This window comes from Vulpes lagopus, chromosome 3 (genome assembly GCF_018345385.1).
Source record: "Vulpes lagopus strain Blue_001 chromosome 3, ASM1834538v1, whole genome shotgun sequence".
Taxonomy (NCBI): Eukaryota; Metazoa; Chordata; class Mammalia; order Carnivora; family Canidae; genus Vulpes; species Vulpes lagopus.
Window position 1 is genome coordinate 29588319 of NC_054826.1, and position 125884 is coordinate 29714202.

General features: G+C 50.3%; 3 protein-coding genes and 1 pseudogene across 8 annotated transcripts; 2 read left to right on the forward strand and 2 right to left on the reverse strand.

The window, feature by feature from the left end:
• Positions 1 to 43923: 43923 nt before the first annotated feature.
• Positions 43924 to 81478, forward strand: TCOF1 (treacle ribosome biogenesis factor 1). Of its 5 annotated transcripts, none has more exons than XM_041750457.1 (28): positions 43924 to 44108; positions 46566 to 46621; positions 49506 to 49651; positions 53290 to 53363; positions 54114 to 54300; positions 54910 to 54980; positions 56686 to 56916; positions 58157 to 58366; positions 58583 to 58804; positions 58968 to 59135; positions 59294 to 59476; positions 59648 to 59899; positions 59990 to 60199; positions 63940 to 64077; positions 64240 to 64425; positions 64498 to 64689; positions 64851 to 64991; positions 67123 to 67233; positions 71393 to 71579; positions 72853 to 72986; positions 74456 to 74569; positions 74910 to 75147; positions 75618 to 75703; positions 76146 to 76305; positions 78131 to 78682; positions 79198 to 79295; positions 80298 to 80341; positions 80977 to 81478. In XM_041750457.1, the coding sequence occupies exons 1-27, from the start codon at positions 44001 to 44003 to the stop codon at positions 80322 to 80324; spliced, it is 4482 nt and encodes a 1493-aa protein (XP_041606391.1). In that variant the 5' UTR covers positions 43924 to 44000; the 3' UTR covers positions 80325 to 80341; positions 80977 to 81478. The 5 variants fall into 5 exon arrangements, with proteins under 5 accessions (XP_041606391.1, XP_041606392.1, XP_041606394.1 ...); XM_041750458.1 differs by having other exon boundaries at positions 75621 to 75703; XM_041750460.1 differs by having other exon boundaries at positions 58583 to 58678.
• A 629-nt stretch (positions 81479 to 82107) lies between these two features.
• CD74 (CD74 molecule) lies at positions 82108 to 90736 on the reverse strand. Of its 2 annotated transcripts, XM_041750390.1 has the most exons (9): positions 90452 to 90736; positions 86752 to 86924; positions 86483 to 86562; positions 85891 to 85953; positions 85133 to 85228; positions 84734 to 84821; positions 83522 to 83713; positions 82979 to 83041; positions 82108 to 82719 (listed from the first exon to the last, which is right to left on the reverse strand). In XM_041750390.1, the coding sequence occupies exons 1-8, from the start codon at positions 90526 to 90528 to the stop codon at positions 82992 to 82994; spliced, it is 819 nt and encodes a 272-aa protein (XP_041606324.1). In that variant the 5' UTR covers positions 90529 to 90736; the 3' UTR covers positions 82108 to 82719; positions 82979 to 82991. The 2 variants fall into 2 exon arrangements, with proteins under 2 accessions (XP_041606324.1, XP_041606325.1); XM_041750391.1 differs by lacking the exon at positions 83522 to 83713 and having other exon boundaries at positions 90452 to 90730.
• An 18144-nt stretch (positions 90737 to 108880) lies between these two features.
• LOC121488194 lies at positions 108881 to 109777 on the forward strand (annotated as a pseudogene).
• A 3877-nt stretch (positions 109778 to 113654) lies between these two features.
• On the reverse strand, positions 113655 to 120382 carry RPS14 (ribosomal protein S14). Its single transcript, XM_041747538.1, has 5 exons — positions 120233 to 120382; positions 117687 to 117837; positions 116347 to 116508; positions 114770 to 114846; positions 113655 to 113773 (listed from the first exon to the last, which is right to left on the reverse strand). The coding sequence occupies exons 2-5, from the start codon at positions 117833 to 117835 to the stop codon at positions 113706 to 113708; spliced, it is 456 nt and encodes a 151-aa protein (XP_041603472.1). The 5' UTR covers positions 117836 to 117837; positions 120233 to 120382; the 3' UTR covers positions 113655 to 113705.
• Between the last annotated feature and the right edge of the window lie 5502 nt (positions 120383 to 125884).

The following is a 125884-nucleotide window of genomic DNA, read 5'->3' on the forward strand; positions in this document are numbered from 1 at the left end:
ATGAAACATTCTTCCGAGCAGATTATTGAAAGCAGAGCTCTAGGTCCACAATGGGCGCTCTGTGCTCACAGCCGCTGCCCAATCTGTTTGCCCAGCTCGACTGCGGCCTCGCCTCTCCGCACACTCCCGCCCTCCGCCGCCCGACCCCGGCCCCACCTCGAGGCCAGCTCAAAGGGAGGCCGTATGAAAGGACTTGTTCTCCACCTTCTCAGAAGTTCCCGCCTTGGCCTCTGCCAGCCTTGGGAGGAATTAGCCCGATGGGACCCAGGCCTGCCTCCGGCCCATCCATCCGGGGCTCTGCCCACTTTTATATCTGGAGATTTCTTTTCTTTTTTTGAATATATATTTTATTTATTTATTCATGAGAGACACAGACAGAGAGAGACAGAGAGAGAAGCAGGCTCCATGCAGGGAGCCCGACATGGGACTCAATCCCGGGACTCCAGGATCACACCCTGGGCCGAAGACAGGCACTAAACCACCGACCCACCCAGGGATCCCCCTATGTCTGGAGATTTCTGTCCTCACTGGTCAATGGGTTTCTCTCTCTCTCTCTCTCTCTCTCTCTCACACACACACACACACACACACACACACCAGGTGGGACTTTCAGAGAAAGAGATGAAGCCCCAGAGAAGCAGACTGAGATCTGGGGTCACTCGACTGATCCAGAGATCCAGAGAAGTAGAGGGGCTCCAAAAAGCGAGGGTGCCAGGCTGCCCACTAGCATCCCCTCCCGGGTTCAGGGAAAGAAACAGTTCCCCGAGTGAGAGCCCTGGAGCTGATGGCTGTTCTCCAGCCTAGCCCTGCCATTTGCTAGCTGTGTGACTTAGCTACCTGAGTCGACCTCTTAGTGCCCTGGTTTTCTTATTTGTAAAGCAGGAATAATTATAGTAGCTACCTCATCAGGTTGTTGTAAGGATTACAACAGACAAGGCACGTGATGCTCTTAGCATGGTGCCTGGTGTCTAATCAGCTCTCATGAAATAATAGCTGTTGTTATTATTGTTACTATATTTAGATTCTATTGTCATTGTACTTAGTCTATTCCTACAAGTGCAGAGCCCTGGGAACAAAAATCAGCATTCCCTTGATCAAGTCCTTGTTCTCTTCCAAATTTTTTTAAAGATTTTATTTATTTATTCATGAGACACACACAGAGGCAGAGACATAGGCAGAGGGAGAAACAGACTCCATGCAGGGAGCCTGATGTGGGACTTGATCCTGGGACTCCAGGATCACGCCCAGAGCCAAAGGCAGACGCTTAACCACTTAGGCATCCCTCTTCCAAAATTTTCAATGGCTGGCTACTCACTGCCTATAGTAAAGGGCTCGAGCTCCTTGGCTTGGCTCTCAGGAGACAAAAACTTGATTCCCTGCTTCATGGTAACAGTCACTAAAAGTGTAAAGGGTAAATGGGTCCTCTCGCTGCCATCTGTGACTGTCCTCATCTACTATATTTGGAGAACCTGGCTTTTAGCATCAATATAAGGAAAACCTGCCTGGCGGGAGAAAGATGCTGAATCAATACCAAATTGAAATTTGGAGGTCGTAATAGTGCTATAATAGCTTGCCTTTAGTGAACACCCAGTATGTGCCAGGTGCCGTGTGTGACCATATTTTTTCACTTAATTCTCGTGCAGGCCTATGGCGCAGGTAAAATTATTACCATTATCTGCATCTTCCAGATAGAGAAACTGAGAAGCAAAGAAAGGGTAAGTAATTTGCCCAAGCTCACACAGCCAGAAAGCTATGTCCGAGCCAGGATTTGAACTGGCTGTTCAAACACCTGTTATATTGAATATGCCACGATTCACTCTCCTGTTAGAGACCCTCAGTCTGTCACAAGGCTTCACATACGGTTCCCCCTGTGCCCTTCGGTTCCCCCTGTGCCCTTCGTGGTTAGATGCCAACTCTCTCAGTGCTTTGGCATCCCCTGGCGGTCCCTAGGGGTCCTGGGAGGCACCCTCACATCCTGGGTAGAACTCCACTGCTTGGCCACTACTGGCTTCTGGGCCCATTCCCTGCCCTCCTCATTCTCTCCCTGAGGTCCCAGTGCCTGCTCCAGTGGCTTTGGGACATCCCGAAGTCCTCTGAGGCAGAGGCTTCCCCTGGCTGCCTGTCTTCTAGGAACCAGATGTCACCTGTCAGCTCTGCCTCCCTGTGGAGCACTAGCCAGTCTCCCAGGGCAGCAGTCTTGCTGGGTTTTTCTTCTAAGGGACAGTACAGCCCAGCCCCCACTGCCTCCTGGCCCTGGCTAGACAGCTCCAAGCTGGGGATGCTCACTAATGACAGGGATGAGGCTTGCCTCTGTTCCTATGGCAACTGCTGCGCTCCACTTAGTCAATCACTTTTTGAAGCTCCTGCTGGTGTGAGAGTTATTTTGCATAGACATACTTAACTCTTAACCAGGAACTCTGCACTGGGTCTTTAGATCCTTCCAGATCGCTTATAAAGTTGATTTTCTCTTTCCTCCCTTTGTCGAAGTCCCTTTATCTTTAAAGCTCAGCTCAAATCCCACCTCTTCTAAGAGACCTTTCCGGGTCTCTCCCTCCCCGTGCGCCTCCCCAGGTGGAGTCAATCTCTTGCTCCCCACACTCCCCTGGGGCATGTTTATGGCTCTCTTAGATCACAGTCTTCTGTTTCACAGTTATTTATGTGTCTCCCTCTGAGCCCCTGGTGACTGATCAGCCCATAGTAGGTGCTAAACAAACATTTGTTTGAATTTATTTGAATTTCCCTTTCAGGGTTTTAAAAAATTACTATTATTAACAGTACAGACCATTACTAATAATCCCTATGCTTGTAAAATTATTTACAGTTTATATATAGCTTCATGCTTGAGGGCACTGCTTTAAACCCCAGCTCCACCCTTGCTAGCTCTGTGACAGCGTACAAGCCTTGTAACTGCTCTCAGCTTGCTTCTCATCAGTAAAACGGATTGTTGTAAATATTAAAATAAACGTGTAAAGAGTTTACTTAGCACAGGGCCAGATGCTTGTGATGCCTCAGTAAAATGTTAGTCATTATTATAACTCATGGTCTCATTTGGACCCCACAAGAGCTCTAGGATGAGAAGTGCAGGGCTTTTGTTAGTGTCACCAAGGGCATGTGAAGAGGATGAGGCTCCGAGAGGGGATGTTCTGCCTAAATGTTCAGACCTTATTCGAGTGCTGCGGTGGGTACCTGTTGTCAGCTGTGGGGCCTTTCCATCTCCCCTTTCCAGGTCATGGAACCTGGATTTCCCTTTGCAGAACTACTCCTTCCTACTGGTGGGTCCACTCTGAGGCAGGCTTGGATAATCAGTGTCAGATGTCCCTAGCCACAGTGATTAGTTCAGGGATGGCCAAGGGGACCCAAGTCTGTCCAAGGAGACTCACTTCTGAGATTTTTGTTTGAATTTCTGAGAACAAGATTGTCTCTTTGCTGCTGGACTGTAAGCCTAACTCTCGGCTAACTCTAGGGGCTAACTCGAACAGAGAGGAAAGCCAAGTGCAGAGGTGAAGACAGATTCATTATATTGTCAGCTGAACCGAGGAATCCCAAAGATACAACAACCCCTGGACTTTGGCAGTGGGAACGGATACAGTCCTTCTGTCTCATGCCAGGTTGTGTTGGTATCTGCCATTTGCAGCTGAATGAGTACCAACCATTGCAAATACACTATGTCGTCCACACAGAGATCAAGGATCTCTCTATTCCATTCAATCACATGACAGACACTTCTGGAGTACTTACTATGTGCCACCTACTTCCCCGGGCTGACACTGTAGGAATGGATTAAGACAAAGCACCCAACCCTCTTGGAGCAGAGGTCCATTGTCATCCCTCTTGACATAGGAAGAAACCAAGGCTCAGAGAGGAGGACACCCCCAAAGTATGTGTCCTTCAAATGATTCAGGGTGCCATGGTTCCGGATGAGGCTGGGTAGGAGCTGGGGCAGGCAGCTAGGACTGGCCAGTCACTGGTACGAAGGACTGGTTTAGGAATTCATGAGTTTTTACTCATGCCATGTCAAAGCAGGAAGGTTCTGGACCAAAAGCAAGAGGTTGGATACAGAGGCTGAGACTCTAGTCCCCTGGGTCCAGGAGTCTGGACAAGGGACATTTTCCTAGGAACAGTGTGGCTCTGAAATCTGATTTGGTTGATTCCCATGCTCCTGGCTGATTGGATAGCCTCTCCTCTTGGGCTACAACTCTGATTAATAAGGTCTCTCTAGCATCAAGATTATCCTAGGAGGAGGCTGCTTCTTCTGGGATCTTTCACTATACTTCTCAAAGGGAAAAGCCCACTTTCCAACCCAAGCTGAGGCAAGTTTTTCTCCTCCATCTGATGACTCACCTCTGGGAGAGCCCAGTCTCTCCAGGGCTGGGCCCCTGGGGGAGGTTGTGATGTCTAGAAGTTGGATTTGCTCTCAGCTTGCTTTGTTTGTCTCTGACTCGTCTGGATCCTGCACAGGGTCTGGCATATAATAGAATGAATAAGTTTTTCTTAAATGGATGTTTGTGGAGTTTTGTTTGTCGGTTTTTTTACTCATAGCAGAGTTTAAGATGCCCATCCTGAGGCAAACTGACTGTGAAACTAATACAGTTTAAGCTTCAAGACCCTTCCCTGGCACAGGCCCCACTCTAAGCTCTGGGAGGGGCCCTAGCAATGTGTTCACATGGTCATGTGCTTCTGTAAAAATTGCATAAGTCATTTTAACTGTAATCAGTTGAGATCACTCACTTTTTCCACTCTGCCCTCCTTACTGTCAGACTTTCCTTATGTCAGATGGCTTTAGAATGGCCGTGGCATTTTTTGGGATCTGGCTAAAGGGAAGTTGCATTTAGTTTGCATTTTGTGGCTGTCTAGGTTTTATGAATAGTTAAGTCAGCTATTTCAGGATTGAAATGTCTTGAAGGACCCCCTTGCTGTCTACTGAGCCCACTTACTTGGCATAAAGACACAGAGGTGAAGGCTCAGAGTTGCATGGTGACAGAAATGTGACCTCCAGGACCTGGTAGCAGAACTGTGTGTGCTGGAAAGGAGGGACAGTTTGAAATCCAGGAAGCTGGAAGCGAGGCTTCCAGCCTAGTAGATAGTTCTTCCAATGATCAGGCCTTTACAATGGTAAGCAGACTTGGTGCTCAGAAATACTTAGACAAAATGGAAGTTATTCCCTGTCGAGAATATTCTCTGTAAGACAATGGATACAATGATAAATGTACCGCAACCCTCCCTTTCTTTTGTGTTGTTTATGGCTGAACTGTGTCCCTCTGAAAAGGTATGTTGTTATCCTAACTCCTAATACCTCAGAATGTGATCTTGTTTGGAAATAGGGTCTTTATAGAGGTAGTCAAATTAAAACAAGGCCCTCAGAATGGGCCCTAATCCAGTATAACTGGTGCCCTTATAAAAGGAAGAAAGTTTGGATGTAGAGACAGGCACACAGGGAAATCCCAGATAGTGATGAAGGCAGAAATCACGGTGATGCTTCTACAAGGCAAAGAATACCAAAGGCTGCCAGCACACCACCAGAAGCTACAAGAGGGGCCTGGACCAGATTCTTTCTCACAGCCCCCAGAAGAAACCAATACTACCAATACCTTGATTTCAGACTTCTAGCCTCTAGAACTGGGAGACAGTACATTTCTGTAGTTTAAGCCACTCAGCATGGTACTTGGTTATGGTGGTCCCAGTAAACAAATACCCATGGAAATAGAAGTTGCCAGAAGACCTGTGTCTGTAGACCACAAACCTGGGGCAATAGCACATACAGTGAGTACATCGAAGTGTGAAGTCCCATGTTTCATGCATTCCAACAATCACAAATCAAAAGGAAAAATTCAGTTAACCATGCAAGAAGGAAGAGCTAATTATCTTTCCACGAGTATACCTAAAATGGCACCTGTAGCTTCCCTCCATCCTCCAAGACCTACGCTGTTCCCACCATCTGGAACTTTCTCTCATTGTCCGCAACTAGGACTTCCCTACCTCCACCCCCAGAGCCTCATCCTGTTACCTGTGTGTGCTCCCCACATCATATTTAGAAAGCAACCAGCTGGGCTCTGCTCCTATGGGCCCAGATCCCAGATTTGAGATTCTAGAGAATTAAAGGGTAGAGTGGCCTGAACCCCATCCCCCCAAACCACCCTTCCTCATCACTTTTCACTCCTTCCCTGAGCCCAGAAAACCAAATCAGAGTTCTTTCCTCTCAGACCCTGAAGGAACAGTGCCTTCATGTTTGGCCCCAGGCGAGCATTCTCAATTACTCTGGAAAGGCCATCTAAACATTGGCGATTCTGCTGGGTTTTTCTTTCCACCTTTTCCTCCTCCTTCCCCTGGCCTGGCCTCCAGCCTCTCTTCCATATTCCCTGCCCCACAGTGTCCTCAGGGGAACCCAGCCCTCTCTTCCCCTGCAACCCACTTCCCACCACGCTTACCACCAGCCTGCTCTCTCTTATCAGACGACCAGCCCCAGTTGTTTTTCTTAGACGTCAGTCTGAGGCTCTTGGCTAAAGATGTAGGGAGAAGCAGAGGGAACTCCAGGGTGGTTGGGCTGCAGGGTCCAGGCAGGGATTCAGTGGCTCACAATGTACAGGGTTCTATCTAGAGCACCTTCGGGTACAACTTGACTCATCAAGATCCTGGACTCAGCACTGAGAAGAGGGGATTGACCAGGACCCTTGGAATGACAGAAACCCAACTTGCCAGCTTAAGGCAAGAAGGGGGAGTTTTTTGACTGGTGGAGCCAAGTGGAAAGAGATGGGGAAGAGTGGGACTGCTGGGATGACTTGTGTTCTTCCATTTTAACCTTTGTCCCCCTGTGGATGTCACTTTTATTCTACCGGGCTCACCAGGAGGAAACTCAGAGATACTTTCTTGGCCCAAGTTAAAAAGTCCCAGAGAGCTCACACATTACTGATGGGGATGTTCAAAATGGTCAAGCCACAGCGAAAAACAAAAGTCAACATAGAATTGCCTTAAGACCCAGCAATTCCACTCCTAACCATATGCCCCCAAAGAATTGAAAATGAGGACTTAAACGTATACTTGTGCACAAACATTCATACAGCACTATTCACAATCACCAAAAGGTGGAAACAGCCCAAATGCCTTTCAGCGGAAGGATGGGTAACCAAATTGTAGAATATTACTCAGCCATAAAAAGGAATGGAGATCTGATGCATGCTATGGTGTGGACGAGCCTCAAAACCAGTACGCTGAGTGAAATAGGCCAGACACCCAAGTTCCCATCTTATATGAGTCCATCTGTGTGAAACAGCTAGAATAGGAAAACCCATAGGATGCAGATTGGTGGTTGCCAGAGGAATTGGAAAGAGGAATGTAGAGCAACTATTTAACTGGCATGAGGTTTCCTTTGAGGTGATTGAAAGGTTTCGAACCAGATGTGGTGCTTGTACAACATGGAATTGAATTGTTGACTCACTTTTAGAAAGTTAATTTTAGGTTGTATTAACTTCACTATGATAAAATTTAAAAGCTTCAGAGAACTCTCTCGTTGGCTTATCTTGGGTCAAGTGCCCAACCTAGCCAACCAGCAAGGATCAGGGGTGGAATCTACAAAGACAGGGCAGCTCTCCTTAGGGTCACATGGTTGCAGTTGGGCAAAGTTACATTTCCTGAAGAGGTGGGAGACAGGGCACTCTTCTGGGAAAATGAAACTTCAGTTTAATAAATGAAAGAATGGCCAAACATCAGGGCTAAAAGAGAATCTGGAATTACACTGTTTGGTGGCTACTAGTTAAGTATGGCCCTTTAGATTTAAATTAATTCAGTTTCTAAGTGGCACAAGCACCTTTCAAGAGCTAGTGGCTACAATATTGGACAACATAGATATAGAACTTTTCTGTCACTGCAGAAAGTTCTATGGGACAGCAATAATCTAAAGGTAATAGAGTCCAACCCCTTCATTTTGCAGGTGAGACAAATGAGACCTGAGGAGGAGGGGACTTACATAAATACACACAGCAGTTTAGGACCTTGGCCAGAACCAACACTCAGGCTTTTTAACTCCTATCCTGATGATGTGCTTTGCCTAAGGTGGTGCACACTGTGGTGTGCTGTCTCTCCTCAGGGGGTTCTCAGCTTCATGGGAGAGGAGACATGCTCACAAGAATGACAGGGCAGCCCTTTTCATTCCTTTCACTGATAGTATTGAGAGGCTACGGAGGGCCAGGCACCCAGTCACGCCGGGAAAAGCAGTGTACACCACAGAGAGGATGATTGGCAAAAGGCCACACAAACGCAGGGGAAATGGAGATGAAATTTTTAATTGGAAAGAAGCTCTAATGTCTTTCTGTTTATAAAAGCAACATGCTCGTTGCATGCAATTTAGGAAGGCTTCAAAAATATTAAGGAAAAATAAATATCACCATAATCTTCATGACTCAGAGATTGTCATGGTTAACATTTTTATATATATCCTTCTAGGCCTCTTTTTTCTCTGCGTTGCCAATTATAGACACATATATATGGATCAAAATGCATTTTATATGCTTTATTCTGTCTCCTGCTTTTTTCGCTTAATATATTTTGTACATTTTTTATGTAATCAAATGTAGATTCATGTCATCATTTTTAACATCTGTGAGAGATGAATTTTGAATAGAAGCTTCTGCAAGGCTACTTGATGAAGTGGCATTTGACCAGGCCCTTGAAGGATCAGGAGGCAGATAGTAGCCAGGGCAACCTCAGCAGAGGAGGCAACCCAGACGAAAGTCAGGTCAGTCCCCTCTGCCCACAAAGCTGGCCATCAATAGATGAGGGGATCGAGGCCCAGAGGCAGAGCTTAATTCTATCAAGGTCACGTGTGAGTTGGTGTTAAGGGTGAGATTTGAGTCCAGGACCCTAGCCCTTCATCCACGGCATCAACATCCACAAAGTCCAGCCCAGAGTCCCCCCCCCACCCACCCCCATGAGCACTTGAGGCCCTGTACCACCTGGTTCTTGTTCCCTTTCCTTGTCTTAATGACAGATGACAGCCCATCATGGATCATGCCGTGCATCTGCTTCATGCACTGACAGGGAAATTGAGGCCCACAGGAGGAAGGGCTGTCTGGATCACCACACTAGAGGAGAACGATCACTTTCATGGAGACAGCCCGCATGCATGTCAGGCCACGAGCTGGGGTCTGGCCTCCAGCCCACCTGGGGACCCTCTCCTCTCCTCCTGAGGGCTGTGCCTGCGCCACCCTGAGTCACTGTCAGCCCGCTGTGAGTCAGCAGCATTCCTGGGGGCTGACAGCACTGCAGTACGGCTGCGGGCCCTGCCTTGTGCCTCGGTGAGCCTGGCACATTCTCCAGCGAGGCCAGAGAGTCAGCCAGATGAGTGGCCTCGGGTCACGGCCGACAGCCTGGGAGCTGACCTGTCGGGGCCTCAGGGATTTGAATGACTCAGAGAAACCCCAGCGGCCTCTGTGCTGCCTGGGAGCCGGGCTCTGACCCCACACATCCTCTCTGAAGGAGACTGGGGTGGAAGGCCCTGGCCACTGTCCCGGCTGGGAGAGGTGGTGGGGAGGCAATGAGAAGATTCTCTGACACCCTCTCTACCCAGATTTGGGCAAGTCACTCCCCACCTCTGTGTGCAGAGGAGGATGTCAGGAGCACAGGCTTTGCCATGAGACAAGCTTGGGTCAGGGTTGAAGCCCCAGCTCAGCCTCCGGCTCACACGTGACTGTGGCCAGTTACTTAACCCCACAGGCCCACAGCAGGACCAAGTGAGAGTGCATGGAGGGCACTTAGCACAGGGCAGGACACAGAGATGACGCTCAAGAATTGGTAGCTATTTTTTAAAAGGTTTTATTTACTTATTCATGAGAGACACGGAGAGAGGCAGAGACATAGGCAGAGGAAGAAGAAGGCTGCCTGCGGGGAGCCCGACATGGGACTCTATTCCAGGACCCCAGGATCACGACCTGAGCCAAAGACAGATGCTCAACCACTGAGCCACCCAGGCACCCCAAGAATTGGTAGATATTATTAAGGCAGTCAATATTATCCAGGGTCTTTTCTGGCATTCTCCTTTTATGCATTCGCCGATTCACTCATTCATTCACTTAGCCAGTGTTCACTGAGTGCCTCTGAGTGGGGACAGAGCTTGGAACAGGGCTTTCCGGGGAGGGGAGGTCACCTGCTAGAGGATGTTCATGGTTAAAGCCTTTGCTGAGCCAAGAAAATACAGACATTGACCACCACGGTCTCTGCATCATGGAACTTACAATCTACTGGGGAAAAGAGAGACCATACAGTTATATAGATAATAAGAAAGGAAATTACAGATATATGGTTGAGGGTGTCTAAGGAAGCCCACGCAGATGGCATGGCCAAGAGGTCTCTTGGGGCTGGGGGTTGAGGGGTGATGTTTATGCTGAGACGTGAGGGCAAAACCATGAAAAGAAGCCAGCCTTGTAAGGAGGCTGGAGGAGGGCCTTCAGGCCAGGGCAAGAGCAAAGGTGAGGACCAGTGCCAGAAGGTCTGTTGGGGAAGCGGGGCAAGGAGGTGCATGGCGCTGCAGTGAGAAGGGGAGTGGCTGGAGAGGACAGGGAGTGTCAGGGCCTTTCAAGCCATGTGAAATGTGTCTCTTTTTTCCTAGAGGTGATTCCATGCCTCTGTAGGCTGGGGTTCCAGGCAGGGCAAGACCCCCCAGTGCCTGAATCAGAACTAAGCTGGCAAGAGCTTGGCCACTTTCCCACGGGGGCTGTCTGTGCTATGTCCAGGCCGCTGTGATTCTCAGCCTTCCCAGCGCCAGCAGGACCCTTGGAGGTCAGCCCCTCCTCAAGCAGGGAGACCACAGCAAAGCCACCTGGAGGCTATTTCTGGCGGGGGGCCGAGCCCTCCAGCTGCATTCCAGGAGCAAATCGGCCTCAGTAGTTGGTCCTGAGGAATGCGAAGTCCACCTCTATCCTAGACACAAGGAGCCTTTTCTCACCCAGGCCCCCAGGTTGAGGATTCTGGGGCTGGAGGTCGCCTGATTTCTGCTATTCACGATGAAGACCTTTGCAGAGCAGAGAAAACACAGCCGTCAGAAGCCCAGCACAACACCTGCAGCCCCCTCCCCTGCCCTGTCCAGGTCAGGGTCCTTCCCTGCCTCCTCAAGTTCAATCACACTGGCACTCAAAGACCTGCATCTTCCTTGACTATTCTAAGCAGGGATGACAGCCATAGACCATAGATCATCTCCTGAGCCCACTTCATAGGCAGGGAAACTGGGCCCAGGGACCAGAAGGGGCCACCCAACTGGATAATATGCTACCATTGAGAACTTGTTATGTATCAGGCAGTGTGGTAAGAGCCTGACCAACATTTCACAACAATCCTGTGATGTGGCCACCCGTGTTACTGCCATGTTCCAGGGGAGAAACTGAGGCTTAGAGAAGTTCACTTACATGCCCAAAGTCGAGGAACTTCTAAGAGGATGAATTCAGATTTGAACCCAGGCCTTCTGACTCTACAGCTCACTCTAATGTTTTTTGTTGTGTTTTATTTGCTTAAATTAAATTTGTCCTCAAAGGAAACTTGTTACTACTACTACTACTACTAATGAAAAACCCGTGTCGGGGAAAGGGAAAAATAAATGCAAGAAAAACCAAATAACGTTAGTAGATTCTTTTTTTTTTTTTTTTTTTTTTTTCGTTAGTAGATTCTAACTAAAATCTAAAAATACTGTTGCTGTTCAAAGACCTGGACCTGAGAGGTGCTCTCAATTGATGAGAGAGATCAGAGTGTGTCGAAAGGGGCCAGTGATATGCCAGTACCAAAGGAGGGTTCCTCCTTGAAAGAATTTCAAAGCTAAAATGAGATTGAAAGGAGATTAGCTTTTCGCTGTGTGCTTCCCTGTTATTCAGTGCAGTCTGGCTATGTGGTCCTCATCTGTGCTGTCCAGCAAGTGTTTCTGGGTTTCTGCCTCCCGGGCATGGAAGGATGATGCCACCCCATCCCTTTGTGGTGGGGTGGGGCCACATGACAAGTGCTGGTTCCGGACTGTACCATATTATGAGGTGGGGCATTTCACTACTGGGGGGAGGCCCTCCAATGCTCTCTTTTCCAGAGTGAGGGCTCCAGAGTGAGAAGGAGCCATAGTGGATATGTAACAGGAGTGGGAACTAAGCCGTGTCGTTATAAGCCATCAAGACTTTCAGGTGCTCATTTACTGCAGTGTCATCTAAGTGTTCTGACTAACATGGCATACCATCCAGAATCATGCCGAAGATGCGGCCCCCTTTTTAGAGTCCACAGCCTCATCCATTGTGCTGTGCAGACACTGGCCAAGTCCAAGCCTTCATGTTCCTGTAGAAGCCATGTCTCTTCCCCTGGGTTCACTACCTTGGAAAACCAACTGTTTCCCCAAAGTGCCCTTGACTTGCTTTGCTTATGCATCTCTCTCCGGCAGGAATGATATCTCCGTATTAGCCAAAACCAACATCATGGTAGAGATATATTGCCTAGATTTGGATCTGGGCTCTGCTTATTACTAGCTATGTGATCCTAGGTTAGTCACTTTGCTTCTCTAGAATGGACTAATGGGAATATTAAAGTACTCAAGTAGAGATAGCAATACTACTCACAGAACCCTTGGGAGGATTCAATGTGTTTCTATCTATAAAGCAATAGAACAATGTCTGGCACATAGTAAGATGTTTATAAGCATTAAACTATCAGCGTGATCCTTGCTTGCTGAAATCCTGCTTCGGCCCTGCTCCTGGCCTGTGCATTAAAGATCGGGCCACTTTCCCCCTGATTCTGAGGGACACTTTGCATCCTGGGTGGAAAGGTTGGAAACCAAGTATATTAGATTGCCAGGGCTCCCATAACAAAGCACTGCAAACTGGGTAGATCGAAGCAACATAAATTTATTCTTTCATAGTTCTGGAGGTTAGATTCTAAAATCAGGTGTCAGCAGGGCAATGCTCTTTCTGAGATGCTGGGTAGAATCTTTCCTTGCCTCTTCCTACCTTCTGGTAGCAGCCACCAATCCTTGACATGCCCTGTCTTGTAGACGTGTGACTCCACAATTTCTGCCTCTATCATGTAGCATGGTCCTCTCCTTGAGTGTCCACATCCTCACATGGTGCTCTTCTCTTCTAATAAGGACAAAGTTATATTGGATTAGCACCCGACCCCCAATCCAGGATGACTCTATCTCCAATTAAGGTCACATTCACAGGTGCTGGTGTTAGGACTGCAACATATCTTTTGGGGGGAACACAATTCAACCCACAATGGCAGGAATCAGAAGGCATGGCCCTCTGGCCTCTGGTTTTTCCCTGGTGGGTGAAAGGGGGCATAGAAACTGGAGGGAGAAGGTGAACGGGAGCTCTGATCTGGGTACCAGGACACCTGGTCTCTGCCAGCAGCTTCCAGGGTCACCTCGGATACTCACCTCTTCTAGGCCTTGTTATCCTTCACAGTAAGGTAAGGAAAAGCATGGCCTACCCTCAACCAGGTTCTTATGAGACCCAAATAAGGCAGGGGCTGAGAAGATGCTTTACATCCTGGAAATCCATACACAGATGAGAAGACTAGCCATCTGCCTTTGACATCCCTCTCATTCTCTCACCTTCTCATCCTCTCACTTGAGCTGGGCAACGTTACTGAAATGGTAGTTTGTCCACCAGGCCTGCTAATTAAGCCTGCAGGAGGCTAGGCCCTCAGCTCTCCCCGCCCCTCTATCCCCAGGTTTCACATGAACTCATCCTTTCTCCTGTTCCTTAGCTCAGTTCCTTGGCTCTGAAAGTCTGTTTCCTTCCCTCTCAAGTGGGGAGAAGGTTGCTACCACATATGGTTGTTGCAAGGATTAAATTTAGAGGCAAAGCAGTTAAGTCAGCACAGTGCTTGACGCATGGTAAACTTGAATAAACATTCATTAATATTGATTTGATCATCACTGTAAGAAACAGCCCCTACCACATAGATACACAATGTACTGCGACCACCACATGTCCCCTTAGCTGGGGGGCCTTCAATCGTGCCTTCTTCCTGTAGCCTTGGATTCGGCCCCTCCTCAGCGTCGTGCCAGGCCTCAGAAAGGATGGGCCTGGTTTATTGGGAGATCCCACCAGTTCTGCTCACAGTGTGGCTTGAGAATGGCCCCTGTGTCTTGGATCCTTAGTCTCCTCCTCTGTGCAATGAGAGTATTAGCCTGGGTGATCTCTGGCAGGCCTCAGCAACTTGCTTGCTGTGTGATTCTAGCCCACAAGGGCCCTTCAAGGCAGTTTGGACCCCAGACCTGGAGGGGCTGAGCAAAGGCACAGTGGGCAGAGCTCAGACGAAGGCCAGGACTCCACTCTTTCGCGTTCTGCAAAGCCTTCCCTTTTTAGCCTACCTAAAACCACACCTATATACACAGCGCTAATTTTGCTTCTCCCTAAAACATTTATTACCTGATATTGTACCTCAGAGTTATTTGGAGCTTACCTTTTCCCAGGCTCCCCCACTAGAATATAAAGCCTCTAATGATAGCACCCCAGTGGTTAACATAGGACTGGGCACATAGTAAAGTGCTTGACATATTGTGAAAGGAAGAGAGGGAAGCAGAGAAGGAAGGAAGGAAGGAAGGAAGGAAGGAAGGAAGGAAGGAAGGAAGGAAGGAAGGAAGGAAGGAAGAAGGAAAAAATGAAACATTACCTACATCTGTGAATTGAGCCAAGATCACCTAAAATGCCTTTTCTTTCTCACCATTGCTGTTGCTAAGCGATGTCTTTTTGTATTTATCTGTTCAACCAATATTTATTGCCAGCTGGCTCTGCCCCAGGCGTGGAGCTGAGCCCAGGGGATATGGGGGCTATCTCCTCTGGGTCTTACATCCTCTGAGGAAGAGACAATTTAACATTTTACCCAAACGGTAAACTAGACTTATGGTCAGTACAGGGAAGGAGAGCAAGGCCCTGTGCAACCCTGGAACTGGTCACAGGCTGGGGGTTGGGGAGGAGTTAGGGAAGGCTTCTCCAAAGAACTGATGTGGGACCTGAGTGGTCAGTCCTGGGATCAGGAGGAGAGACTGGCTCCCTGGTGTAGCCTGTGGCAACCCACCCCCCGCGACCCCCCCTCCCCCACCACCAGGGTCTGGCCTGCTTTCCTGAGGCCACTTGCTCCCTAGCTGCCCAGCGGGACACCCTCTTGCAACCCAGCCAGGACTTCTCTCCTCTGTCTGCACCCCAAGACGACAGATCCTTGCTCTCTGAGCTGTCCCTGCCTTGCTGTGGGCTCAGCTGCCTGCTGTCTCCACAGGGCTCTCCCTCTTTGTCTCCCTTTGACACATGCCAAGGTGTTCCCTGACCTCTGCCCTGCTGCAGCTTGCCAGATGGCCTCCCTCCTCTCCCATCTTACCTCCCCTGCAGTGGCTCTCTGATTCCCCTTCCCCCGTAGCTGGGGTATAACCCCCCTTTTCTCTCCTGAGTCAAGACCTGACTGACCCCAGGTAGTGTTGAAGAACATCCAAGGAGGCTGCTGTCAGGCAGGCTCCATTTAACAGCAACAACAACAACAACAATAGTAGCAAGGACAACAATCACAAAGTGCTTCCCTGTGACACTTGTCTTAGTAGGTGGTTGAGCAGGGGCTCTGCGACAGGGCTGTGACACAGAAGCCCTCTGTGCCTTGCCAAAGAGCAGGGCCCGACTGTTCCACACCCTCACGTCAGGGCTTCCTGCGGCCAGTGAGTGAGCCAAAGGCCTGCTCCTTTTCCAGGGAATGCAGCTGTGCTCCCTTGTGAGGGTGCAGGATACTGTTGGGAGGCAGTCAGAATCATGGATCTTTCCAACGTGGGGCAGAACCTTGGAGAAGGGAATTAGATAGCCATCCTGCCTTCTTGACATTCCATAAATAATGGTAATTACAACCGGTACCTTTTTTTTTTTTTTTTTTTTTTTAATGATTTTACTTATTTATTCATGAGAGACACACAGAGAGAGAGGCAGAGACACAGGCAGAGGGAGAAGCAGGCTCCATGCAGGGAGCCCGACATGGGACTCGATCCCAGGTCTCCAGGATCACACCCCGGGCCGAAGACAGGCGCTAAACCGCTGAGCCACCCAGGGATCCCAACAACCGGTACCTTTTATCTAGTACTTACCATCCCGTGCCAGGCGCTGTTCTCAGCATTACACATGTGTTAGTGGCCTGATCCTCATAAAAACTGTGATCCTCACTTTACAGACGACCAAACATCCCCACAGCTACTGAGCGACTAGGCTGCGGTGGAAGTCAGTCGGCTCCAGAGTCAAGCTCTTAAGCTCCACTGGTATAGCATTTCCAAGTCACCAACATGGCCCTCGCAGCCAGACTTGTCCAGGCTCATCGCTACCCCAGCATGGAACACACGAGGGCAAAAGGACCGGTCATCACAGCCCACGTACGCCCCCAGCCCTTGTCTTACAGACCAGAGGCCTTGTTCACAGTGATGGATCTGGATGCCTCTTAGAAGAAAAATACAATTTTCTTTTCCACTCAACAAGCCCATGTTTCTCTCCCCTACCTCCAGCCCCGGTGTTTATTTCAGCAAGGAGATGGCCTTTGAAGTCCTCACTTCTTGAAAGCTGAGAGGGAAGGGAGGCACGGCAAACATTTCAAAGCATGTCCACATTTTGGTTGGAACGTGGAATTTTTTTAAGGATTAATAACAGTTTTTGGAATCCACCGACCCTGCTGCTTTTTCAAGGTGAAAAAAAATAACCCCTTGAATATCACAGCTGTCGGGTTCTGGTGGGGGAGAAGCCTGCGAGGGCAGGGAGCAGTGCCAAGGGCCTCCGTAAGCAGAACCAGGCAGAGACTGATGAGGAACAGCCTGAAGTGTGGTCTGAGGGGGGGATTTCAGAGATCGTAGCAAAGCCAGAGGAGGAACAACCAAATTGTTCCTAAAGCTCCATTCACTCTGTCTAAAGGATTGCCTTTCACTCCCGGGTTATGCCTTTCCTGGTTTGTGTGATGTCAGGAAGTACTCTCTTTAGGGAAATCGTGACTATATTCAATGATAGCCTTTTAAAAGTGTCTTTAGCAAAAGAAAATCATTGCCAATCCTATTTTTGGCCCCCAGCCTTTAGTTTTTAAATTTTTTGGAATGTGTCTGGTCCATGAAATCCCAGGTCTGAGAGTATAGTTGGGGAAGAAGAACTAGCTGGACCCCAAGTTATCATAATCCAAAGTAGAATGGGGGGCCTCCTAAGACTCCCAAAGTGCCAAAGAGGTTCAGGGAAGATCTCTCCAGACACAGATCCAAGGAGAAAGGCTTCTTGGAGGAGGAGCTCTAGATCAGGCCAGGAAGGGCAGGGACCACTGCTCACCCCGGGGCCAAGACAGAGCTCCAGGGAGAGAGAAGGAAATGAGCAAAGCCACAGAGGAAGAAGCAGAATGGCCCTGGGGGACACCTGCTTGCCCACAGGCTCCCTCAAGCTGATCTCATGTACTTCTCATGACAACCCTGGAAGAAAGGTACCCCAGTCATCGCCATCTGACACGCTAGGAAACAAAGTCATGGGCAGGGTCACACAGCAAGTAGAGGTAGAGCTGAGTTCTCACCAAGGCCACCCGGCATGACCAGCTGTGTAATTTGTAAGCCCTGAGCACAGGGAAAAGTGGGGCCGTGAATTTAAACATTATTGCCATCTTCAAAATGGCAACAGCAGAACATTCATCCAAGCACAGGGCCCTCCTACGTGCAGGGCCCAGTGTGACTGCGTGGGTCATACTCCCAGGACCTGCCACCTGGCCTGGAGTCTAGCTCTTTATATTCCGCTGCTTTCCATCAGATGGAAGAGTTAAGTTAAACAGAACCAAGACCGACAGTATAACCACATTGTTCCTCGGTGGCTATGTTTGGGGAGCTAAGATGATAGGTGAATTTTTTCCACATTTCTATGTAACTAATTTTTAATACAAGTATAAATTTCTTTAAAATAGAAAAGAAGAGGGTGCTTTGCCTTGTCACTTTCGTGGTTTTACCTATACAACAGGAAGAATTATGGAGTCTCCTGACCATTCTCTGAGCTTTCCTTTCAAGGTCACTTGTGGCTACCTGTCAGGACCAGAGTAGGCTGTGATAAACCAGAGCATGTGGACCAACGGAAAGACCACAGCCTGGGAGAGAAACTAGATCTACTTCCTACTCTGTCATGCATGTGCTATGTGGCCTTAGGTAAGCCCCTCACCCTCTCTGGGCCTGATGGTATATAGTAGGGCCCTTTCATACAGAGTGGCCTAAAGATCAATTATGGCAGTGGTCAAGGAGGCAACCCCACCCACCCACCCACAAAGATCCTTTCTGAGTGTCTTTCTTTTCCACAAAGACCATAGTGGGGAGTAAAGTAAGACAGCCTAAGGGAGAGGTGGGGCAGTATAGTGTGCAGAATGCTGAGCCTGCCGTCAGGAATTCTCAGTTGGAGATTCACTAGGTGGGTACCATCTGCCCCTCTTAGCACTCAGAATAAACCCTGAGCTCCTTACCACGACCCTATATGACCTGTCTTGCCAGTCTCATCTGCAGATGTATGTGTCCTCCCTCCCTCCCTGTGACAATCAGCAATCATGCCAGCAGGGACCTTCCATCTGGTTCCCTACTGTGGCTTAATATTTGATGAATAAATATTTGATGAATAAGTGGATGAATGACCATCATGGACCTCCATTTGCCTATCAATGCAATGGGAGTATAGGTGTTAGCTCTGGTCACAGATGCCTTTTCAAATATAGCACAATTTAGGGATTTCCTCCCAGAGACAGTAGAGACACAGAACATTTTTTTAAGATAGATTTATTTATTTATTTATTTATTTATTTATTTATTTATTTATTTATTGAGGGTAGACACAGGGAAAGAGAGAATTCCCAAGCAGACTCCCCACTGAGCATGGAGCCTGAGGCAAGGCTCAGTCTCAGAACCTTAAGATCATGACCTGAGCCCAAATCTGGAGTTAGCTCCTCAACCACCTGAGGCACCCAGACACCCTAGACACACAACATTCTTTCGGAGAGGGTGTCCCCAACCTCTTTGAAACTTACCTCAGATTCCCTGATCTTGCTCTGAGGTTTTCAGATTTGGGAACAGAAAACAGTGAGATCAAGGGGCTGTTCCTTTGGTTCCAAAAGGTGCTCAGTATTTGACACTCCCCTTTCATGGCCTTTGGGTTTCCTCATTTGGAGGTGAAGGTACCCCTTGGTGCTCCCTCTTGCTCCCGTCCCTAACTCCGCAGCCCCCTTTCAGTCTGGGTTCATTACTCTTGCTCCCTGGTTGGCCACCCTGGCTCCTTCTGGCACTGTCCCCTCCTCTTCCAGCCACTGGGATCTTAAGATAGCAAACTCGGGCCCCCTGGAGAAATAGTCTCCCTTAATACTAACATAGTCCCCATCTATAAAACCTTTCAACTTCATAAACTCGTAACTGTAGAAATCTGTCCAAACATTCCGGGGCGGTTGTAACTATTGGTGTTGGCTTGCAGACCTAAGCCGAGCTGCCAGGGCTTTAATGAGGAAATACTTAACAGTCCTAGCCCAGGGTGACGGCCAGGGAGGGCGGGGAGCCCGCTGATGGGCGCCAAGGAGCCATGAGTTGGCCCCCAGGGCACAGTGGATAGGACAGGCTATGGAGCGTTTTCTCAGAAAAGTGAGATTGACTTAATCCTGTTACCCTTTGCGGGTGTGGGCGGAAGAGGCGGAGATGGGTCAGGACAGCTGTCAAGAGCAAGAGCTTAGCCAGGGCTGAACTTTGGAGCTCAGAGCCCCGTAGCCAGACAGATGAGAAAGGCGCTTTCTCCCTCCCAGGCTCGGCGCGCTGGCTTTTCCATGATTAATGTGGAGAGAATGGCTTAGACGCTTCGAGGGCCGCCTGTGGGGAGAAGTGGCCCTTTCTTCCCTCCTCCTCGGGCGCCTGCCTGGAGGATGGTGGGCCGGGAAGGGTCAGCCGTGTTGGTGGGGTCTGCGGCAGGCTTGCCTGGAACTGGTGCAGGATCCACATCGCTGAACACCCAGTCCCCACCGCCCCCCCAGCTCCCTGAAGAAGAGGGGGCTGCTGTGGCCCCAGCCAGGCAACTACAGAGAAGCCCGTGGCATTTCCCCTCCCACAAGCCACATGAAACAGCTCTCAGGGGAGAGGGAGAGAACACACTTCAGAAGTGGGTGTGAAAATCTGAGCCTGGTAGATGAGGTGCCATCCAAGACAAGGGGGCGACTCTGTGGCCTCGGAGACTAGTCTGAAGGAGTTCCCTTGGGTCTGGTCACTGGGAGAAAGGGCACACAGGCTGTGTGACAAGAAGAAACTGCTACCCCACCGCACTCCTACCAGAGGTCCCCTCCTCCTGCACCTTGCTGTGCGGACAGGGCCACAGTTTGTACCTGCGGCTAGTGGGCAATTCTATAAGTCGGGTACCCAGAGGTACCAAACCACCAAGTCAGAGCAGCATACCTGACTACCCCACTGGCCCAGCCTGTCACCATACCTTGGAGCTTCAATTTTAAAAGGCTAGGGCTTGGGAGAGCCTATAAATTCCAGGTACATGAAGAAATGAAAGTCACTGTCATAGGAGCTGAGGGATAGGGTCTTTCCCAAGAGAGTGATGGATTGCTTTTCCCTTCATTGCATCAACAGCTCTTGAGACCTTGAGACAGGACCTTAAAAGGTCCTCCAAGACACCCATGGGATAGAGCCCTATTCTCTTCACAGGTTAGACCCTAGGAATTATACTTGAAGCCCCAGGGGTCAGGAAAAGCATTGTTTAGGTTTCTGACTAGGAAAGGAAGAAGAACCTGAGGCCCCAGAAAAAAAAAAAAAACTGAATTAGATCATAAAATGGATTTTTCCCTTGGAGGTCCTCTGGCAACAGGCTGATTTTACAGGTGGGACCTCTCCAGCTCAAAGAAAGGAGAACATTAAACATGCCTCTGACTCCCCCTCACCCCAACCCCTGCCACACCACAGCACTGCATGATTCCCTCTGCCCAGGACACCTGGACGTGAGACACCTCCCTTTCCCTTCCTCTGCTCCCATCTCTGGAGAGGGCCAGGCATGCCATGACCATGCACACGCTCCCCCAGCTCCCAGCAGAGACTGGGCTTGGGCCAGAGGAGTTTCAGGGACCTCATCAGAGCTGGGGGGTGTTGCAGGCAGGAAAGCAACAGATGTAGGAACAGGAGTCAAGAAAGCTGATCTCTCTGCTAGAAAGCTGTGTGACTTTGAGGGGGCGCTTCTTCAAATATCCCTAATATTTGAAGAACCCATTACATTTGACAAGGCTCTTTCACATATGTTACCTCATTCTATTCTGAATCCCCTGGGGGCTCAGTTTCCTTGCATCAAAATGAAGGGATTGGACCTTCAAGGCATTTTGTCTCCCATGCTAATATTTTGCTTTATGGTATCTGATACATTTTATTGTTTGTTTTAGGATTTATGATGCTAAGATTCTGCATTCTGGGATTCTAGAATCTTTGGCTTCTAAAATTCAATGGTCTTTCGTTCTGGGAATATATGACTTTTTTGTTGCATGATTGTGTATGTCACTGTTTCCCAAGTTTCTATCGTATTGGTACCACCTTTACCGCCTAGGCTATGTCTGCATACCACCTGTATTATTATTCATTTAGTATTTTTCCTTAAATAGACTCTTTTTTAACTTAAATAAATGTCTTTAAAATGGAAACTTTATATCACTACTGCAAATGGAAAACCAGTCTCACCTGCCATAAATAGGACCTAAAAGTAAAAATAAATACAATAAAAACAATGTTATTAAATTCTAACTAGATACTGTTGCCTGCCAAAGGCTCAGAGCCCAAGGCTTGCTCTTAAAAAAAAATCTATTTTTTTTTAGCACACATGCATGGGCGCACGCGCACACACACACACACACACACACACACGAGCAAGCTCAGAGAGGTATTAAAAACGTGTTAGCATCAAATTAAAACAGTATAGTGAGAAGGACTTGAAAATATCACTGAACTTTTCATCTCCTTTTCCTTAAGTGTTTGTGTGTTTGGTGCTGGCCCTGGACACCACCTACGTTCATTGCGAAGTGTGTCCCTTCAGCATGCAAATCACCTCGCTCAACTACACATAGGCAACGGAACCTAGAATTCTTGCCTTCCAGGCCACACATTGTCCAGAAACAACTGTCCACAATTTGTTCAGTTAGTTTCTTCTCTTCTGAGCTTTGAGCCAAGTCCTCTTTGCATCATTACAAAACCAGGCTCTCGAATTCACCTTAGGGCTTCCCTCTGCTCATCTCTGTCGGGGTTCAAAGAAGCTAGAGGAAACTTCGAAGCCTCCCACCTGGAGACAGTGGCTCCGGAGCCAACATCAGGACTCAAAAGCCCATCTGGCAACAGTTGGGCCTACGGTGATGCCTTTGCCTCCAGGACAGAAAGAGGAGGTGCAGCCCGGGCTGTGCTGTACCTCCAGGGTTAGGGAGGGTGGAGGCTGTGGGAAGACTCTGGTGTGGCCTACACACCCCTGCAAGTTCAAGGCTGGGCTCACCCTCTTTGGAGCTGGCTACAGAGCTAGGGTGGCATCAGGATGGGCACTGAACCGTGGGCAAGAAGACCCAAGTCATAATCCCCCTGCCACTGCTGGCCCCATGTGGGACCCTGAGCAAATCCTTTATCTCCTGTGCAGTCACTGCCTCACTGTAAAATTGGGATGGACACACTGGCTCTGACTATCACTTCCAATTACTTATTGGGTGACACTCTATCTTAAGCATGTGTTCACACTTAAGTAAATGGCTGCTGCTATTATCATTAAAAGAGTAATAATTATTACTTGAGCCTCATGATTTGTCAGGAAAGGGTAGGGTGGGCAGTGATTTTCTCATTGACAAGGTCAATACATTGAAATGTTTTGGTACACAGAAGCACATCAAAAAATTGATAACAGGGCATCTACCTGGGTGGTTCAGCAGTTGAGTGTCTGCCTTCAGCTCAGGGTGTGATCCCGGGGTCCTGGGATCGAGTCCCACATAGGGCTCCCCGCAGGGAGCCTGCTTCTCCCTCTGCCTGTGTCTCTGCCTCTCTGTCTCATGAATAAATAAATAAAATCTTAAAAAAAAAAAAAAAAAAGGAAAACTCAGTTTAAAAAAAAAAATTTGATAACAAATTCTATTTCCCTCCTGCCAGTCTCCTGGTGCCTAAGAGCAACATCAGTCCCTAGACTGAATTCAGTTTCTGGAGCTGGCCACATGAAAACTTCTCCATGACAGTCACTTTGACCCCACATCCAAGGTAGCCTCTTTTTGACCAACTCCAGAGCAATTTTTACAAAGCCAGAGCCATCTTCCTCTCTGCTCCCTTCACCCTATGGGCATTCTCACCTTTTGGCGTCTGTCCTAGCTCTTGCCCTCTGCCGGGATGCCCTCCTCTCTCTGCCTTATTTGATCAGCCCCTCAGGGCGAACCTCAGAGACCTCACTGATGGTCCTGGCTGGACCACTGGTTCTCCTTCTGGCTTTGGGTAAGTCCCATGGCTGTGCCAGGTCTTAGCCTCCCTGTATGAAATAAAGCATTAAGCATGTCCTCCAAGTTCCTCCCAAACCTAACATTGAGAATGGTAGATGCCGTAGTGCCCACCACAGGAAGGATGTGATTCTGGCTACTTGAACTCCCTTGGCTTGTTAATGACCTGTCAGGCTTGCAGTCAGGAGAGTGGGGACAACTGGCTGTATGGCCTGTGAAAGTTAATAGCCATCACCGCAGAGAGTGTAGGCAGCCAGAGGACAGGGCTACACCTGCATTTACTGAGCCTCACATCTTCAGCCCAGCACAGTGCTCAACAACAAAGATGCTCAATAAATAATTAGCAAATGGATACACGTATGTTTGAAAAGCAGTATGGTAGGTATTATTAGTAAAAACTGAGGTTGGAGTCAGATGCAATCAAGCTAGAACTCCTTAACCATAAGCTTTAAAGAGAGAAAGCCCCTGACCAACGCTCCCCTTTGTGTTTGCCTCCAGGCTCAAACACCTGCATCAGCCCAGTCTAGAGGTGTGGGGGCAGGGGGTGAGGGGAGAGAACAAGAACCCAATAACTTATTTTAACTAACTAGAGGAAACGTCACAACTACAGGCAACCTTACCCCACCCAATATTCATTTGTTTATCTCAAAAACATTTCTTGAGAACATCTGTGCTGCTGAGGCTGCAGAGAGGGTTGGGGGGATAGGCATGGATAGGATCTGGTTCCTGGCCCCAGCTCAGAGAGGCACTTTTTGTATGACCTTAGACAAGTTTCTTCATAGTAGTCTTATCTCCTCATCTCTAAACTGGAGAAGTTGGACTTGATGATATCATCTAAGGATTCTTTCCTTTCTTATTATCTGTGATCAAGCTGCAGGTCCCTCTGCAGGGAAGGAATGGAGATTTTCTTAAGGATCTGGGAAGTTGTCCATGCATTAAGCATTATCCGCAAACTAAATACACGAAATTATAACTCATCTCCTTGCATGTGTGTTGGAGCGGGATGGCTAATGCACTTCACAAAAGGGGCTTCAACTTTGAAAGGTAGAACCTCTACCAGGAATCGCCCTGTCTCCCTCTGGTCCTAACTAGCTCGGAGCTTACAGTTTTGCAAATAAAATAGAATCCAAGTAACTTGACTACAAGGCAAGAAACAGACATGGGTTCTAAAGGTTCAGAGACAGACAAGACTTCAGTGACCTTTAAGGGGTCCCACCCCACTGAGAATCTGAGAAAAGGACTAACTGCCACTGGTCAGGATGTCCTCATGCACCAGATTTTATGTCCAATTACCTGGTGGTCACAGGTCTCCTGATTTATCTCACAGACCTCAGATTAAGAATTCTTTATTTAGAGAAACCCATCAACAGACATCAGGCAGGTCTGGAGCAAATGCCTAACTTGAATTCTTGAACAAAACCACCACGGAGGTTATTAGGAGAGACTAGGGCCACACAGGGTCCATGCCCCTGGGACTCGGGGGCAGAGGTTGCTGATGAGGTAGCAAAGGGGGAGGGGGAGGGGGAGGAAGCTTAGATAAAATAAACCACGAGCCATCCTCTCTGTTCCTTCTACTAGACAAAGCAATTCTTTAAGCTGTTCTAAAAGACCAAACTCATAAGCTTCAAAACATAAACAAGCAGAGCCTCTTAAATCATTGGGGAATTGTTTATGAATATAATTATTGGATTACATTGTCTGCTCATAATAAAGAGAGACTGAGCTGAGAATCCACAACCTCTGTGATTGGGTAGAGAAGGGCAGAGAATCAGGAAGGGTCCCCATTGGGATGAGACCCCCAAAATGATCCTGCTCACAAGTAAGACCACCAGCTGGAAAACTCTGCCTCCTTGCCATGAACATGTTCCTTGGAGTGCTAGAAACCTGATGGACAAGCAAGATTTTTCAAGTGAAATATGCTTTTGATCCTTAAGTGGTAATGATTTTGAAAGTCACAGCCACAGCCGCCAACACTAACAATTACACCCAGCAGTCTCATGGCCTAGGACAAAGGACCCAATGGCCAAGTGCAGTTTGATTGAGGCTGCCTGGCAGCTGAGGGCTTAGACCCCCTGAGTGAGGGTGGGGGCGGACTGGCTGGGGAGGAAAGAGGAAGTTCAGGCTGCTGAAAACCGCCTTCTCCCACTTTGCAGTATATCTGAATTGCCTAAGCTTTTTATTACCACGCAGGTTCTGATTCAATAGATCTGGGGTACACCTGGCAATCTGTATTTCCAGCAACCTACCAGGTAATGCTGATACACCAGTTCTCAGGCCATGCTTTTATAGCAAGCTTCAAGGGAATGGCCATGACAGCAGAGCATGGCTAAGCCCATGAACTTCGGAGTCAAGTAGACCTGGGTTCAAATCCTGACTTCCCCATTCCACTAACCACTAACTAACCTCAGTTACTGAGCTTCCTTGAAACTCAGCTCCTTACCTGTCAAATATGAGTTAGAGGCAGGATTATTTGTTCATTCAACAAATAGGTATTTAGCGTCAACTCTGTGTCAGGCTTGGGCAGGCCCCAGGGATGCAGGGGTGAGTCAAAACAGGGCCTGGTTCGACAATCTTAGAGATAATGGTTGTGAAGTCATCAGCACAGGGCCTGGTACATGGTAAGCACTCAACAAATGATATCTATTTTTATTAGGAGGGGGAGGAGTATCATCCATTTTAAGCATCCAGGGGAAAGAATGCTTCTGTTAAATGCTGACTGCATAGAAAGATTTGGAATTCATTCTGTGAACCAGGGGACCCAGATGCGAAGAGTATACAGTCCCTCTCTCCTTGAGGAGCTCCTGGTTTTAGTGGAAAGATGGGTGTGTAGCCTGAGTGGCCCCAGTAAGCCACCCCACTCTCCCCGATGGTACGCGTCAACATGAGTTCATTCACTCTATTCTCACACTTGGTCCTGGCCACCAGCCTCTGCTCACTTCTCCAAGCTGGCACTGCTTCTGTCTTGATTGTCACACCTCAACTTTACTCTTCTTACTCTGCCAGCCAGACAGCCCGTAGACCTCCTACTCAGAGCCGGGCACCACTCTGGGCCTCCCTACCTCCCCGGCTAGGGGGCCATACCAGTCAATCAATCCAGACACTGAACAAACAATGATGTCGTGGCATCCTGAGATGGAAAGTCACAGACTTGGCCTGCTCTGCAAATCTTCATACTATCCTCAAGGAAAGGCCTAGCTGGGCTGGGATAGGTTTAATCCAGAGGTTAGAGTTCTCAGAGGAAGGAAAGGCAGCTTGCTTCCAGGTGGGCTCAGCTTGGACACCTGGGTCTGGGCCTCCCTGTGCCTTCTTCCTGGTGTAGGCTTTGCTGCAGTGGGGTTCTAAGTCAAGGCCAGAGAAAAGGAACAGGGGGACATTTCAAGGAATAGCCAATGACAGGAGACCCAGAAGCAGCCCCAACCTTCAAATGAACTGCAAGTGACAGGGCCTCTTACAAAACCATCAGGGGCAGTGCTAACTAGGCCTTGGGGACACAGTGAGGATCAGGGCCGAGCCCCTGCCCTCATGGAGCTTACAGTCTAACCAAGAAAGCCTACGTGCTGGCACTCCATCACTGCTCGGTGGGCGCTGTCAGGGGGGCCGCCGTCAGCCGTTCTTCCCCCGAGGCAGGACTTCAGCGGAGACCCATAGGAGAAGGGAGGCCAGGAGGGCAAGCATTCCAAGATAGATAAACAGCTCATGTGCAGGCTGGATCAAGAAGACTGGTCTGTAGGTCAAAGCCACAAGTGTGGGAAATTACCATAGTGAGGAAGGAGGCCAGGGGCAGACCACAGGGGGTTGATCTCTCCAAGGAGCTGGGGGCTCTTCTGAGGGCAGTTGAGGGTTCTACGGTACAATTCAGCAGTACAATCATTCATCCCCTTTTATGGATGGGGAAACCGAGGCACCGAAGAGCAGTAGGTCACTGGCCTGAGGTTACACAACCAGAAAGTGGCAGGGCCAGGATTCCATTGCGGCAGTCTGAGGCCAGAGCCTATACTCTCAAGCACATGGTTAAGTACATCCACAGACACCAATACACGTATGTTAAAACTTAAAAAGAAAGAAAGAAAGAAAACTGTACCCCGGGCACTGGGCTCCGCCAGAGCCCATCCAGGCAAATTCTATTTAAACCCACTTAACAAGGAGCCTCTTAATGATCTCATTAGCCCGGACAGGGCCCTTAGGAGACTTGAGGCCAGGCCCTGCTTTAAATGGGGCTCCTCTGAAGTGGCCACCGCCTGAAGCGGCCACCTGAGAGGGCGGGCACAAAGCCAGCCTGCGAGCCCCGCACCCGCTGGGGCAGGCGCCACGGGGCTGCTGGCCCGGTGAGACTCGGCCTCGGTGGGGCCCAGGGCGCCCGTCGGGTTTCCATTAGCTCCATCCCAGCCACCCAGTCCGCAGGCTTGTACGGATGGGTGGTCTGGCTGGCCACAGACTGCTCCTGCGCCATGATGGCGGCAGCCGGGAGCCTGTGGCCTTCCTCAGGCTTCACCCTCTCAGGGTGGGACTTCCGGCTCCCTCAGCCCTGGTCTGGCTCATGACCATGCTGGGGTCCTCCGTGACCCCAGACTCAACCTCCACCCTCTGTATCCCTCATTTCCTTCCGTCCGTCCTCCTGTTTTCCGGACTGACCGATTCTGATCTCTCCATGACCCCCTGAGCTTCCGGGAGAGTTGCCATGGAGACCCCGACCAGACAGTCCCCCATCCACATGGATGTCTGCCTCTCTGGGCAGCTCTGGGTCCAGCATGAAGGGCGAGGGTCAGCATCCCGGCAGGGCCATGCCACCTTCCGAGCTGCCCCAGGAATGCTCAGAGTGAGTGACCTTCTGAGAAATGAGCACCTGGCCAATTGTCCCACCGCAGGGTGCAAAATCCAGACAGGCAGAAGGAACTGATTCACCTTTCCAGAACTACATGCCGAGGCCCTCCCAGCAGGCTGCGGCTGAGGCCCCTGCCTATTAATAGTCAAGCAGCTGTTTGCCTCCCTGAATGAGACTCTTTATTTGCAAGCTGCGTTGACAAAACAGATCCCGCTCCTTCCTGCCAGCAATATTTGGGGATGCAGGGGCCGCAGGGAGATGTTCCTTCCTTCCAGGGAAGTTGAAAAGGTCAGTGCAGGAAGAGACCTTAGTGGTGACCCCCCTCAACATTGAGGAGGCCGAAACTAAGCCCGTTATTACCATCCTCTCGGCCCCCTCCCTCAGTCCTCCTCCCATGTTCCCAGCATCAGCCAGGGGCCCCATTCCTCCTCAAATACTGCCTCCTGGATAATCTCCCCCTCCTTTGTCCCAGCCTAAATCTAGAAGCTTCCAAGTCAAGTCCTTGGGTGACTGCGTCCCTGCTGACATCCAGGACTCATCTTCTGTGCCCCCAGCCCTTCGATCCACTGTGTCTGTGACTGTGTGTTCTCGCTGAGCTCCTGGCCTTTGCACATGCTATTTCCTCTACCTGGGGCTCTTTTTTCCTTGCCATCTTCCCATGTTCAATGGTCCCTTACATCTTGGTCTAAAAGAGACCAGGAAGCTTTGTCTCCTGGTACCCACCTCAGAGTGCTTTCATGCTCTGCTGAATTTACCCCCTCAGCTGAAGTTCTAGGAGGGTAAAGTGAGGCCTCTTTTTTTTCATTGCATTTCTCTGACAGCCATAAGGACACTGTACGACATAGAACTAAACCAGAGGGCTTATAAATTTTTTCTCCTTCCCCAGACCTCCACAATCTGATCAATCACTCAACCCTATTAATTCAACCTGGTTAAGAACAGGTGCTATGGAAATGTCGGTTTGAATCATGGTCCTGCCACTTACCAGTTGAGAGACCTTGGGTAAGTCACTTAGCCTTGCAAAACCTTAGTTTCCTCACCTGTAAAACAGAGCCAGCCATCGTGCCTGCCTCGTAACATTGTGGTAAGGAGTCAATGAGATAATGCTTGTAAAATGTCTAGCCCAATGCCTGACATATTCAGCAAATGTGAGCTGCAAAAATAACTTTCAACATTTTGATTTGAAGCAGAATCTCTCACCCGTCCCTGCCTCCCCATTAACTACCACCCATGATAGTTGTTGCTGCACAGCACATGCTTTGAGAAATGCCTGTCTAGGCTAACTCCCCTGCTACTGAACAGGCAAGGCATGGAAGGAACAGAGAGAAAAGCCATGAATCTAAGGGTTAGGTACTGTCACATGCCTGCATCTCTGCTTAATGGCCAGGGTAGCTGAGCCTGTGGCCACCTGCTGGCCCAAGAGATTGCAATGGCTGGCCTCCCAGGGAAAAACCAGGCACCAAGGAGCTGGCTGTCTTCATATCAGAACAGCCTAGGCATGTGTTTTGGGTCCCCAAACCCCCCAAAGTGCCCAAGGAATGTTTTTGCCAGGAGTTAATGGACTTTGTTCCTTCTCTGCCTGATGAGGGTAGAGAAGGGCTGATAGAGGGTCAGGGAGGAAGGAGGCATTCATTCAAGCCTTGGAGCTGGCGCTCTTTGCTTCCAAGAGGTTGTTTGCTTGCTCCTCTAAGCTTCAAAGCCTTCTTAAATTGTCTTCAGAGAGTGAGCACTGATCTCTGCCTCCTACAGGACTTTTCAGTGCCCAAAGCACATTTACTTCTATGAGCTCACTGGGTCTCTTAGCTGTCCTCCCTGTGAGCAGAGAGTAAGGCTCTCCCCAACTTGGCTGATGATACATTTGAGGCCAGAAAAGGCCAAATGCCTTGCCCAAGGCCACAGAATGAGGACGTAACCACGCCGAGGCTGGAGCCCGGATCTCCTGGCTTCCCATCTAGCAACTTACCTGGCTGTTGTTCAAGATGAGTAGCTAGCAGAATGCTCTCTAAGCTCTTCAAGGCCTGGACCCTTTAAGCAAATAGCTCTAGGCTCCAAAAACATATGAAAAGATGTTCAACCTCATGGGGATTCAGAGAAGTACAAATTAAGACCATTGTGAGATACCATTTTACACCCACGAGATTGGCAAAAAAATAAGGAGCCTGACAATACCAAGTGTTGGCAAGGATGTGGGTACTGCTGACAGGAGTGTCTGTGGGGATAAGTGATTCAGAAAACCATCTGGTATTATCTTATAAAGTTGATCATTCACTTTCCCTACAGCATAGCAATTCCACTCCCGGGCATGTATATTCCAAGGTATGTATACATGAATGCTTATCATTTGGACCACACTGGTTATTAAAATTTTGAAATAAATTCAGGCCAGTTGGTAAACAGCTGCTACTCTAAGTCTCTGTCCACCCAGCCCCTTTACCGTGTGACCCTACTGCCCCTCCCCATGTTCTGGCTGCCCCAGCTCCTCTCCTGAGGACCCTTCCAACATTCCCATGATCCAGCAACAGTAAGGTTAACACCTAGCCTCTCATAATACCTCCAGGACTAGGTTCCAGCTCCATGGTTTTCATTCTGGTTACTCGGTGCCCTTACCCTTCCGGTTGTTTGTTATTATTATATACACCCCAGAGAAACTCTTTTTCACATGCACAAAGAGAAATGCACAAGTTTATTCATAGCATCAGTGTTCTTGGTAGACACAAGAGCAACTGCAACAGCCACAATAACAAATCAACTATAAATAACTTGATGTGCGTGGACGGAAGATGCCCATCTGAGCCTCATCCTTCTGTTGGGTCTGAGAAGTGCTCAGAGGCTCTGGGCAGATGAAGGAGACAGGTGGGCCTTTCAGCGGGGCCCAAGCCCCATCTGATGTCATGTTGGATAGCAGGTACTGAGCCCTCATTTCCGTGCCAGGTGTTACATTCCTTAGGGTTGTATCTTACTTCCCAGCTGAGGCGGCAGTTACCATGCTTCATTCCATTTCACAGGGAAGGAAGCCGAAACATAAAGAGGTACAGTGGTTTGCCCAAGGTCACACACTGTCAAGCTAGAGTTTGAGGTCACATCTGTTGGATTCCAAAGCCCAAATTCTTCTTCACCACTGTGGGCTCACTGCCACAGAGTAGGGGCTTCTGGGGTGTAGGACCTGCTCTCCTCAGAATCCCCAGCATCTAGCACAGAGCCTGGCATATGGAAGATGCTCAGCAAACAGAGACTTGATACCACAAATTAGTCAATCAGCCTGTTGTGTCAGACCTCAGCCTCTGGCCTGGCCTTGCTCCTGTCTGGTCCCTGAAATCCAGGCCAGAAGGTCATGTATCCCTCCAATTCCGCTTCCAGATCTCTTGACTTTGAACCTGGGCTTGTTAGCCATGTCTCTGGGAGAGGCCCCTCCAAATATTTAAACACAAAGAATTGGACTTGGGGCACCGGAGTGGCTCAGTGGTTGAACGTCTGCCTTTGGCTCAGGTGGTGATCCCAAGGTCCTGGGATCAAGTCCCACATCAGGCTCTCTGCAGGGAACCTGCTTCTCCTTCTGCCTATGTTTCTGCCTCTCTCTGTGTGTCTCTCATGAATAAATAAATAAAATCTTCAAAACAAAAAACAAAACAAAACAAAAACACAAAGAACTGGACTCTAGTTATGGATTCCTTTATTTTTTAGATGTTGATTGAGCACCTACTACATGAAGTGCAGAGCTCAGCTTGGGAGAAACAGCACTGACCAGAAATCATCCTTGCTTTCTGAAGCTCTCAGCCTGTCCTGGGTGACCCAACCCTGAAACCACATCCTCCCAAAGAGCGGGTGCTGAAATGAAGCCCATGTGCTTGGCTTAGTGGCCCTTCAACCGGTCAAAGTGGTCAATCAAATTGTCTGGCACTGCATCACTTAGTTGGGTGTTCTGTCCCCACATGCCTCCTATCTGACCTTTTGCCTGAGAAAGAATTTGTTTTTGCTCCGGGAAGAGAGGTAGAGCTATGGAAAGTCCAACGTGCTCATTTATTTGTTTGGTTTCCTTAATTTAATCTATTTAACAAATAAAAATAAAGATAATGTGTTTGCCCAAATAGTGACAGGCTCCACCTGATGTGTTATTATGACACTTCTGGAATTAAAATCACACCACTGCAGCTAATGACCTCGGTGCCCAGGGCAGTGGGGAAGTGCCAGGTGGGGTTAGGTTCCTGAGCCCCCACCACAGCTCTACCCGTAACTGATGTTGGAAAACTCTTTTGGCCTCTTCAAGCCTGTTTCCTTCCTTTATGAAACGAGAGTTGAAGCCGCTCAGAAAGACAACTTTCACATTCGCTACCTCATTTTGCCGTCATGATATCCTATGAGGAAGTCTCTTTGGTCCTAATTTATCAGTGGAGAAATGAAAGCAGAAGAGTCAGAAGAATCCAGATGACTCAGCCAATAAGCAACAGAGACAGGACCTCAATCCCGGCTCCCAGTCCCTGTCTGCCATCCTCTTGTCTTCACCAGGGTTTCTCAAACTTGGGAAATGGACATATGCCTTAAAAAATTTCTCACTGACCTTAAGAATATTTCCAGAGACCTTAGGGATCTTACAGACACAAAAATATAAGAACCTTCTCAGTTTGATCTTTGTGGAAATCTTGTTTTGTGGAGGGGGCTGTAGCATCACTGATTATCCCAGTGCCAAAGCGATCATAAATGCAAACACCAACACAGGTATAGTCACAAGACCATGCGACATTATCAGGCAGACATCCAGACAATCCAAAAATATTATCCTTAATTGTTTTAGCTTATCACTGGAACAAACACACAAAAAAATTAAAGTCTAAAGGAACTTGTGGGGAACCCCACCCCCCAATCTGAGATTCTGTAAGGCTGCCTTCACATTGCCTGAAAACCCCTCCCAGTTCTAACATTCTTTGAGTTTCCCTGGTAACCATCTGCTGGTGGAAATGACAATTAAGCTGTTCAGCTGCCTGGTTCACTTAGTTCCCCCATTATGGCTCCGTGCCAGGGTCAAGAAGGCCTGAATTTACCCACCTGCAGTGACATGCCAAAGGAAGAGGGAACCTCCCAAGCCCAGGGATGAGTCTCAAAACACAGAGTCCGAAAAGCCTAAACCTGGATGAACATCATTCATTTCTCCACCACCCCATCCACTAACCCATCCGTTCTTCAAATATTCACTCCTGCCCGTTATATTCTAGGTCCTAAATTTGGGAGAGAGAAGATAGGGTGGAAAAAAAATAAGCAAAGTTTACCAAAATGTATATAATGTGCTACTCTCAATGTTATATAAATGCATATATGTATATACCCTCCAATAACATTGCTTCCTCCTGGGCGGCTGGGGAGAAGGGTGGGAAGCTGGGAGACTTTTCTCCACATCCTCTTTGTACCTTTCTAGTTTTTACATCATGTGTGTGTATTGGCGATGCCAGAAATAAGTTTCAGTTGTTGTAAACAACGCTCCTGACTGCCATCCCAGTGCTCTGGTCACTTGAGCGGGCCAACCTCTCTGTGATGGTGGTATTGGTGGTGGAGTGATTTAGGGTGAGCAGAGTGAACAGTAAGCATCTTCTGGCCTTACTCTCCACGGGCTCTGTGGTCTTGTCCAAATGGCTGCTCACCCCAGAGGGTTCTGCCCACCTCCCCCCCAGGCTTGACCCTGCCCCAGCAGGGTGCTGGGCCCAGGATGAATTGCTTGGAGGTAATGGGGGTACCCCCCTGCTGTGGCCTCAAGAGACCTGTCTGTGTGGGCTGGCAAGTGGTCACATATGAGTGACAGTGACCGGGCACATGTGCTCTTTTCTTTCCCCAAATATTTTCCTTGGAGCCTTCAGATGCTCTCCCAAGCCTGCTACCATGGATAATCGGCTTTCAGCTGCCGTGGTGTGCATCCTCCTGCCTCTCCCACAAGATCAGGAATGCAACTCCATACCCGCCCCTCCCTCAGGAGTCACCTGACATGGGCTCAGGACCCTGGGCCAGAGTGCAAGGGGAGGAGTGGTGAGCCTGGATTCCACACACCCGGTTCCTCCTGAGATCTAGCCAAGTTCTGAGATGTAGTTAGATTTGAAGAGAATGGATCAATCCCTTTGGACCAGAAAACATTGGGACGTCCATGCTAGATGGGCTTCAGATGGCAGCCTCTCTGGAGACTCTTGTCAATGAGTCCTTCCCCTCTCCCTCCTGCCAGGGCCTTCCTCCTTCCAGCTTCACAGCATCCCTGAAGCTCGAGACTGTCCTTATCCCTGTTTTACAAGAGAGGTGACTGGAAACCAGTGGTAAAATAACTTACTCCCAAGTTCACCACACCCGTAAATCTCTCAGGAAGGAATTCCAAGCTGGCCCAGCCCGGGAGCCCATTCTCTTCCCACCCCAGCACAAGGCCTCCTACGGAGGGCGCTATGCCGGCAAAATGGCCTCTGCCTACCACAGACTACAGAAGCAGAGGGAGAGATTGACACTGTAATTATCTTAAAATGTAAAAATCCTTGTGCATCAAAAGACTCCATAAATAAAGTGCGAAGACAGGCCACCGACTGGCAGAAGGTAGTAGCAACAGGCCCAGAATTCGAGCTCCCACAAATCAGGAAGAACCACACAGACAGCCCAGTGGAAACATGGGCCAGAGATACAAAGGCAATTCACAGGAGAGGAAATGCAAGCGACCAGAGAAATGATGAAAACGTTTCAGCCCCACTGATCAGAGACATACAAATTAAAAACACCAACGAGAGGCATTTGGCCCCCATCAGAACGGCATAAATTCCAAAGTCTGACAATTGCTAGCGTGAGTCTGGATGTGGAGCGACAGAAGCTGGCCAGCCCTTCAGATGCAGTCAGGCGGTGGCAGTGGGGGACGGGAAGAAGCTCCTGTGCCCAGGGACCCCTCCCCAGGTGCATGCGGGAGATGTGTGCAAGGACATTCATGGCAGTGAGACTTGGATCATGAAAAACTGCAACCAGCTCAAATGCCCATCGACAGGAGAATAGATTAATAGATTGTAGTACATATTTACAATGAAGCGGATTAGAAAAGTGGCAACGTATGTACTGAGCTCTGCACACAACTCGGATCACACAACGCAGATAAATTTCAAACAAAATGTTGAAAGAAAACAAGCAAATTGCAGAAGGCTATGTACAATATTATATCACTTACAAAAACTTGAAAAAATCTGCAAAGCAGTACTTTGCATGTTTTATGGATATATACATATATAGCATAAACATAAAAATATGTACAGGAAAGAGTCATGCCAACCTCAGGGAACAGGGTGGTGACTGTCTCTGGGCAGGAGGGAGGGGAATAGGCTGAGACATTCTGACTTATTGGTGATGTCTTTTTTCACAACCTAGGTTCCGGGAACATGGGAGCTGTATGTATACGTACCTATAGTTTTCACATGTCAAATGTTTAATTTTTTCAAAAAACAGGGAGCCAAACTGTGGCTCCCAGGTCAGTCGCCTCGCAGGTCACAGATCACTGTTAGAAAATCTCATCTGCAATTTACCCCTTATAGCCATTGCTCCTAATTCTGTTCCTTGAGGATCCCGTGTGATTGTGTAGGCTGGCAAGTGCAGAGAGGAGGCTGCATCTCCCAGCCACCCCCTCCAGCGCCACCCCCTCCACCCCTCGCCACCCCTTCCAGTCTTTAAAGCAGATGGCTGTTCAAACAGCATGTTCTTTTCTGTGGAAAGTCCTTGAGAAGCCCAGACGCAAAGGAGGCTCAAAGAAATCCCACCACATTTGTCAGTGGAGTTCTCTCTGCTAACCACGGACGAGGCTCAACAAGGGATGCTCAGCAGGAAGAACTGAGCTGGGCGTCAGGACATCTGCTGTTGATATGCTGGGTGACTCTGGGTAAGCGACAACCCTCTCTGAGCCTTGGTCTCGCCACAGGAATGCCAGTTAAAATGTGTGGTCCAGTGTGGTGGTTCCAAACCTAGAAGTATCAGAATCAACTGGCGAGCTTTTGAAAGTGTTGAGGCCAGGGCCCCGATAATCGCAATTGCCTTAGGTGGGGCCCTGGGAGTGCATTTCTCTTGAATTGCCAGGTGATGCCAATGCACTGGCAAGTTTGGGGATCAGACAGTCATTCCAGGTTGGACATTCACATATGTGAGAGAACTCTGTCCACACCGCCTTATTTTCTCTCCCCACCCCCAGTGCCTTCCTGTATCTTTGTTAATCATCACCCTGAATAGTTGATGCCAAGCAGGGTGCTGGGTGAGAATGAGGGAGCAGATGAGCTTCCAGAATGCGGCCCCTCTCAGCCTCCCACTCCTTAGTAACCGCAGGGAAGCTGAGAAAGAAGGCGGGGAGGAGGGGCAGGCACTTGCACCCCCCTACAGGTGGAGGAGGGTCTGGTGGGGGGACATGGCCCATCTGCTGAATTCCCACCCCTCTGTTCCAAGGCCCAGTAGCTGAGCTACTGGAAGTGGTGCCTCCCTCCCTGCCCCCCATCCTCGGCAAGGGCAGGGAATCACCACAAATCACAGAGTTCTAGAACATCCGTCAAAGGCAGACCCATGTTTTCTCGGTGGAAGCCATTCGCGGCCGCCTTACCACCTGTACTATTATTTAATTGCTACTTTCTTTTACATTGACTCACTGCTTTTTTTTCTTGAATGTCTACTTTAGCCCCATTCTAAGCAATAATATCTGTGAAATAACAGGTTTGATGTGCTAGTTATTTTTTTGTCGAATACACATTAAAATAAATACATAAAGATTTCCATTTTAAAATGTCCATCTATTTATCTCCTGAAGCCACTCTGTGCGTCACTGCGCTTTCAGAAACACGGAGCTGGTCCAACCCTCCCCACTTACAGAGATGCAGACTGAGGCACGAGGGACGAGGGGGTGCTGCCACAGGCCATACCACAGGGATGGAACCCCTTATCCCCACAGGTGTCCACGCTGGAGATTGGGGGGGGCACCAAAGGGCTTGTGATGGGGCCAAGGGTACCCTGGTGACCTTGACCTTTAGGGAGACCTTTCTTTGGTGGTGCACTGCCCCCTCCTGGTGGGCCCTTCCGCAGTGTGGCTCCTGGGAGGAACATCCAGAACGGAGGGCCTCCTCTGAAGGTGTGAAGCTGAGGCCTTCAGTCAGGGAAGCCATCCCTGAAGAGGTGGTATTCGCACTTGGCTCTGAAGGGTGACCAGACAAGGCCAAGCTTGAGTGCCTATTAGGAAGCTGTGATTCGTCCTCAGGGTCAGTGGTTGAGCCGGGTAGGGGGGAGATTTGATAGGCCTGAGAGAGAAGTGATGCCAAGTGCAATGCGGAGAACACAGGGGAGGAGAGAGTGGGGCAGACACAGCTGGAGGGAAGAGAGGCGTGAAGCGGGACAGGGCCTCGAGCCCCCGGGGACCTCACCAAGCTGATTCCTGCCTCGGGGGCCTGTTTCCTTATCAGTGAGAAGAGAGAGCCAGGCGTCATGCTCTCTAAGGACACTTCCAGCTCTGAGAAATAAAACCATGTAAATAGGAAATTATGCTGATGAAGTTGTGAATCGCTACACCCCTTTGGCAGTTAATTCTGCTTTAGCTATTAAAATAAACCAGAGCATCCCCTCTGGCCCACTTTCATTCCATTCTACAGAAATTAAAGTTCCGGTCCGTAAGGATGTGTTTAGCAGGGTGTTGAGAGCAGCACTGTTGTATTAGCCAGAAGAGAAGTAAGTAACCTGTCCTGTGCTGTCTCCCACTCTGTCACTGGGAGTCCCCCTCCTCCCCGCCCCCCTGCAGGCAGCTGGCCTCCATCCAAACCTTGCCCCTCACCCATTAGCTCAGAGCTCCTGGCCTGGGCCTTACCTCACCTTCCTTCTCTAGGAACAGGGCAGGGAACCAGTAAGGTGCTCCATAGGGTGCTCTGAGGGCTAAACCCGTAAGTGTGGGTATGCCTCGCAGCGCAGCGCCAGCTCACGGTAGGTGAGCTGCCACTCTTACTCAAAAGGCTGCAGCAGATCCCAGTCTCTGGAGAAATGGCTCTGATATGTCAGTTGGTGAAAAAAAAAGCGAGTTGCAGAATTGTGTGTTTAATATGATCCCCTTTTGTAAAGCAGAAAAGAGAGATGAAAACGGGGAAATGGGAAGGGAGGATTCAAGCCTTATGGCAGGGTGTCTGTGTTTGTCTGAGCCCGGAGGGAGAATGTGAAGGGACCTGACACGGGACCCCAGAGGTTGCTGAGGGTGGGGGTGGAGGGATGGGGTGTTAGAGGGTAGGGAAGTGGGCTGGGAGTGGATGACATGAAGGACCAGCTTTGTCTTTATACAGCCCTGAATCGTTTGACTAATGACTTCAGGATTCACTTTTAAACCTTTTGTCAATCTTTAAAATCTCCAGTAAGGGGATCCCTGAGTGGCGCAGCGGTTTAGCGCCTGCCTTTGGCCCAGGGCGCGATCCTGGAGACCCGGGATCGAATCCCACGTCGGGCTCCCGGTGCTTGGAGCCTGCTTCTCCCTCTGCCTGTGTCTCTGCCTCTCTCTCTGTGTGACTATCATAAGTAAATACAAAAAAAAAAAAAAAAAAAATTAAAATCTCCAGTAAGATTGAAGAAAAAAGAAAGCAAGAAATTGTCATCCCAGAAGAGGGAAGGAGGCGGTGGGAAACCTACTGGCCCAAGTGACTTGGCCCAGGGAGAACCCATTGTTACAGTAGATGAAGGGGCCGTCTTTGGGTCCTGGGGGCAAAGGCAGCCTTCCCAGACAGGCCCCTCTCTTGAGAGTTCCAATGCCAGAAGGGCCTTTGTCCAACCTCTCCAACCAGAAGAAATGTTGAGGATCAGAGAGGTCAAGAGACTGGCCCAAGGTCACACAGCAGAGCCTGGCCAAAAAAAGGGAGTTTCCTGACTCCTGGCTCAGTAGCTTCTCCCCTGTATCATGCTACCTTCCACTCTGTGCAGCAGCCATCCTGCTGGGAAAAGAAGGTTATAACGTCCCACCAGCTTAGCTTCTTTTCCCTCCGTTGATAGTCCCTCCTTCACTCATTTCCTGAGTGCCCTCACTGTGCCCTGCTTGAGAATTCAAGATGACTAAGTCATGCTGCTTACCCGAGAGGCACTCACAGTCGAGTGGTCTGGAAGCTTCTGCCTTCTACCACTAACAAAGACATCTTTTTCTAACTGGTAAAAAAAAAAAAAAAAAAAAAAAAATGCTCGGAGGCTAATTTTTTTTTTAAATGCACTGTTTTGTTTGCTGCTGTCTTAATTGTTGCCATGTTATATTTTATCAGTTTAATGTTTTAATTTTGTGCTTGGGTCCTGAGGCAATTCAGTGAAGGGTATGATTTAGAAAATCAAGGAAATAAAAAAATTGTCCACAGAAGAGGCAGCCTCCCAGGAGCCAAGGACAAAGCATAAGTGCCTAAAATGAATTTTATTAGGAACAAAACAAAAACAAACAACCTGTTGCCAGACAGAAGGTATTAGACCATCCTGGTTTTGTTTTTGCTTTTTAATTTAATACCGGTTCTTCATTTTTCTCCAAGGTCAGCCAAAGACTCATGACCCAGTACCCTCTCCATTGACTTCTAGAAGCTTCCACATTTCTGCTTCTGGGCTTGTACTCACAACATGTGCCTTACCTGCTCTGCCCTCCTTTCTTCCTCAGAAGACAGACTATAACCACCCTTGCATTTGCCAATATTTGTTGACTGGGGTTAGGGATAACACAGCCAACAAGACAACCTCAAATCTGCCATAGGGGAATTTATTCCCTACTAAAGCATTCATTCTCAGTGAGGGTGATAATGCCCCAAAGGGGTGAAAATCAGTTTTTGGAGGGGTGAAAAGAAGCTTTTATTTACCCAAATATTTGTATGCTCATCAGCCTGTTGACTTATCTCAGTCAGTGGCCCATCCGGCCACCCAATCAGGAACCCAGGCTTTGCCATCATTTGGAGTTGTCAACTGTCTTCCAGCTCAGGCTGCTGGTTATCAACCTCATGGTAGCCCAATCCATGGTGGCTTCTGCTTTTTCCCTGAAAATTGAGACTCCATCTGTCTCCACTTTCCTCCCTGCCCAGTCTAGATCCCGGAGCCCAGAGACTGAGCATCTCTCTTGCCAACATTTAGACCCCTGTGCCTCTTTTCCTCACCCATCTGGCAAAACCCAAGGCCTCTAGATAAACCCTACTAAGTACTTTCCCCCTGCCTGCACCTGGGTAGGTGAGCTGTGAAGGAGGAAACCTCTCAGTGAGATGGGATAGGACACACGTAAATTAACAATCACCAGCTTCAACTGGGTTGTCAACATTGTCAGGCAACTGGGGATTTTGTGGGCAAGTTTGCTTCCCAAGTCGGAATGCTCATTCTCCTCCTTCCTCCAGACTCTTCACCACCTCTTCCTCGCTCTCAGCAGAGGACCTTGCCTCCCACTTTGAAGAAAAAATAGAAGCTCAAGATGAAATCTCCCTTAACATCCCACTACAAACCTACATCTACATCTGCACCCATCCTCTCTTTGTTCCTTCTTTTGGTTCTAGAGAAGTCATCCCTCCTCCTCTCCGAGACCAACCCCTCCACCCACATGCCTGATCCCATTCCCTCTTGCACATGCTCCTGAACATCACTTGCTGATTATCTCCCCTATTCCCTACACCCCTAATTAATCTCTCTCCCCTTGATCTGCCTTTAAACAAACCCAGCTCTCTTGCACCTTATAACACACCTCCTCCGACACACACACTGACCCTGTCACATTGTCTCTCTTCTCCCCTTCATACAGAAACTTCTCAAAAGACTCACTGCCTCCCTTACCCCTCCTTCACTCAGTAGACCACTGCCACCTGAACTTCTCCGTCACTCCAAGAAGTAGCACTCCCTAAAACCATCAACAATTGCCACAGCTGTCATTAAAACAAAGCTCACGGTTCCATCCTCATCCCATCTGACTTCTTAGACCATTCCCCATGGGCGTGCCCCACTTTCCAGAAACTTTTCCCTTGCCTTCCTTCCCTACACCCACCCTCCTGGGTTTTTTCCTACCTCTCTGTTTGCTCCTTCTTGGCCTTTGCAGGCACATCCTTGTCTGTGCAGCCCTACCCTGGGGGTACACCTCAGGGCTCCCTCCTGGGCCACCTTCTCTCCTCTGTCCGTGTTCTGCTCCTTGAGCAACCTGGCCCTCAGCCACAGGCTCAGCTATCATCTCTCTTCTGACAACTTCCCACCTTCTTGTGGGTCTAAACCCAGGCTCCCAAGTGCCTACCCGACATCTGTACTCTATGTCTCAAAGGCATTCCAAACTCCACCTGGCTAAAGTGGAACTTGTGCTTTTCATGCCCGCTCCCCCTTGTCACCTTCTCCCTGCTCTGCCCCCACCCCAGTCCTCTCCAGTCTCCCCTTTCTCAGGGAAAGTGGCTGCCTGCCAGGCTGCACAGAAACTTTGCAGTCCATCCGATGACACTCCCTCTGCCTTGCCCTCCATTCCAACACATCTCTATGACGACTTTACTTCCTGATGACTCTGGAATCTTCCACCACTCTCCACCTCTGCTGCCACCAGCATCGCCCTATTAAATTCTGCCTGGATGCCTGCCTGCACTCCTAACCCTAACTTGTCTTCCGGCACATACGCATATGTACCCTATTCCACTCTCCACTGGGCATTCACACAGGTCACATTAAAATGAAAAATCTATCCTGTCCTTCGTGGGCCTACACTGTCAGTGGCTTCCTATCATGCTTAAGATGAAAAGAAAGATCCTTAACATGGAATTTGCCTGTGTCCACCTTCCACCTTCCTCAATCCCCCTGCTTTTCCTCTACACCCTGCTACCAAGGCCTTTTCTCACCTCTTTTCTCTTGCATGGGTTCTTCTCTCTACCCCGGGGGTCTTCCCACACCTTCCACCCAGCCATTCCTCATCCACACATAGTTCGGATTTCCTTGCAAATATCACTTCCTCGGAGAATCCTTCCCCAACCCCCAAGAAAGGATAGATACCTCCTTCCTGTTAAGTGCTTTCACAATAATGGCTAGCACATATATAGGCACAGCACTATTGTCAGACGCTCTTCTGCTTAGAACTCAGTTACTCTTCATGACAACCCTGTGAGGTAGATATTACAATGATCTCTATTTTACAGATGAGGAAGCTGAGGCACAGAGAAGTTATGTAACTTACCCAAAGTTCCCTAGTTAACAAGAAGCAAAGTCAGAATTTGAACCCTAGCTGTGTGACTCCGCACAATATTTACTGTTCCACAAGAAAACTCAATGCTTTTCCTCTCTGCGTGTATGCACTATTTGTAACAATTTGAAACTTCCTACACTGTTTAGCATGTGTCTCTTCCTTCAAACTCTAAACTCTGTTGGGGTGGAGACTACTTCATCCCAACAGTAGGTACTGAATAAATATTTTACTCAATGGCTAAACTCAGGTTAGTCTCCTCCCTCTTTCTTCCTCACTGCCTTTGGTCACCTGGTCCTATCCCTGTTTCTTCCTGAAGAAGGAGTTCTTAACTCTAGGTGATTCGATTATGTGCTTATCCATGTCCTAAAACTGGTTTGAAAATGTTATGTCACATTCAAAATTTTCTACAGCAAAGTCTAGGTGGTTCATGCTGTCTTCAGTTTCTCAATGGGCCCATGAAGTTAAAAAGAGCTGATTCAAATATTTCCCAGCCTACCTCATCCTCTCCCTGCCAACCTCCCCTTGACAAGTACAACAGCCTCACATCTAGTTTTGTTCTCCACAAATCCACCCTCCACATTCTGATGATAGCAATCTCTTAAAAACACAAACCCGGGTCACCCTCCTCCATAAAACCAGTCAGAGATTATCCATCACCCTTGGAACAAAGTGCAAGCTCTGCCTAGCAGGAGAGGGTGCTGTGGGGCCTGTTTACTTCTCCATCCTCCTTGTCCTTACTCATCGCCTCTTACCCACAACTACAGCCCACCAACACAGACTGGGTTCTATGTTTGGGCTTCCCAGCCTATACCAGGGCGATTTCTCCCGACTATATACAGGCAGTGCCCTCTGCCTGGAATTCCAGTCCTCTCCCCTGCACCTAGAAATTCCTACTCCATCTTTAAGCCTCAGATGAGATGCCTCTTTGGGGTCAGGTGGCCCTCCTCTGTGCTCCCCAGGCTGTGCCAGTCCTCCACAATGCGCTCAAGGCATTGAACCACAGTTGCTTGGTTACCAGATCTCCCTGTGAGCTTTGAGGGTAGCCACCATTTCTTATCCATCTTTTCATCTCTCCATTCTAGGTGAGCAGTAGCCTAAGGTATGGTGCTCAGAAACGATTTGTGCAGTCAATGAATAATGACAAATAGTCATGGATCGTAAAAACTATGGGAAGTGAATGAATGAGTGGGTAACTGGAAGCTCGGGACCCGAGAGAAGTGCAGATTAACACGTTCAGAGATGAGTAAAACCCTATCGCGGCCGTCACAGCGAACAAGGAGGGCAAATCCCTGCGGTGAGCAAATCTGCAGGGTTTAAGAGGGAGTCATTCATCTCGAGGCCGGGAGGCGGGACCGGCGGGACCACGCCCTCCCCCGCCAATGGGAAGCCTTGTTACTCGCCAAGCCTCCGCCCCTTTCGGCCGCCGGGGCGGGGCCGGCCGCTCCAGGAGCTAAGACTACATTTCCCGGCGCGCCGCGCGGCGCGGGAGAAAGAGGAGCCGGAAGTGGGGCGCGCGAGGTCCAAGGGCACGAGGGAAGTGGCGGGCGGGGACCGAGGGGGGCGTGCAGGTGAGCGGACAGGCCGAGTTTCGCCGGCATGGCCGAGGCCAGGAAGCGCCGGGAGCTCCTTCCCCTCATCTACCAGCACTTACTGCAGGCGGGCTATGTGCGCGCGGCGCGGGAAGTGAAGGAGCAGAGCGGCCAGGTAAGCGTGCGCGGGCCGTGTGCTCGGGCCGCGTGCAGGGAGGGCTGGAGAGCGGCTGCCTGCGCCCCCTGCCCTGGCGGCCTGGCGGCGCCCAGCGCCCGACCCCGCGGCGCCCCGGGGGGCGGCCGGGGGTACTGAAGGAGCCGCAGCCTCTGCCCCCCTGTGGCTCCCTGTCCTGGGCCTCAGTTTCCCCAGCCCTGCAGTGGGCGGGCCGGGGTGTGAGATCCGACGCGCAGGGCTTTGTAATTCCCGCGCCCCTTACCTCCACCCCCTTCCTGGTAGTGGCGGTTTAAAGTTTCCCAAGTCCCGGCCACGTGGCTCAGCTCGGCCCCGGACGGCGGGGGGGCTGGAGGGTCGCCGATTGCGACCGCACCCCAGGGAAGGGGGAGGAGGCGAAAGGGAGCGCCAAGAGGAGGGGCCAGTGGCCCCTAATGGAGCTGAAGCCCAGGCCCTCATCCCTCCCGTACCGAGGTAGACAGCTCTGGGATGCGAGCTTGTGGTGGAGTCATTGCCTACTTCATTTTTTTCCCGCAGCTGTCTCTGGCGCTCAGGGTGCTGGTGATAGAAGGCTGAGCAGGTCCCCCAGCCCTCCCAGGGTCTACAGTCTTGAATCTAGTAGGGGAGGTGGGCACAGATCAAAGAATCACAAAGGTAACTGTACACTTAACACGTTAGGTGCCAAAAATGAGGAGCATAGGGTGATAAGACAGGGATGGCAAATTGCCCAGGTCAGGGATACCCAGCATTGCTTTCCTGGGGATGTGGATGCTGATTTGAGACCTAAGAGAAGGGAAGTGGATATTCCGGGCAGAAGTGCAAATGCCCTGAGGTCGGAGGCAACTTGTTGCATTTGTAGTGGCCTCTGGAAAGTCCATTGTGGCTGAAGTGTGGAGTACAGGGTGACAGAGCAGGTGGGTAGCTGGCTGGAGCCCTACTGTAGTTAGTTGGGTCTTCATCTGAGGAGTAGTGGTAAGCCACTGGAGGGTTTTAAGCTGGCAAAGTGGATATTGACCTGATTAGTCATCCCTTTGGCTGTGGTGTGGGGTCTGGTCCTGATGCGTGGCTCCCAGAATCTCCCTAAAGGGTGATGGGCCCTAAAACGTTATTATCCAAGCTTTTCTCCACCCTCTCGACCTTGATTGCTTTCTTACTCCATTTAGATCACTTAACAGGTAAGTGGGGCAAGAGATAGTACCCATCTTGGGGCATTTGTCTAGGCGAAAGTATCCTGTATCCTGTCCTCATGGAACTTGTACTGTAGCAGGAGTAAATGAACAAATATTAAAAAAAAAAAAAGAAGAAGAAGAAGAAGAAGAAAGTTAATGATAGAGTGTGTCAGGTGATCTTAGGTGTTAGCTATAAAAATAAGGCAGGCAAGGAGGATAAAGAATATCAGGGTTCAGTTATAAATAAGAGGATGGGGAAGCCCCATTGACGGCCTGACATTTCACCTGAACTTTCACCTCTGAGAAGGCAGAGACCACCTGAAGGAATTGAGGGAGCGAGCCATGTAGTTAGCAGGAGAGCATTCCAGACAGAAAGAGTAGCAAGCCCTGATGGGGTGGGTGGCCTGACACATTTGAAGGACAGTGAGGAGGCAGGTGTGTCTGGGGCAGAGCAGAGTGAAATTGGCGATTGGAATCTGTATTATCAGCTCATGTGCAGCCCGCTGGCTAGAATATCTCGTTCAGGCCTGATAGCTTCCTACTAGGCGGGTGCTCCTCTTCTCCCCGTATTATAAAGGAGCCTGAAGTTTGAAGAGGTGAAGAGATCAGCCCAGCCAGTTAACAGAGGAACTCTACCTGACTCCATATGCACCCTCTTGGCCATTCTGCCCAGATCTCAGATTCTCAGATGCTGCCCTCACCTCACACTGCTTGCTCAACCTCCCTGGGGCACTCGACACCCTGAGTTCTTGACATTTACAGAGTGGGTCATCTGGCCTCGGCTCCACCGGGCTGGATTCCACCTGGTTCCCTCTGCTTCTACCAAGAAACTGGCACCATTTGGTTCTAGTCTCTTCCCAGTGGATGAATGGATTGTGGTCGTGTCTCCTGGGTGCCTTGGATGTCTGGGCTGTGGTTTGTACGACCCTGGGAAGATCGCCCCATCTGGCCTGTAAAAGACCTGAGAGGTCAGGGGTGAGAAGAGCCCTGTCTTGTGGCCTCTAAGTGTGGAGAGCACCAGGGAAGTTGGGGGCTGCTGGATAAATGCTAGCCTGGAACATTCGAACTCCAGTCTCCCAGAGGTCCCTCTCCCTAACATGTTATCTTAAAAGGTTTTATCTGGAAGTACTTACCCTCCTTGTCTCTGGAAGGTTTGAGTGGTACTAACATGGCCAAGCAGACCTATTTCTCAGATCAAAAAGCCTCCCATGAGGTCATGGAGAGTTGGGCCCAAGGAGGACCTGTATTGTCCTAGAGGGTTAATTGCTGCTTTCTTTTTGCTTCTCCACAGAAAAGTTTCCTGGCTCAGCCTGTGACCCTTATGGACATCTATACTCACTGGCAACAGTAAGTCTGGCGGGTCTGAAAGAGTAGAATAGGGACACCCCAAACCATCAGCTTGAAATAAGCTAGGATGCTAATCTGGTCTACAATCTGGCTGCATAGCCCACTGTGGACACTAGTATCGCTTCTGAGAAGCCAGGTCACAGGTATGGGTGTCTGATAGTGAGAGAGGTGTGATCAGTGCTAGTAAGGACCCCAGCTTTTCAGTGGCTTATTAATCATTCAGTCACCAAACATCTGTTGAGTACCTACCCAGTAAGTGCCAGGTCCTATTTTAAGTATGGAGATACTGTCCTGAGTGAGACAGACATGGTTCCTTCTCTCCTGGATCTGACATTGGAGTCAGGGAAGTAGGCATGCATCAAAGATTGAAACAAATAAATGTAAAGTTAAAATGGTAGTGAAGATTATGAAAAAGGACCCAGTGACAAATCCCATAAACAAGTTAGCCAAGCCTCATTTGGGCTTTAGGGGGAGGTTTGGGGGTTTAGGGGAGGTTTCCCTGTGGTGACCTTTGATTTAAGGGCTGCAGAGAATGGGGGAGTGAACGAGGCTCTCGGTCTGGAGATGAAGGTGGAGCAGACCTGGCAGGGGAAATTGCTGATATAGAGACCTGTAGCTGCAGCCACAGGATAGAGGAGGTTGGACGGTTGGCAGGGCCCATCCCAGGCAAGGCCTCATCATCCATGGTGAGAAGTTATGTCTTTGCCCCAAAACCAGTGGGAGCCATGAAAGGGTGAAGTAGAGACGGGTGAGATCACTCTGCAGGATGGCGTGGCTGGTTGCGGCTGTGAACACCATCATCCAGGCAAGAGCTGATGGGGCTTGAGACAGGAATAACAGGGGTAGAGAGTCAGACAGTGGATTCCAGGAATATTAGGGGACGAGACCAGGAGCTGTGGATGGTCTGGAGGGGCAGTCTGGTTGACTCCTGGTGCCTGGCTTGTGCACCTGCATGGAATGTGGGCCTGAGCATGGAGCAGGAAGCCAACCCAATTTAGAGGGAAAGATGGAGGGAAAGGGGGGAATGTTGAGTGTGAAATGTCTGTGAAACATGCAGAAACAAGGAAAGGGGGGATAATCCAAGGACCTGTCAACAGAGGAATGGTTTGAGACGGAGGGAGGGGATAATCATTCTCTCTGTGAATTGGCCTGACCAAGGGAATGGAGGGGGGGAATTCCAGGGGAATGGAGTGAAGGACTTGCTGTCATGTCCCATGAGGAATGATTAGAAAATCCTGAATTGTCCAGGATTGACAAGAAGACAGGCAAAGGGACAGGTGATGTGTCTGTGCGTCTCTGAGGACAAAGGGAGTGGGGTATTCTCCGGGGCTCTGAGAGACTGAAGTGGGACCCAGAGGTACCGCTTTAGGGAGATGGGTTGCAGCTTCTGAATAGAAGCTATCCAAGAAGGAGGTAGGCTACGGTTCCCTGTCCTCAGTTGTGTAAGTAAAGGCAAGAATGGTGTGCAAGAGATCCCAGCTTCCGGGGGAGCTAAGGTCTGTGAGGGCCCTGTCAGCAATCAGTTCTTGCTGTCCTCTGCTGCTAAGAGCACAGTACATGCCCGCACTCCCTCTCCCTCACCCTCTTCAGCGTGCCCAGGTGTCTGGATCTTATAGCACTTCCTTCCCTAGAGAACCACTCCAGTGAGTCCTTCCTTGTCACTGGTCCTTTCTGTGGATGAGGGGGGACTGAATGGAATGAGGACCTCACACACCCACTAGAGGCAGCCTAGCCTAATGGTTCCCAACAAAGTTCAAACCCAGGGGCTAGCTGTATGACTTTGGGCAAACTTGGCTTCCTTGTATCTATGTCTTCATCTGTAAGATAAAGATAGTAATAGTAAATAAGGTGCTAAACCTGACCATTGGAGGCATCCTCCCTACCGCGATGCCGCCCCCCAAAATTTATTGAGCAGCAGCTACTGTGAGCCAGAATTGTTCTTGATATACCTGGAACTAACCAGAGAAAAATCCCTGCCCTTGTGAAACTTACATTCTGTTGGGAGGAGAGGGGCAGGATGAATTGATGTGTAACAAATGAAACCTAGTTTTCAGAGGAGTCTCAACAAAGTAGCCTTCCTGGGAATGAGGGATCCACATTCCAAACTGTCATGGCAGAGTGTATCTATCCCAGCTGGGGAACATGGGGCAGAGACAGTGACACCACCTCAGGGTGGGAGGGTGAGGTCAAAGGAATGGTACTTGCTCAACCAGCTGAGTGCTTCTCCTGCCCATGCCCCCAAACTTACTCTGACCCTGAGCACAAGTCACTTAGTTGATAGTTTCTTGAGATGTCTGCTACAGGCTGAAGATACATAGTAAGCCAACAGAGGTTCCTGCCAGCACCACTCCCCTCCTCTGCTAGGTTTGACCACGTGGTGGGGGAGTCAGGCAGGAAGTAAGTAAAATAACCAGAGAGAGAAAAGTGCTCTGCAGAAAATGAAACAGGATGGCAGGGCAGAGAATGTTGGGGGGCAGGGGAAGGGCCTTTGAGGAGGCTGTATTGGTGCTGAGGCCTGAAGCACCAAAGGACCTAAGGAGAGTCTTCCAGAAAGAGGGCACTACAGGTGCTGCAAGTTCTGGAGAAGGGAGAGCCTGGGTGGCTCTTATGAGCAGCCTACAGGTGCTGGCACATTCCCACTCAGTGATTGTTAGCCACTGTCATTATATAATATTATCAACCCTTCTTGATTATTTTGAAGACTAATAGTCATAAAAATAGTTTATGAAATGGGTGAAGATGCAGAATACAAGTATATTACACCGTGTTTTCAAATTCTGTATGCAAACTTCCTTTGAGGGAGGAGGTGGGTGTCTTTCTTTTTAAATCTCCTGGAGGTGCCCTTGCCACCTGGTTGGTATAGCCAGTCACCCTCGTCCTGCAGAACCTCAGAGGTTGGCCAGAAGCGGAAGGCAGAGGAGGATGCAGCGCTGCTGGCTAAGAAGACCCGAGTGTCAGACCCCATTAGCAGCTCAGAGAGCTCAGAAGAGGAGGAGGAGGAGGAGACAGAAGCTGAAGCCACCAAAACCAGTAAGAGTCCTGCATGCTGGGGGAGGCTTTCTTGGTGTGGGGGGCAGTGCTCAGCCCAGGGCCCTGCAGCTCTGGGGAGCAGGCTTTCAGATATTGGATTGTTCCAGGGGGAGAGTCCACCTCCAGCTTCTCCTCCAGTGAGCCCTGGGAGGACCAGGAGCTTTCAGAGAGAAGATTGGAAGCGTCTCACATACCTTTTGCAGTATTTAGTTGAGCCCTTTCTTGTGCCAAACATTGTGTCCTAGGTAATGGAATTCTGGTGGCAAACAAGAACAGAGCTGGGCCCTTACAGTCTAATTTGGGGTACAATAGCTATGTTGTTATAAGCCCCTGGATGCTTCTGATAAAGATGGAAAGAGGCCCACATTTGTAGAAGATCTGCTAGAAGGATCTCAGAGGACAGCTAGCAGGCACCTCTTCTGTGTGGCCTCTGGGCTGCTGGAAGAGGGGCTGCTCTTCCTGTTGTTTTGGAGTTAACACAGGCAAGGTGTTCCCAGGGGCTCTGGTTTCAGAGCTTTGGCAGGGGTGACCCCGTGAGGCCTCTGCAGCCCCTTCTCCCCAATTCCTCAAGACAGTTTGTGCTTCAACCAACATAGTTGTAACTCCACAGTGGAATTGTCCTTTTTCTCTGCAAGGTTACTGGGCTTTACTTACAAAGAAGGTAATTTCTTGGTTTTTAAACGTATTTTCTGATTGTGAAAGAAATACAGGATTCATCATAGGCTATTCATTAGAGGGTATATGAAAATTACTGGTTAAAAAGGCAGGAAAAAATTACCCATATTCTTGCCACCTACGATTTGGCAAATTATTCTTCCATTTATTTTTCCTGGGCATTTTTTTTTCTGGACATGTTTTTTAAAAAATTCAAAATCATATTGAACATATATCTTCTATCTTAATCTTTTATTTATTTATTTATTTTTAATTTTATTTTTTTATTGGAGTTGAATTTGCCAACATATATAACACCCAGTGCTCATCCTGCCAAGTGCCCCCCTCAGTGCCCATCACCCAGTCACCCCAATCCCCCACCCAGCTTCCTTTCCACTACCCCTTGTTTGTTTCCCAGAGTTAGGTGTCTCTCATGTTTTGTCACCCTCACTGATATTTTCACTCATTTTCTCTCCTTTCCCCTTTATTCCCGTTTACTAATTTTTATATTCCCCAAATGAATGAGACCATATAATGTTTGTCCTTCTCCGATTGACTTATTCACTCAGCATAATACCCTCCAGTTCCATCCACATCAAAGCAAATGGTGGGTATTCGTCATTTCTAATGGCTGAGTAATATTCCATTGTATACATAGACCACAGCTTCTTTATCCATTCATCTTTCAAGGACACTGAGGCTCCTTCCACAGTTTGGCTATTGTGGACATTGCTGCTGTAAACATCGGGGTGCAGGTGTCCCAGCATTTCACTGCATCTGTATCTTTGGGGTAAATCCCCAGCAGTGCAATTGCTGGGTCGTAGGGCAGGTCTATTTTTAACTCTTTGAGGAACCTCCACAGTTTTCCAGAATAGCTATACCAGTTCACATTCCCACCAACAGTGCAAGAGGGTTCCCCTTTCTGCACATCTTCTCCAACATTTGTTGTTTCCTGTCTTGTTTATTTTCCCCATTCTCACTGGTGTGAGGTGGTATCTCATTGTGGTTTTGATTTGTATTTCCCTGATGGCCAGTGATGCAGAGCATTTTCTCATGTGCTTGTTGGCTGTGTCTGTGTCTTCCTCTGTGAAATTTCTGTTCGTGTCTTTTGCCCATTTCAGGATTGGATTGTTTGTTTCTTTGCCGTTGAGTTAAATAAGTTCTTTATAGATCTTGGAAACTAGCCCTTTATCTGATAGGTCATTTGCAATATCTTCTCCCATTCTGTAGGTTGTCTTTTAGTTTTGTTGACTGTTTCTTTTGCTGTGCAGAAGCTTTTTATCCTGAGTAAGTCCCAATAATTTATTTTTGCTTTTGTTTCTCTTGCCTTTATGGATGTATCTTGCAAGAAGTTGCTGTGGCCAAGTTCTAAAAGGGTGTTGCCTGTGTTCTCCTCTAGGATTCTGATGGATTTTTGTCTAACAGATCTTTCATCCATTTTGAGTTTATCTTTGTGTATGGTGAAAGAGAGTGGTCTAGTTTCATTCTTCTGCATGTGGATGTCCAGTTTTCCCAGCACCGTTTATTGAAGATACTGTCTTTTTTCCAGTGGATAGTCTTTCCTGCTTTGTCAAATATTAGTTGACCATAGAGTTGAAGGTCCATTTATGGGTTCTCTATTCTGTTCCATTGATCTGTGTGTCTGTTTTTGTGCCAGTACCACACTGTCTTGATGACCACAGCTTTGTAGAACAACCTGAAATCTGGCATTGTGATGCCCCCAGCTCTGGTTTTCTTTTTTAATATTCCCCTGGCTATTCGGGGTCTTTTCTGATGCTTTCTTAATCTTTTAAAATTATAAATGCAAAACAAGTTCACTTTGAACCAATACGAAAGCATGTGGGAAAAAAATGAGAGGTTTTCTCTCCTACTATCCTGGTTCCCTTTCCCCCGCCCCTTTAATATATCCTGGCAGGTAGCTTTGAAACCTCCCTTTGCATCTCTGCTGACAGCCATGCATATGTGCGCAAGCCCCTATCTAGGCACTATGTAACATAAAGCTTGGCCAATTTTATACTGACCGACGTTTGACGCTAATGAATTTGTATTTAATGAATTTTATTTAGTGATATTTAATGAATTTTCCCTGTGCTAATGGGATCAGGATTATTCTTTTTAAGAGTCCCTGTTGAGAGAAGCATGAGGAAATATTTGTGGGCAGCGTGATACAATGGCTGGCATTTTCTTCAGAGTCCTCCTTGATGAGGAAGGGTGCCAGAGAGGCTGCTCAACATCACATTGGCCACAAGTTGGTAATGGCTGGGGCTGTATGGTTCACTGTACTTCTCTCTACTTACAAATGTGTCTAAAATTAAAGAGAGAAGGAGATGGAATTAAATGCCCAGAGGAGAGTTAGACCATGCAGTTCATCTCCTCAGTGTCCTCTCTGGTTCACAGCACACCCTAGAAATATTGCCTGGTCTGAGGTCTGGGGAGACAGTACCTCCTGATGTAAGAGCACCAGGAATCTAGGTCTCAACATCTAACTAGTTCCCAGGAACTAGTTCCTAGGAAAGGTTTAGCTGCCTTTCCACTAGAAACTGTTGACATCCTGAGCAGCTTTCTCTGTGGTCTTGGGGCTGGCTGGCCTGCCACTGTCCCTGTCCTGCTAGGTGGCCCTTGGGCTGTGGTGTGGTGGCCCGCCCGAAGTCGTGCCATGCCATCGAGTGGTATGCAGCCCAATTGTGAGCCGGCCCTTTTTTCTCGTGGCGTCTCAGGACTCCATGGGGGATATGGACCCGTGGCTGTTGTGTTGCCCAGCTCTCGCTCCTTCTGGATGTGGCTGCTGTCTCCATCACTCCCACTCCCACCTCCAACCCCCCCGCCCCCAGCTCTTTTCCGTGAGTCTGGGCTCAGCCTCCCGTCCTCATGCTAGGACCAGGCAGCCATTCCAGTTGCACTGTTAGGTGAGCTGAGACCTGTTGGCTGTTCTTAAATGAGAAAAAGCTCATCTGCCTCATCCCATGGATGTTCCTATCTTGCAGCCCCAAGACTAGCGTCTACCAACTCCTCGGTTCCAGGACCGGTTTTGCCATCAAGCACAAAAGAAAAAGGCGTGGTGAGTAGGACCAGCTCTCGCCTATGGGAGTGAATTGCCCTATAGGGGGACAGTCCCTTGCGTCAGAGAAGGATACGGTTGTGGGTAATTGCCCAACATGGATTCAGGTGTTAGCCTTTATCACCAGTTGTGTGATCCTAGAGTGTCTCTTTACTTCTCTGGGCCTGTTTCCTTTTCCATAAGATGGGGACACTGCCCACTGCTCTGGACCCCTGGACACAATATGCATCTGTAATAGCTCCCTTCCATCCCCCCACTCCCGTCATCTCTGCATTGCCTGTTCAGCCAACAACTTGTTACTGATCCAGTTATTTTCCAAGCACTGTGGGAGGAAGTGGGGGCACCACAGCACTAAGACACCTGTGGTTCTGAAAGCTCAAAGATCATTTTCTAGACTGAAACCACTTAGAGAGTGGAATATCATTTGCTGGTAGTCCATAAAGCACTGTTACAGACACAAAAAGGACGTGTCCCTGAGCTGCCTGGCACGCTAGCAACCATGAGAAGTAGTGATAGGAACCACAGCAGACTGCTGGTTACCGCTTAACAAGCGACTGCTGTGTCCCAGGAACTGTAATTAGGCTTTCTCCCTGCCTCTGTGAGGGCAGGTACCACTGTCAGCCCCATCTTAAAGATGAAGAAGCAGACCGAGGGAGGTAATTTGCCCCAGCTCTGCACGGCTGGGAAGAGGTGTATGCTCATTGCTAAGCAGGCCGTACCCAGTGTGTCTGTCACTCCTGTTCTTTGTAGGCAAAGACCAACAAAGCCAGCAAGATGGTCAACTCCACACCACATCCGGCCTCTGGCAAGGCAGTGGCCCACATTCTGTCTGGGAGATCACCCAGGAAGTCTGCAGGGCCCTCGGCAAATACCATCCTGGTCTCGGAAACTGAGGAAGAGGGCAGTGTCCCGGCACTTGGAACCACAGCCAAGCCTGGTGAGCAGCCCTGACCTCTAGACACCAAGCCCCCTGAGTTTGGGCTGGGGAGGCAAGCCTTGGACACTGCTTTATCCAGCTCTGGGACATTCTGGAATTCAGAAGTCTGTCTCCATGGCAGTAAAAGCCCCATGCCTTGATAAGGGAGGGGTCTGCTGCAGGGACATGTCAGGCTTTGCCAGGGGAATTGGAGCAGCCTGGATGATGATGGATCATTTTCTAGTTTATTGTGCACAGGTGGGTACAGGCCCACTAGGGCGGCTGAGACGAAACTGAGAGGCCTGGGTTTGCCTCAGTTTCTCATGTCAAACAGGCGTTTGCCCTGCCTGCCTCAGTGTGATGATGGAGGAAGATCTCTGAGCCATCCGATGCTGGCTTGTGTGTGCTAGACCTATTATAACCCTTCCCAGGGCCACAGAGACTTGTGTGGGAACACAGGGATACGAGTGGCATGCGCCTCAGCTGTGGGGCTTCAGGAAAGGTGGAGCTGAAACGCTGCGTGGGAGAGGCAAGCACACAACACCTGCCTCTCATTTGCTGGCGTGGCGGAGTGCTGGCAAGGGGAGTCTGAAGGATAGGTGCTCAGTCCTCTCCCTCTTCCTCCCTTAGGAATGGCATCAGCCAACCAGGCCGACAGCTCCAGCGAGACCTCCAGCTCCAGTGATGAGACCGATGTGGAGGTAATTGCCACCATCTTCAGGAGTTGCCCTCTGCAAACCTTTAACCCTCCCAGACGCCTGGCCAGGGCTTTGCACGCCAGCGTGGCCAAATCAATTCAGCAAGTGTTTCAGGGGCACGGGGAGCTGGAAAGGCTGAGGCCTGCAGAGCAGAGCCAGATGCTGCTCGTGGCACCTCGGGCGTGAAAAAGGTCTAAGGTTGGTGGGGAGAGACACCATCGTGTCTGTGAGACAAGGGAAGGCTTTCTGGGAGAGGCAGCACTGGGAGGCCTTGGTGCACAGAGGACTCACCAGGAAGGGGTCTGAGGGAATAGTGTTTAAGTGGGAGGAGCTACACAAGCCAAGGCCCAGATGCAGGAGGGTGGCCATCCTGCCGTGTGGTCAGGGTGAGTTGGGTGAGGGGTTCTGGGCCTGCTGGTCAATGCCAGGCCTAGGCATATGGTCAGAGATGGTCAGATGTTGGGCTGGGGCCTCCTCTCTTCCCCGAACTGTGGCCAGGGAGTCCTCTCTTAATGTGTGCCCAGGCCTTGGGAGTGTAGTGGCAGGCGGGAGTGCGTGTTTCCCGCGGCCACGGGGATATGGAGGGGTCCCACAGGAGTTTGCCTGCAGTGCAGAGGAGATCACAGGCAGAGGCCATGTTCTGCTGTTGGACCGTAACGACCACCAGGAGGCACTGGGTTTTATTCTAGCGTCTGTGAGAAGCCATTTCAAGGTTTTAGGGAGGCAAGAGGGCCTGATCTGTGTTTGAGAAAGATGGCTGATCGTGGCCAGGGTTGGACGACAGGGCAGAAAGAAGGTATAGTAAGACTATTGATGCAGCTGGTGGCAGGTGCCAGGCCTCCTGCTAGAAATAGAAAGGTGTGTGGAGGGAGGGCCAGGAGGATTCAGGGGTGGCTTTATATGGTGCCCAGAGTACTTCTCCCTTGCCTCCTGTTTCACCTAGTAACTGAAGGTGGAGACCTTACTCCTTTCTACCCCAGGCCACTCCCCACATTTCACCCCATCAGGATACAGCCATGAGGGCGCCCCGGGTGCCCATCCCTCCTAGCCCTGCCAAGGGAAAGGGGGCCACTCCTGGCCCTGGAAAGCCAGCAGTCAAACACACAGCCTTGGCGGGTCAGGGGCCAGCACAGAGCCCTAACAGCAGTGAGGAGTTTGTGATTGGGGAGATGGCTGCCCCAGGAACGCAGGGTCAGGCGAAATCTGATGAAGGTAAGGGTAGGGCACTGCCTGTCCTGGAAATGTCAGAATTTTAGAAGTCTAAGAAAGAGCCCATAAAGGAAAGGAATGTGCCAAGAAGGCTCTTGGTTAAGACTGGAATTCAAATCCTGGCCTCTCGGTCCTTGGGATGATCGTCCCAATCAGATACTGTTGTTGAAGGGGCGGACGGGGTGAGGCTCCCAGTTGAGAGAGACTGGACTCTCTGTACTAGGTGGCTGAGGAGCATAGTTTTCGAGGGTTGTGTCCCCAAGGCTACACAGATGTGGGTTCTAGTCATGACTTTTCCCTTAATGCTGGTCTTGAGTGGCTTAACCTCCCTGAGCCTCTTGTCCTTTTCTAGAAAAGGAGTATAAAGACAGCATCTGCCTCAGGGAGTTGATTGAGAATCGGATGACACTAGGAAAGGACTTTGTAAACCATGAAGCCTCTCCTGCCCCTCAGAATCAAAGATCATTCATTTTTCCCTAATTGCACTTTCTGGTTCCAGGTGAAACCTTCAGTAAAACCACCCCAGGTCAAAGCCTCACCAGCCCCTGCCAAGGACTCTGTAGGGAGAGGGGCAGGCCCAACCCCTGGGAAGGCAGGGGATGTGACACCCCAAGGCAGAGGGGGTGCCCTGACCCCAGCCAGCAAGGCCAAGAAGCCAGAAGAAGACTCAGAGAGCAGTGAGGAGGAGTCTGAGAGTGAGGATGGGGCCCCCGCGGAACCACCCCACCAGGTGAGGCCTGGGGCCGGGCTACCCCTTGGTGTCCCCGGGACTCCCCTGGCCCCTGGGGGCCAGCCAGATGGCTACGTGGTGAGCATCTCCTCTGCCAGATACAGACTCACCTTGGGGTTTGGGAAGTGGGAGCTGGGGGCGTGAGTTAAACAGCACTGGCAGCTGGGTTTGCCTCAGCCAGCCGTGGAAATTATCCTAGACGGGCTGCTTTTCACAGGGTGATCCTGCACCCTACCCTGTCAGTAACTCCCATGGACCTCAGTTTCCCTGTCTTATGAATAGGATGTGACCAGCTGATCTTATAGTGAAGGGACTTCAGTTTTAATTGCCTGGTCCTCTGGCTTCTCAGGCCAACTCATGCCTTGTTAGCTAACAGGAATCCTGTTCATTTCCATCTGCTGGGATGCCCTCCCCTGGGCAGGTGGCCAGGGCTCTGGGCACATATGAAGGGAAAGCAGGGGGTTGGGAGGCTATTGGGGTGGGAGAGCCAGGAGGAGGAAGCATCAGACCTCTGTGGGGAAAGGCCCCACAGTCCTGAGCTGGCCAGGGGAGACGGGGGGGGGGGGGGGGGGGGGGGGGGGCCTGCTGCATCCTGGCCCAGGCCGGGTGGCAAGGGGGAGGTATAATAAATATGGTTTGTTTTGCTGGGTGTTAAAGAGGAAGGTCAAATGGCGTGGGCTGTAGAAATGGCGATTAAAATCAAGTGCTCAGGGAAGGCCTTACAGAGACATCAAGGACCTGAAAGGGGGTGGGGGGTGGGGGGGCATGTGCTACATGGACATTTGGATGAAAGTCATTCTGGTAGGGAGCACAGCAAGTGCCAAGGCCCTGATGTGGGGGGGTGTCCCACAGGATACAGCAGTGGGCCAAGCTAGACCGGGTGCCTGTGCTCACAGAGCTATCCTGCTGACGAGGAAGGCCAGCCCGGGGAGGTTCTGACCCCTGCCTATGGGTGACTTGGGGAGGAGCACAGGGGCATCAGGGAGCACTACCAAATGAACTGGTGTCTGTCTCAGACCCAGAGGAGGAGGCAGTGGTAGCCAAGTGAGATGGGCAGGGCTGCGAAGGCCCCTGGAGTGAGAGGGTGAAGCTGATAGGCCAGGCCTGAGCACCAGTCAAGTCAGAGAGTGAGGGGAGAACCAGGGGCATCTTGTGGGCCCCAACAAGGCCTTGGCTTTGTCCTAAAGTCACCACCAGAGGGTGAGGAGAAGAGGAACAAACCACCCTTTATCTTTACTAGGTGAAGGCCTCAGAGAAAATTGTCCAGGCCAAAGCTGCCTCGGGTCCTGTCAAGGGGACCCCTGGGAAAGGGGCCACTCCAGCTCCCCCTGGGAAGGCAGGGCCTTTGGCTGCCCAGGCCAAGACTGGGAAGCCAAAGGAGGACTCAGATAGCAGTGAGGAGGACTCCGACAGCGAGGAGGAGCCACCAGCTGCCAAGACGCCACTTCAGGTGAGGCCTGGGGAGGGAGAGTGCATGCAGCCCGGGCCCCTCCCCAGAAGGCCTTCTGAGACCTGTTCTGCCCCCTGCACGAGCCCTGGACATGCTCAAAGCTCTGCCCTTTCTCACCCGTGGTACGTGTGGCATCCTTTGCCCTCTCTGGATTCTTGTGTCTCCTCATGTCCACCTTCTGGGCTCCCTTCCCTGATTCCATTTATCTCCTTCCAGGTGAAGCCTTCAGGGAAGACACCCCAGATCAAAGCTGCCTCAGCTTCTGCCAAGGAGTCCCCTAGGAAAGGGGTCCCTCCAGTGCCCCCCAGCAAGGTAGGGCCTGCAGCCGGCCAGGCTAAGAAGGGGGCGGGGGAGGAAGACCCGGACAGTAGCACCGAGGAGTCTGACAGCGAGGAGGAGGCACCAACAGCTGTACCCCCAACCAGGAGCCCTGTTCAGGTGAGGCTGCAGGTGCCCCTGCTCAGAGGACCCATCTGTTGGCTTGTCCTCCCCCTCCACACCTGGGCCCCATGCCCTGCATTTGCCTCCCTCATTTCCTGTCTCCCCTCGCAAACAGTCCCCTGTGGGCCCCTGCCCTGATCCTGTATTTTGTTATTCCCAGGCAAAGCCCTCAGGGCAAAACTCCCAGGTCAGAACTGCCTCAGGTCCTGTCAAGGGGCCCCCTCAGAAGGCAGGGCCTGCAGCCACCCCAGTAGGAAAACAGGAGGAGGACTCAGGGAGCAGCAGCGAGGAGGAGGAATCAGACAGCGAGGGGGCAGCGCCAGCCCAGGTGAGGCTCCTGTCTAGAAGGCTCTTCTCCTCGGTGTTGGTAGCACTCTCCCACGCACACACCTATACACACCTGCACTGATTCTGCTTGCCCGCTCGGTTTCTTGTGTCTCTGCACACAGCCATGCTCCTCCCCTGATCCCGTGTGTCTCACTGCAGGCAAAGTCTTCTGGGAAAATCCCCCAGGTCAGAGCTGCCTCGGGTCCTGCCAAGGGGCCCCCTCAGAAGGCAGGGCCTGCAGCCACCCAGGCCAAGGCCGAGATGTCCAAGGATGACTCAGAGAGTAGTGAGGAGGAGTCAGAGAGTGAAGAGGAGGCGCCTGCAGCCATGGCTCCAGTCCAGGTGGGGCCCAGGAGGGGCCGCTGTGCAGCCCTACCTGAACCACCCCCACCACTCAGCTCCCCAGAGAGCAAAGGGGAAGGACGGCAGCAGGGTCCCACCCGAAAACAAATGGGGGGGGGGGGGTGTTCTGAATTCAGGCTCCTCTAGTTTCTGACTTCTGCTTCCTCTCAGGCAAAATCAACTGTGAAAACACCCCAGACGAAGGCCTCCCCAAAGAAGGGCACCCCCATTACCCCTACACCTGCCAAAGCTCCCCCAGTGCGAGTGGGCACACCAGCCCCTTGGAAGGCGAGAGCAGAAGCTTCTCCAGCCTGTGCCTCCTCTCCAGCTATGGCGAGGGGCGCCCAGAAGCCAGAGGCCTCTTCAAGCAGCGAGGAGTCTGAGAGTGAGGAGGAGACTGCTCCCGCCCCAGCAGCAGGACAGGTGAGGCCAAGTGTATTCAGCTGATTCAGGGCCAGAGCTCATGTGGCCACTTGGGCACCTGTGACACATATCTCTTCCCTGTCATTCCAGGCAAAGCCTGTGGGGAAAGGCATCACCGTGAAGGCTGCCTCCACACCCACCAAGAGGCCCTCAGGCCAAGGGACTGCCCTAGCACCCCCTGGGAAGGCAGGGCCTGCAACAGCCCCAGTGAAAACTGAGGTGCAGGAAGACTCCTCAGAGAGCAGCGAGGAGGAATCGGGCAGTGAGGAGGCTGAGGAGGCGGCTGCGGCTCCTGCTCAGGTGAGGCTGAGGAGGAGCCAGCCCATCCCACCCACACCAGAGCCCCAGGGCAGGGTGGAGGAGGGGCTTTTGTTGGCGGCCTTCACCCAGCCTCCTTGCCCACTTTTCATTGTTTCCTCTGCCTGTCATAGGGCGGGGTCTCCCCCTGGCCTTTTGAGCTTCCATTGAGATCCCTTATGCCTTCCACAAGCTCTGTTGGGCACCCCATCTGTCAGGTGCTGTTGAGTCTCCCCCTCTGGGAGCCCCAGCCTAGGTGGAGGCGTGGGCGTGTGCACAGGTTCCTCCAGCAGGGTGAGCTAAAGCTGAGAGTAGAGAGCCTGCACCTGGGCCAGCAGCATGGCAGGTGATAGCATCTAAGGATTTCCAGCGAGGAAGACCTCCTGGAGGAGGTGGCATTGGGAACTGTGGGCTGAAAGAGCTGGCCAGGTGAAATGGAGTGTTCCAGTCAAAGAAACTAGCCTATGTGAAGTCCCAGAGGGTGGGAGCATGCTTGGCCTGAGTAAACTGCCCCAAGCGGAGCATTTTCGTAGGATCACTGGGGCAGGTGGTGTGGCAGGGGCAGATAGCCAGGGGTTGGAGTCAGGATGCCTGGGTTCAAATTTCTGCTCCGTCCAGTGATGAAATCCATCCAAGACCTTTGTTTACTCTTCTGTAAGTTGGGAATCAGCCTTCACAGGATTGAGAATTTAACGAGATCTCACCTGCCACACACAGCAAGTTCACTCATCTGCCACCCTGAGGGTGGGCCGGGCTGATAGGGAACAGAATCAGGAGTCCCCTCCCAGCCTGGAAGAGTTAAGTTGGGAAGAGTGAAGATGGCTAACACCCTGTACTCACTCACCATTTTATTATTTGTAATTGTCACACCCCCCAACCCCCGGCCATAACCACTCAAGAGATTAGTCATTTTTCCCCCTGTACCAGAGCGTACATTTTCTATGGATTTTTTTTTTCTTGTCCTCTCCTCACTGTTGCCTTGTGGGACCCAGGTTCCTGTAATTCCTAAGTGCCTCGTGAGGTTTTGACCTGTGTGTGAGCCCTGCTGGTGTCCCAGCCCAACAGCTCCTATCACATCTGCAAGCTACAGACACATTCCAGACCAGTGCCTGAAAAGTTTAATTGTACTCATTGCTTAAGTATTTGTCTTCCCATCTGAGCCTCCCACCAGTACCATTAGACGGGGGTTCATTTGCTTTGACTTCTGGAGGAGGAAATTAGAGTTTAGAAGAGTTGTTTGCTGACCTGCTTCAGCCCAGCCAGCCAGTGAGAGTCCAAGCTGGGCCTGGGCCCCAGTGTGCCTGCCTCAAAAGCCTTTGACTTTCACATATCCTTCTACTATATCTTGGCCCAGACTTTTCCAACCACAGACATGATTTTGCTCAGGGGCCATTCCCTCCCCCCTTCTCCCTCCCCCCTTCTCCCTCCCCCCTTCTCCCTCCCCCCTTCTCCCTCCCCCCTTCTCCCTCCCCCCTTCTCCCTCCCCCCTTCTCCCTCCCCCCTTCTCCCTCCCCCCTTCTCCCTCCCCCCTTCTCCCTCCCCCCTTCTCCCTCCCCCCTTCTCCCTCCCCCCTTCTCCCTCCCCCCTTCTCCCTCCCCCTCCTCCCTCCCCCCTTCTCCCTCCCCCCTTCTCCCTCCCCCCTCTCCCTCCCCCCCTCTCCCCAATAAAGCAGCTAATCCCTCTCTAGGGGCTCAGATTTATAGCCTGATGCCCTGTCAGAAGATGGTGCATTGCCTAGCTTCAGAAAGCCTGAATTGCCTCCACTGAGCCAGGCAGGTCTGATAGGAGTCTTGTCTGGAGGATAAGAATAATTAAGTCTCGGTTGTGGACTTCCCGTGAGGATGAAATGAGAATACTTGTATGGCCTCGCTCTCAAAATGCTGTCTATTCACACTCGGTGGGTCCCACACTGTTCAGTATTGCTGGGGTCAAGTGAGTCAGATGGCCTCTGGTCTGCTCAGATCCCCCAGCCAGCTCAAAGGAAACCTTCCATGAGAGAGCTGAGGTTCAAAACAAATTAACAAAGACTGGAGTGCTTCTGGAAAACCAGATGTGCCAGAGTCTGAGGAAGGAGGTGATTCCTGATTGAAATGCCATAGGAAGAGAGCCCTGGTGTCAGAAGGGTGGGGCAGATGGTCAGTCACCATGTGGTGAATGGCGGAATAAGTGCTAGGGCGCCTTTGGAGCCTGACTTTGTGTTCTATGTTGATCTTACAACTTGGTTACATTTGCTTATCTGTTTTCCCGACTTTTGTAGATTCCTTAGGATTTTCTATATTCAAACCATGTTTTGTATGGTTTTATTTTTTCTCTTCAACCTAGATGGCATTTCTTTTTCTTGCCTTGCTGCACTGGCAATACCCTCTAGTACAATGTAGAATAGCAATGGTGAAAGTAGACACCTTTGCATTGTTTCTAATTTAGGGTATAACAATCATTCTTTCACTATTTAGTATGGCTTTAGCTCTAAGTTTTTCAAAGATGCCGTTTATCAGAATGAGGAAGTTTTTTTTTTTTTTTAAGATTTTATTTTTAAGTAAGCTCTACACCCAACGTGGCGGGGTGGGGGGGGGGGGGCGTTTGAACTCACAACCCCAAGATCAAGAGTCACATGCTCCACTGACTGAGAGGGCCAGCCAGGTGCCCCACTGGATGACTTTTCTGTGCTGAGCACATTGGCTTAGCCAGACACAGTCTATGCTTGCTTTCTTAAAGTCCCAATTCTTAGTTTCACTTGGTCTTGTGTGGATGAGGAAAGCTGAGCTATGGGACAAATCAGTGATCAGATGACCTCTCTGAACGAGTCAGGGGCCTAGAGACACCACCAGATTCCTCATTTTGCTTTTCATTAGCAGAGTTTGATTTCACACACCTGCCAGCGATCTCCCATCAAAGATTTTAATTCTTTGTTGCTCTCCTGTCTGTGTTTGCTTAGATGCCCTGAGGGGGGTTTGGGAGGATCCCTTGGCTATCAGTTAAGATTAGGGTAAACTGAAGAAAACCTCAAATAGCCATGATTTTCTCTATTTTGGCATCCTGAGTACCTGGCTCCTGCTTCATAGACTAAAATGGCTGCTAGAGCTCCAGCTGTTACCTCAGCATTTCTTCTATCTAGGAGGAAGAAGACCCATGTTTTCTACACATATAAGAAAGTCAAATGGTGGGGCACCTGGGTGGCTCAGTGGTTGAACATCTGCCTTCAGCTCAGGTTGTGATCCTGGCTCCTAGGATGGAGTCCTGCATTAAGCTCCCTGCATGGAGCCTGCTTCTCCCTCTGCCCCCCTCCCCCCCCCCCATGAATAAATAAAATCTTAAAAAAAAAAAAAAAGTCAAATTGTATACTTCGATTCTGTTAGCCAGAAGTTAAACTAGCCACCTAGCTGAAAGGGAGCCTGGAAAACACTTCTGCTCTGGGTAGACTCATGCTTAGCCAACACAAGAAAAGTGCTCACAGTAACAAGTTTAGGCGAGTGCTTGTTATGTGCCAGGAACTGTGTTAAACACTGTGACTCTCCCATTTAATCCTTATGATAATCCTGTGGGTGGGCCTTGTGGTTAGCCCCATTTTACAGAGGAGGAAACTGAAGCCCAAGGAGATCAGTGATTTGCCCAGATGCACACAGCTATTAAATGGAGGAGCAAGAATCCAAACTCAGGCATTTGACTCCAGAATCAGTGTCCTTGGCTAACTACTCTGCTGCATCTTACCCTCTCCCTTCTGCAATTCCTATTTCTCCTCCTAGGTGAAGACCGCAGTGAAAACCCCTCAGAGCAAGGCCAACCAAGCTCCCACCAGAGCAACTTCAGCCAAAGGGGCAGCATCAGCTCCAGGAAAAGTTGTCAGTGCAGCTGTTCAAATCAAGCAGGAGTCCCCAGCCAAGGCAAGTGGAACCAGAAGCCCAGGAGAGGCTGGAGGTGGGCTGAGCCCAGACAGGCCCCCTTGCACAGGTGGGAGGGACTTCACACTCACACCATGGGAGGGCTTAACCTAAATGGAGCTGTGCTACCTACTTCCTTCCCTAATGCCACTACCTCTTATTCAGGTAAAGCCACCAGCAAGAACCTCCCAGAGCAATGCTGTCTCAGTGAGGGGCCAGGGCGCCGTGCCAGCTGTGGGGAAGGCAGTGGCCACAGCAGCCCAGGCCCAGCCAGGGCCAGTCAAGAACCCAGAGGAGGACTCGGAGAGCAGTGAGGAGGAGTCCGACAGTGACGGGGAGGCCCCCACTCCGGTGAGGTCCGGGGAGAGTGGAGAGCAGCTCTTGCTGTCCCTCCCTCCCCTAATTCTATTTCTCTTGCTCTAGGTGAAGCCCTCAGGAAAGACCCCCCAGGTCGGAACTGCCTCAGCCCCCAGGAAGGGGCTGTCCAGGAAAGGGGCCACAGCAGCCCTTCCCAGGAAGACAGGAGCCGTGGCCACCCAGGCTGGGAAGCCGGAGGAGGACTCTGAGAGCAGCAGTGAGGAGGAGTCTGACAGCGAGGAGGAGGCGCCGGCCCAGGTGAGGCCTGATGAGGAAGCTGCTACCATACGAGGCCTCTGAGCTGATACCACCCACTCCTTGCTCAGGACTTGGGTGCAGGGCCAGGTGAGGAAAGAAGACCAGTTTAAAGCTGTGGCTCCTGGGTCCTTAACCAGCTGCTGTCCTCCGTGTCTCCTTAGGTAAAACCTGGTATAAAGCCTCCCCAAACCAAGGCTTCCCTGCTGAAAGGTGTCTCAGGCACTCCTGCATCTGCTGAGGCCTCCACAGCACGAGTGGACACCTCAGCCCCACAGAAGGCTAGACCAGCACCTCCTGCCAAGGTAAATGAGGCTAGAAATCCCGGATGTCACTAGGAATCTCGGGTTCCAGGGGATCCTGGGGGGCTAGAAGAAGTCCCTTCCCTCACCTGGGCCTGGGACCGCAGGTAGGCATGTGTGTCTCCCCAGATGGAGCTCCGCTGGTGTGAAGCCTCAGGAGTGAGGAGAAGGAGGGAATGAGGAATTGGCTTTTATCTGGATGATTTTCCCTCTGTCCGTGTGCAGAAAGCAGCAGGAGCGACTATGTCCTGCAGGAGTTCAGGGAGACCAACTCTAGGATTCAGGGGGCTCATGCATGTGCTGGAAGTGATTTACACAGGCCTGGTAGTCAGCGTTTAGCCTGGGTGTCAGGAGAAGCTGAAGAGGGTGGTGGCTGCTAAGGCAAACTGGAGAGCTCTGGTCCCATCTAGGAAGATGGTCCCTGTCAGCTCCAGCGCCCAGATGTGCCCCCTGTGTGGCCACATCTTCCTTTCCTGTGCCAGGCTGAGCTCCATCCCCTCTTAGATTTGTTTTCTTCACGAGTAAAACTGCTCCTAGCTCTGACCTCTGCCTTCAATGCATCAGACCAGACCAAGTACAAGCGCTGTGTCTCGCTGGTAGAGATAAAGGGATGAAAGATGCTGGCCCTGCCCTTGTGGGCAAGATGAAGTAGCTGGCTTATTGGAGAATATTCTGGCCGTGCTCTTTGCTGGAGCTGGGAGAACAGGTCTCTTAGAGGCCAGAAGAGGCGCTTGAGCGGAGCCTGAAGAGCAGGGGTTCACTAGACAAAAAAGTGGAGCTAGGCACTCCGGGGCAAGGGATGACTAGGGGGAGGGAACGTGAAGTCAGGTGGGTTCCACAAAGGCCAGCCATCCTTTGGGCCTCAGTTACTTCTAGTTGCTTGTTACCGGTCACGTTTACAGAGGCCTACACATCAGACTAAGACACAAGGGTCCCAGCCATGTTCAGACAGTATTTTGGGGTTTCTTTTATGTCTTAAGGATGCCCTGATCCAAGAATCCACTTATCTGCAGGAGAAAACCTAATTCCCAAGGCTTAAAGGGCATTGGTTACCTCATAATGCACAAAGCTTTGAGGGTAAAGGTGGTTCCTTGGGTGCGACATCATTGGTGACCCAGATTTCTTCCATCTTTTGCTCATTGTCCTGGCAGGGCTGCAGCACCTCCACAAGAGCTAGGAAGTCCCTCAGCTGACCTCCCTTCCCCCTTCCCCTCCTCATCCAGATCTAAGGCATGTGCTTCCCCCCCACCCCCCACAAAAAAAAAAAAAGCCGCTCACTGATAGGGGCTTGTGGTTCTGTGATTGGCTGGGAGAAAGGGCCACCTCCCCCAGAGCCTGGTGGGGGGGTGGTGCTTATCAGAGTCAGGGTTCTGTTAACGAGGAAGACATGGGGGCATGGGGGCACGGGCACGGCTGTTGCAAGGTGCTGCAGTGTGCGTTGGTTGTAGCTGACCCATTTAAAAAGTAGGAAATGACATAAATCAAGATCTAGCAGCTCTTGAGAAATTAGACTCGGGCAGCCTGCGTGGCTCAGCCGCTGTAGTGTCTGGACTCTGCCCCCCCCCCCCCCCCCCCAGGCTCCCCTGAGCTGGTCACCACCAGTGCCTATCTCTCCATACTCTCCTCTTCTGGCTCCCTGATTCAGCTCTTGCCCAGCCAGCCCCCCTCATTTATTCCTGGCCTGGTAGGAGGGGTGGCAGCCTTGGGACACTTCCAGCTGGGTCTAGCTTTTACCTGGGGGTGCCACAGCCGATGTGAGCGTGCTGGCACCACTGCCTGCCCTCTGCAACCTAGTCCCAGGCTGCTGTCTCCTCTCATTCAGAGGCCTGACCAACAGCACTCCAGCCCTCAGGTTTGAGTGGTGGCTGGTGGCTGACTCCTACGTCCCTTTCAAGTTCAGAGCCAACTCTGGAGGGAGCATTAGCAGAATGGAAGCCTGTGTTTCCAGTGGCCGTGGCACATGCCTGCGACTGTCCTCCTGTGCGTGTAGTAAGGGGCTGTGCTGCTTTCCGTGGACAGCCGGTATACGTGAGGGTCCTTGCTCACTGGCCACAGTTTCCCCGCCCTGGTCCCTCAGGTGTGTTCCCCCTCAGCTAATGGCTCCTCTCCCCTACCCATGTGCTTGTCCCCTCAGAAAGAGGGGAGCTCCAAAACTGCGAAAAGCAAGACCCAGGCCCCAGCACCTCCGGAGAAGAACGCAGAGGGGTCCTCCGAGAGCAGCGACGAGGAGCTGCCAGCCACCCAGGTATGCCCTTCCTTCTCTTTGGGACACTGCAGCTCAGAGTAGGGCAGCAGGGCCTGGGGAGGGGGCTAGGGAGGTGGAGGGCGAGGGCAGATCTTTGCCATTTAAACAGCACTTTATGGTTTCCTGGTTGGTTCATTCATCCTCGCAGTAACCCCAGGAGGTAGGCAGCAGGGCATCATTGAACATCCAGGCTTCAGAGCCAAACCATGTCGGCTCAGTGCTGGCTCTCCCAGCCACCAGTTCTGTGACCCTGGGCACAACCCAACCATTCTGAGGCCTGGATATTTGCATTGTAAGCAGGCAGGGTAACTGTCCTCCCGCATCCGGGCACGGTGTGCTGCCTGAAGAGGAGCACCTGTCACTGCAAGAGGGCACGTGCTGTGGCCCATTTGATGCATCAAAAATCAAAGCCCAGGGAGTTGAAGTCAATTCCCCAAATTGTCATGACTCAGAACAAGCCAGGTAAATGCTGGCCCCTGGCTCCTTGTGCCTCCCCTTCCTGTCTGGGGCTGGGAGGCTTCTTTGCAGAGCTTGGCAGAAGCCAGTGGGCACGACTGGGCCCTCGCCCCAGTGCCCGTGGCGCATATTCACATGCTCTGCTCCACCCGCCATCCTCCCCTGAGGTTGGGACCAAGGCCACCTTGTCTCCCCAGCTTGCTAAGTCAGGCCTCTGGGTGAGCCCCACCTGTCCAGCAGATGGCAGTGCCCTTTGTCCTGTAGCCCCAGGTGCCTGGATGTACTGCCAGTCCCATAAGTACCACACCAGTGGGGTCTCCGTAACCATCTCCCTCAGATTCCACACCACGTGCTGACCTGCCCACCAGGGAGGTCAGGTGCTTGCCACCCTGTGACAGGCTGGGGTGCTCACGCCATCCTCCTGTTGGGAGCACAGGTTATAAAAATCCTAATGAACAGCTCCATCTAACGCTGTCAGCCACTGTGTGCCAAGCACTGTGCCAAACCCCGTACCTCCTTATTCTATTAAGTACCCACAACATCTCTCTGAGGGTAGGTCCTTCTTTTATCCCCATCTTAAGGAGGAGGCTCAGAGAAGTTGAGTGAACTAATTGCCCAGCATCACCTGTCCAGGAGCAAGCGGGCAGATCTGACATTTGAACGCAGGCCGTCTGCGCTGTGCCTGCTATCTGCACTGTCCCCTCTCCTAGGAAAGAGGAAGGCCAGCTGGGCCCTGCCCTCTGGCTGGCCGGGCGCCCTTAGGAGGCCGCCGCCTCCTCTGAGCAGGATCGGGACAGCTGGGAGGGAGGGGGCTGCCTCGCCCTGCTTTGCGGGGGCGGACTAACACAATTAAAATGAACATCATGCTTAAGCTGAACCGTTTAATTGGTACGTTAGTCCTGAAGATTCTGGAGTCCCTATTAAAAAAGAAGCAGGAGAAAAGTTGGCGTTCTGTGCCTTTCCCTAGGAGGATTCAGGGAAGACGGCGCAGCCTAAGGAAACTGCAGTCCCTCCTCACTGCTGGGGGATGTTTAGCTCCTTAATCCCCAGCTCACTAATTATGATTATTATCACTATTATGCATTTGTCAGGTACTTCTCTATTGACAAGTTTCACTCTGTTATTATTAGCCTATCAGTGGAGAAAACGGATGGATGCCAGGGTAGTAGGCAGAGTCTCGGGCTGGGAGGTGGAGGCGATTGTGGCTCCATTCCCAGGCTCCCTCACTGTGCCTCAGTCTCCCCAGCTACAAAGGATGGGCCCCAGCCTCTTTCTCTGAGAGATACTTCAGGGGGTGGTGTTCTGTGGCTCAGCCCTGTTGTGCTGGCATTATGAACCCCAGAACAGGGTCTGTGCTGGGGTAGGTACCATATTAGTGTGTTAAGTTGAAGCCCTAGCATGGTGGTTTCTGGTAGGAGCTCCTGTCTGGTGCCTGGAAAGCTGACTTCCAGCCCAGCTCTGGCACAGTTTGCTGGTCACCCTGGGTGTGGCCACTTGCCCTCTCTTGAGCCTCAGCCTTCTCAACCCGTGGAGTGACATTCCTTGGGGGCCGGTGAACCACGAGGCTCCAGGCCCACCCCTGGGCAGTGGGGTTTCCTGGCCCCTTAGGGTGGGGCTGGCCCAGGACCTATTAAGCGGCCCCGAGGCAGTTCTGTGAGGGGCTCTCGGATGCCTCCTTGGCTCTGTCCCTTGCCCCCAGAGTTAGCCACCTGGGCTGGTCAGCTCCTCACTCCCAGCCAGCCCCAGACTGGAATGAGGGCAGAGTTGGTGAGCCGAGCTGTGACAAGCTCCCCGCTCCCCCCGGGGTTGGTGGTTCAGGAGGGGAGCCCCTGCACCCCCTGTGGGCCCTGGCTGCCTGGTGCCTGCCGGGAGGTCCGGCCAAGCGTTCAGGCTGCAGCAGCTCCCTGTAAGCCTTGGTCACCCCTGCGTGTGCTGTGCTTTGCAGTTTTCAAAAAAGCACAGCAGAGCCCCTCTGGTGAGCGAGCCCGGGTTGAGATTACTAACGGCCCCTCAACAGGTGGGAAACTGGGGCCGAGGAAGCCCAGGGGCTGGCCCGCAGAGGTGGGATCAGAGGCGGGTTTCCCTGTCTCCCTGGGTCGCACGGCCCACTTTTGCACGATGCCCTGCCCCTGTACCCCTGTCGTGTCCCTGCCCCCGGACGCCAGGCCTCCCGCGCCGCCCCCAGCCCGGAGCCGTGTGGGCAGGTGGAACGGGGGGAGGAGGCTTTTGCTGCTGAGCTGCTTTTAACATCCCAGACGTTATTGTTTGCCGCGGTGGGTTCGGTGCCTCTCCTCGTCCCCGACAATCTGTTCTTCTGTCTTTCTCACATATATATAGATCCCCCCCTCCCTCAACTGTAAGCCTTCTCCCACTTTCCATCCTTCTCTCTTTCATCATGTGGGAAGGCAAGCTCTGGAAGCGGCAGATCAGAGCAGCCGCGGGGGAGGCCGTTTGGCAAGGGTGGGAAGGGCCTCAGCCCAGCAGAGCTTCCCCCCTCAGGCGGGCGCCTCTCTGCTTTACTTTTCATGCTAGCTCTCCCACCGCCCCCTGGGCCCCGGAGGTGGGCAGGCTGGTGTGATGGGCGAGACCGGGTCCCAGACGTTGGCCTAGGGCAGCTTCCTGCCACTGCCCTGTGTATCCGCCACCCCCGCCCCCCAGGCCGGAGAAGGGGGGGATCTCCAACAAAGTCTGACCTTTGAGGACAGGAGATGCAGCCTCATCCAGCTCCCTGGCTCCGTGTGTGCAAGGTGCCCTTGCGTGCAGTAGGCATCTATCCACCTGAGCTGTGACCCCGACCTGGTCCGCAGGATCCCAGGGAGCGGCCGCTTTCTCTCTCTTTTCGTGCCTCACTGGAAGATGTAAAGCCTGCCCAAAGATAGAACAGCATGAAGAACCCCCACGTGCTTCCCCAGCCTCAGCGGGTCTGCACTCGTGACCAGGCTTACTTTGAGCAAGCCCTCCCTTCCTTCCCCAGCAACCCTGGGGTACTTTTCTTTTAAAGGACAGCCACCGCACAGCATCACCCCCTAAGAAACTGGCCTGCACAGTGTCCCCATTTCCCAGATTGTCTCGTGAATGATGGTCTTTACATCTGGTGTGTTTAAATAAGAGTTCACACGGGGCCATTGGGTTCCTTAAGTCTTCACCTTGGTTTTTCTCCTGTGCACTTTGTTTTGCTGAAGACACTGGGTCAGTATAGCTGAGTGGTTGCACCTTAGGCCACAGCTCAGGAGGCCACATCAGCATCTCTTGGGCAGGAGCAGCTCAGTTACACACAGTCCCCAGCTGAATCGTGTGTAATGGTTGGGCAGCTGAGGGCTGTGCTGCTTAGAGCACCCTGCTTGGCCAGCGTCTGTCCCTGAAGTCAGCCAGAGGCAAGAAGGCTGCACTGGTTCTTCTGGCCCTGGCTTCACTTCAGTGAAACTGTGCGACCCTGGGCAGCTCTTCTGGGTGTCTAATTTCCTCCCCCAACCCATCCAGGGGAGCTAGTACTGCTGACCTCAAGGGACCACTGTGAGCTATTGTGTGGGTCTTAGCAGGTGCCTGGACTAGGGGTGCACAGGGTGCCATGGGCAGCCCGAGTGACCTCTGTCTGCCCTGGGTCCCCTGGACCCCTTGCCTTATAAAGCCCCTCCCCAGCTTCCCCTTTGCCTGGCCAAGCCTTTAATCACTGGGGGGGTATGTTTTGTTTTTGTTTTTCAAGGTGATTAAACCCCCTCTGATTTTTGTCGACCCTAATCGTAGTCCAGCTGGCCCAGCTGCTACCGCCACACAAGCTCCAGCTGCAGACACCCCGAGGAAGGCCCAGGCCTCGGAGAGCACAGCCAGGAGCTCCTCCTCCGAGAGTGAGGATGAGGATGTGATCCCCGCTACGCAGTGCTCCGTTCCTGGTGAGCACAGGCCCACTAGGCTGGGCTGACTCTTGTGCCACAACTGCCAGGCTCCCCTGGGAGGGCTCGCCAGCACACACACATGTGCACGCTCAAGCCCCATTGAGGCTGCTGGCTGAGTTACCCGGCACGTTGTTGGCCAGGAGGGGCTTGGGGCCAGGTCTCTGCAGCCTACATTGGTTCATGCCGATGAGGAATTACCTCTGACCTCTGTTTCCAGAGGAATATTTGCCAGGACTTTCTCTGCCAGCTCCAAGGGGTGGAACCACACCAGTGGCTAGGAGCTGCAGATAGTAGGTTTCTACGTAATCTAAGGGAGAGCTTTGTAACAACTAACCGCCTGCCTGAACGAGGAAGGGTGCTCTGAGGTGGTGGTGAGCCTCCCAGTCCTGGTGGCATGTAAAGTGAGTCAGGGTAGTCTAACCAGACGTTGTAAGCAAGGATTCCATCTGTCAGTGGGAGACAGAGCTACATCTGGGATTTCTTTGATCTCTGAGCATCTGTGATACTCCCAGTGCCATCAGGAAAATGGCTAATGTTGTCCTGATGCTGTGAGGATAATAATACCTGATTTTGGTAGGCTCATTTAATACAGAATAACACAAGAGAAAATGTCAGTATAATCCACTGTCTGGAATAATGACTGACATTTTAGAACTGTCAACTTTACAAAAACTGGAGCTATATCTGTGTTTTTGTCGAGGTCCTACTGGGCACATATGCCCCTGGTTTTTCCTTGATGTACTGTGACGCTACATATTTACTGCGTGACTCTTGCTGGCTACAGAGCAGTCCTCGGGGTGGGCTTAGTGTGGTTTATGCCGGCAGTGCTTTGCTGGAGGGAGTTAAGGGCTTCATGGTTTGGGGGGTTATCACCGACAGCACTACATTGAACACCCGTCACTGAGTCTTTGCAAATGATTGTGATATTCTTAGGAAGACTTCTGAGAGCACGGAAGGTCCCGTTTGGTAGCAGTGCTCCCCATCATTGCTCAAAGTGCTGGCCTGGCCAGCTGAGAGGCAACATTGTCTAGGCCTGAAGTGTGGGGAGGGGCCAGGAGAAATTCTGGGGTCACTGCCATAGCAGTCCTGTGATCTCTGAGCTGGTGACACAGAGATAGTGACAGCTCCTGCCTGCGAGGCTCAGGGAGGTGGGGGGAGGCAGGCTTTTGCTGCAAATACCGTGAGCATTGGGCCACGTCCCCATAAGGGCTGGAAAGTGGGGATTGCTACTTGGGTGCCCTGACTTGTACCCCATCCCACTCCATTTCAGCCAGTAGAACCAACGTGACCCCACTCACGGCCCACCCAAGGCCGGCTGTCAGAGCCAGCACTGTTGGGGCCAGCAGCGGTGAGGCGTCCGGTCGGGTGTCAGAAGGCAAGAAGCAGGAGGCACCCATCACTCAGGTACCTAGCAGGCAGGGGAGGGCTGTGCAGGCCACCTGGGGGCAAGGTACCTCCCTGCCCCCTCCGCGCCACCTCCCAAAAGTAGCCTCCCCTTGTGGCCAGCCCTTCCCTGGCTTGGTTGCAGGCCTGAAGCGGCTCCCGGGTTCCTCTGAGGTGTGAGGAAGAGCAGTCTGGGAGCATGGCACCCAGGCAGAACCAGGGCAGCTCCACGTGTCCCTTGGCAGCTGTTCCAGTGTGGTTGTGCTTTTGGTCTTTTTCTCTCCTGGTTCGGAAATGCCGCGAACAAACCTTGCCCTTTCTCAGTGTGGATAACATGACTCCCTGGCTTTCACTGTTTTCAATGCTTTTCTGCTAGGCCTTTGCCTAAGTCTGCAGCCTGAACGGGATAGGGTTAGAGGCTCATTCACCGTGTGAATGGCGGAGCTGAGTGCTGCTCCTCAACAAGACTGTTGAGGCCTGTCTAGGGTCAAGCAGGGCCAGAACCCAGGTCTCCTCACTCCTGGTACACAGCTCCTGGGCCACGTGGGTTAGTTTTCCTGTCCCATTGTGTCCCGTTCCCCACCACCACCAAAGAGGGCAGGATGGAATGGGGCACCTCTGTCCCAGAGGGGCTCATCATGAGGTGCAGCCCAGGAGAAGCTGCCTGGGAACACGGGTGCCATGGGTAGCTGTGCTGTGGTCACTGCACCCAGCAGCCTGCATCCATTCGGCCATTCAGCCAGCAGATGGTGCTGAGCATCTGCCCGCGCCAGGCACTGATGATGCAGAAAGAAGATAGGGAGTCCCTTCCCTTGTGGGCCATGAAACAAGGAAGCCAAAAAAAATACCTGAGTATTTTGGGTGGGTGCTTTGAAGGAAACTGAGTATAAACTAGAGAATGATGGGGTGAGCTGTTTTAGGAAGGATGGGCAGGAATGGCCTCCCCAAGGAGGTGACATCAAGGCTAGAGAAGTCCTCCAAGCCAGGGAGTCCTCCAGGCAGGGGAGCACAGGTGTTGGGAGCCTCTGGGGAAGTGCTGGGAGGGCCTGGGGGGTTTGCAGGGAGCCCCGCCCCGCTCTTCCCATTCTGGCTCCCTGACTGGTGGCAGATGTGGGAAGCCAGGCGGCATCAGGGGGACCTTTGAGGAAGTTGTTGCAGCCACCAGGCTAGAGACTTTTCCCCAGTGCAAGCTCAGATTGAGTTGAGGGGCCTTGGGTGGGACCCGAGCTGCTTCCCTCCGCTAGGCTAGAAGCTGTCTTTGGATCCTCTGAGAACATCATGATCACTTAGAACCTGAAGCCTGGCCCCATTTTCTGCCCACATGTGGCAGTATCCCTGTGACTGTCCCTCCGTCCCCCACTCTCAGCCCCATGGCTCCTTGTGCAGATACATACAGGCCCCTCCTACCCCAGCCGGGATCTGACCAGGGCATGGCACAGATGGCATCCTGAGAACCTGAGAGTCTCAGGGCTGCCTGTGGCTGTCCACAGGTGGCAAAGAGGAACCCTGCTCACCTCCCGCTGACCCAGGCTGCCCTGAAGGTCCTTGCTCAGAAAGCCAGTGAGGCCCAGCCTCCTGCTGCCAGGACCCCGTCTTCAAGTGGGGTGAGCTGGGGAGCTGGGTGGTGGTGAGGCCAGGCCCTACCCTGGAGGGGGACAGCAATCAAAGATGACAAAACATAGAAGGGAGGGCCCAGGCAAGGCTCAAGTCCCGGCACTGACCTGCCCTGTGAGTGTAGCATGCACACGTGTCTCTTCCCCATCCCCACCCCTGCTGCCCATTTGAGCATTTGTGGGAAGGCTATGAAGTGAGGCCTGGGTGCAAAGCAGCTAAGCGGCATTTGGTCCTGAGGTGACTGGGGTGCTCAGTTGCACCAAGTCTTAGTTAGTGCCCTTCATTTATTCTTCTACTCTTTTTTTTTTTTTTTTTTTTAAACCAAACTAGGTTGACCGTGCTCTGGGCACACTCCCCGTAATGAGTCCTCAGATCACCCCTGTGCAGGCCAAGGTGACCAACAAGCTCAAAAAGGCCGAGGTCCCTGCAGTCGAGCGAGCCACAGCCACTCCTGCGGGACACCCCAAAGCCAAGGCCTCTGAGACCTCCAACGACAGCGAGGACAGCAGCGGCAGCTCTTCAGGGAGTGAGGAGGATGCTGACGGGCCCCAGAAGGCCCACAGGCGGGGTGAGGGTCCCAGCAGGAGAAGGCTGGGTGGGCCCGGAGCAGGGGAGTGGCGGCCGGGCAGACCCCTAAGCTTGGGCCTCCACTGTATATCTCCTTGTTCTGCAGCGTCTGCCTCATCATCCCGTGCTGGGACTCAGTTTCCCTCCCCCTCCATGAGGAGGTTGGTCTACATGATACCAAATACCTTCCAGCTCTGCAGTGTAGCCATTGCTGACTTTTTGGTATCAGGCTCCCATTCCCAGGGTCATCCCCCCACCCCACAGAAAAGCAGGGCCACCTAAGTAGGGCCTCAGGAATTAGGAGGAAAGGTTTTAGCATTCAGGTGTCTTGCTTAGAGGGCTGCGAACAGCCATTGACCTTGGAGGGAGTCATGAGAGCAGGTACAGCCTTGGGCAGGAGGATGAGGGATAAAGCAGAAGGCTCAGGCCATCGTCCCGGGGCCTCCCAACAGCTGACCTGTGCTCTCCCAGTAGGTCCGGCCCCCTCTGCGACAGAGACCTTGGTGGAGGAGACCACAGCAGAGTCTAGCGAGGACGAGGTCGTGGCACCCTCTCAGGTAACTGCGAGGGAGGGGACTGGCACCTACCTCGGGGTCTTGGGGTGGGGGTTCAAGGCCACCCCCAGGGCCGCGTGTCAGCATAAAGCCAGGAGCCGTGGACTCCTGGAGTCTGTAGCAAAGACTTGCCTTGACTTTAGAGGAGTTCCAGAAAAAAGGATATTTTGTAACAGATGGGATTTCTTTAAGGTTATCCTCTGTACAAGGCAAGCGCTGGTGATTTTCCGTTTGCGTTAGTAGTGAGAAATTGTCTTCTTAACTGTGCCCAACAAAAATCTATATTAATTTAAATGGTGCAGGAGGTACCTACAGAGGGCTCAAGTGCTCACCGCCTGGCCCGATCTCTGGGGCTCTGGGGATGGCTTCTTCACGGTAGGCCCTGCACTGGAGGGGAAGGGGGGCTGGGCAGGATTCCAACCTCGTTCACACTGGGTTTCTTCAGTCTCTCCTCTCAGGTTATGTGACCCCTGGGCCAACTCTGGCCAACTCCCAGGCTTCAAAGGCCACTCCTAGGCCAGACCTCAACCCGTCGGCTTCCTCTACTTCCACCAGCAAAGATGCCCCAGATGGCAAGCAGGAAGTGGAGCCCCAACACATAGCAGGTACTGTATCCCCTAAAACAAGTGAGTCAAGGGCCATAGGAAAGACACAGTGGGACACGAGGGACAAGGCACTGGGCCCCTTCTTTCCCTCCCACCAGTATGGTCCTGTCTGTCGCAAGGGCCTCTCCAAGCATGGCCCGGGGCCCCTTGCCCAGGTGTCTGGCTCTTACAACCTGAGATGGCCTGGAGGTCGGGTTATCCAGCTCTGTGGGACCCTGGTGCACCTGATAGGCTGATCCCTACCTTAAAGCGGCCTTGGATCTCTCTAGATGTCCCCGCTGACTTTCTTTCCTAACAGACAGACTGCTGGTATGGGCTGTAGGAACTCGGACAAAAGGCAGGAGCCATTTGTGGAGAAGTTTCTAGCACATGGCAAAGACCCCAGGTGATGGCCTGGCTTGTCATAAAGCCTCAGGACCCTGGCCACTCTGGGCCTCTGTGCCCTAACCACACAGTTCAGGGGAGATCCATCCAGTCTGTGTCCAGGCGTGGCACACACAGCAGTCACCTGGTGTCTGGGGAGCAGACCAGAGTACTGAGGTCACCCAGCCTGGGGCATCCGCCGGCCCTGACTTTGCCAGTGCTGAGGGACAGGAATCTCCGACCAGCATGCCTGGGACAGCTCTGGGCAGTCCCCAGCTTTGGTGTTCTAGGGTGTTTGTCGACAGGAAACAGAAGTGGGCTGCAGGGAAGGAGGTTGTAGCACACAGGCTCAGCTTCCCTCTCCAATCAGCACCCCCAGCCCTTGGCCAAGAAGCACCAAAGGACTGAACTGGGCCTCCGTCTGTCCTGGGACCCCCTCTACTCAGCCTGCCATGTGTGCCTCCCCGAGCTCCCCACAGTCCTGGAGCCAGAGCGGCTGGAGATCCCACCTGGGCCCCACCCTCTGCAGGCACAGTCCCCGACCCCGGGACATGGAGCAGGGCAGCAGCTGGGCATCCTTCAGAGCCCAGCATGGAGGCACTCTTGTGTCTGTGGAGACCTACTGAGTCACCTGGGAAGTTAGGGGCGGCATTGGGGCACTGCCGATGTCACCCCACCACCACCGTCGTTGACTTTAGCTGCAGCTCCCCGTGCTGGGTCAGCAGAGCTCGTTTTCCTCCCCAGCATTCTTTGTGAGAGGCGGGTGCGACAGGGAGACATTTTCGAGGGGGCTGTGGAAGGTTTTTTTCACACGTGTAGTCAGCACACAATTATCAAAGGAGAGCAGAGGCGTGGAAAATTCTAAACAAAGGCTGCACCAGAAGTCACTCTGGCAGGCAGCAATCCTGCTGAGTCAGCCACCACGTGTGTCTGCGCCATGCCCGTCGCCCCTTGGCTGCCTTGTCCCCTGACCAGCTTCTGTCATGAGTCTCTGACTTAGAGGCCTCACCGTTCATCTAAGTCCTTATTTTACAAACAAGGAGACTGAGGCTGTGGGAGGAGTGCGGTCCCACAGCAAGTGGTGGTCGGCAAACCTAGAAGTCTCTTGCTTCCCAGCTCTGGACTTCTGGCTGGACAATACCATCTCCTGTCCGACCTTTCATTTTGTTGATAGATTTTATGCCCCTTTAACATTCTAGAGTCCTTTTCCATGTCCAACCTGACTTAAATTTTTAGTGCAAGGAGACAAAAGAGCTAAGTTAAAGAAAAAAGCTCAGTTAGAAACTGCTGGAAAGGTGTGGGCCAGGAGACCTGGATAGGGCAGAGTGACCACTGGCCCGCCCTTTCCCTGTCTGTACCATGGTCAGAGAAGGTTGACTGGGTCCCTAGACCCCCTTGGTTCTTAGTCAGTGAGCCTGTTTCCCGACTCCCTGGTCCGTGACCCCACATCCTCTCTCCACAGGCAGGAGAGAGGCTGATGCCATGCCTCAGAAGCCCCGGAAGCCCAAGAAGGAGGCCGGGAGCCCCCAAGCCTCCACGCTGGCCCTGCAGAGCGACATCAGCCGACGCCTCCTGAGTGAGCCCTGGCCCCTGAATGAGGCCCAGGTCCAGGCCTCGGTGGTGAAGGTCTTGACAGAGCTGCTGGAGCAGGAAAGGAAGAAGGCCGCCGATGCCGCCAAGGAGAGCAACAGGAAGGGCCGGGTGGGCCGCAAGCGGAAGCTGTCGGGGGACCAGACAGCAGCCAGAGTCCCCAAGAACAAGAAGAAGAAGCAGCTCGTGGCCGGGGGAGGCGGGGAGGGTGCTGCTGGCTCATCAGAAAAGGCCCTCAGGACTCCCAAAGGGAAAGCCAAGAGAGATGGAGCAAGCAGTGACATCAAGGAGAAGAAGGAGAAGGAGTCTCCTGGCTCTCTAGGGGCCAAGGAGAAGCCGGAAGGGGAGCTGGGGACACTGAAGGTTGAAGGTGGAGACCAAGGCAACCCAAAGATCAAGAAGGAGAAAAAGAAATCGGATAAGAGTAAGTGGCGGGCTGCAGGCTGGAGCAGATTTCCAGGCCCTTGCTGAGGTCAGCATGTGATGGGGGGGGGGGGGGGCAGGTTCAGCAGGCACGGAAGGGACAGGCTGAGAACTGCTGGGGGTGGGATGATAGTGGCGAGCCAGAGCTGGATCCCAGAGTCCCCAGCAGGTGGGCTGAGCTGCCAGGGAGATGCGGGCTGCCACAGGGTGCGGGACGTGGCCTGCTCCCAGGTCCTCACTCACAGTGGGTGTCCAGTCAGCACATGCACTTCAGCTTCCTGCTGTGACCCAGACACCTAGATGGCAGGTTCCCCTTGGGGCTCTCAGGCCAAGGCAGGTAGTCACGGAGGTCTGTGGGCTTGTATTTTGATGGATCCCCAGAGTGTGGGGAGAGCCCGGGACCTGGCATTGGGAGGAGTGGTGTGAGGATCCCTTGAGACCAGCCTTGTGTCCCTTGACATTGACCCCACACACACAAGCATGTGTTTACTTAGGGGGGTTATTTTCTTATCTTAGAAAAAAAAGACAAGGAAAAAAAGGAAAAGAAGAAGAAGGCAAAAAAGGCCTCAACCAAAGACCCTGACTCACTGTTCCAGAAGAAAAAGAAGAAAAAGGTAGCGTGAGTTCCTGAGGGGTCTTCAGCCAGAAGAAAGACCCACACCCGGTCCCCAGGGTGGATGTGATCAGCTCCATCCTGTGCATGTCAGGGTACCCATGGGGCGGGCCAGACCCAGTCCCTGCCCCTTTCCATTCTCAGGTGCCAGGGTTTGGGGGGCCCGTGAATCGTGACACAATGGAGAAGCTGGGTGGAAGGCAGGTGCCACTCTGAGGAGGGACATGGTCTGTGTGTGTAGAAGCCATGCAAGTGGCCGCGTCTGTCTGTGAGGTAGAAGGATGTTCTTGGGCTGGGTGAAGACCGGAGGGGCAGGGGCAGGGAGGCCAGCTGGGTCGGCAGAGGTGAGAGGAAACAGTCCCTGGGTTGTATGTATCCCAGCTGGCCGGGTATCCTCCCTGCAGAAACGTAATCCTCTGCCTTTTTTTTTTTTTTTTGCTTTTTTTTTTTTTTTTTTTTTTTTTTAAGATTTTATTTCTTTCCTTGAGAAGGGAAGAGAGCATGCAAGAGAGAGCACAAGCCAGGGGTAGGGCGGAGGAAGAGCTAGAAGTAGACTCCCTGCTGAGTGGGGAACCCAACGTGGGGCTCGAATCCAGGACCCCAGCCAGGATCATGACCTGAGCCCAAGGCAGAGGCTTATACCTATTGAGCCACCCAGGCACCCCCACTCCCCTCTGCTTTATGGGTTCTAACGGCTGATCTCCAGAATAGGGGAGCCTCCACACCTTACATGGGTGCAGTTCTCACTGTGCCAGCAGGGCCTCAGCTGTGTTCAGAGCTGGGCATCTGTTGGCTTCAGAGTCCTGGGCTCCTTCCTGGGCAAGTGGGGCCCCATCCCTGCCCTTGGAGGTCCCTGTATACCCACTATCTGTTGGGGGGAGCCATGCGTCCTCAGGAGAGAACCATCGCAACTGCTCCTGGGAGGAAGGGGTGGGCAGCATGGGGGGGGGGGGGGGCGGAGATGCTTCAGGTTCAAGAGCCTCTCGTACTTCTCTCCTCACAGAAGAAGACAGCAGAGCAAACTGTCTGAGGGGCACAAGGCGACAGGTATGCTTCCTGGCCTGGAGATCTGTAGTGAAGGTGGGAGGGTAACTAGCATCCGGCGGTGTCCCTGGGGCCAGGCAGGGAAGGCGCAGGGGCTCAGGAAAGTAGTTCCATCCCTCAAGGTCAGTGGGGCTGGTGAGCTGATGCCAGAAATCAGAGCTGCAGAGTCCGAAGGCTCCAGAATGGCGATGGCAGTGACCTACACAGTGCTCGCTGGGTGCGGGCACTCGGCTGGTTCCTCTTTGTAGAGGAGGAGAGTCTCGAGGTCAAGTACTGCTCAGTGGCTCCCCACCATTGTCCACTTTGTCTTCCTTGTGACTCTCTAACTGGAGGGCATTCCTCATGGAGAGGAAGGTGGTTTCCTTGGGGTAAGCCATTCTGATGGAGCTGGGCTTTCTGGGTGGTGGTGAAGGGGCTGACTGGACCCCAGCAGCCTCCTGGGAATGGGGGAGACCCAGAGCCCGCCTGGCTGGAGCATGAAGCACTCGGCCCGGTTCCTGGGACATGGTCCAGGCTAACATGCCCGCCGCTGTTGATGGTCCTCCCTGCACCAGAGACACCAGATTTTGATTTGATTTTCTTCTCCTGGGAGAAAAGGGTCAGGAAATCTTACATCTGGTTGTGTTTCCTTCACCCAGGGATTTCTTAGCCAAGTGGTGACCAGCCCCATGCCTCTGCCCTGTGCCCACCGTGGGCTGGAACTGAATCTTTAGCTTCCCCCCTCCCCAGAAGAGGCCGGCCAGCCACAGGGTCCACGCTGGCCGAGCTAGTGAGCCCTGCAGAGGCTGGTCCGAGGAGGAGGAGAAGCTTCCAGCTCCAATGACTGGCACTCACTGACTCCGCGTCTGACTTCTGTCCTGACACAGAATGCTTCATAGAGATGTGTACAGTATATATATATTTTTTTAAGAGACTTGACCCTCCCCCTTCAAACTGACACTCCCAGAGGCCTCGGGACCTTCCATCCTTTGACCTGCAGACCCAGCAAGGCCCAGCCTGCAGCTCCTCCCATGTCCCTGGTCTCTGGTCTCTGGCTGATGCTGAGGCTTTGTCCTCTCTGTTTTTCACGTTTTGTTTGTGGTTTTTTGTAACAACTCAGAAAATAAAAGGCTTGAAGGAAAGGTGTGAGTTCCCAGCGCATCCAGGACAAGTGTGTTACACTTATTCTTGGAAGGGAGAGTCTGGCTGGCCCTTGGAGGTGAACAAACCGTGGCTCAGGGTTTGTTCTCAACTATACATCGGGGCTCTGGGACGCTGTGGTGAGTGGAACAGACAGGTTGCCAGAGAGCGAGACTCTGCAAAGTGCCCCAGGTGCCAAATCTGTGTGGGGAAGGCTTCCTGGAGGAAATGGCATCTCAGCTCTGGAGGACCTCATGTATCGTCATGGTCAGTTTGTTAGAGAGGGCCAGGTGGATATCCAGAGGCAAGAAATGGAAAGGGGGGTGGGTTTCTTTTTTTTTTTTTTTTTTAAGATTTTATTTATTTATTCATGAGAATACACAGAAAGAGAGGCAGAGACACAGGCAGAGGAAGAAGCAGGCTCCATGCAGAGAGCCCGACATGGGACTCGATCCCAGGTCTCTAGGGTCACACCCTGGGCTGAAGGTGGTGCTAAACCCCTGAGCCACCCGGGCTGCCCTGCCTGCCCCATGGGCATCTTGGGTTGGGCTCCCTGCACTGTGACCTCCCACCCAGACCACTGGTTTCAAGGTCTCGGTTATCTCCTTGGGATAAATGAGCCAGATCCCAGTAACAGTCGGAGCCAGAAGTGTTCTACTCACTACTTTTATTCTCAGCTCTGAGGGCCAATGACAAGCTTGGCTGCGGAGAGGGAACTGGGGGTTGGCAGAAAGTGAGGCATCGCTGTGGAGAGGCTGGTTCTTCCTGGGTGAGTGTTGCTGGAGAGAGGGAATGGGTGGCTCCTCCCCAGCTGAAGAGGCTAGAAAGGCAAGGCCGAAGGGGCAGGAACAGCTAACGTGTTGGGTGTCAGGGAACACTGTCCTCTCTCCCTGCACCTTCCATCTTGTCCATGGGCCTGGGTCTTGGGGCTCCAGGTTGGAGGATGAAATGGGAGTCCGCCTAGCTCTTGGGCCACCTCCTTGGGCCACACACTCCTGACAGATGGGGGCTTGGGCAACAGAACGTTCCTGCATCGTTAAATCTGTGCTGTTCTGACATGACCTGTGTCCCAGGATGATGGAGAGCCAGGTGCCAGGGTGTTGTGGAAGGAGCTGCAGGGTGGGAGACAGTGAGTTGGGGGAGCAGTGTGTAAGGGAAGGAGAAGAAGGGCTAGGGTCGGGGGATAGAAGGGAGCAAGGAAGCAGTGGCCATGCAGCGTGGGCTACGTGCTGGCATCCGCATCTGCTGTTCTCAAATGATACCTAAAGAGAAGAGAAGCAGCAGGTTAGGGTTGGGGTCGCCTGTTGTCCCTGCCCCTTCCTGGTATCCTGGGACCTCAAAGCAGTTGAGGACTCTCCACCCCTCCCGTCCCTAGTAGTGGTCCTCAGGTGTGAAATGGATGTCTGGGGGAGGTTGGAGAACAGCCCGGAGTCAGGCCGTGCCAGCCCTCCATCCATGAGGGATTCGGCCCCTGGGGGGCTAAGCTGCTGGGGACCAGATGACCCCTGCAGGGGCCCTTACCTTGGCCCAGGTCCTACTTGGCCATGCCCAGCCCAGATGACAGGTCTTCCATGTCCAGTGGCTCTGCAAGAGAGCAGCAAGTGCATTTGTCACTTGGCGGTCCAGCTTCCCACACCCATTGACAAGGGGCCTGGGTCATCCTTCCCAGCCTGGCCACCAGCCTCATGCTGGGAGCAGGTGCCAAAGGGCAGGACTCTTGTTGGATGGCAGCAACCAGGTGTGGTCGGGGAAGGCCAAGGGAGGGAGTGATGACGTGAGATGGGTGGGCCTGTGGGCTCCTGGGTGCACCGTGGGTGGTGCACGGCTGCGGGAGCGTCCGCGATGAAGGATGGGACGGAAGGACAGATGATAGGTAGATGAGTGGATGTAAGGAGAGGAAGGATGGATGAGCAGATGAGCGCACAGGCAGGTGATGAAGTGGATGGACAAAGAGGCAGCTGAGTGGCTGCCCCCGCCGACCGGAGCTCGAGTGTCCGGCCCCACGTGTGCCTTCTTGGTCCTTCTGCTCCTCTGACACTCCCTGGCCGAGTAGGCACTGCTTACCACTGCAGTTATGGTGCCCGTGGCTCCTGGTGTGGGGGACCTCGGTGCCGTTGGGGAAGACGCACCAGCAGTAGCCGGTGCTCCCATAGCACTGGAGCGGCTTATAGTTGCCGTTCTCGTCGCACTGGGGCCTGAACGTGCCAGGGTGGACATCGGGGATGCGGCTGACCTCCTCCTGGCACTTGGTCAGTGCTGAAGCGACAGGCATGGTGAAGACACAGTGAGTGAGCGGGCCCTGGGCCAGAATCTCAGCAGAACCAGAGAGCCACATACCACTGCTGTGGGCCTACGGCCTTCTGCCCAAGTGGCTGGGCTCACTCTACCCATTGCATAGATGGGGAAACTAAGGCAGGGACCAACAAGATCTGAGATCAGAGAGGCAGTGATTGGCCATGTGGCTAACTTATCCCAGAACTCGCTGATTTGTGGCCCTCAATGCCTATTGAAGTTTGGATTTACACCTGTGACTCTTATTTTCAGGGAAAAACAATAGGCATCTTGGTAAGTCTGAGCTTTTGTTACTAGAGTTATCCAAGTACAAATGGGGCTTTGAGGATTTGTAGAGGATTCATACATCAACTGGGAGTTGGTCAAGATGGCCTCAAAGGTGCCTTCTATGAATCTATGATTAGAAAATTAGAGGCCTGTGCTAGGGTGGGCCATTGATCTTCCCCTTCCAAAACTGAAGCCCAGAGGGAAGACACCTGCCTAAAGTTGCATGGCATATTAGTGCCAGGATGAAGACATGGCACTCTTGAGACTTTAGGGCTGAAAATCTTAACATACATTGTCCACAAGATAGAAAAACCCCACGTCCTCTTGTCTGGCACTTGCTGGCTGTGTGAGCTCGGGGAGGTCCCTCTGAGGGTGGTGGGGTCCTGAGCCCCGCTCAGCCCCCTCACTAGAACCAACGCAGTGCTGAGTGGAGAAGGTCGTCGTGACGACACCTGGGATATCTCAGGTCATTTTGCTCCAGTCCCACTTATGCAGTGCCATCCTCAACAAGGGAGGTCTTCCTCAAAAGGGAGAACTGAGGAGGAGCAGCCAAGCCCAGAAGGAACAGGCAGGAGAGACAGGAATAAGAGTTGAGAGACACGAGGAGTCCCGGTGCTTGGATCTGGGAAAGCTCTAGGTCCTAACCTCTGCAGCTCCAAGGGAGCCCTGAGGGAGCTTCCAGAAACCCTGGCATCCCAGGTCTCCTGCTCCCCATACCTTTTAGTGGAACCTCAGTGCTCTTCTTCTCCAGGGAGTTCTTGCTCATTTCAAACAGGAGCCACTGATACATCCAGTTCTCAAAGACCTGATGGGAAAGAGGCAGGGTCAGACTCCAGAGCCCCCTCCAACCCTGCCTGGCTTTGCCCCTGGGGACAGAGATGGAGGATCCAAGAGGGGACCCAACACCCCAGAGTCCAGCTACAGCCTGGTTCCCTCCTAGAGACTCATGGGCTTGCGTCAAGGCAGTTCCTCAACCCCAGGCCCTCTTCATGTCTGTGGCTTTGTTGGTGCTGGTGCACCTCCTCTGGCTTCCCGAACCACCTCCTACGGCGCCTTCCCCAGCCCTATCCTAGGTGTCAGGAATGAGAGGGAGCCAGCGCAAGGAAAGCTGCTGACCTTCCAATCCAGGGTCTCCATGGTGTTCTTAAGGTGTTTCAGGTTCTCTGGGAAGCTCCCCTTCAGCTTTGGGTACACCTTCAGGGGGTCCGCCTCCTGTGGGGTAGCAAGGCAGGAAGGAAGGTTCAAATAGAGCTCCCTGGCAAGGTGAAATGTGCAGCCCATGTTCCCCTGGACCTCTGCATAATGGAGCCAAAGAGTGGGGAGGCAGCAAGGGCTCTCCAGCTGCTCTGCTACATGATCCCAGGGCTGGAAGTTTGGAGACCCGGGTTCCAGACCCGGATCTACCCATAAAGCCCCAGTCTTCTACTCCTTGCAAACTCCCACTCACCTTTCAGGTCTCCCCTCCTCAACACTCCCTCCCCTCCCCCCACTCAGTTGGGTCCTGGCCTCTTTCCTCACAAAGCTCTCCGCATGTCTGTGTTAGCCTGGGACTCCCATGGGATTGGAAGCAGAGTCTGATTGCTTCCCAATGTGAGCCCACAGCCTGGCACAGGGCCTGGTGTAGAATAGATGCGCGGCAGAAATTTGGGCAGGAAAGATGGGCATCTTGAGCAAGTCACTTTCGGGCTGTGGGCCTCAGATTCTCCAAACACTCAACAAAGCAGATGGCAGGGCTAGACTCCATATGACATTTTAAGGGCCCCACTGGCATTCTTTCACTAATCTGGTGAGCCCAGAATGGTGCAGACCGTGGAGCGCACTGTCATGGGCACCCCGGGTTGGGCAGGCAGGACCACCAGCCAGATCCAACTCACCAGAAGCAGGTGCATCACGTGGTCCTGTGTCATGTTGCCGTACTCGGTGGCATTCTGTGTGGGCTGTGGAAGGAAAGAAGAGGGGGTTACTAGTACTGACCCTCAGAGGAGGGGTCCTGGAGCAGAGCCAGCAGCTGGGGTCCCAGGTGCTCAACAGGATCAGGCCCATCTCCGCCACCTCCAAGTGTGAGGAGGAGGACGAGAGCTCCAGCAAGTCACTTTACCTTACTGTGGCAAGGTCCTTACTGGGCAAATCTGCATAAGCTTTACTGCCCAGGGCTTTTTACCTACCTGCCCAGCAGATTGTTTATGACAAACATGACCCTATAGGACATCAAGGACTTTGGGAAGGGAGGGGGCTGTGAGATGCTCTGCAGAAGCATTTTGTAAACATCCCAGGGATGGGATGTTCTCTCCAGCCCGGGAGCCCTCCTCTTCCTAAGGCGGGCTCTATCCTCCTCCAGCCATCCGTGCCCCCACCCCTCAGCTGGGCCTTTCCTGGCACGGCTGTTCTCCCCTGTCCCTCAGCACCTGCCCTGCACCCAGACTAGATAACACCTCCCCAGTTCCACCACCCTGGGGTTGTCCTTACCCCCTGGGGCAGGCTTTGAATGGGCAGCGCCTGCATCATCATGGGAGTGGCCACCCTCATCTTGCTCAAAGGCTTGGGAGCTGTGGGAACAGGAGGTACAGTATGAGTGTGGCCCAGTGCTGGCGGGGAGTACTCAGATCAGGGACCAGATGAGGGTGTGGAATTCTAGGCAAGAGGGAGGAGACAGTGGGTCCGGCTGGGGGCAGGATGGGGTCTCAGAAGTGAAGGATGATGAGTGGGGGAGGGGAGGATGGAGGGGAGGCACGCACGCTTGGGAAGCTTCATGCGCAGGCTCTCCAGCTGCAGGTTCTGGGAGGTGACCGTCAGCTTGTCCAGCCGGCCCTGCTGCTGGTACAGGAAGTAGGCCGTGGTGGCCTGGCCAGCCAGGAGCAGAGCCACCAGGACAGAAAAGCCTGTGTACAGAGCTCCTCGGCTGCACTTGCTGTTGGGGAAAAAGAGGTCAGAGGAGAGTGCAGAGGCGGCTGCCCCAAGGACTGACCGAGAGTGGGGCAATGCCCCCCCATTTCCATCCGTTCCCCCTAACACACACATAAGCACAAACAACAAGTGCAGTGGCCATGCAGCCTGAAGACACTCCCCCAGCCCCATAAATCCAACCACTGCTGCTCCTGCAGGCCTCCTAAGCACAGCTGCCCCCGGACCTAGGAGGAGTGGGGAAGAGCCAGGGACAGAGAGCCCTTGTCCATTCTGGGTCTCTGTCCCACCTGTGTACCACGGGGTCTGCCAGGGGGTCTCCTGAGGACAAGCACTGCCCTCAGGGGAAGGAGGTACCCCCTACCTACCCTACGACTACAGGGAAATTAGAGAAAAGGGAACTAAGTGGGACTGGACAGCAGAGTGGGTGGCCCACCTGAAAACGAGAAGTGTGGCCTTGACATTTTAGGGGCAGGCAGGGGGCAGTGGATGATGTCAGCTGGAGCAGAGTCAGGTACCACACCCTCTGGGGACACATCCTCCACTCCGCACTCTCCATGTCTTTGAGCAAGTCTCTGCCATTCTCTGGGCCTGTCATGTGGGGGCCTCTCACCTCAGCAATTCTAGGATTTGGTGTTTTCTTCTTTGAAGCAAGATCTGACTGTGACCACAGAAGTATTTCAAATGGTACTGTCCACCCAGGGGGGTTCAGCAGGGGTACAGTGCCTGAGCCTGTGTGACCGGAGAGTGTCTCATATTCCCTAAACGAGTTGGCTGCACAGGGAGGGGTGGCCAGACCTCAAACACTCAGTCCTTGGAGCAATTGGCCGAGGATACAGTTTTGGGGGCACGTGAGTCCCAGCTCCGGGAATGTAAGGATCCTGCCCCAGGACCCTGAGAGTTCCTGGCCTCTTCTCCGCCACCTCACCCTAGGGCTGGGGCTACTAGAACTCCGCTAGACACGTCAGGGTGACACTGCACCCCCTTACTCCAGGAACCAACAAGGACAGTTCAGGAAACTCTAGGAGATCCATCTGCCTAGTAACTCATGACATCACACACATAGCTCATTCTCATTGGCTCTCTGCTTGCCAGTCCCCTGCGTGTGCTGGGCCAAGGTCCAGACCAAAAGATTGTTCTGTGAGAAGAAAGCAAAAACGCCACGTGGAGAAAAGGAGGAGACCAGGCAGGAGGGGAACCCAAGTACCACTTCTTGGCCTTCCACAGGAACAGGGGTGGCCTGGCCTCTGTGAAAGTCCACCCAAGCCTGGGTCTTGCTTGGGTTCAAGCCCTCCAGCTCATTACCTACATGCTCACCCCTTCTGCAACCCTACACTCAATCTGGGTATACTTTCCACTATTCCTTCTCTGAACCTCAGTTTCTCATGAGGTCTAGGAATCTGGAGAGTCACACTGGAGATGGGACCTAGAGTGGAATCCTGGCTCTGTTACCCCTTTAGTTCAGGGACCAGGGGCAAGTCACTTAACGCCTCTGAGTGAGTAACTTGAGGTAGGAACAGCTACCCAATGGGTTGTTATATAAAATAAGATCATGAGAGTAAAGCTCTTCACTCCATACCTAGGTACACAGTCAGCACTGAGTACTATTCTCAGGGGAGTTATTTGTTAACTTTAGCGTCTGGTATCCTTCCTCTTTTTGCCTCTTGAATGCGGGCCTTCCTTCTGGTTCTGGATGGCTGCCAACTCTTGCCACCTGTCTCTTCATTTCCTCCTTTCCATTGCCTCCTTCTTGAATAAATAATAATAATAATTGGCTGAAGTCAGGAGCCAACCAGAACTAGCAGGAATCATGATGCAAGTGTTGTGAGGCAGAAGCGTTCACAAAGGGGTCTGAGAAACAGGCTCAAGGCTGGCATGGACTGAGCACACGGGGCCAGGGCCAGTTTCAGAAGCAGTAACTGAACTCAGGAAAACCAGGCAAGGATTTGAGGAGGGGGCACCCTCTCTGTACCCTGAGATCACACTAGGTCTGCAACTCACCGGGTGGCTCTCCCTGTCCTCTCTGAAAATCCTGCCTCCAGAAGGGGGCCAGATGGTAGGGTAAACTCACGCTTTGAAATCAGGCCAGTCCTGGGTTCAAATTCTGACTCCAACATTCACTGTGATAACTTAGGTAAGATGCTAACTAACAAAGCCTCAATTTTCTCTTGTGTAAAAATGGGGATAATACAAGTATCCGACTCATAGAGTTACTGTGAAAATTAGGGTTGGGTTTTTAGCACATAACTAACCATAGGAATTACTAAGTGTGGCTGAGGACCAGTGACAGGTAGTCCGTGAAAGGGAACTATTAACAGGACCAGTGTCATCATTGTTTTTATTATTCCTGAGACCCAGAGAGATGCAGTGATTTGTTCAAGTCACATGTGGCAGTAGCAGAACCTGGACCAGAAGCAAGCCCTCACAGGAGAGTCAGCCCTCCTAGCCCTGGGATTCCTTGGGATTTTCACAGATATACTCTAATGGTCTATATCTGGTCACTTGTTCCCCAGAATGCAGTTCTTCATGACATCTCTGAGTGTTTCTCCCAAACCCCCTTTCTGCCTGGCAACAGTTGACGTCACAGCTGTAAGTCCCTCTAATTTGCAAATGACTTTTTTTTTAATTTAAGATTTTCAGGTCATCTCCACACCCAACATGGGACTCAAACCCCCAACCCTGAGATTAAGAGTCGCATGCTCTACTGATGGAGCCAGCCAACCCCCTCAATGTGCAAATTACTTTTTTGAAGATTGGGGAGAGTGGGGCCATGGGGTAGCTGCATTCTAACCCTGCTTTTTTTTTTTTTTCAGGGAAACACCTGGATAAGACAATCCTGGGGCTGGGAGAGGGGTCCCAGGGTCCTCTGGATGGCCGCGCTGGCCCCTTGCTGCAAGGGAGAGGGACACAAGGGACCGGGCATGACCCACATCAACCTTCAGTCCCTTCTAAAAACTTAGCCAGAGTCCGGCTTCCCTTTCCTGACCCCTCCCGGCATCTCTCAATCCCTCCTGTAATGGCGGACGTGTCCATCTACTCGACAGACACCTGCAACTACCTTCCCCGACACAAACTCAGACGCTCAGCCATGGTGGTTAGGGAGAAACTCCGCTGTGATGAGCTGCTTCCACCATCCTCTTTGAGGAACTCTGTCTCTCCATCTAGGATCCATAACACTTTTCCAAAGGTTTCTAACCTAGTCCAAGGTTTCTAACCTAGGATTTGTGGTTCAGCATCAGGGGGTCTGTGAGGTCCCCCAAATTGTGTGAGACCCTAGGGAGAGAATCCAGGGTTCTCTTGTGATTTTGAGAAGAGCAGTGTATCACGCAAAGAAAACCCCGGCCTCAAAGAAGCCCCCTCATTTTACAGGAGGGAGGACAGAAGCCAAAGCAGGCCAAAGACTTGCTCACAGTCACCCGGAGTCAGGGCCGGAATCCGTCCCTCCTGTGGCTCCCCGTCTAGTCCTCCTGCGGCACCTGGGCACATCTGTGTGGCCCAGGATTTTCAGTGCTCTCTCCTGCGGCTCCCACATACCTCTCTGGGGCACCAGGGCGCTGGCCCAGCATGGGTAGCTGCTCATGGTTGGAGATGAGGTCGCGCTGGTCTTCCATAGTTCTGGCCTCTGGTCTTCCCCACGCTTCCTGCTGCTGCTGCTGCTGCTGCTGCCGCTGCTGCCACCACCTGTGTGTCTGGGACCCTGAACCCCTGGCTCACCTCTTGAAGTTGGAGCTGAGGAGGGATCTGATTTGTCCACAGGAGGCCACTCCGCCCACCTCGTAAAAGTGGAAGTGAAAACCCCAAAGCTGGAAATACCCCCTTGGGCAAAGCTGCCTCTAACAGGACAGGATGGGGAGGCGGGGGCTCCCCAGGCAGGTAGAAAGGCCGGCATACTTCCATTGGCTGCTCAGGACCGGCATCACTTGTTTCTGGGCAGACCTTTGGATTCATAAGGCACTTCGGATATTTTGAGAACAGGCAAATATTCACCCCTTAGAAGGAAAATCACTTTGAAACAGAAAATGCCTTTGTCTCCCCTTCTTCCCCACTGATGAGTGGATGCAGAAGGTGGGATTGGGGGGGAATGATGGGCCAGTGTCCCCCATGCTCCCTTCTAACTTGAGCATTTTATGAACCTGAGTCCTGGTTTTAAGGTTCTCGTACTAATATTTGCTGCCACTTACTAAGCCTTCCTTTGTGCCAGGCACGGTGCTAATCGTTTTACATACTTTGTTCATTTTTTTTTTTAAGATTTTATTTATTTATTCATAGACACAGAGAGAAAGAGGCAGAGACACAGGCAGAGGAAGAAGCAGGCTCCATACAGGGAGCCCGATGTGGGACTCGATCCCGGATCCCCAGGATCACAGCCCAAGCCAAAGGCAGACGCTCAACCACTGAGCCACCCAGCCGTCCCTACAGCCACACTTTGAGGCCTGTTTTATTTTCTCTTTATTTATTTATTAGGGAGATACACTGAGGCTTTGAGAGGCTCCGTGCTGGCCCAGGATCATGCATACCAGAAGTAGAGAGTCTGTGTTTACACTCTGCTCTTCTGTTATGCTGATGTCCAAACCATGTGGTTCAAATTCAGGACAGTGGAGGCCTCTGCGGAGGACCTGGAAAGGGGGGCTGGTGGAGATTTAACTGTGTTGGCAAGGTTTTATTTCTTACTATCTGTGGCTTACCTACCATATTTGTTTTATTAATCTTTATGTGTTTTGTATGTTTCAAAATTTACATCAATAAGTTTTTTTTTAACAATTTTTTTATTTAAAAACTTTGTGGTTTCGGGGCATCTGGGTGGCCCAGTCAGTTAAGAGTCTGCCTTCAACTCAGGTTATGATCTCAGGGTCCTGGGATCGAGCCCTGCATCAGGCTTCCTGCTCAGAGGGGAGTCTGCTTCTTTCTCACCTGCTCCTCAGCTTGTGCTCTCCCTCTCGCTCTCTTTCTCTCAAAAAAAAAAAAGAAAAGAAAAGAAAAGAAAAAAAGGCAGGGTCACCTGGGTGGCTCAGTGGTTAATAGTCTGTCTTTGGCTCAGGTCGTGATCCCGGAGTCCTAGGATTGAGTCTTGCATCGGCTCCTTGCATGGAGCCTGCTTCTCCCTCTGCCTGGGTCTCTGCCTCTCTCTCTCTCTGTGTCTCATAAACAAATAAAATCTTTAAAAACAACAACAACAACAAAGTTGCTGTAAAGATTAAATGAACAAAGTGTTGCTGTAAAGATTAAATGATTAAATTCTATCCTGGGATAGAATCCCACCATCAGGTTCTCTGCGAGGATCCTCCTTCTCCCTCTGCCTGTGTCTCTCATGAATAAATAAAATCTTTAAAAAGCAAAAAACTTTGTGGTTTGTAGATTCAATGCATCTTAGATTTCAAGAATCAAGGGAGGGATCCCTGGGTGGCGCAGCGGTTTGGCGCCTGCCTTTGGCCCAGGGCGCGATCCTGGAGACCCGGGATCGAATCCCACATCAGGCTCCGGGTGCATGGAGCCTGCTTCTCCCTCCGCCTGTGTCTCTGCCTCTCTCTCTCTCTCTGTGACTATCATAAACAAATAAAAAAAAAAAAATTAAAAAAAAAAAAAAAAGAATCAAGGGAGATAGTATATGTATTTTGAGGGGAGGGAAAAAGAGCAGACGTGGCCTTCAATGCACCAGACCTGAGTTCAAATCCCAAGTCAGAAAGACCCTAACCGCATGACCCGAGGCAGTCCCTTGACCCTTCTGAATCGGTTTTCTCCTTTGGAAAAGAGGGACAATAATACTAAACTTGCAGAGTTGTAAGATTAAATAAGCATTTATGAGCACAAAGCCTGGTACCATAGGAGATGCTCAAGAAATGAAACTGTTATTCAAATATTTACTAGGTAAGATATCTTCTACATCATCAAGACAAATAAAATCATGTATCCATGCAAACTTGAGCACAGGGACACCTGGGTGGCTGAGCAGTTGGGCGGCTGCCTTCAGCTCAGATCGCGACCCTGCGATCTGAGATTGAGTCCCACATCCGGCTCCTGCGAGGAGCCTGCTTCTCCCTCTGCCTGTGTCTCTGCCTCTGTGTGTGTGTCTCTCATGAATAAGTAAATAAATCTTAAAAAAAAACAAAAACAAAAAACTTAAGGGCGGCCTGGTGGCGCAGCGGCTTAGCGCCGCCTGCAGCCTGAGGTGCGATCCTGGAGACCCAGGATCGAGTCCCATGTCCAGCTCCCTGCATGGAGCCTGCTTTTCCCTCTGCCTGTGTCTCTGCCTCTCTTTCTCTCTGTGTCTCTCATGAATAAATAAATAAAATCTTTTAAAAAAAAAAAACCTTTAAAAAAAAAACTTGAGCACAAATGTTCATAATAGTCCCAAACTGGAAACAACCCAAATGTCCTTCAACAGGTGACTAGATAAACAAATTGTGGCTCATCCATACAATGGAATACTACTCAGCAATAAAAAGGAATGAACTATTGATACACAACCTGGATGAATCTCAAAATAATTATGCTATATGAAAGAAGCCAGAAAAAAAAGAGAATATGCTGTAAGATTCCATTTAGATAAAATTCTAGGAAATACAAACTAATTTACAGTGATAGAAAAGAGATGAGTAGTGACCTAAGGATTGGGGGGGGGGGGGGTGTGCAGGAAGGGATAAAAAGGAGGGATGACAAATGGGCACAAAGAAACTGTGAGGGCATTCTCTTGATTGTAGAGCTATTTTCATAATGTATGTATATGTCAGAGCTTGCCAAATTATGCACTTTAAATACATAAAATTTAATATGTGTCAATTATATCTCAATAAAACTATTTTTAAAATAAGACTTTTAAAAAATCTTTCTTAAAAGACTAGTGACAAAGAAAAATACTGTATTTCAAAGGTCTCTATAAAGAACATAAAAATTCAGCCTATGAGACAGGAGAAAATATTTTTTTAAATAAATTTATTTTTATTGGTGTTCAATTTGTCAACATACAGAATAACACCCAGTGCTCATCCCGTCAAGTGCCCACCTCAGTGCCCACCACCCATTCACCCCCACCCCCGCCCACCTCCCCTTCCACCACCCCTAGTTCGTTTCCCAGAGTTAGGAGTCTTTCATGTTCTGTCAACAGGAGAAAATCTTTACAAATTATATATCTGATAAGGGTCTAATGTCCAGAATATATAAAGAGGTATTAGAACTCAATAGTTACAAGATAACCTAATTTCAAAGGGGCAAAGGAATTCAGTAGATTTTTCTCCAAAGATGTACAAATGGTCAATAAGCACATGAAAAGATGTTCCAACATCATTAGTCATTAGGGAAATGCAAATCAAAGCCACAATGAGGTGCCACTTCACACCCACTATGATGGCTATAATCAAAAAGACATACAATGGCTCAGCGGTTTAGTGCCATCTTCAGCCTGGGGTGTGATCCTGGAGACCCGGGATCGAGTCCCGCTTCGGTTTCCCTGCATGGAGCCTGCTCCTCTCTCTGCCTGTGTCTCTGCCTCTCTCTCTCTCTGTGTCTCTCATGAATAAATAAATAAAATCTTAAAAAAAAACAAAACACAATAAAAAGTGTTGACAAGGATGTGGAAAAAAACTGTCAGCTCTTGCTGGTGGGAATGTAAAATGGTGCAGCTGGGATGCCTGGCTGGCTAGGTCAGTAGAGCATGTGACTCTTTTTTTGTTTTTTTTTTTTAAGATTTTATTTATTTATTCATGAGAGACACAGAGAGGGAGAGAGGCAGAGACATAGGCCAAAGGAGACGCAGGCTCCGTGCAGGAAGCCCGATGTGGGACTCCATCCAGGGACTCCAGGATCACTCCCTGCGCAGAAGGCAGGAGCTAAACCACTGAGCCACCCAGGGATCCCCAGAGCATGTGACTCTTGATCTCAGGGTCATGAGTTTGAGGACCACAATGCAGGAAGATTTTACTTTAAGAAATAAAATAAGGGATCCCTGGGTGGTGCAGTGGTTTGGCGCCTGCCTTTGGCCCAGGGCGCGATCCTGGATACCCGGGATCGAGCCCCACGTCGGGCTCCCGGTGCATGGAGCCTGCTTCTCCCTCTGCCTGTGTCTCTGAGCCTCTCTCTCCCCTGTGACTATCATAAATAAATAAAAATTAAAAAAAATAAATAAAATGGCACAGCTACTTTGAAAAACAATTTGATAGTGTCTCAAAAAATTAAACACAGAGTTACCATATGACCCAGTAATTCTGCTCCTAGATATCTACACAAGAGAAATGAATACATAGCCCTACACAAAAATCTGTACACAAATATTCATAGTGCCATTATTCTCAATAGCCCAAAAGTTAAAACAACCCAAATAGCTACCAACTGATGAGTGAATAAAACGTGGCATACCCATGTAATAGAATATTATTTAGCCATAAAGAGGAGTTAAAATCTCAACAGAACTGTTGTTTTTAAAAAATAATGAAATACTGATTCATGCCACAGAATGTTTGAATTCGGAAAACACTATGCTAAATGAAATAAGCCAGCCATAAAAGGCTATATATTGTATGATTCTATTTCTGTGAAATGTCTAGAATAGGCAAATCCACAGAGAAAGAAAGTAGATTAGTAGCTGCCAGGGGCTGGGGGAGGGGGAGGGGGTAGGGGAGGGAGGATACAGAATGATTGCTAATGGGTACAGGGTTTCCTTTTGGGGTGATGAAAATATTCTGGAATTAGATAGTGGTAATGGTTATACAACTTTGTGGATATGTGGAAAACCACTGAGTTGTACAATTTTAAAAGCTTGAATACAGTGCTATGAGAATTATAGCTGAATTTAAAAAAAGATTTCTTGGTAAGGATGGCTAGAACATGCACATAGCTTTGCTTCCTCTCTCAAATGACTTTTTTTTTTTTTTTTTTTTTTTTTGGTAAACTATAAGAACAAAGAGGACAGAAGAGAAAACAGCAGCAGAAGTTTGGAAGCTGGAGAGCATGTATGGACTAGTGGTAACTACCATAGCAGACCCCCAAAAACTAAATTTTAAACCTGCAGCTAGAAAAGCTGAGAAGCCACCTATTTACATGGAAGAACAGGCTCAGGAATTGGGAATTTAGGTAACTGGGTGGGAGTAAAGGTGGGACTAAGAAGAGGAGGATTGGTTGGAAGTCTGTTCATGGAACAGTTGGATATCCCCTTCCTCTCAGAGAAGACTGGAAGTTTATCCCCAGGCCTGGTAAAGGGCATAGGCTGGTACTAAAGCTAAGAGTCCCAGCCTTCTCCCCCCACTCCCCCTCAGTTCTCAGAATGCTAAAAGGCAGGCCTCTCCTTCCAGGTAATACATGGAAAGATCCTTCTTTGGAGAACATGACCGTACCAGTAAGAATGACCTAAATATTCTGACATTGGGGGTTCCCCCATAAACAGATAATGCTATAGGGAAGCCCTCAGTGGTTAAGCCCTATTCATAGATTACAGCATCCATTTGGTCTTTTAGACAATCAAGGATCATAGAACCTCTGAAGAAAGCCTCCAACATAAAAGAGAATGAACTAAACAAATAACCCAAACCCCCAAAAAACTCCATGGAGGAAACAAATGGCTATGACTAGCCCTAGGGACATAAAATATGATACTGTACCCATGAAAGAAGAATAGGATGCTATAAAGATATAAATACTCTTAGAAGAAAAACACAGCTATTGAGGATTAAAAGTACAAGGGCAGATATTAAACAACTGGTAGATGGAAGATAAAGCTTTTTTAAATCTCTTAGAAAGATAAATTTCCTACAAGGATAAAAAGAAAAATCAGAAAGAAGAGATAAGAGAATTAAAGACTAGTCTGGAAAGCCTAACAGTCAAATATCAGAGTTCAAGAAATAAAGAATGGAGAAAGTCAAGGGGAAGAAATCATCAGTGAAATAATTCAGTATCATTTTCAGAACTCAGTTTCCAAATTGAAAGGGCCCAGTGAGTACCAAGGAAAAGGCATAAAATAATTTCAAACAAAAGGACATCATGATTGAGGTTTCAGAAAAATAGTGACAAAGAAAAGATTCCACAAATTCCAAATTTCCAAAAAGGAAAAAAACAAATTATATACAAAAAGAAACAAAAAAAACAAAACAGGAATCACAATGACTTTGGACTTCTTAACAGCAACCCTGGAAACCAGAAGATAACGGAGCAATGCCCTCAAAAGTCTATGGGAAAATGATTCCCAACCTAGAATCTTTACTGAATCAAATTATTAAACACATTAAGGATGTCATTAAAATATTCTCAGACATTCAATGTCTCAAAAATTTTCCTTTCTCAGAAAACTTCAGGAGGTTATACTCTACCAAAATTAAGGAGTTCACTAAAAATAAGAGAAGATCTGGGACATGGGAAATGAAACTCAACTTGTGAGAGGGAATGGGGATTCCCAGAAGGGTGGCACACAGAAATTCTAGGAATAAAACAAAACACCTACATCGGATCAGGCCCAAAGGCTCTGAAAGATAGCTCTTCAACATGACAAACTTGATAGAGAAAATTTAGATATTTTTTGAAGAGTATGAGATTAAATTGTGATAATTTCATAGAAAATGAAGTAAATGAAGGAACACTTATGCACTCTTGGTGGGAACATGAACTGGTGCAGCCACTCTGCAAAACTGTATGGAGGTTCCTCAAAATTTAAAAATAGAACTACTCTATGATCCAGCAATCACACTACTAGGAATTTACTCCAAAAATACAAAAACAGTAATTCAAAGAGATAACATGCATCCCTATGTTTATTGCAGCATTATTTATAATAACTGAACTATGGAAGCAGACTAGCTGTCCATCAACAGAGAAGTGGATAAGAAGATAGAATAGAAAACAATGGAATATTATTCAGCCACAAAAAATTTAAATCTTGCCATTTGCAACAACATGGATGGATCTAGAAAGTATAATCCTAAGCAAATATGTCAGTCAGAGAAAGACAAATATGATTTCACTCATATGTGGAATTTAAGAAACAAAAGAAAATGAGCAAAGGAAAAGAAAAAAGAGACAAATCAAGAAACAGATTCTTAACTATAGAGAACAAACTGATGGTAACCAGAGGGGAGGTTGGGGATGGGGATAGATGAAAGAGGTAATGGGGATTAAAGACTACACTTAGCATGATGAGCCCTGAGTAATGTACAGAATTGTTGAATATTATACCACTGATACTGGGATCCCTGGGTGGCGCAGCGGTTTGGCGCCTGCCTTTGGCCCAGGGCGCGATCCTGGAGACCCGGGATCCAATCCCACGTCGGGCTCCCGGTGCATGGAGCCTGCTTCTCCCTCTGCCTGTGACTCTGCCTCTCTCTCTCTCTGTGACTATCATAAGTAAATTTAAAAAAGAAATTAAAAAAAAAATAAAAATAAATAAATAAAAAAAGAAAATATACCACTGATACTAATATAACATTGTATGTTAATTGTACTGGAATTACAAGAAAAAGAAAAAAAACTAAAAAAAAAAAAGAAAGGGCACCTAGGTGGCTCAGTTGGTTAAGTGTCTGTTTTTGGCTCAGGTCATGATCCCAGGGTCCCAGGATTGAGCCCTGCATCAGGCTCCCTACTCAGTGGGGAGCCTGCTTCTTCCTCTCACTCTGCTGCCTCCCACTGCTTGTGCTCTCTCACTCTCTCTCAAATAAATAAATAAAATCCTTTTTTAAAAAAAAGAAAGAAAATTAAGTAAATGAAAAACCAAGATAATTATTAAGTGTTGGGAAAATGAAAGTTATATAGGAAATGAATAGTAATCCTAGCACACTGTAGCTCAAATTGAATGCTGTATACGTTGTCATAATATGGTAAACTTTGAATGCTAATTATACATAACCAAATATAAAATAGAAGCATAAGGGATGATGAGAGGACAGAAAGAGTGACACAGAGGGACAGAGGATGAAAAAGGGCTAAATCTTCATCTTCCACTGTGAAAAACCAGCCAGATAATATATAAATTTAAAAATCAGGAAGTAATACCGGAAGTCATTCAGAGATACAGAGATAAATATCAAAAGAATTAGCTAAAAAATATTTGAGGGACACCTGGGTGGCTCAGCAGTTGAGCATCTGCCTTCTGCTAAGGACGTGATCTCGAGTCCTGGGACCGAGTGCCACACTGGGCTCCCTGCATGGAGCCTGCTTCTCCCTATGCCTCTGTCTCTGCTTCTCTCTCTCCTGTGTTTCCAATGAATAAATAAATGAAATCTTAAAAAAAAAAATAAAAGTAACTTTAAAAAAGTTTGAAATAGGAAGGTGAGGAAATGCTATTTTTCACGCAAGCCTTATAGATGTATTTGATTCTTTAAATATGTAAATTTGTACCTTTGATACAAAGTAAAACTAAATTTAAAAATAAAGAAAAAAATGCATCAAAGTCAATTGATTCTAAGCTGATTGTGAAAACAGAATGGCAGTCCAAATCCTCTCCCTTATGAAGCAACTTTAGGCTAAGGCTGAGGATGACCCCAAAGACCAACCTGGCCTTGCCCAGAGGGGGCTAGAGGCTAATTCTAGCCAGGAGGGTGGACTCCAAACCTGAGTTTCCCCAGGGTAAGCAGGAGAGGGGCTCCCTCCATTTTTCTAACAGGGTAAGAGGTCCCAGTTGTCACAGGCCCCACTGCCCAGGGAAGGAGTCCTGTGCCACCTGTCTCCTTGCATGGGGGAAGTGAGATAAAGTGATGGAAAGCAGGGAAGCTTGGTATCTGATACACCCTTAGAGGGATACAGGTTAAAGCAGGATTCATCTCCCCCATTGTTCAGGTGGAGAAAGCTTGGCTCAGAAAGGGGAAAAGAACTGGCCCAAGTTTGCACAGTGCTGAGACTAGTCCTGCAATTAAACAAAAGAGCTCTGGGCAGACTTTCTGTATTCACATCCAAGTTCCAATAGCTGGATCACGGGGCAGAGGAAAAGAAAATACAAGTAGGTGTGTTGGAGACATTTTTTTTCCAGAAAGCAAGGAAATGCTTAAAGACTACTGGGATATGTCAGGATCCAGGATGTGGAGTGACTGGGTGGCTCAGTTGGCTGAGAGTCCAACTTTTGATTTTGGCTCAGGTCATGATCTCAGGGTCATGAGATAGAGCCCCACATCAGCTCTGTGCTCAATGCAGAGTCTGCTTGATTCTCTCCCTTCCTTCTCCCTCTGCCCCTCCCCAGTGCTCATGCTCCCTATAAATACATACATACATACATACATACATACATAAAATCTTTATAAGGAGATTCCTTAAAAAAAAAAAAAAAGATAGATCCAGGATCCAACTTGAATGGGCACCTGTTAGCCAAATAGGGGACAATTTCAGAATCAATTAGAATAATTTAACTTGCCTCTTTAGAAGAAACTATAGTTCAATCCCAGTTGATAAAGAAAATTCTTTTTTACAGAAGAATGCAAGAAAACTAACATAAAATAAAAGATAGAATTAGAAAATCACCTTTTTATAACTCCAGTGTAATAGCTGGTTCAGGCAAGAGCCACCCATGGATGCCAAAACCACGAGTTCAAAGGTTGGAGGGGGACAGGATACCCACACACTGTAGTATCATCCCGAAGGTCCTTGCTGGTTGCAAAGAGGGAAAGGCACTTTACAATGATGCAGTCTTGCTGTCACCACCAAGTGATCAAACTTAGCATTAACAACAGTGGGATAACCCTACATTATGTTTCCTAATGGGGTGTAATATTCTGCATCAGGTGAGAAATATCTTTGCTAAAAAAAATCATTAACCTGAATTTATCCTTAAACCTAAGTTCCAGTTTATAGTAATTAGAGGGATAGAAGAACAAGTTAAATGACACTATGAGGAAACAAACAAATTCAAAGACAGTCTGCAAGACAGTGACTGTTATCATTAAAGAGTCAACGCCATGAAAAAAGTGTGTGTGTGTGTGTGTGTGTGTGTGTGTGTGTGTGTAGAAGGTTTTATATTTTAAAAGATTAAAGAAATGTAGGAGTACCTGGCCAGCTCAGTCAGTGGAACATACCACTCAATCTCAGGGTTGTGAGTTCAAGCCCCATGTTGAGTGTAGAGATTACATAAAAACTAAAAAAAAAAAAAAAAAAAAAAAGATGAAAGAAATGTAATACCAGATGCAATTTGTGAATCTTGACAAGATTCTGGTTTGAAAAAAAAAAGCTATAAAAAGACATTTTTGAGAGATTGAGGAAATTTGAATCTGGATAGAATATTAAGAGGATATTTGGGATTTATTGCTTTTCTTAGGTGTGATAATGAAATTCCTTACTATAAGTGAATATCTTTTTGGGAGCTGAAGGCTGAATGAAATACTTGGAGGTGATATGACATGATGTTTGCAACTTACTTTCAAATAGTTCACAAAAAAGATACAGATAGATAATAGATATATTAACAATAGTTGACTATAGATGGTGGGGTATAGGAATGATCACTTTTCTATATGCTTGAAATTTTTCAAAATAAATGGTTGGGAAAAAAGGCAATTGTATACAAATCCTATATAGGAACTGTGTTGGGTGCCAAGAAGACACCACATTCTCATCACTGTTATATTGACACTTGTGGGGATAGTGGGCTCTTTCGCAGCATAGGCACATAATATGTGCTGTAATCTTTGTTGGACTTTCTCAGTAACTATCAAAAAGTTTTTTGGTCTTTTTTCACAGGAAAAAATTCCAGCTCTACTACTTACTAGATGTGTGATTTTAAGCAGATCACTTCCTTTTGCCTCCATTTCCTCATCTGTAAAATAGGCATACAATAGAATCCATCTTATTGGATTTCTGGGAGAATTAAATGAGTTAATACACATGTGCCTGACACAGAGACTAAGTGTGCAGTAAAATTTCGGTAGCTCTATGATTTTTCCTGAAAACTTGCTAAATCTGAATCAGGGACCCTGTCTGTGTACAGAAACTTGGAGCTGCTAAGCAAAAGAAAGTAGCAAGCATGTTTGTTTGAGCATGTTTATCCTCCCACCTGGGACCTTCCTGGGAGTCTCATAGTGTACACGTCAAGCTGGTTAGTTGAAATGCCTCCCCTCCCCTGGTCTCAGTACTCCAGGCTCCAGAGGTATGAGCTCCTGCCAGTTCACTTGGGAAAGCCTGGGGGTGGAGTCTTCCGGGACATCAGGCCCATGTTGTTCTCTTCCTTCGTCCCTAAATCCCTGACAAAGAAGAGCTGCCCCAGGTGGCAGGCACGCAGTGCATGTCCAGCGCTGTCCCTACCACACACGGCCCAGCCATATTTTGGTGTGGGGCTTCAGAGGATCCTAGTACCCTTGGGCCATGAACACAGAGCCAGGAAAGGGGCTCTTTGTGGGGATGGAGCAGATCTGGGCTCCAGTCTATCTGCTACAGACGCTCCAGGCAAGTTACTTACTTTACTTCTTTCATTCACTCGTTCAATAATTATTTATTGTACATCTACTTTGTGCTAGACACTATCCTGGGTATTTGGGCTTTATTAATGAACAAAGCAGAGAACTATCTCTGCCCTTACAGAATTTACATTCTACAGGAAGATAAACAAGTAAACTATATTATTTGTTAGAGAGAGATGAGCAAGCTGGAAAAAGGTATTGCTGGGGCAGGTGGATGAGGGCAGGTTTCAGCACTTTATAAGTGCTGGGATGGGCTTCACTGGCAAGGCCAGATTTGAGCATAAGCTTGAAGGAGGTGATGTAGTTTACCAAGCCCATGTCTGGGGAAGAGGGTCCTCAACAGAAGGAAAAGCCAGGGCAAAGACCTCATGGTGGGGATGTGCTTGGTATGGCCGAGGAAGAGCAATGAGGCTAGTGTGGCTGGAGTGGAGCCATGGAGCTGGATAGTGAATGGACGTAAGGTCAGTGATGTATGCAGCCAGACACTGCGGCTATTTTCATGACTTTGGCTTTTACTCTGAGTGGAAATATCAAGAGCCACGGGAAGTCTTTGAGCACCGGAGTGCTGTTATCTAATTGTGTTTTAAAAGAGCTACTTGGAAAAAATAAAAATAAAAAATAACATAAAAAATAAATAAAAATAAAAAATAAAAGGGCTGCTTGGGCTGCAATGCTGAGAATCTGCGCAATAGGGACAGAAAATCTCCAATGATTCGTGGGACTGCACTGAAGGTCTAAGGAGAGCCTGGATGGAAAGCACTTTGTAACAAAAAGCCCTGAATATAGTCCAACGCTTCTGGGAAAAAGAGACTAGCTATTCTGTTTCTTCCCACCTTACCAAAGGCACAATTGAGCAAGGAAAGGATTTGACTCACCCAAGGTCAGATGTTCTACAACCAATTTAGGATCTGGAACTCCCAGACTCTTCTCCCAGGTGCCATCTGGCAGGTAGGTAAATAGCCTTTGGACTTGTGATCTCAGCTAGTGCCTCTGAACAGGACTGACTGAGTAGTCCTCCCCTATGATTCAGTCACCCAACAAGTATGTGCTAAGCACCGGTTCTATGTCAGGCACTAGGATACAACGGCATTTGAAAATACCTGGTGAAGGGATCCCTGGGTGGCGCAGTGGTTTAGCGCCTGCCTTTGGCCCAGGGCGCGATCCTGGAGACCCGGGATCGAATCCCATGTCGGGCTCCCGGTGCATGGAACCTGCTTCTCCCTCTGCCTATGTCTCTGCCTCTCTCTCTCTCTCTCTGTGTGTGACTATCATAAATAAATAAAAATTAAAAAAGAAAAAAAGAAAATACCTGGTGAAGGCTGAGCCCCAGTCTCTGGTGGCACAGAAGTCAGATACCAATCAGAGACTAGGCGACCAGTGGCTGGAGTTAAGCTTAGGGATCAGGAGTCAGTCTGTGGCTGGGGTCAGGTCACAGCATGAAGCTAGAGGCAGGGAGACCAGTTAGAAGGCCGTAGTGAAGTCAGACTAGAGAGGCAAGGCCTGGTGGAGCCTACGGCTGGGAGCATGGAATAAAGGGGACGAAGAGTAAGAACATCAGGAGGAAAGTCCACGGGACTTGGGCCAGTCTGGATATGGAGAAAGGGGTGGGACCAAGATGCTGCTGAGCATTCCTACGTGGGTGACAGGGAAGATGATGTCATTCACGGAAATAGGAAGTCCTTAGCACATTTGAGGAATAGAAAGAAACGGCATACGTCTGAGCATTTTGAGCAAGGGGGAGAGTGGTTTCAAATGTTCATGGGATAGGCAGGGACCAGATCATGCAGGCTTGGGTGTTAGTGGGTATTATTTCAAAACAGTGGGAAGCTAGCAGAGGGTGAGAGGCAGGAAAGGGCTGCTTTTGGTTTATGTTTTAAAATGATGTGTGGCATATAGATTTAAGGGGAGCAGGAGTGGAAGCTTGGAGACCAGTTAGGAATGAAGTAGCTTAGGTGAAAGATGGTGATTTCCGGTGGTGGTGGAGATGGGGAGAAGTGGATGGATTCCATAGCTGTTTTGAAGGGAGAGATGTCAGCACCAGCTTTGGGAATGAGATCACTGATGGTGCCTGCGTTTGGGGCACAATAGATGGTGGCATTCATCAAGATCGGGAAGATGGGAGAGCACATTCTGTGTCAGACAGCCTCCAGAGTTTGGTTCTGGCTATGTTGTGTGACACCCACATGTAGACATCCAGTAGATGGTTGACAGTACCAGACTGACACTTAAAAAGAGTGAACGTAGACATCTGTAAATGATCAACTCGCAGATGGTTTAAAACCATGGGACTAGGGCTGACCTCTGGGGACCCTCAACATTTAGAGACTGGATGGAGGAGCAGCCCTGACCATGGTGGAGGAGCCATCAGGAAGAAGCAAAGCCAGGAGAGGGTGCACTCACAGATGCCAATAAAGGAGTGGAGGAGGAGTGTTAACTGTGTGATACCGCTGCCAGGACAAGGTGGAGGAGGAGGCCCGTTGGGCTTGGTCACGTGGAGGCCATGGGAGACGAAGACAGGAGGTCAGTGAATTGGGTTGGGGGGTGACTGGGCGGAGAAGTGGTGCCAGCATGCAGGGGGAGCAGGGAGGTGGGGGGGCAGCAGTTGAAGAGGACTCAGGTCACGGTTTTTGAGTATGTTTGTGGAGGGGAATGACTCAGGAGGGAGTGGGCAGGGGCTGATGGTGCTGAGGGGTCCTGCCGACTCCTACACAGCAAGTCCTGAGGTGCTTCTGCAGAAGCTGCCCCTCCAAGCAAGGCCGCTCTGTCACCCAGCCTCCTTCCCAGTGCCTCCCGTCTGTGGCAGCCAAACGAGCTCCTTGACACGTCTCTTCTGCTCCTCGGGACTCAGCTGTCCTGCTTCTGCACCGCAGCTCACTTCCCAAGTGCTGCCACCAACAGCACCATCCACTGGATTTGAGGAAAAAGTGGCACTTCCTGGAGTACACCAAGGCCTTCAGTCCTGGCTTTCACTCCCTCTTGGTGTCTCACCTCTTTGAGTATAACTGACTCCCACATGGTTTCTCATTGTATTGTCACAACAGCCCTATGAGCCTCAGGGAGATAATGAGATCTATAAGTAGGCGCTAAGCGTGCTGGTAAGTGGCAGGGACTTGAAGGCAGGTCTGAGTTATCTGCAGATCCCATTCTCTTTTTTTTTTTTTTAAGGACAGTCTTTTTTTTTTTTTTTTTTTTTTAGATTTTATTTATTTATTAATGTGAGACACACATGGAGGGGGAGAGAGAGAGAGAGAGAGAGAGAGAGACAGGCAGAAGGAGAAGCAGGCTCCATGCAGGGAGCCTGATGTGGGACTGGATCCCGGGTCTCCAGGATCACGCCCCAGGCTGCAGGCGGCGCTAAACCGCTGCGCCACCGGGGCTGCCCCTAATTTTATTTTTTATTTTTTATTTTTTATTTATGATAGTCACGGAGAGAGAAAGAGGCAGAGACATAGGCAGAGGGAGAAGCAGGCTCCATGCACCGGGAGCCCGACGTGGGATTCGATCCCGGGTCTCCAGGATCGCGCCCTGGGCCAAAAGCAGGCGCCAAACCGCTACACCACCCAGGGATCCCTAGATCCCATTCTCTTAACTACCATGTCATGCAGCCTCCACAGACCTCTTACTCACTTCGGCCAGTCATGGTGAAGACCATGCCTCCTGTACCCCTAATTCCCATGGGATAGATTTGAAAGGCAGATGGGATCCTTCCCCTATCTTTGTTTCATGGCGGCAATTTCTACAATTACTCTCCAGACAAGCTCAGTATCAGTTCACCAGGCTTCTGTCCTACCCAGGAATGACCTCTTTCGAGCATTTCCTCACATCCCTGATGTTTACATGCCTCCAGGGACAGAGAGCTCACTACCTCCACGAACAGCCTATTCTAAGCAGTATGATAGCATAGCTATCCAAAACACGGACTCCAAGCTTTGCACAGTGGCAGTATCGGAGCCAATGAGGTTTATCCACGGAGCGATTATTGCTAATCAAAACACGGACTCCAGGCCACATTGCTGTGGGTGAATCTCAACTCTGCTACCTACTAGTGTCCAGTGCCTCAGTTTCCTCATCTGCAAATGGCAATGATAGTTGTACCCACTTCCAATTGTGATTATGAGGATTAAGAAGATGCTACATTTAAGCTGCTTGGTAAGCATGTAATACATCTCAGCTATTAACATCATCATCACTGTTTTTCCTGAGGGAAAGCTACAGCTTACCTTACTATAGTCTCCACCCATTGGGCCCTTGGAATAGAACCCTCTTCGGCACTCTCCTGCGGTTCTGCAGTTCTCAATTTTCATTTTCTCCTGACGCAGGGTTTGGATTTGTTTTTGTTTTTAGGGTTTTTTTTTTTTTTTTTTTTGTAAGCCCAGTTATTCATCATGCAAACATGGTTTTCCTGAGATTATTTCTCTTTGACAGAGTCCCTGGTTGTTTGCCAGGCAAGCTCAACATTGCCAAATACATAACTAGGGTGGGAGAATGATAGCTGAAGGCTTTGCCTCCTCCCCTGGTAGGCCCTCTTGTTGGCTCTCAGGCTTTTGCACTCCCTGGATTTGGAATCGTGTCAGTGGGGGCCCATAACTGCATATCTACCATCAGGGCAAGATTAGGTGATGATGAAGAGCCCAGATTTGGGAGACAGACAGAGCCAAGTTCAAATTCAGACTTGTCTGCTTATTTGCAATGTGTGATCTTGGCCAAGGCACTCAGTGTCCCCAAGCTTGAGCTTCTTCATCTGCAAAAATGAGGATAACCACCTTGCTTACTTCATCAGGTGCTATGAGCATGAAGACAGTGCGTATAAAACACTCAGCACAGTTCCTACCTCAACATGTGCCATGAATATTCTTAGGGCTGTGTTGTCTAATAGGGCAGTCACTAGCCACAAGTGGCAGTTGAAGCCTGAAATGTAGCTAGTCTAAATTGAGATGTGCTGGATTTCAAAAACTTAGTATAAGAAAAGAATGTAAAATATTTTAATAGTTTTCATATTATTATGTTGAAATGAAAATATTTCGGATATATTGCATTAAATAAAATATAATTACTGTTATTTTTTCTACTTTATTAACAGGTTTACTAGGAAATTTGAAATTACATGTGGCTCAGTTTTGTGGTTTGCATTATATTTCTTTTGGACAGTTTACTATTACAGCTGAGCTTTTGTTGTTTTTGTGGGGGTGATGGTGGTAATGGTTGGGTTTTTTCTTTCTAGTAGAGGAGAAAAAAAAATAGTACAACTGGTTTTGGGGTATTTGAATTTCAGCAGCTGTACCTGTCTCTTATAGATGGTATTTGAGCTGCAAGGGCTCTTTGGAGATTAAGGAGATCCAATCTCCTCTGTAAAGATGGGGAAACTGAGACCTACTCACAGGCCCATGGGATACGCCTAGGGCGGACCTCAGATCGGAACCCGGACTTCCCCATTCCAGCAGGCAGCTTCCTGTTAGAATGATGCTGCCACCTGGTGGTCACCCATGAGTGAGTGCTCTAACAAGGAGCAAGACTTGGCTGCCATCTACTTCCCTGTTCTCTGCAGAAGCTAGGACAGGAAGATCCTCTTTCTCCACCTCCTTGCCAGTCTGCCTGTGACCGGCCCCAGCATGCCAGGGGTATGAAGTGTGCAGGATTAAATCCCAGCTCTGTCCCTTTCTCGCCATGTGCCCCTGCACAAGTCACTTATCTCTGATCCTTGGTTTCCCCATGTGTAAAATGTGGATATTAACAATACTTACCTCAGAGTGATTACATGAGGCAACACCAGTAATTTGAGTCAGTAAATATCTACAAAGCACCACCACTTATGCACTGTTCCTGGTACTGGGATATAGCAGTGAGACTAAAAAGTCCAGTGGTTTTCAGGGTGTGGTCTTTAGACCACAGATAGGCAGCAGCACCTGAAAGTTTGTTAGAAATGAAAATCTTCAGGCCCCCATCCCAGATCTACTAAATCTGATACATGCTCAAGGTTGAGAACCAGCAGACTTAGACACATAGATGTATGTATCGGGTGGAGTTGAGTGCTATGAAAATGGCAAACAAGTGGTTAAATATCTTGAGAATAATAGCTGGAGGGGGGTGGGGTAAGTATGGAATGCTAACTGATCGGTGGTCTGGCCGAGCCTGTCTGATAAGGTGACAAGTTCCAGCAGAGATCTGAAAGCAATTATTTAGAGAAAAGGTTAAAGGGTATGCCTTTTGTTCTTCCAGACACTTCCTATATTTATAGTAAGTCCTGGGGATATAATACAGGTGACTATGGTTAATATTTCCAAAAGATACTTCCTGCAAATTGCACACACAGATTCTGCTTACATCTCATTGGCCACAACTTAGTCATATGAACCACACTTAACTGCCTGAGGAGTCTTTTTATTTTTATTTTTTTAAGTAGACTCCATGCCCAGCATGGAGCCCAACACAGGATTTGAACTCAAAAGATCAAGAGTCGGATGCTTAACTGATTGAGCCACCCAGGTGCCACTGAAGTCTGATCAACCGTACATCTAGCTAAAAATTGAGATTCCTTTTTACAAGAGAAAATGAAAAAGAAAAAGCATACTGGGAAACAATGGTCTCTGCCACACTGAGAGATTCTGATGTAACTAGTTTTTAGGGGCCTGGTTTATACTTGTATGCCTCCAATGATGGGGGGATTCCTATCTCACAAAGCAGTTTTATTCCCTCTTTGAACAGCTCTTTTAGAAAACTCCTTAATAACTCAAGTCTACCTCTCTACAACTCCTTGCTGACTGCCACCACCACCGCCACCCGCACTGCAACCATGCCACCCTACACCATCATCTACTTCCCTGTTCGAGGGCGCTGCGAGGCCATGCACATGCTGCTGGCTGACCAGGGCCAGAGCTGGAAGGAGGAGGAGGTGACCATGGAGACCTGGATGAAGGGCTCACTCAAGGCCTCCTGTCTGTATGGGCAGCTCCCCAAGTTCCAGGACGGAGACCTCACCCTATACCAGTCCAATGCCATCCTGTGACACCTGGGCCGCTCCCTCGGGCTCTACGGGTAGGACCAGCAGGAGGTGGCCTTGCTGGTTGTCGTGAACAATGGTGTGGAGGATCTCCACTGCAAATACGCCCTCCTCATCTACACTAACTAGGAGGCAGGAAAGTATGTGAGGGCACTACCAGCTTACCTAAAGCCTTTTGAAATGCTGCTGTCCCAAAATGAGGGGGGCCAAGCCTTCATCGTGGGCAACCAGATCTCCTTTGTGGACTACAACCTGCTGGACTTGCTGTGGATTCACCAGGTCCTGGCCCCCAGCTGCCTGGACTCCTTCCCGCTGCTCTTAGCCTATGTGGCCCACCTCAGTGCCAGACTCAAGCTCAAGGCATTCCTGGCATCCCCTGAGCATGTGAACCGCCCCATCAATGGCAACGGGAAGCAGTGAGAGCTTGTGGAACCCTGGGTGGGAAGCTGAGGAGCTGCCTGACTTCCTTTCTCCCTGACCAATAAAATTTTCAAGTGAGAGAAAAAAAACAAAAACAAAAAACCTCCTTCCAAAAGGCCAAATCCTACAACTTTAGGACTACACATGATTCATTGCCCCTCCTCCCCAAAACAGATTGACCAATATTAAGTGTCTTTGGACCACTAGGGTCAATGGCTCCCCTGAAGCAATGTCTTGGGAAAGGTTTTCCTGATCTTGCATTAAGAGATTGAAAATGACCTTGATAGTAACCTCTTAGATGAGAGGGAGCCACATCATCCAGGTCAATGAAAGTTAACTGGAAGGCTAGTGCTCTCACTCAGGCACAACAGGAAGGAAGCAAAGCAGGAACGTATTCAGTTCTAATCCCATTGGACTTTTGTAATTTCTTTTTTAAGATTTTATTTATTTACTTATTCATGAGAGACACAGAGAGAGAGGCAGAGACCTAGGCAGAGGGAGAAGCAGGTTCCCCCCACAGGGAGCCCAATGTGGGACTCAATCCTGGACCAGGGCTCATGCCCTGATAAAAGGCAGATGCCCAACGACTGAGCCACCCAGGCATCCCTGTTTTGTAATTTCTTTAGATTTTGCAGTTCAGTAATTCTTTCTTCTCTTGGCTCTAATCTGCCATTGAACCCATCCACTGAATATCTAATTTCAATAACTAATGTATTTGGTTCCTTTTCAGACATCTGATTACTTTTATTTTGCCTACTTTTGGGTTCCATTGGTTCTTTAAATATTTCATATGTAGTTGTATTTTGTTAATTCTAACGTGCAGTCTTTGTGGTATATAAATGTTTGTTGACTTGTTTGGGTACCTATTTTCAAGTGTTGGTATCTTTCTTGGGGGGAGGAGGGCTCCTATTTGGTTGAACCTTATCTGTGGGAACCCAGAGGGCCTCAACTGTGGTTCTTTCCAGACTTGCTTTTACTTTTTGACTAGAGCACAGAACAGTCCTACTCAGGACTAATTAGTCCAATCTCAGGACTTCTGGCTTATTGTGAAGGTCAAGCTCAGTGCCCTCATCTGGAGGCTGAGGACTGAGTTAAGGGCAGAGCCTAAACCTAACTTCCTGGCACGGACTTGGTATTTGCCAGGAGGGCTACCCCAACTTTCTTTGCCTAAGAGCTCTGTGTTCCCTCAGCCATTTCTTATTAATGGACTTTCCCCCTCATTTCTTGAATGCCCTTGGAGATTTTTCTTTTCTTTCTTTTTTTTTTTTTTTTTTTTTAAGATTTTACTTATTTATTCACGAGAGACAGACAGAGGCAGAGGCAGAGGGAGAAGCAGGCTCCTCGCAGGAAGCCCGATAGGGGACTGGATCCCTGGACCGTGGGATCACAATCTGAGCTGAAGGCAGATGCTCAACCACTGACTACCCAGGAGTCCCTCCTTTATTTCTTTGAGGCACAGGAATGCATATACTTATGTTATTGAGGATCCAGAAAGGCTCTTTAAACTATCTAGTTTATAGAATCTGTTTAGTTTACAGAAGCGGGAAGCCCGTTCACCTATTCTTTCAGTGATTCACTAAACAAATCATTACTGAGCCTATACTTTCGAGACTGGGCTGAGGGCTGGGGTCGGAGACATTGAATGAGACCTACTTTGCCCTCTCAGAGTTCACAGGTTATTGGGGAAAATAGGCTATTAGAATGCAGGGGAACAGTGGTGGCACGTGGGAAATAGGGGTGCCATGAGAATTCAGTGAAGCACCTAGAGGGGCAGCCAGAAGGGGGACTTTGAGAGGGATGAAGAACTGACTCCAACAGATTAGCAGAAGACAGTGAGGTGGGGTGGGGGAGAGATGCTGAAGGAGCCAAGCTGGAACATGAGCAGACGACTGAAGGGCCAGAGAATTGAAAAGTGAAGGGAAGTAGGTATGACTTGGGCAGAGAGAGGGTTGTGTGTGGCTGGACCAGGTAACAAAACATGTGGTGTAGGGGTAGGTAGGGGCCAGAGGGGAGACAGGGAGGCTTGTTTGAGAGACTCCTAGGAGCTCAGGACAGAGAAAGGAGGCAGGTGGGCAGTAGGGACCATTTCTAGGGTCCTGGTTGAGGTTGCAGCTGTAGCTCATGGCATCAGGCTCACCTGCCAAGGCTGGGCTCTCATGATCCGTGTCACAGGTGGGCGATGGCTCATCCAGTCCTGCCCTGCATGCCTGTGGCCAACAGACTGCTCTGTTCCAACCCAAGCTGCGCAAATTGGCTCTCCTTGCAAACAAAACCCTGAAAGGAACTGCTTTCAAAGACCTGACTGACTGCATCCCTGGTTACCAGGAAACAGCAGGACAAGTTGCAAAGTCCCATCACAGGAAATAAAAAAGAATGCTCTAACAACCGCCAGCATTTTTCCACCAGGATTTCAGCCAGCTGTCATTCAAGCTCCTTGGCATAAGAACTCAACAGGCATAATACCAGTAGCTTCTTCAGAGCCTGGCACTGTGCTCAACACTTTAATCTTATTTTTTATAACCCATGAGGCAGCCTGTTATCATGGGAATTTTCATTAAATGGCCGAGTGGTTATTCCCCTCAAGGCGCAATCTCAAGTTTACCATTTGAGGGTCTATACACCATATCCTGCCTTAGAAACCAGGCTGTGTTAAGTACCTTCATTCATTTCCCTCACATTTTTGCTTTGTAATTTTAAACTTCCCCAAAAGTTATAAATATATGGCTTTTCTGTATGCCACTCATCCAGTTTTCCCTAATATTATTACACTACCACAAAACATTTGTCAAAATTAATAAACTAACATTGGTACATTACTAATTGAACTTCAGGCCTTACTCGGATTTTTACCAATTTTCACACTAATTTCTTTCTGGTTCAGGATCCAACGCTGCCTTTAGTTGTCTCTGTAATCTCTGGTCTTCTCTCATTTTTCATCACTTTTGATGACTTAAACCCTGTATTTTGCAGAACGTCCTCTAATCGCGTTATGGGTTTTTAGAAAGAGTACCATAAAGCTGAAGCGCTCTCATCTCCTTGAAGGAGTATAGCTGACCCCCGAAGGACATACAGGCTTGAACTGTGTGGGTATTCACATATGGAGTTTTTTGAGAGTGCTGTAAATGTTATGTTCTCTTCCTCAGAACATCAATAACTTTCTTCTCTCTAGCTCACTTTATTAACCATCCAACAGCGTAGCAGCCACCATCACAGGGCCCTATGCTAATCTTTTGCAGAACACTCCGTACCATCTGCTGCCACTGGGTCCTCGGAGGTGGATGCAAGCTTCCGGAGAGCAAAAACTTTTTTTAATCACTGATGAAAATAGGGCTTAGTGTGTATTTGTGGGGTGACTGAATCTCTATGTACTTTATGTACTGATGTGGAACAATCTCTAAGATCTGCCAAGTGAGAAAAAGCAAGATGCAGTAGAGTGTGCTCCCAATTTTGCACAGAAGGTGTGGGGGGCGAGTATACACCCACATGTGTTTATATATGGCTCAAGTCTGGAAGCCTCCTCTTCTGCTCAGACTACACTTGGCTCAACAGTTTCCACTCTGCTCCGGCTCTTTAAGAATTAGTCCATTTTTGGAACCAACATCTCTGCTTTCAAAACAAGGTCTCTAAGGCCTCGATCGGCTTAGATGATGGAGGCAACAATGCCACAACAAGCAGCGTGGAAAAGACCAACTGCATGCAGCACCGGTACCTTACCTCTCCTTAGGCTAGTCCTCCCAGGAAGCCACTTCACAGAACACAGGCTCACCCTGTCCAATGTCAGGGGCCTAACCAATCCCTCCCATGTTCCTGTTCAGCAAGTTATCTACATCCTTTCAAGTAATATATCTACTAAATGCCTCCTGCTTTGTCCTGTACCCGTGACTGCAGGTCAGTCACATGCATGCCCTGGTCATATGGAGTTAGGAGAAAGAATCAAATATCCCCAAAGGAGAGAAGACTAGAGTCAAAATAGCTTACACAAAGGCAATTTATTAACAGAAAATAGTTTGAAGAATCCTGTTCACAGACGGCGACCACGGCGACCCCCCTTCCTGCGGGTGCTATCGGAGGGGATGGGGGTGACATCCTCTGTGGGGAGGAAGAGAAAACATCATTACCTAGAGATGGATGGGAAAGAGTCCAGGCCTCCCTAGACCAGTGGTCTAACACACCAACAGTCAGTCCCGCTGCTCCCCACATGAATCTTCAGTATGTAACAGACATGGATTGCCCCATCTGGTGCTTCTTCAAAATTTCTAATGTGGTCTTAACTCAGTTTTCTGAAGGGAAAACTGAGGGTCAGAAAAGGCACTCAACTTACATGATGCCAGAAGCAAGTGGGAAATCAGCTTTCTGACACCCAGCCCACTGACTCTCTAGTGGAAAGATTCTCCTAACAGGGGCAACTAAAGACTCCCTCTTCTCCAATAGATAAAAAGTTGAAAATATTCTGAAAAAACAAAACCTTAAGATTTAAGGAAAAGGTCAGAACACTAGATGGAAGGGTGCTACCATGGGCACAGAAAGAGGGATTAACACCGTCTTAGGAGCTCTAAGGGGCCAGGAGCTCACAGGCATGAGGGGGCAGGCATTACAGACGTAGGGGACTCATTGGGATTCTCAACCATGGGAGTTGCTGTTCCCTGCATTCATTTTTCATCATCACAATGACTGGCATGCTCTAATACTTAGTAGGCAGGGACCAAGGATGCTGATGGTCCTATAATTCGGGGACAGACCATACAAAATGCCAGCTCCCTTAAGAAACACTGAAAAGGGGAGACAATTCATCTCCCTTCAGGTTCTACCAGCCACTGTCTCAAGCCCTGCACAACCAGGCAGTGTGGGAACAGTTCAGAAACCAAACTGTGCTGTCCCAGTACAGAAAGGAAGGTCAGCATTTACATCAAAGTGGTAGGGGTGCTTAGGGAGAAATTGTCACATGGTGCCCCTTGAGACCCCCATCGACAACCCAACCTGCAAATAGTCCTCAGACCAGGTACTGCATCCCAATGGTACAACACAAGCATTCTGGGGTCAATGATTCAAAGCAAATCCAAGCGCTAGCTAGAGGGGGGTACTTACCAATCCGCCCAATCTTCATTCCTGAGCGGGCAAGGGCTCTGAGGGCTGACTGGGCCCCAGGTCCAGGGGTCTTGGTTCTAGGAAATGAGGATCTACATTAAGAAAAGCTTTGTCCAACTTGTCACAACCCTCTAGTTCAGGAATCTGCAACTTTTTGTAAAGGGCCAGACAATAAACACGCAAAACTTACTGGGCCATGTATGCTTCCTTTTCATACTTTCTGGCCCACGGATCAGTTTGTGCTCTGCTCTGCCTGCAGCCCATTTAAGGGACTGTCCTTCTTGCCAAAGGCTGTAAATTTTTTTTTGGTGATCTGTCCATTTCTAGCTCCTCCTTTCCCCCCAAACCAAGACACTAGCATCTCTCCAGAGGACCATTTTATCGGGTCTACTGCCCACACAGAAATTTTTTTTTTTTTAACATTAAACTCTATGCCCAACATGAGGCCTGAACTCATGACCCCAAGGTCAAGAGTCATGTGCTCTGTTACTGAGAAAGCCAAGGGCCCCCTTTACAGCAGTCATCTTTAAAATCCCCAATCTCTTGAGCACCTGGGTATCTCGGGTGGTCAAGCGTCCAATTTTTTTTTTTTTAAGATTTTATTTATTTATTCATGAGACACACAGAGAGAGGCAGAGACAAAGGCAGAGTGAGAAGCAGGCTCCATGCAAGGAGCCCAATGTGGAACTTGATCCCAGGATCACGCCCTGAGCCAAAGGCAGATGTTCAACCACTGAGCCACCCAGGCATCTCAAGTGTCTGACTCTTGATTTCAGCTCAGGTCATGATCCCAGGGTTGTGCCGAGGATGGAGTCTGCTTAAGATTCTCTCTCCTCCTGTCCCTCTCCCAACTCCAGCCTCATGTGTGCTCTCTCTCTCACAAAAACAAAACCAAACCAAACCAAACCAAACCCCAGTCTCATCAAGTCATTACTATTAAAAAGTTCTTATGCTCCCCCCACCCTCTTTGGCTAAAGTCCAAATCCTTACTGCTTCAAGATCTAGCAGGAACTTGCTCCTCCCTATCTCTCTGATCACACTTCATGAAACTCTTTTCCCATAGATGTGCCAAGTTCATTCCCACTCAGACCTTTTCCCTGCAGGTTTATCTGGCTAGAATACTCTCTCCCTGCCCTTCCTTCACTGGACTAATTCCTGGCACAATATTTAGGTCTTAGATGAAATGACACTTTATCACTAACTCCCATCCCTCACACTGTACTTCTTGCTTCCCAGCACTTGCCACAAATGGAAAGCACACGCTCCCCTACTCAGGCTGTTTAAAGTCAGATTCTCCTACCAGCCTAGGCATCTCTACACAGGAAGAGTAAAGGCTACAGATGACTTTTTCCATCATTCTTTTCTAGTGCCTAGAACATATCAACTATGCAGTTCAGTGCTCAGTAAACACCGTAAGTTGGGGAGGGAGGGAGTAGAAGCAGTGGTGCAGCAATCAGCTACAAAATACAAACACAAAATGTCTTGTGCAAAGTCACAAAAGAAAAACCAAACCTCAAATCCAGGTGCTCTGGCACCCATGCCCAGGGATCTCACCATCCAGCCCCTGCCTTATGTACCTATTTCCTCCTGTGGCTCGGAGTTTGATGTGGAGAGCAGTGATGCCCAGCTCCTTGCACCTCTGGGCTACATCCTGGGCAGCCAACATGGCAGCGTAGGGAGAAGACTCATCTCGGTCAGCCTTCACCTTCATCCCACCAGTTACACGACAGATGGTTTCCCTGGGAACAAAAGCTCACAGTCATTTCTCTCATCCATCAAGGATCCTGAGTGCTTATCCCATCCTACTGAGTAAAGAGTGCCACAGTTCAGGTATGGCAGAGGATGAAGGTCAACTTGAACATGTATCATCCTTTTTCTTTTTTAAAGATTTTGAGTACAAGCAGGGGGGAGGGGTAGAGGGAGAAGCAGATGCTCTACTGAGCAGGGAGCCCAATATGGGACTCAATCCCAGGACCCTGGGATCATGATCTGAAGGCAGACGCTTAACGGACAGTACCACCCAGGCACCCTGCACACTCCTTTCTAACAAGATTGCTGTGGGTCCTGCCCTGATGGGGTTCAAAGGCTCTAAATAACTGAACGTTGTATTGACAATATAAATTTACCTTTGCATTTAATCCTACCAATTACAGGAAGCCAGAGTGCCTCAGAGGTTGAGGGTCTGCCTTTGGCTCAGGGTGTGATGCCAGGATCCAGGATCGAGTCCCACATCAGGTTCCCTGCATGGAGCCTGCTTCTCCCCCGGCCTGTGTCTCTGCCTCTCTCATGAATAAATAAATAAATAAAACCTTAGGAAAAAAAAAAAATCTTCCCACTTGCTCGATGAGACAGGCACTATTAACCTCACCTTATATAAGAAAACCAAATTTGAGTGACTTCACATGTCACTAAAACTTGCTAATAACAGCCAGAACCTGTATGTAGAGCAGACTTCCTGTCCACCCCTGCTCCTACAAAGTATGAACAGATTAACGATTCAAGAATTACACTTTAGAGAAAATGAGTGGGAAATGATCAGAAGAGGGAGACAGAACATGAGAGACTCCTAACTCTGGGAAATGAACAAGGGGTAGTGGAAGGGGAGGTGGGCGGGGGGTTGGGGTGACTGGGTGATGGGCACTGAGGAGGGCACTTGACAGGATGAGCACTGGGTGTTATACTGTATGTTGGCAAATCGAACTCCAATAAAAAAAAAATACAAAAAAAAAAAATCTCTCTCATAATCCAAGTGCCTGGGAAATCACAATATTTGTGGCCAAACACCCAAACACATTTCCTTATCTGAACATTCTATTTAGTTCTTCTAAGAGAATCCCATTAGCCACCCAGTTCCAGGGGCATTTCTTCCCCCAGACCCTTGCCAGTGTGGTCTGTGCCTCTTCACCCAGGTACTCACTTGCCAGAAAGATCAGTGACATGGACAAAAGTGTCATTGAAGGATGCAAATATGTGGCAGACACCAAACACATTTTCTCCTTCAGCAACTTGAGGTCCAAGGCTGATGACCTGTTCTTCCTTCTTTTCCTTCCCCTTACGAGGTGCCATTTCTGAAAGGAGGAAAAGAATCCAACTTTAGTAATAGACGAGATGTTGCCACAATCTTCTTCCCGGCTATCAAAGGAAATCTCCAAGTTTTGCTCCTCTGTGTCGTGTCTCCCTCCACCCTGATCTGTATAATCTCATCCCTGCCTAAAACTCATTTCTCCCTGCATTTAGGGGGCTTTTAATTGATGGCTGAAAAAGCAAAGTACTTTGAGATAACCCTTCTCCTGAATTTACCAAAAGCTCAGCTCATAGCATTTATAGGAAAGCAGCTTAGAGTTCTAGCAGCAGATTGTAAGTAGCCCTCAAATTTTTAAGAAGTGGGCCTCAAAAGCATGAACATCACACTGGCTTCGGTCTCTGGAGACCTTTAAGTTCAACTGACCACTCTGCAAATCTAGGCCAAGCAATCATCCCTGGGCCTTACTGCCCTCAGTATACCTCCTGAGGAATTGCTGATAACTTGTTCTTGGTGACATAGCAAGTCAGCTGCAGAGCAGAGAACCAAGTTTAGGGATTCCTGGTCTACATCTCACAATACTTCTGAAGCCAGGACTGCTTCTGGTTTCCTGCCCTCCCCTCCACCCCCCATACCATTTACAGTTTAGGCTCAAAAAAGACTGTAAGACCACATCCAAAAAGGTTAGCGCAAGACCAAGGCCAATAGCCTACCCGTAAGTGGTGACACCTGCTGCCTAAACTCTGCACCAATCCCTTGGCTTAGAATCAAGGGTCCCTTACCCACATATCCCTCTAGCTCCATCCCCTATTCTATCCTGTGCTCCACCACATCCCTCCAAAAGCCAGTTTAAATGCTATCTCTCATCCTCTGATAACTAATCTCCCGCTATCCTCCCACAAACTGACTAAAACCAAATTCTTAAACTTTTCCTAGAATGGAGCACTGAAGGCAATATCCAACATCCTCTTGGAAGGCTAAGAGAAATGCCCCATCCCTGAAACTCAATGTCAGCGAAACCAAGTTATAACTCTAATCTGACGAGGCCGGCAATGGAGGTGCAATTACACCGTCACAGGCCCTGGGGGAGGCAGACACTAGAGCAGGAGGAAAGCAGGTGAGGATAATAACGTGGGACCAGGGATCCCTGGGTGCGGCTCAGCGGTTTAGAGCCTGTCTTCCACCCAGGGCGTGATCCTGGAGTACCAGGATCGAGTCCCGCGTTGGGCTCCCTGCATGGAGCCTGCTTCTCCCTCTGCCTGCGTCTCTGCCTCTCTGTGTGTGTGTGTCTCTTGTGAATTAATAAGTAAAATCTTAAAAAAAACAAAAACAAAAAATAACGTGGGACGCTAGGAGAGGACCACTTGGCCATCAAAGCCTCGGCCCTCCAGGCCCTCCAGAGAGTCAAGATTCAGAGCAATTTCCTAACGTTTTCAGAAGACAGGAGACATCAGAAGGGCTGGGTGACTTAGGCTGTACCCCTCCGGAGGGCAGACGCGGCCTTGCCCAAGTCTGTGAGGCCAGGCTGAACCTCAACACCAGTCGGACGCCCAGGCCCCATGAGCCGCGCGCATTCCAGAGCTGGAGAGGGCACTTCTGCTGCTCTCCCGGACGTCCCCAGGGCCTTCCTCACGGGTCTAGTGAGGGATCGCAGGAAGCGCCACCAGCGCGGGCCTCGGGTGTACCCAAAGGTAACTTCCCGCGCCCAAATTGGATCCAGCAGAGCCAGAACTGTGAGGAGGGCGCCAAGGGCGCTCACAGGAAGTGGAGCTTCAAGCTCTGCCGGGAGGAGCCCGGAAAGACTCCGGCAGATCTCAGCTGAGGAAGCACCAACACCAATGCCTCCAGCGGCCCCTCCGCAAATGCCCATTTTCCCCAGCCCTCGGCGCCCCAGAGCGGTGCTGACAACGGCCCTCGGAGGTCACCTGAGATTCACAGACAGCGCTCAGCCCGCGGCGATGCGCACTCCCTGCCCCCCTTCCGGCTTGGGGCAGCGCGCCCTAAGGCTCCGCAGTCACCGCGACGGAGGGGGCACCCAGCACCGGGCCGTTCTTCCCGATTCCCCCCGCGAGCTCCTCACTACGCCCCTAGGGGACCGGGGCCGCCCAAGCGGCTGGCGGAGTACAAGTGACAGGCCACGCCCGACGAGGGTCCCCGCGCCCTCGCCACCCCGCCCGCTGCGCGGCCCCTACCGGGGCCTTTCCGGCTGGAGCCGTAGCTGCACTCACTCCCCTCACCCCCACTTCACAGGCCCCTCCTGGGGGGAAGCCCGCCTCCTTCCGAGACAAGGCGCGCCCCTCGGGCTGCGGTGGGCCGGCCGCGCCCCTCTCGCCCGCACCTCACTCGGCTGCCACCGAAGCCCCCCAGCTCCACGACCCCAGCCCCGATGGGCGGCCCCTGCCACAGGATGCTACTCGATTGTCCTCGCCCAGGCCTCCTACCTGCGCGTCTTCTTCAGACTCCGCTACCGGAAAGAGAGAGCGGGAGTGGGCGGGGCGACGGGTCACGTCCGCATCCCCGGAAGTGTACGCCTGAGGTCACGCCGCGAGGCCGGCTCCCGGAAGAAGCCCGCTTTGAGCGTTTCCACGGAGTTGAAGACTCGCCCTCGGGAAAGGCGGTTCACTTAAGAAGGCACCAAAGGAGGCGATGTCGCTGCGAGCGGGTCGGCCTCGGAGGCTGCACGAAGCAGCGACATCTACTGAGTGACGCGGACCAGTATGCAAAGATAGTCGCGGCCGCGGCTAGACGGACTTCCTGTATCCTGACCCCGGGCCTCGTGCGCCCGGGGGCAGCAGCGCTCCTCGTGGCGTGGAGGGTAATAACAACAACAACCGCGATCATCAGAGACTTGGATCTCCCACGTGCACTCGGCAAAATAAGAAGTTATTTCCTATTTATTGTATACTAGCTCGGGCTGAGCAATTTTTATGCATAGCTTCATTGAATCCTCACAAAATTATCAACTAGATAACGGTTTTGATTTCTCTTTTTACAGATAAGGGATCACCGAGATCACACATTTGTGGCTGATTTAGAATTCTGACTGCAAAGCCCATATGTTTAAAATAGCCACTTCCATATATCTCTCTAACATATGGAAGAGAGAATGTATAGATGGAGATATGGGGAAGGGCCGAGAAGTAGGTTGTGTCTGTATGTGTGTGTGTGTGTGTGTGTGTGTATTCTGAATGGAGCCATCAGAAGGTTTTGAGCAAAAAAATGACAGAATCTGACTTCTGACTTAGTAAGATCATTGAAGATGCTCTGTGGAGATTAGACTCCCGATGGGGGTGGAGGTGAGGGGCTAACATAGAAGGAGGGGTTCGGGGGAGCCCTGGTGGCTCAGCGGTTTAGTGTCGCCTACAGCTCAGGGCGTGATCCTGGAGACCTGGGATCGAGTCCCACGTCAGGCTCCCTGCATGGAGCCTGCTTCTCCCTCTGCCTGTGTCTCTGCCTCTTTCTCTCTCTCTCCTCTCTGTGTATTCTCATGAATAAATAAATAAAATCTTTTTTAAAAAAATAAGGAGGAGTTCCACTTTAGAGGGGAGAGATATTAGTAGCTGTGACTCAGGTGGCATCAGTGGGGGCAGAAAAAAGCGATCAAAATTTGATTATATTCTAAAGATCCAACAGGATTTCTTGCTAGATTACACATGAGGCACAAGAGAAAGAGAATTGTCAAAGACGATTCCAGCGTTTATGGCTGGAGCAACTGGAAAGATGGCGTTGCCATCAGCTAGGTTGGAGAAGTCCGAGAGTGGAGTAGGTTTTGGGGGGAAGATTGGATGCTCAATCTTAGGTCCGAGTTTAAGGCGTTTTTTGCACATCAAAGTGGAGATGCCAAGGAGGTTTTTGGGATAGATGAGTCTGGAATTGAGGAGAGGTGTTTTCAGCATCTAAACATTACTGGAAATCATAAGACTATTGATGACCACTGAGGGACTGAGTGCAGATAGAGAAGATGTCCAGGGACTGAGCATCAGACCGTTGGGATAAGAGAAAGTGATAGCCAAGGAAAAAGAAGCTGAAAACGGCAAGATGGGAGGAAAACTGAATATGGGTGAGGGGGTGTCCAGGAAGCCAAGCGAAGAAGAGGAACTAAGGAGAAGGGAGGAGGTAGCTATGCCACAGCACGGAGGGGTAGATGTGAGGTGGGGCTGAGAATGTGCATGGATGCAGCAACATGGAGGACACTGGGGACCTGGACAAGAGCAGTTTCAGTGTGTGTGTATCAAGGGAACGTTTGAATGGAGTAGATTTAAGAAAGAAAAGTAACGTGTACAAAGGACAGGATGAGAGATGAGGAAATGGGCTCAAGAGGTTCTTTCGGTTTCTCTTTTTATTCTTTTTTAAAGATTTTATTTATTTCTTCATGAGAGACAGAGACAGAAAGAGAGAGAGAGAGAGGCAGAGACACAGGCAGAGAGAGAAGCAGGCTCCATGCAGGGAGCCTGATGTGGGACTCGATCCCGGGACCCCAGGACCATGCCCTGGGCCAAAGGCAGGCACTAAACTGCTGAGCTATCCAGGGATCCCCTCGGTTTCTCTTTTTAAAGGTTGTCTTGGGGGGATCCCTGGGTGGCGCAGCGGTTCGGCGCCTGCCTTTGGCCCAGGGCGCGATCCTGGAGACCCGGGATCGAGTCCCACATCGGGCTCCCGGTGCATGGAGCCTGCTTCTCCCTCTGCCTGTGTCTCTGCCTCATTCTCTCTCTCTGTGACTATCATAAAAAAAAAAAAATTTGGGATCCCTGGGTGGCGCAGCGGTTTGGCGCCTGCCTTTGGCCCAGGGCGCGATCCTGGAGACCCGGGATCGAATCCCACGTCAGGCTCCCGGTGCATGGAGCCTGCTTCTCCCTCTGCCTGTGTCTCTGCCTCTCTCTCTCTCTCTCTCTCTCTCTCTCTGTGACTATCATAAATAAATAAATTTAAAAAAAAAACAAAAAAAAATTTAAAGGTTGTCTTGGGGCACCTGGGGGCTCAGTCAATTAAGCATCTGCCTTCAGCTCTGGTCATGATCCCAGGGTCCTGGAATTGAGTCCCACATCATTGGGCTCTCTGCTCAGTGGGAAGCCTGCTTCTCCCTCTCCCTCTGCCTCTTCCCCAGCTCATGCTCTCTCTCTCACTTTTGATCTCCCTCAAAAAAAATAAACAAAATCTTAAAAAAAATAAAGGTTGTATCAATAACATATTTGTACACTGTTGGGAATGGTCTACTAGCAGAGTGAAAATTTGATGAAGGCGCTGTGTCCTTGAGCAGGTGAGATTTGCTGGGCTTTAGTGTCCACAGGAAGGAATTGGCTTTCCACAGGAGCGTGGGTAGTGTGTCTGTGCAAACGGGGGAGAGGGGAGATGCTGCAGGGCAAGCGTGTGTCGGGGTGGGAGCTTGAGCGTTCTCATCGGGGAAGTAGCATGAGGCTGGAGATGGGTGGGGGGGAGTATGGGAGGTTGAAGGTGGGAGAAGGCTTGTGATGGCCACTAAGATCTAGGGCACTAGAGGAGAATTCGGAGGCAGCATTACGGGCCCACTTAAGGTTGGTGGTTGCTGTTTTCTCCAGCTCTGTTCAGCTGCACAGATGCAGCCACGGCATAAACAGAGCGTTGGATTTAACCAGAGCTGTGGTTTTGTCGAGAGAAGAGAACTCGAGAGAGTGGCAGGAGAATGAGGGTGAGTGTGCAGGAGCAATGATCATGACCAAGCATGCCATTGGAGCTGGATGGCTGGGGTCATGAGAGCATTCAGGGGCTAAGGGACACCATAAAGACCATGGGGCCAACCAATCAGAGGTCCTGATGGGGCAAGGGACAGCTGAGACAGCTGGAGTCAATTACCTGATGATACTTTGGGTGCAGGTCAGGGGCCGAGGGGCACGGAATTGAGATGTCGGTTGAAAGAGGAGTCGCAGGCACTGGTGACGACCATGGGAGGGAGTGGCTCTTCGTAGAGAAGAACAGATCAAGGGCCCAGAGGCCAGGGTGATAGCATCCTCTGCATGAATACTGAGAGGACCAAGAACTAAAACAGGATAAAACAGGAAGTGACTGACTGAGAGTGATCCTGAGTCCAGGGACAGTCCTTAAGGGTGGCAGGATGGGACCCAAGGGCTGGTAGATGTCTTCACCGAAGTGGAGTAGCGCATGCTAGCTACACATATGCGGTGACAAGATTCAAAACTGGTGCCCTTTGTGTGTGTGTGTGTGTGGGGGGGGTGGCCTGGAAATAACGAGAAGCAAGAGGACAACATGCCCACATGCTGTGGTTCCTACCTCGCTGCCACAGGCTGCGGAAGAAGAAAGGGGAAGCCATGGGGAGGCCTGCAGGGAGATGCAGCATCCTCGGGGGAGAGCCAGATTTTCTAGGACAGGATGGGAAAGTCCAGAGAAGACACTGAGAGAGAGGAAATCCCACTGCTGATGGCCTGGAATTCCCGAGGGCAGAATTCCAGAAGGCTCTGAGGAACCAAAGGAGAATCGAAGGTGGGAGTGGGGGTGGGGGGACCAAAGAGGAGCTACCAGGGCCACACGGGGACCAGAGTGGCAGCGACAAGGGAGGCCCTGGGTGCAGGGTGGCAGGCGAAGGCAGCAGAGCTTAGTGACAACGCTGCAGCTGCCTGGTGAACAATAGTAGCAACAATGGCCCCTATGTTAATTGCACACTTACAGCACGACAGGCCCTGTACCAAGCCAGGTGCCTGTAGCATCTCACTGGTCCTTTCAATCACCCTTGGAGGCAGAATTTTTTTTAATTCCCCTCACTTACAATGGAGGAAACAATCAGCCAACAGCCATCAGTAGTAGTGACACAGGGATCTGAGCCCAGGTGATCTGGCTCCAGAGCCCCGATGTTTTAAATCTCCAATCTGCGTGTTTTCTAAGTATCTGTTGAGTGAGGAAATGAAGAATAGGGAATTGCCCTGAGAAATCCAAACCCAGCCCTTTGCTGGGTCCTCCAGCCCAGGCTGGAATGCTCCATACTTCCCATGTCTAGCAAGAGTTCTTTTTTTTTTTTTAAGTTCTTATTTATTTGACAGAGAGAGTGAGAGAGCACAAGCAGGGGAAGAGGGAGAAGCAGACTCCCCACTGAGCAGGGAACCTGATACGGGGCTCCATCCCAGGACCCTGGAATCATGACCTGAGCTGAAGGCAGACAGACGCTTAACTAGCTGAGCCACCCAAGCGCCCTAACAGTTCATACTATAATTTGCTCATGGGTTCCATCCTCTGCTCCCCTTGGAGACAAGTTTTGTGACAGGGAGCAAGGGAAGCATGGGAAGAGGAAGCTGTGGCCCAGAGAGGGTGAGCTAGTTCACCATAGACACACAGCCAGGAATCAGAGACCCGTTGTAGCCCAGTGGGCACTAGGGCTTGGAGGTGGGGCGGGGCCCAGAGCAGCTCCCTGTGTCCTTCTTGGAAACCTCCAGTTTCTGTCCTCCACGGGCTGTGACCTGCCTGCTGCTGATGCTACAGGACTCACTCATGGTTGAATGTGCAGGCCCTAGGCCCTCTGAGCACTTACCCTGCAGAGGGAAGCATCACAGGGCCTCTGTCAAGGTCTCTGTTAAAGGAGGAAGATGGGCAAGAAGCATGGCATATGTGCAGCAGGCTTTGCAACAGGGCGGGAGGGATGTCTGTGGGGGGCAACAGAAGGCTAGTCTAGCTTGGTCAGGGGCCTCTGGGCAGGTGCTGTTTAAATAGAGGCCCAGAGAGTGAGTAGGGGCTAGGGGTCAGCCAGGACAGGGAGAAGAGGGTGGGGGAGGATTCCCAGGCTGAGAAAACAGCTTGTGGGAAGGTCTTGAGTCTATGTAAAATGATAAAATGTGGATCTACTTAGGATCATTTGTGGAGAAGTTCTGTGTGGCTAGAGGGGAGGGGAGGGTGGGGGGTGGGCTCCCAGATTGAGGGGTGAGAGGCTAAGTGCCTGGATGGGCAGTCCCTGTGTGTGCTGCCAGGCCCAGCTCTGCCCAGGGAGGCAGACCAAGGCAGCGGTCCCAGGGAGCCTGTACAGGACGCCCTCACCCCCCGCCCCGCCCCTCTCGCCCCCCGCCCCTCCCAGCCCTGAGCGGATCAGAGGGGCTGAGAATGCCTGCTCCCGCCTA

Excerpts from the sequence above, each read along its gene's own strand:
- RPS14 (XM_041747538.1), bottom strand. The coding sequence starts at position 117,835 with ATGGCACCTCGTAAGGGGAAGGAAAAGAAGGAAGAACAGGTCATCAGC. Across the intron at positions 114,847-116,346 it reads CGAGCCACAGGAGGAAATAG|AACCAAGACCCCTGGACCTG; the intron begins GTACATAAGGCA and ends CTCATTTCCTAG. Across the intron at positions 113,774-114,769 it reads AATGAAGATTGGGCGGATTG|AGGATGTCACCCCCATCCCC; the intron begins GTAAGTACCCCC and ends TCCTCCCCACAG.
- CD74 (XM_041750390.1), bottom strand. The coding sequence starts at position 90,528 with ATGGAAGACCAGCGCGACCTCATCTCCAACCATGAGCAGCTACCCATG. Across the intron at positions 86,563-86,751 it reads GCGCATGAAGCTTCCCAAGC|CTCCCAAGCCTTTGAGCAAG; the intron begins GTGCGTGCCTCC and ends CTGTTCCCACAG. Across the intron at positions 85,229-85,890 it reads ACGTGATGCACCTGCTTCTG|GAGGCGGACCCCCTGAAGGT; the intron begins GTGAGTTGGATC and ends GCTACCCCACAG.
- TCOF1 (XM_041750457.1), top strand. The coding sequence starts at position 44,001 with ATGGCCGAGGCCAGGAAGCGCCGGGAGCTCCTTCCCCTCATCTACCAG. Across the intron at positions 60,200-63,939 it reads CGGCTGCGGCTCCTGCTCAG|GTGAAGACCGCAGTGAAAAC; the intron begins GTGAGGCTGAGG and ends TTCTCCTCCTAG. Across the intron at positions 64,426-64,497 it reads ACGGGGAGGCCCCCACTCCG|GTGAAGCCCTCAGGAAAGAC; the intron begins GTGAGGTCCGGG and ends CTCTTGCTCTAG.